Here is a 144,179-nt window from a genome sequence, read left to right as displayed (position 1 = left end):
GCAGAGTGGGCGAGCGAGAAAGAGATAGGTAGCGGGTCTTTGCAGGTAGGGGCGGAAGAACCAACAGAAAATTAATTTCATCATTCTGGCAATAATTATGATCCGATATGATTCAGATTCAGCAGCCTGCTAAATATGGTCTTTCTCTACGATACTAGTTTTATCGTATCTTTAAAATTGTGCCTGCCACAGATTTTCGTCCTTTGTTGGGGCGGAAAGGGGCGGGGCGAAATTTTGAAATACACTTGTAGCAGTGTGATATCACATGAGTCTGGAAACCAAATTTAGTTGCCCTAGCTCTTATAGTCTCTGAGATCTAGGCGCTATCGACTCGGATGTTGATGCTGATCAAGAATATATATACTTTATGGGGTCGGAAACGTTTCCTTCTCTGCGTTACACACATCCACTTTTACCACAAATCTAATATACCCTGTAACGAACCATGGTTCTAGCCATGGCTCGCCACAAACAGCGGAGTGTCAGCCCGTACCTACTGCGATGCAGTCTCAGCAAAACACTTTCCACAAACCCACTGACTCACTAACAATTGTCAACGAAGCACCAAGCTTCAACACACTTAGCACGCCTCAAAATTATTGTCACCCAATAATCATAACTTAGCAATAACACTAGTCAACATGATTTTTCCTCAAGGAACAAAACGAACTTTTTCTTAAAGATTTGGGGCTTAGAAATGGTTTGATGATATTTTTTTATACCCGTACTCAAAAAAGAGTTAAGGGGTATATTAGATTTGTGGTAAAAGTGGATGTGTGTAACGCAGAGAAGGAAACGTTTCCGACCCCATAAAGTGTATATATTCTTGATCAGCATCAATAGCCGAGTCGATATAGCTATGTCTGTCTGTCCGTCTGTCTGTCTGTCTGTCTGTCTGTCTGTCTGTCTCGATGAGCGCCTAGATCTCAGAGACTATAAGAGCTAGGGCAACCAAATTTGGTTTCCAGACTCATGTGATATCCCACTGCTACAAGTGTATTTCAAAATTTCGCCCCGCCCTCTTCCGCCCACAAAAAGGACGAAAATCTGTGGCAGCACATTTTTAAAGATACTATAAAACTAAAAACGCATTATCGTAGAGAATGCCCATATCTACTAGAATGCAAAATTTGAATCAGATCGGATCATAATTATAGCCAGAATGAACAAATTAATTTTCAGTTGCTTCATTCATTTTCATTTTCCTTCTCGCTTGCACACTCTGCCGCGTTCAGCGCGCGAGCAACCCCTAGCGGAGGAGATGTAGAATCTAAATGGTACATGTACAATCTACATGTTAGATGTAGAAAATACATAATATATGTAGATGTAGATAACAGATGTAGCAAAAAAATGTAAAATGTAAAATTTTTTTTTTTAATTCTAAAATTCTAAAAAATTATGCTCAAAAATGTAAATACTGACTGAGTACGGGTATAAGTAGAGTCGCGTCCCCAGAAGCGACTCGCACGTTCCTTCTCGTTTTTTTCTATGGCAGAACTTTTTTTTAAACAATTTTTGAAAACTGGTATTTTTTTAAGCTTTTTTCAGAGCTATCGCTTGTTTTTTTTACATAACTCTAGTATCTTACGTCTGGTTGTAAAGAACTTTGCTATTTTGAAAAAACAACTAAAACAGCTAGAAGTTTAGCACCAAACACTGTGATTTCAGCTTACCGTCTGGGAAATATAAAGCATTGAAATGCAAAAATTATGATTTTTGTGCGGTATTTTTTACAAAATTTTGACTTTAAAAACTCAGGAAAAGTCGGAAAAATTATATCCTGTGTCCTCTATTTTTTTGTGTATAGGTGCATTAATTTGGCGTCGTTTAAGGTATCGCTCATTAAAATCTATGGAGAGACTTTGGAGCTAAAATTCGTTAACCAAACCTAAAAAATGAAAAAATTTAACAAAAAATACCTTTTGGAAGGTTAAGGGCCAAACTGCCAAGACCGAGAGAATTCGTGCCCGAGAATTTCGTGCTGTGTATATCAGTTAGATTATTGTCTCCCGCCAGCGTGGATGCGCTGACCCTTCGCCGTTTGTGACGAGCCATGGCTAGAACCATGGTCCATTGTCCAGGCATTTTTGAATCGGCGGTGCTATGTCGGGTGGCCAAGGATCCGTCGGTAGTTCTGGGTCGTCTTCGGTGGGTTGGGTGGCTCCGGGGTCAAACGTTTGATTCGGGTCTTTCGGTAGGATGGGTCTGTCGAATGTAAATGCTTGGATCTGCGGGGCCAAGTCCGGCGGCCACGGCTCCGGGACTGGTTCGGGCTCATGTTCGGTTGGATCGGCGGCTTCGGAGTCAAATGGCTGGCTGGGGTCGTCGGGTCAAAATAGATGCGTTGATCTAATTGACATTTTTATTTGCTCCGTCCAAAATTGCTCTTTTAACCAGTCATGGTTTCTATAATTCGACTCCGACTGATCTCGCTTCTTTGCTCTCGGCTCTCTCAGAACCGAAGGCTACCTATGCAGACGACGCGAAGAAAAACCGTCCGCTTTTAGTCCAGTACCATACTGAGTACGCTTTATAGCTGCCAAGTCATTCTCCTTATACTAGCTATCTATCTTCTTGTTTGAGTCAAAACTCTTCCTATTCTCCTGCTGTATCCGTGCTATGTTCTCTAATATTTCTCTCTAATCTTTTCACGCTCTTTATTAAACTCTTCTATAAGAGATTGTTCTAATATTTATTTTTTTTTAGTTCGGATCAATAGGTATGTGCATGTCTAATCCAGTTAATATCTTAAATGGCGTTATCTTGGTACTTCGGGGTTCAACACTGTTGATCATCTGCTGTACCTTTCCTAGGTGCTTGTACCAACTCCCAGAACTACCCTGACACAATTTCGACAACATAGGAATCACTATCTTGTGCATCCTTTCAACTTGCCCTTTTACTCTTGGAACTCCTGTGTCAATTATTAAATGCTGAATTTTCTGCTCCTCACAGTACTGTGACAAATTGGAAGTAAATGTTGCACCCCTATCCGTTACTATTCTGTTCGGATTACGAAAGTTAGTTGCCTGAACTTCTAAAAACTTAACGACCTCTTTAACGCTGTACTACTGTCGGAGTGTCGTAGTACTGAACTACTACGGATCCTTAAACAAAATCTGATTCTGAATATAATAATCCTCATATTCTTTGCACCCTGCAGTTTCTCTAAAACTGTATCCATATGTGACATTGAAAAGTTATCGCGAATTATTTTCTCATTAAGCTTTCTGTAGTCACAGCATAACCTTTTGCTACCATTCTTTTTCCCTACCAACACTACTGGTGGTGCGTACTCCGATGTACTTGGCTTTATAATCTTCTGAGCCAACCACCTTTCCACTTGCTTATCTACGATTTCTTGCTCACACATCGCTAAGCGTCTTGGATGCTGAAAAACTGGCATCTCATCCGCTAATATGATTTTCATTTTGACAGGTGGATCAACATTTCTTTGAGGCTGGTACTCTTTGACCATACTCATAGCTGATCTGGCATCTGCCTCACTGAGATGCGAAACGTCCACAGAGAACTGCTTCTTAACTTCATCAATACTTGACATGCAAATGCCTCCAAATTCATCAAACAATTCCTCACTTGACGACGATTCTACCTTACTTGGTTTCTTATATTTTTCCTCAATACAAACTCTACGAACAAACTTTGTTCCTGCCTTAGAAACTTGCATATCAACATGATCAAGAATAGTCCTTCCTAAAATGGCTTCAAGACCAATATCCTCCTCAGGTATGACATGAAATTCTACCTCCATTTCTATCTCATCCATTTTCACTGGTATCGAAAAGCTACCGAAAGTTACAACTTGACTATCTCCAATACCGGTTAAACATTTCTCGCGGCCGATCAGTTTAATACACCGAATTTCAAGAATACACCTCTACGAATTAAACACAAATCTGCTCCAGTATCAAATAAACCTTGGAACACAAATGTAGCATACTTTACACTCTTTAATTCCAAACCTGATGGAGTGAAAATACCTGTCGGCTTAGCAACGACTTCCTTATCTCGAATAATGTTAACTTCACAATTAGCAGCACGGTGCCCTGGCCTACCACACTTAAAACAACAAAAATCATTTTTGGGACAATCTTTCCTTAAATGCGATTTTTCCCCACACTTAAAGTATTTCTTGAAATTCTCTGCTATCGAATTTTTCGTCGAACTCTCAATTTTGCTACCCCGCAACCAATTCTTACTCACTGGCTTGGATCCGCCTCTTGATTTCTGCTATACGTCAATCTGAAATTTAAGCTCTAGCTTTGTACAGCATTGCCTTATTTGTCCTTGCGTCTTGGATGCCATCCACAAAATATTCGATCAAGCTAGAATCATCTAGTTTAATTGGCTTGGCTATCTCCATTAACGCGTACAAAAACACATGCAACTCATAAGTTAGTAATAATTAATTATTTTCCGGTCGAAGACAGACCATAACCGTAACCAAAATCACGGTCTCAGGTGCGATCGCCAGCTGCATAAAAGGGCTAAGATCGGCCGAAGAAGCAGGCAGTCCATCAGCCCAAACCCAAGACACTGCACTAGGCAGTCCATCAGCCCGAAGAGAAGACACTGCACTAGGCAGTCTATCATCCCGAACACAAGACACTGCACTAGGCAGTCACGGACTCAAGACACTACACTACGCAGTCCACCAGCGCACAACACAAGCAGCGAGACCAGCAAGTCTCAAAACGTAAACAATTAAGCGTCATTCCGCGTTACCGCGTCATCATTCTTCCCACCTTGCCTACTGCTCTTGCGGACATTTCAAGGCCAGCCCCGAACCTGAAGTTCCAGTAGATCTACAAATTTCTTGTAGAGGAACCTGGACAGGCTGATGCATATCCCAGCCTGAAATAGGTAACTTACAAGTGGCGCCCGAACAGGGACTTTTGGGTAACTTTAAGGAAACTTGGAGAACACCTTAATACGGAGCTTTGTGGAGTAAAGACCCACGGCCACCGAAAGACACTAGGCTAGCGAGGACAAATACCCGTCAAGCAAAAACCCGCGCCCCCGCATAATCCGGTCGCGAACAAGTAGTGCCGCAGTGCCGAACCTACGAGTGTCGAACGAAAGTGCTACAGTACAGAAGTACCACAAACAACACGTAAGTCAGTGCCACTAACCACCGAAACAAACTATGGAAGCCCACGGAGACGGTCAACCCGACGAATTTTTCCCTGAGGGACACCATACTAATCCAGGGGTCCAGCTGGATCTACAAACTCCGTAGGGACGATCTGGAAGTCCTTGCCGAGGAATTCGGATTTGGCAACGAAGGAACAGTCGAGGAACGACTAAAGAGATTCGCCGCATTAGTCGCCGGAACACTCTCGCAGGACGCCTGGGTTCGACTAGGAGACCTTGAACGGCAATACGCCAAACCAGCAGGACGCTCTAGGTCACCCATGTCCACCACTCCTGGGACATCTGACCAGCGGAAAACAGACCCAAAAGCCGGGCTACAAGTCCCCACCGTGGCCGAATACAGCACACCCGGCCCACCACGCATTGTAACGCCAGCTGATTTGCCCAAACCTCCAGTTACGGAGACCTGCCGCTCGCACAAACAGAGGATCGTGCCAGCCATGGACCCTTCCATAGATGGAAGACACCAGAGCCACACCGCCCACATCGCGGAACAGATTCGGAAATGGGGAATCAGGTTCGACGGACAGGACGACCCACTTGCATTTCTGGAATTACTCGAAGAACGTGCGCTCTCATATGGGGTGGACACAAATCAGCTACCTCGGGCCATAACAGAGCTTCTCACCGATCGGGCCAGTCGCTGGTACCGCACCAGCCAACTACAAGGCAGCTCATGGGCATATTTCCGCCAAGAATTCTTGACGTTCTTCTTGCCGCCACGGTATTTTGAACAATTGGAAGACCAGATCAGGGCCCGCAAGCAAGCGGTAGGGGAATTGTTCAAGGACTACCTCATCGAGATACGGCTACTCATGCACCACGCAGGGTACGACGCAGCCAAGGAGCTGAACAGGATCTACGACAACGCCCTGCCAGCTTACCAGATGTATGTGCGGCGACACGAACTACAAAGCTTGGCACAGCTCACACTGTTGGCCACCGAGTTCGAGAGCATCTAAGAGCGGACCATCCCGACTACTCTCGCGGCCCCGCGAAACACACCAAGATACCCAAGGCCGGCTACAGAGCAAAAGAACGGCGACTCGCACCGGCCACCATTTCGGCGACCCCAATGGGAGTCGGCAGACTCACCAGGGAGACAGCCATCAAACCCAGCCAGTATGGCAAAGTGCGATGTAACACATCGCATGATCGCGACCCCCATCGCCAACCCACGCGCAGCCTGTCGCCGCTGTGGTGACGCAGGACATGCGGCATTCGACTCCTATTCTGCTGGGAATGTGGCAAACGTGGCACACGGAGCGTCAATTGCTGCCGCCAAAACACGTCGGTAAACGACTCGCGTCCCCAACTGACACGGGATCAGCCGGGAACGACGCCTCCTCCAACCCGCGTGGCGATAGTGTCCACAGGAGGACACGCAACGGAAGCCACAATCGACACCGGGGAATCCAGGAGCTTCATCAGCGCAAACCTCGCCCGACAACTAGACAACAACACCAACCTGCAAGATGCATGCGTCCGCATACGCCTGGCCGATGGCTCGGTCAGAGAGATCTCACAAGTTCTACTGGCGCACATCAAGCTGGATCAACGAGAGGTTCAAATCTGCTCCTGGTCCTGCCAAACATGTTGGGACAAAGTTTTGTCGGCATGAACTTCCTAGATGCCATCGAAACGACGATCCAATGCGGCACCACACTGCTACAGCTACGAGACCGTCGCCCCATGCCCACTGAACCCGTGCTTACTACCATCCACTTACAAGACGCCGAACCCCGATACCAGAAACCCCAACAAATCGCAACGAGCCCCCGTCCACGACCTACCACAACGCACACGATCCCCAATAGCGCATCGCAGCACTTGACAGCCAAACCAATCGCAACGAAAACAAAACGCCGGCCCACAACGGAGAACACGAATCCAAGGCCAATACCAGCAAACAGCAAGCAAGCAATCTGGATAACGAGTCCCACAGTCACTACGGAGCAACCGCGTCCTAGGCCAACAACAGGGAACACGCATCCCGAACAAACCACGAGGATCTCACACACGAGACAAACGCACTTGAACCCGGCGCTCGACACATGAAGCCCAGGTCCAAGACAAGTAACAGAGCAAGCACGTACAGAATCCGCAACGGAAGAATTGAACACACGGACACCCTCAAAGCCGACCACCGGCATCGAACAAGGACAATGGCAGCCACCATCCGACAGCCCAGCAACACGGGAAACAGACACGCTAACCCCACGCTGGTCTGGGCCAACAATCGAACAAATATCCACAGAGCCTCAACGAGGACCTGGAAACCAGGACGATGACCCCCCGATACACCGTCCACCGCCCTGTCGTACCCACGGCCGACACCACACAGATCTTCGCCAACCCATTGGAGTACCTTCCGCGTACCGACATGATTCTTAGCGCCATCGTCACTCACATAAGCGACTACCAACGGAGGATCGAAACGCCCAGCGCCTTCGACACAACCCTCCTACCAGAAGACCCCAGCCAGCCATTTGCCACCGATCCCACCGAAGACCAGCCAGAACTGCCCACGGATCCTTGGCCATCCGACATAGCACCGCAGATTCGAGAAAGCCTGGACATAGACCTACCCAAGTTTTCTAATCTCCACGGGACGTCAGACATCGCCGAGAAAACCATATTCATATGGGATAATCGACCCACCAAGCAGAATCCAACTATAAAGCACCCAGAACAGCAGAAAGAGCTCCACGATCACAGCAGCAGTAGAAAATATAACGTTATATAACGAACCTCATCATCCGCCAAGCAACGCCGCCGACGCCACTAATCTATCCATCACCCACCCGGAAAAAGGTCGGAGACAATAATCAAACTGATATACACAGAGCCAACGAACCATGGCTCTAGTCACGGTTCTCCACAAATAGCGGTGTGTCAGCACCTCCGGAAAATAAAATAGTCGTAAGCAACGCTCGCAATTACTAAAATTAAGAACTCTCGATCAACAACTTTACCCATTCTTGTCTACACATCAATTTAAAACAACCCACCTCTTGCATTATTTCGCAATCAGCGAAGACAGCACGAGATTCTCGGCCACCCACTTCTTTGCGATATTTCACAACCACTCGGCCTCAAATTATCGACCCAAATGCAGATATAACCTTCTGCGATGCAGAGTTAGCGAAACCTCATTTCTAAACCCAATTCCCAACTGCATCCCGCACCAACTGCGATGCAGTCTCAGCAAAACACTTTCCTCAAACCCACTGACCCACTAACAATTGTCAACGAAGCACGAAGCTTCGACCCACTTACCACGCCCCAAAATTATTGTCACCAAATATTCATAAGTTAGTAATAATTAATTCCCGGTCGAAGACAGACCATAACCGTAACCAAAATCACGGTCTCAGGTGCGATCGCCAGCTGCATAAAAGGGCCAAGATCGGCCGAAGAAGCAGGCAGTCCATCAGCCCAAACCCAAGACACTGCACTAGGCAGTCTATCAGCCCGAACACAAGACACTGCACTATGCAGTCACAAACGCAAGACACTACACTGAGCAGTCCACCAGCACACAGCACTTCTAGCAAGACCAGCAGTTCTCAAATTGTACACAAGTAAAACGAATAAAAGCATTTAAAAATAACCAAAACCAACATAAATTATCCTGAGTTTTTAAAGTAACGAGAAGGAACGTGTGAGTCGCTTCTTCAGATCAATTAAATCAAAATGAAAAATATATATACTGACTGAGTACGGGTATAAGTAGAGTCGCGTCCCCAGAAGCGACTCGCACGTTCCTTCTCGTTTTTGCTACATCTGTTATCTACATCTACATCTACAATGTATATTATACATCTAACATGTAGATTGTACATGTACCATATAGATTGTGTCTGCCACAGATTTTCGTTCTTTATGGATGCGGAAGGGGGCGGGGCGAAATTTTGAAATACACTTGTAGCAGTGTGATATTACATGAGTCTGGAAACAAAATTTGGTTGCTCCAGCTTTTATAGTCTCTGAGATCAGGCGCTCATCGAGACGGACAGACGGACATGGCTATATCGACTCGGCTATTGAAGCTGATCAAGAATATATATACTTTATGGGGTCGGAAACGTTTCCTTCTATGCGTTTCACACATCCACTTTTACCACAAATACAAATACCTCTTTTTAAGTACGGGTATAAAAAAATTACCAGTTTTCAAAAATTCGTCTGACATAGAAACAAACTATGGAAGCCCACGGAGACGGTCAACCCGACGAATTTTTCCCTGAGGGACACCATACTAATCCAGGGGTCACCACCAGCTGGATCTACAAACTCCGTAGGGACGATCTGGAAGTCCTTGCCGAGGAATTCGGATTTGGCAACGAAGGAACAGTCGAGGAACGACTAAAGAGATTCGCCGCATTAGTCGCCGGAACACTCTCGCAGGACGCCTGGGTTCGACTAGGAGACCTTGAACGGCAATACGCCAAACCAGCAGGACGCTCTAGGTCACCCATGTCCACCACTCCTGGGACATCTGACCAGCGGAAAACAGACCCAAAAGCCGGGCTACAAGTCCCCGCCGTGGCCGAATACAGCACACCCGGCCCACCACGCATTGTAACGCCAGCTGATTTGCCCAAACCTCCAGTTACGGAGACCTGCCGCTCGCACAAACAGAGGATCGTGCCAGCCATGGACCCTTCCATAGATGGAAGACACCAGAGCCACACCGCCCACATCGCGGAACAGATTCGGAAATGGGGAATCAGGTTCGACGGACAGGACGACCCACTTGCATTTCTGGAATTACTCGAAGAACGTGCGCTCTCATATGGGGTGGACACAAATCAGCTACCTCGGGCCATAACAGAGCTTCTCACCGATCGGGCCAGTCGCTGGTACCGCACCAGCCAACTACAAGGCAGCTCATGGGCATATTTCCGCCAAGAATTCTTGACGTTCTTCTTGCCGCCACGGTATTTTGAACAATTGGAAGACCAGATCAGGGCCCGCAAGCAAGCGGTAGGGGAATTGTTCAAGGACTACCTCATCGAGATACGGCTACTCATGCACCACGCAGGGTACGACGCAGCCAAGGAGCTGAACAGGATCTACGACAACGCCCTGCCAGCTTACCAGATGTATGTGCGGCGACACGAACTACAAAGCTTGGCACAGCTCACACTGTTGGCCACCGAGTTCGAGAGCATCCAAGAGCGGACCATCCCGACTACTCTCGCGGCCCCGCGAAACACACCAAGATACCCAAGGCCGGCTACAGAGCAAAAGAACGGCGACTCGCACCGGCCACCATTTCGGCGACCCCAATGGGAGTCGGCAGACTCACCAGGGAGACAGCCATCAAACCCAGCCAGTACGGCAAAGTGCGATGTAACACATCGCATGATCGCGACCCCCATCGCCAACCCACGCGCAGCCTGTCGCCGCTGTGGTGACGCAGGACATGCGGCATTCGACTCCTATTCTGCTGGGAATGTGGCAAACGTGGCACACGGAGCGTCAATTGCTGCCGCCAAAACACGTCGGTAAACGACTCGCGTCCCCAACTGACACGGGATCAGCCGGGAACGACGCCTCCTCCAACCCGCGTGGCGATAGTGTCCACAGGAGGACACGCAACGGAAGCCACAATCGACACCGGGGAATCCAGGAGCTTCATCAGCGCAAACCTCGCCCGACAACTGAGCAACAACACCAACCTGCAAGATGCATGCGTCCGCATACGCCTGGCCGATGGCTCGGTCAGAGAGATCTCACAAGTTCTACTGGCGCACATCAAGCTGGATCAACGAGAGGTTCAAATCTGCTCCTGGTCCTGCCAAACATGTTGGGACAAAGTTTTGTCGGCATGAACTTCCTAGATGCCATCGAAACGACGATCCAATGCGGCACCACACTGCTACAGCTACGAGACCGTCGCCCCATGCCCACTGAACCCGTGCTTACTACCATCCACTTACAAGACGCCGAACCCCGATACCAGAAACCCCAACAAATCGCAACGAGCCCCCGTCCACGACCTACCACAACGCACACGATCCCCAATAGCGCATCGCAGCACTTGACAGCCAAACCAATCGCAACGAAAACAAAACGCCGGCCCACAACGGAGAACACAAATCCAAGGCCAATACCAGCAAACAGCAAGCAAGCAATCTGGATAACGAGTCCCACAGTCACTACGGAGCAACCGCGTCCTAGGCCAACAACAGGAACACGCATCCCGAACAAACCACGAGGATCTCACACACGAGACAAACGCACTTGAACCCGGCGCTCGACACATGAAGCCCAGGTCCAAGACAAGTAACAGAGCAAGCACGTACAGAATCCGCAACGGAAGAATTGAACACACGGACACCCTCAAAGCCGACCACCGGCATCGAACAAGGACAATGGCAGCCACCATCCGACAGCCCAGCAACACGGGAAACAGACACGCTAACCCCACGCTGGTCTGGGCCAACAATCGAACAAATATCCACAGAGCCTCAACGAGGACCTGGAAACCAGGACGATGACCCCCCGATACACCGTCCACCGCCCTGTCGTACCCACGGCCGACACCACACAGATCTTCGCCAACCCATTGGAGTACCTTCCGCGTACCGACATGATTCTTAGCGCCATCGTCACTCACATAAGCGACTACCAACGGAGGATCGAAACGCCCAGCGCCTTCGACACAACCCTCCTACCAGAAGACCCCAGCCAGCCATTTGCCACCGATCCCACCGAAGACCAGCCAGAACTGCCCACGGATCCTTGGCCACCCGACATAGCACCGCAGATTCGAGAAAGCCTGGACATAGACCTACCAAGTTTTCTAATCTCCACGGGACGTCAGACATCGCCGAGAAAACCATATTCATATGGGATAATCGACCCACCAAGCAGAATCCAACTATAAAGCACCCAGAACAGCAGAAAGAGCTCCACGATCACAGCAGCAGTAGAAAATATAACGTTATATAACGAACCTCATCATCCGCCAAGCAACGCCGCCGACGCCACTAATCTATCCATCACCCACCCGGAAAAAGGTCGGAGACAATAATCAAACTGATATACACAGAGCCAACGAACCATGGCTCTCGTCACGGTTCTCCACAAATAGCGGTGTGTCAGCACCTCCGGAAAATAAAATAGTCGTAAGCAACGCTCGCAATTACTAAAATTAAGAACTCTCGATCAACAACTTTACCCATTCTTGTCTACACATCAATTTAAAACAACCCACCTCTTGCATTATTTCGCAATCAGCGAAGACAGCACGAAATTCTCGGCCACCCACTTCTTTGCGATATTTCACAACCACTCGGCCTCAAATATCGACCCAAATGCAGATATAACCTTCTGCGATGCAGAGTTAGCGAAACCTCATTTCTAAACCCAATTCCCAACTGCATCCCGCACCAACTGCGATGCAGTCTCAGCAAAACACTTTCCTCAAACCCACTGACCCACTAACAATTGTCAACGAAGCACGAAGCTTCGACCCACTTACCACGCCCCAAAATTATTGTCACCAAATATTCATAAGTTAGTAATAATTAATTCCCGGTCGAAGACAGACCATAACCGTAACCAAAATCACGGTCTCAGGTGCGATCGCCAGCTGCATAAAAGGGCCAAGATCGGCCGAAGAAGCAGGCAGTCCATCAGCCCAAACCCAAGACACTGCACTAGGCAGTCCATCAGCCCAAACCCAAGACACTGCACTAGGCAGTCTATCAGCCCGAACACAAGACACTGCACTATGCAGTCACAAACGCAAGACACTACACTGAGCAGTCCACCAGCACACAGCACTTCTAGCAAGACCAGCAGTTCTCAAATTGTACACAAGTAAAACGAATAAAAGCATTTAAAAATAACCAAAACCAACATAAATTATCCTGAGTTTTTAAAGTAACGAGAAGGAACGTGTGAGTCGCTTCTTCAGATCAATTAAATCAAAATGAAAAATATATATACTGACTGAGTACGGGTATAAGTAGAGTCGCGTCCCCAGAAGCGACTCGCACGTTCCTTCTCGTTTTTGCTACATCTGTTATCTACATCTACATCTACAATGTATATTATACATCTAACATGTAGATTGTACATGTACCATATAGATTGTGTCTGCCACAGATTTTCGTTCTTTATGGATGCGGAAGGGGGCGGGGCGAAATTTTGAAATACATTTGTAGCAGTGTGATATTACATGAGTCTGGAAACAAAATTTGGTTGCTCCAGCTTTTATAGTCTCTGAGATCAGGCGCTCATCGAGACGGACAGACGGACATGGCTATATCGACTCGGCTATTGAAGCTGATCAAGAATATATATACTTTATGGGGTCGGAAACGTTTCCTTCTATGCGTTTCACACATCCACTTTTACCACAAATACAATATACCCCTTAACTCTTTTTAAGTACGGGTATAAAAAAATTACCAGTTTTCAAAAATTCTTCTGACATAGAAAAAAAAATCATAAAACATTTGCTAAGCCCCAAATCTTTCAGAAAAAGTTGTTTTGGTTCCTTAAGACAAAATCATGTCGGGTAGTGTAATTTACCGGTTGCGCTAATATTGAGTTCTGATTTGCTGATCTGGTTAAAAGTCAAGATATTCGAAAATGGTTGATGAATGGTTGCATAGCAATCTAAACAACGCATCGTTCATTGAATCACCTGCCGTGTAGGCTATATATACATCCGCTTGCAACTGGCCAGTAATTGAAAGGGATCTGGAGCAGCGCTTACACTTGCAAAGTGGATAGGCCTGTCTTGCGCATGCCAAGTACAGCTAATTTAGCGTCAATAGATGCTGGAGCAAATATTTATACTTTGTTTTGTGTTGATTGACTGTTCCACTACGCGCTGCAGGCTGAAAAAGGCATCATTGTAAGAGTTAATGCTTGTGCCCTTTATCATTGTATAGTATTTAAGATACTCAAGCGGGAGGTGAAAACAAATATATATATATTTATATATAAACATCAAGCTCGCATTCGTAAGCTTAAGATCTGATTTTGAAATGCAAATTCTAAAAAAAACTTCTGGGTTTTTACCGGGTAATTTTTAAAGACCTTAAAATCATTGTCTGTCCATATATATTAGGCTAGGCCAACAATTTTTTTGCTGAATGAGTTGGATAATTGGTGAAATCTATTGCATATATATTGATACCATTCAATCGTCATTAATCAGTTTTTTGCGTTAAAAAACCTGCTCAAGTTTTTGCGAACAAGTTAACTAAATATATCAACCTCAGCTGAACTTCTTGATTTTCACCAATCGTTAATTTTTTAACAGTAACTACAAAAAAAAAATACATTATTATCAATATGAAATAGTTTCTAAGTCTTAACTTTATTTGAAAAAAACCGACGAATTCAATTAATTTTTTTAACGTATATTTAACCAAAAAAGTTTTTTTTTCTTTTTGTGGTAGCAACCCCCAAACATTAAATTAAAAATTTTAAAAAAGTTGCATAATTTTATTGAATAACAAAGTACAGAATTGGGGGGGTGTCTCCTTAAAAAAAACAAAAAAAAAATTGTTTGGTCAAATTTTGGCCCAGCCTAATATATACACATATACTAGCAGACCCGCGCGCTTCGCTGCTTATTAATTTAATGTTTAGGAATTCATCGAAATTAAACAATGACAATTTTGATTTAATAATATATTTTATTTATTGCAATGCTTTGTGATAAACAATATTTTTTGTTTTGCCGTCGGTACAATGAATAACACTACTCGACAAAGTCCATCTTTTTTCCCCTCAAGGATCCTAACGGACTTTTTCTGATAGATATGGGACTTTAAATTTTTTTTAAGAATTATTGTTTTTTTTTTCTATGGCAGAACATTTTTTTTTTAATTTTTAAATTCTGGTATTTTTTTAAGCTTTTTTCAGAGGTAACGCTTCTTTTTTTCACATAACTCTAATATCTTACGTTTTGTTGTAAAGAACTTTGCTATTTTAAAAAGATAACTAAAGCAGCTGAAAACGAGAAGGAACGTGTGAGTCGCTTCTAGCGTCGCGCCTCTACTTATACCCGTACTCAGTCAGCATATACATTTTTGAGCTTATGATTTTTTAGAATTTTAGAATAAAAAAAAATTTTACATTTTACATTTTTTTGCTACATCTGTTATCTACATCTATTATGTATCTTCTACATCTAACATGTAGATTGTACATGTACCATTCATATTCTACATCTCCTCCGCTAGGGGTTGCTCGCGCACTGAACGCGGCAGAGTGTGCGAGCGAGATGGAAAATGAGTTGCGTTGTCGTTGCCTGGAGGGGGCATGGGAAGCAACTGATAATTAATTTTGTCATTCTGGATTGTTGCTCTAGCTTTTATAGTCTCTGAGATCCAGGCGCTCATCAAGACGGACGGACGGACAGACGGACAGACGGACGGACAGACGGACATCGCTATATCGACTCGGCTATTGATATATACTTTATGGGGTCGGAAACGTTTCCTTCTCTGCGTTGCACACATCCACTTTTACCACAAATCTAATATACCCCTTTACTCTTTTTTGAGTACGGGTATAAAAATTAGCACAAAATACCTTTTTGAAGGTTGCGTGCCCAACTGCCAATGGGGAACAAAGCAAACGAAAAAGGGTTGTACATTTGGTACCTGTTCGCGAACCCAATTCCCAATTGGCAGTTGGGCCCGCAACCCTCAAAAAGGTATTTTTTGTTAATTTTTTTTAATTTTTTAGGTTTGATTAAAGAATTTTAGCTCCAAAGTTTCTCCATAGATTTCAATAAGCGATATCTTAAACGACGCACAATTAATTTGTTTACTTTTCCCGAGTTTTTAAAGTCAAAATTTCGTAAAAAATAGCGCATAAAAATCATCATTTTTGCATTTCAGTGCTTTATATTTCCCAGACGGTAAGCTGAAATCACAAAGTGGTTGGGGATTGACTTCTAGCTGCTTTAGTTATCTTTTTAAATTAGCAAAGTTCTTTACAACCAGACGTAAGATACTAGAGTTGTTTGAAAAAAAGAAGCGCTACCTCTGAAAAAAGTTAAAAAAAAAACAGTTTTCAAAAATTCTTAAAAAAAAAGTTCTGTCATAGAACAAAAAATATCATCAAACCATTTCTAAGCCCCAAATCTTTAAGAAAAAGTTGGTCCTTGAGGAAAACTCGTGTCGAGTAGTGTAATTAATGCCGAAGATTTGCCTACTCGTGAGCACGCTACATACAGTTGACCATGTAAAATACGCGATGCTCCAAATTTAAACCACAAATTTGCAACGACTGTTATTTATTAATAGTCATAGCAAAAGCAAGACGAATCGGAAATTGTAGTCGTTTGAAATCAAATGGCATGTCAGTCGGAATCATCGGAATTCTCGGAATTAAAACGTGTTCACCACAAAATTTCCTAGTCAAAATAGTTGCTTTAAGTAAATTAGTCATAACTTTTTTCACAGCAAGTCTTGTACCATTGCAAAGTCGTGGTGAATTATGATTCCGCAGCATAATTATGGTGACTCCAACTTTTACTTGTAAATAGTATGGCGGCAATCCAGGTAAGTCCAATGAATTTAGAAATTCGACTGGATAATTTACAACATCATCTTGATTGATAATGATATCAATCGACCTATACGCAACCATTTCTCCTGGTATGGAAATCAAAATAGATGCGTTGATCTAATTGACACCTTTATTTGCTCCGTCCAAAATTGCTCTTTTAACCAGTCATGGTTTCTATAATTCGACTCCGACTGATCTCGCTTCTTTGCTCTCGGCTCTCTCAGAACCGAAGGCTGCCTATGCAGACGACGCGAAGAAAAACCGTCCGCTTTTAGTCCAGTACCATACTGAGTACGCTTTATAGCTGCCAAGTCATTCTCCTTATACTAGCTATCTATCTTCTTGTTTGAGTCAAAACTCTTCTTATTCTCCTGCTGTATCCGTGCTATGTTCTCTAATATTTCTCTCTAATCTTTTCACGCTCTTTATTAAACTCTTCTATAAGAGATTGTTCTAATATTTATTTTTTTTTAGTTCGGATCAATAGGTATGTGCATGTCTAATCCAGTTAATATCTTAAATGGCGTTATCTTGGTACTTCGTGGTTCAACACTGTTGATCATCTGCTGTACCTTTCCTAGGTGCTTGTACCAACTCCCAGAACTACCCTGACACAATTTCGACAACATAGAAATCACTATCTTGTGCATCCTTTCAACTTGCCCTTTTACTCTTGGAACTCCTGTGTCAATTATTAAATGCTGAATTTTCTGCTCCTCACAGTACTCACGGAACAAATTGGAAGTAAATGTTGCACCCCTATCCGTTACTATTCTGTTCGGATTACGAAAGTTAGTTGCCTGAACTTCTAAAAACTTAACGACCTCTTTAACGCTGTACTACTGTCGGAGTGTCGTAGTACTGTACTACTACGGATCCTTAAACAAAATCTGATTCTGAATATAATAATCCTCATATTCTTTGCACCCTGCAGTTTCTCTAAAACTGTATCCATATGTGACATTGAAAAGTTATCGCGAATTATTTTTTCATTAAGCTTTCTGTAGTCACAGCATAACCTTTTGCTACCATTCTTTTTCCCTACCAACACTACTGGTGGTGCGTACTCCGATGTACTTGGCTTTATAATCTTCTGAGCCAACCACCTTTCCACTTGCTTATCTACGATTTCTTGCTCACACATCGCTAAGCGTCTTGGATGCTGAAAAACTGGCATCTCATCCGCTAATATGATTTTCATTTTGACAGGTGGATCAACATTTCTTTGAGGCTGGTACTCTTTGACCATACTCATAGCTGATCTGGCATCTGCCTCACTGAGATGCGAAACGTCCACAGAGAACTGCTTCTTAACTTCATCAATACTTGACATGCAAATGCCTCCAAATTCATCAAACAATTCCTCACGTGACGACGATTCTACCTTACTTGGTTTCTTATATTTTTCCTCAATACAAACTCTACGAACAAACTTTGTTCCTGCCTTAGAAACTTGCATATCAACATGATCAAGAATAGTCCTTCCTAAAATGGCTTCAAGACCAATATCCTCCTCAGGTATGACATGAAATTCTACCTCCAGTTCAATCTCATCCATTTTCACTGGTATCGAAAAGCTACCGAAAGTTACAACTTGACTATCTCCAATACCGGTTAAACATTTCTCGCGGCCGATCAGTTTAACATTTCCGAATTTCAAGAATACACCTCTACGAATTAAACACAAATCTGCTCCAGTATCAAATAAACCTTGGAACACAAATGTAGCATACTTTACATTCTTTAATTCCAAACCTGATGGAGTGAAAATACCTGTCGGCTTAGCAACGACTTCCTTATCTCGAATAATGTTAACTTCACAATTAGCAGCACGGTGCCCTGGCCTACCACACTTAAAACAACAAAAATCATTTTTGGGACAATCTTTCCTTAAATGCGATTTTTCCCCACACTTAAAGTATTTCTTGAAATTCTCTGCTATCGAATTTTTCGTCGAACTCTCAATTTTCCTACCCCGCAACCAATTCTTACTCACTGGCTTGGATCCGCCTCTTGATTTCTGCTATACGTCAATCTGAAATTTAAGCTCTAGCTTTGTACAGCATTGCCTTATTTGTCCTTGCGTCTTGGATGCCATCCACAAAATATTCGATCAAGCTAGAATCATCTAGTTTAATTGGCTTGGCTATCTCCATTAACGCGTACAAAAACACATGCAACTCATAAGTTAGTAATAATTAATTATTTCCCGGTCGAAGACAGACCATAACCGTAACCAAAATCGCGGTCTCAGGTGCGATCGCCAGCTGCATAAAAGGGCCAAGATCGGCCGAAGAAGCAGGCAGTCCATCAGCCCAAACCCAAGACACTGCACTAGGAAGTCCATCAGCCCGAAGAGAAGACACTGCACTAGGCAGTCTATCATCCCGAACACAAGACACTGCACTAGGCAGTCACGGACTCTAGTGTCTTGAGTCACTACGCAGTCCACCAGCGCACAACACAAGCAGCGAGACCAGCAAGTCTCAAAACGTAAACAATTAAGCGAATAAAGACAGTAAATAATAAACCAATGCCACGAAAGTTACCGCGTCATCATTCTTCCCACCTTGCCTACTGATCTTGCGGACATTTCCAGGTCAGACCCGAACCTGAAGTTCCAGTAGATCTACAAATTTCTTGTAGAGGAACCTGGACAGGCTGATGCATATCCCAGCCTGAACTAGGTAACTTACAAGTGGCGCCCGAACAGGGACTTTTGGGTAACTTTAAGGAAACTTGGAGAACACCTTAATACGGAGCTTTGTGGAGTAAAGACCCACGGCCACCGAAAGACACTAGGCTAGCGAGGACAAATACCCGTCAAGCACAAACCCGCGCCCCCGCAAAATCCGGTCGCGAACAAGTAGTGCCGCAGTGCCGAACCTACGAGTGTCGAACGAAAGTGCTACAGTACAGAAGTACCACAAACAACACGTAAGTCAGTGCCACTAACCACCGAAACAAACTATGGAAGCCCACGGAGACGGTCAACCCGACGAATTTTTCCCTGAGGGACACCATACTAATCCAGGGGTCACCAACAGCTGGATCTACAAACTCCGTAGGGACGATCTGGAAGTCCTTGCCGAGGAATTCGGATTTGGCAACGAAGAAACAGTCGAGGAACCACTAAAGAGATTCGCCGCATTAGTCGCCGGAACACTCTCGCAGGACGCCTGGGTTCGACTAGGAGACCTTGAACGGCAATACGCCAAACCAGCAGGACGCTCCAGGTCACCCATGTCCACCACTCCTGGGACATCTGACCAGCGGAAAACAGACCCAAAAGCCGGGCTACAAGTCCCCGCCGTGGCCGAATACAGCACACCCGGCCCACCACGCATTGTAACGCCAGCTGATTTGCCCAAAACTCCAGTTACGGAGACCTGCCGCACGCACAAACAGAGGATCGTGCCAGCCATGGACCCTTCCATAGATGGAAGACACCACAGCCACACCGCCCACATCGCGGAACAGATTCGGAAATGGGAAATCAGGTTCGACGGACAGGACGACCCACTTGCATTTCTGGAATTACTCGAAGAACGTGCGCTCTCATATGGGGTAGACACAAATCAGCTGCCTCGGCCCATGACAGAACTTCTCACCGATCGGGCCAGTCGCTTGTACCGCACCAGACAACTGCAAGGCAGCTCATGGGCATATTTCCGCCAAGAATTCTTGACGTTCTTCTTGCCGCCACGGTATTTTGAACAATTGGAAAACCAGATCAGGGCCCGCAAGCAAGCGGTAGGGGAATTGTGCAAGGATTACCTCATCGAGATACGGCTACTCATGCACCACGCAGGGTACGACGCAGCCAAGGAGCTGAACAGGATCTACGACAACGCCCTGCCAGCTTACCAGATGTATGTGCGGCGACACGAACTACAAAGCTTGGCACAGCTCACACTGTTGGCCACCGAGTTCGAGAGCATCCAAGAGCGGACCATCCCGACAACAACACCAACCTGCAAGATGCATGCGTCCGCATACGCCCGGCCGATGGCTCGGTCAGAGAGATCTCACAAGTTCTACTGGCGCACATCAAGCTGGATCAACGAGAGGTTCAAATCTGCTCCTGGTCCTGCCAAACATGTTGGGACAAAGTTTTGTCGGCATGAACTTCCTAGATGCCATCGAAACGACGATCCAATGCGGCACCACACTGCGTCCTAGGCCAACAACAGGGAACACGCATCCCGAACAAACCACGAGGATCTCACACACGAGACAAACGCACTTGAACCCGGCGCTCGACACATGAAGCCCAGGTCCAAGACAAGTAACAGAGAAAGCACGTACAGAATCCGCAACGGAAGAATTGAACACACGGACACCCTCAAAGCCGACCACCGGCATCGAACAAGGACAATGGCAGCCACCATCCGACAGCCCAGCAACACGGGAAACAGACACGCTAACCCCACGCTGGTCTGGGCCAACAATCGAACAAATATCCACAGAGCCTCAACGCGGACCTGGAAACCAGGACGATGACCCCCCGATACACCGTCCACCGCCCTGTCGTACCCACGGCCGACACCACACAGATCTTCGCCAACCCATTGGAGTACCTTCCGCGTACCGACATGATTCTTAGCGCCATCGTCACTCACATAAGCGACTACCAACGGAGGATCGAAACGCCCAGCGCCTTCGACACAACCCTCCTACCAGAAGACCCCAGCCAGCCATTTGACTCCGAAGCCACCGATCCCACCGAAGACGAGCCAGAACTGCCCACGGATCCTTGGCCACCCGACATAGCACCGCAGATTCGAGAAAGCCTGGACATAGACCTACCCAAGTTTTCTAATCTCCACGGGACGTCAGACATCGCCGAGAAAACCATATTCATATGGGATAATCGACCCACCAAGCAGAATCCAACTATAAAGCACCCAGAACAGCAGAAAGAGCTCCACGATCACAGCAGCAGTAGAAAATATAACGTTATATAACGAACCTCATCATCCGCCAAGCAACGCCGCCGACGCCACTAATCTATCCATCACCCACCCGGAAAAAGGTCGGAGACAATAATCAAACTGATATACACAGAGCCAACGAACCATGGCTCTAGTCACGGTTCTCCACAAATAGCGGTGTGTCAGCACCTCCGGAAAATAAAATAGTCTTAAGCAACGCTCGCAATTACTAAAATTAAGAACTCTCGATCAACAACTCTACCCATTCTTGTCTACACATCAATTTAAAACAACCCACCTCTTGCATTATTTCGCAATCAGCGAAGACAGCACGAAATTCTCGGCCACCCACTTCTTTGCGATATTTCACAACCACTCGGCCTCAAATTATCGACCCAAATGCAGATATAACCTTCTGCGATGCAGAGTTAGCGAAACCTCATTTCTAAACCCAATTCCCAACTGCATCCCGCACCAACTGCGATGCAGTCTCAGCAAAACACTTTCCTCAAACCCACTGACCCACTAACAATTGTCAACGAAGCACGAAGCTTCGACCCACTTACCACGCCCCAAAATTATTGTCACCAAATATTCATAAGTTAGTAATAATTAACTATTTCCCGGTCGAAGACAGACCATAACCGTAACCAAAATCACGGTCTCAGGTGCGATCGCCAGCTGCATAAAAGGGCCAAGATCGGCCGAAGAAGAAGGCAGTCCATCAGCCCAAACCCAAGACACTGCACTAGGCAGTCCATCAGCCCAAACCCAAGACACTGCACTGCAAGACACTACACTGAGCAGTCCACCAGCACACAGCACTTCTAGCAAGACCAGCAGTTCTCAAATTGTACACAAGTAAAACGAATAAAAGCATTTAAAAATAACCAAAACCAACATAAATTATCCTGAGTTTTTAAAGTAACGAGAAGGAACGTGTGAGTCGCTTCTTCAGATTCAATTAAATCAAAATGAAAAATATATATACTGACTGAGTACGGGTATAAGTAGAGTCGCGTCCCCAGAAGCGACTCGCACGTTCCTTCTCGTTTTTGCTACATCTGTTATCTACATCTACAATGTATATTATACATCTAACATGTAGATTGTACATGTACCATATAGATTGTGTCTGCCACAGATTTTCGTTCTTTATGGATGCGGAAGGGGGCGGGGCGAAATTTTGAAATACACTTGTAGCAGTGTGATATTACATGAGTCTGGAAACAAAATTTGGTTGCTCCAGCTTTTATAGTCTCTGAGATCAGGCGCTCATCGAGACGGACAGACGGACATGGCTATATCGACTCGGCTATTGAAGCTGATCAAGAATATATATACTTTATGGGGTCGGAAACGTTTCCTTCTATGCGTTTCACACATCCACTTTTACCACAAATACAATATACCCCTTAACTCTTTTTAAGTACGGGTATAAAAAAATTACCAGTTTTCAAAAATTCTTCTGACATAGAAAAAAAAATCATAAAACATTTGCTAAGCCCCAAATCTTTCAGAAAAAGTTGTTTTGGTTCCTTAAGACAAAATCGTGTCGGGTAGTGTAATTTACCGGTTGCGCTAATATTGAGTTCTGATTTTCTGATCTGGTTAAAAGTCAAGATATTCGAAAATGGTTGATGAATGGTTGCATAGCAATCTAAACAACGCATCGTTCATTGAATCACCTGCCGTGTAGGCTATATATACATCCGCTTGCAACTGGCCAGTAATTGAAAGGGATCTGGAGCAGCGCTTACACTTGCAAAGTGGATAGGCCTGTCTTGCGCATGCCAAGTACAGCTAATTTAGCGTCAATAGATGCTGGAGCAAATATTTATACCTTGTTTTGTGTTGATTGACTGTTCCACTACGCGCTGCAGGCTGAAAAAGGCATCATTGTAAGAGTTAATGCTTGTGCCCTTTATCATTGTATAGTATTTAAGATACTCAAGCGGGAGGTGAAAACAAATATATATATATTTATATATAAACATCAAGCTCGCATTCGTAAGCTTAAGATCTGATTTTGAAATGCAAATTCTAAAAAAGCCCTTCTGGGTTTTTACCGGGTAAGTTTTAACGACTGTAAAATCCTTATTTGTCCACATATATATATACATATATACATTTTTTTGTAAACTTTTTTTTTCTTGCAAACCAAAAATACAAAAAAAAAACTTGTTTCCTGTGGTTCTTACATCCAATATGTGAAGTCAACCATACGGCGAAACTAAACGAATCAATTTAATTCATGCTAACAAATTTGTGACAAAGTGTTTTCAGTCTCCAGTCGTACATTTTCATATACACTCAAATACTTCAATAAGTGGTTTCTTGTACGTATGTGTGGTGTGCGTAATAATTTAGCAAATTAAGCAAATTGTGCCATCTACTTTTTATGTACATATGTACATGCGGAAATCTAAGCACGCACAGACTTATAGCAATATAAATTGTACAAACATATGTAAGCTGAACGGAATTGGTAATGTATACATATTGTTATATATGTGTGTGGATAAAATAAAATAAGACATAATCCATTAAATTTGCAGGTCAACTCCACTGAATCTCGGCTTGATTAAGAATCACACACTTAGCTTAAAGAGCTTGATTCCGTAGGCTTATTCTTTTTTATATTATTATTATTATTATTATTATTATTATTATTATTATTATTATATATTATTATTATATATTATTATTGATTTTAAAAAATAGGCAAAAGGGATCCCAAACTAAGCAGGTTATTTGTTTTTTATTCTTAGTGAAGTCATATTTCACAAAATATAACCTTCGGCAGCCTCAGATATGTACATATTGTTAACATTGTCAGCATACAAAATAATGACTCCCTGCAAACATTGAAAAACTTTAATCACAAGGATGTACATTGGGCCGGACCGAAATTTGAACAACAAATTTTTTTAAACGGACACACACTTGTTATGATTTTTCTTTGTAAATAAAACAAGAAGGCACATGTGAGTCGCTTCTGGGGACGCGACTTTACCTTTGTACCCGTACTCAGTCAGTATATAAATTTATGAGCTTTTGATTTATGTAGAATTTAAAAAAAATTTACATTTAAAATTTGTTTGCTACATCTGTTATATAATCTTTTATGGTATCTTTAAAATTGTGCCTGCCACAGATTTTCGTCCTTTGTGGTGGCGGAAGGGGGCGGGGCGAAATTTTGAAATACACTTGTAGCAGTGTGATATCACATGAGTCAGGAAACAAAATTTGGTTGCTCTAACTCTTATAGTCTCTGAGATCTAGGCGCTCATCGAGACGGACAGACGGACGGAAGGACAGACGGACATGGCTATATCGACTCGGCTATTGAAGCTGATCAAGAATATATATACTTTATGGGGTCGGAAACGTTTCCTTCTATGCGTTTCACACATCCACTTTTACCACAAATACAATATACCCCTTAACTCTTTTTAAGTACGGGTATAAAAAAATGATCAGTTTTCAAAAATTCTTCTGACATAGAAAAAAAAATCATAAAACATTTGCTAAGCCCCAAATCTTTCAGAAAAAGTTGTTTTGGTTCCTTAAGACAAAATCGTGTCGGGTAGTGTAATTTACCGGTTGCGCTAATATTGAGTTCTGATTTGCTGATCTGGTTAAAAGTCAAGATATTCGAAAATGGTTGATGAATGGTTGCATAGCAATCTAAACAACGCATCGTTCATTGAATCACCTGCCGTGTAGGCTATATATACATCCGCTTGCAACTGGCCAGTAATTGAAAGGGATCTGGAGCAGCGCTTACACTTGCAAAGTGGATAGGCCTGTCTTGCGCATGCCAAGTACAGCTAATTTAGCGTCAATAGATGCTGGAGCAAATATTTATACCTTGTTTTGTGTTGATTGACTGTTCCACTACGCGCTGCAGGCTGAAAAAGGCATCATTGTAAGAGTTAATGCTTGTGCCCTGTATCATTGTATAGTATTTAAGATACTCAAGCGGGAGTAAGCTTAAGATCTGATTTTGAAATGCAAATTCTAAAAAAGCCCTTCTGGGTTTTTACCGGGTAATTTTTAAAGACCTTAAAATCATTGTCTGTCCATATATATTAGGCTAGGCCAACAATTTTTTTGCTGAATGAGTTAGATAATTGGTGAAATCTATTGCATATATATTGATACCATTCAATCGTCATTAATCAGTTTTTTGCGTTAAAAAACCTGCTCAAGTTTTTGCGAACAAGTTAACTAAATATATCAACCTCAGCTGAACTTCTTGATTTTCACCAATCGTTAATTTTTTAACAGTAACTAAAAAAAAAAATACATTATTATCAATATGAAATAGTTTCTAAGTCTTAACTTTATTTGAAAAAAACCGACGAATTCAATTAATTTTTTTAACGTATATTTAACCAAAAAAGTTTTTTTTTCTTTTTGTGGTAGCAACCCCAAAACATTAAATTAAAAATTTTAAAAAAGTTGCATAATTTTATTGAATAACAAAGTACAGAATTGGGGGGTGTCTCCTTAAAAAAAAAAAAAAAAAATTGTTTGGTCAAATTTTGGCCCAGCCTAATATATACACATATACTAGCAGACCCGCGCGCTTCGCTGCTTATTAATTTAATGTTTAGGAATTCATCGAAATTAAACAATGACAATTTTGATTTAATAATATATTTTATTTATTGCAATGCTTTGTGATAAACAATATTTTTTGTTTTGCCGTCGGTACAATGAATAACACTACTCGACAAAATCCAACTTTTTTCCCCTCAAGGATCCTAACGGACTTTTTCTGATAGATATGGGACTTTAAATTTTTTTTAAGAATTATTGTTTTTTTTTTCTATGGCAGAACATTTTTTTTTTACTTTTTAAATTCTGGTATTTTTTTAAGCTTTTTTCAGAGGTAACGCTTCTTTCTTTCACATAACTCTAATATCTTACGTTTTGTTGTAAAGAACTTTGCTATTTTAAAAAGATAACTAAAGCAGCTGAAAACGAGAAGGAACGTGTGAGTCGCTTCTAGCGACGCGACTCTACTTATACCCGTACTCAGTCAGCATATACATTTTTGAGCTTATGATTTTTTAGAATTTTAGAATAAAAAAAAATTTTACATTTTACATTTTTTTGCTACATCTGTTATCTACATCTACAATGTATATTTTACATCTAACATGTAGATTATAGATGTACCATTCATATTCTACATCTCCTCCGCTAGGGGTTGCTCGCGCACTGAACGCGGCAGAGTGTGCGAGCGAGATGGAAAATGAGTTGCGTTGTCGTTGCCTGGAGGGGGCATGGGAAGCAACTGATAATTAATTTTGTCATTCTGGATGGTTGCTCTAGCTTTTATAGTCTCTGAGATCCAGGCGCTCATCAAGACGGACGGACGGACAGACGGACAGACGGACGGACAGACGGACATCGCTATATCGACTCGGCTATTGATATATACTTTATGGGGTCGGAAACGTTTCCTTCTCTGCGTTGCACACATCCACTTTTACCACAAATCTAATATACCCCTTTACTCTTTTTTGAGTACGGGTATAAAAATTAGCACAAAATACCTTTTTGAAGGTTGCGTGCCCAACTGCCAATGGGTAACAAAGCAAACGAAAAAGGGTTGTACATTTGGTACCTGTTCGCGAACCCAATTCCCAATTGGCAGTTGGGCCCGCAACCCTCAAAAAGGTATTTTTTGTTAATTTTTTTTAATTTTTTAGGTTTGATTAAAGAATTTTAGCTCCAAAGTTTCTCCATAGATTTCAATAAGCGATATCTTAAACGACGCACAATTAATTTGTTTACTTTTCCCGAGTTTTTAAAGTCAAAATTTCGTAAAAAATAGCGCATAAAAATCATCATTTTTGCATTTCAGTGCTTTATATTTCCCAGACGGTAAGCTGAAATCACAAAGTGGTTGGGGATTGACTTCTAGCTGCTTTAGTTATCTTTTTAAATTAGCAAAGTTCTTTACAACCAGACGTAAGATACTAGAGTTGTGTGAAAAAAAGAAGCGCTACCTCTGAAAAAAGTTTAAAAAAAAAGAGTTTTCAAAAATTCTTAAAAAAAAAGTTCTGTCATAGAACAAAAAATATCATCAAACCATTTCTAAGCCCCAAATCTTTAAGAAAAAGTTGGTCCTTGAGGAAAACTCGTGTCGAGTAGTGTAATTAATGCCGAAGATTTGCCTACTCGTGAGCACGCTACATACAGTTGACCATGTAAAATACGCGATGCTCCAAATTTAAACCACAAATTTGCAACGACTGTTATTTATTAATAGTCATAGCAAAAGCAAGACGAATCGGAAATTGTAGTCGTTTGAAATCAAATGGCATGTCAGTCGGAATCATCGGAATTCTCGGAATTAAAACGTGTTCACCACAAAATTTCCTAGTCAAAATAGTTGCTTTAAGTAAATTAGTCATAACTTTTTTCACAGCAAGTCTTGTACCATTGCAAAGTCGTGGTGAATTATGATTCCGCAGCATAATTATGGTGACTCCAACTTTTACTTGTAAATAGTATGGCGGCAATCCAGGTAAGTCCAATGAATTTAGAAATTCGACTGGATAATTTACAACATCATCTTGATTGATAATGATATCAATCGACCTATACGCAACCATTTCTCCTGGTATGGAAATCAAAATAGATGCGTTGATCTAATTGACATCTTTATTTGCTCCGTCCAAAATTGCTCTTTTAACCAGTCATGGTTTCTATAATTCGACTCCGACTGATCTCGCTTCTTTGCTCTCGGCTCTCTCAGAACCGAAGGCTACCTATGCAGACGACGCGAAGAAAAACCGTCCGATTTTAGTCCAGTACCATACTGAGTACGCTTTATAGCTGCCAAGTCATTCTCCTTATACTAGCTATCTATCTTCTTGTTTGAGTCAAAACTCTTCTTATTCTCCTGCTGTATCCGTGCTATGTTCTCTAATATTTCTCTCTAATCTTTTCACGCTCTTTATTAAACTCTTCTATAAGAGATTGTTCTAATATTTATTTTTTTTTAGTTCGGATCAATAGGTATGTGCATGTCTAATCCAGTTAATATCTTAAATGGCGTTATCTTGGTACTTCGTGGTTCAACACTGTTGATCATCTGCTGTACCTTTCCTAGGTGCTTGTACCAACTCCCAGAACTACCCTGACACAATTTCGACAACATAGAAATCACTATCTTGTGCATCCTTTCAACTTGCCCTTTTACTCTTGGAACTCCTGTGTCAATTATTAAATGCTGAATTTTCTGCTCCTCACAGTACTCGCGGAACAAATTGGAAGTAAATGTTGCACCCCTATCCGTTACTATTCTGTTCGGATTACGAAAGTTAGTTGCCTGAACTTCTAAAAACTTAACGACCTCTTTAACGCTGTACTACTGTCGGAGTGTCGTAGTACTGTACTACTACGGATCCTTAAACAAAATCTGATTCTGAATATAATAATCCTCATATTCTTTGCACCCTGCAGTTTCTCTAAAACTGTATCCATATGTGACATTGAAAAGTTATCGCGAATTATTTTCTCATTAAGCTTTCTGTATTCACAGCATAACCTTTTTCTACCATTCTTTTTCCCTACCAACACTACTGGTGGTGCGTACTCCGATGTACTTGGCTTTATAATCTTCTGAGCCAACCACCTTTCCACTTGCTTATCTACGATTTCTTGCTCACACATCGCTAAGCGTCTTGGATGCTGAAAAACTGGCATCTCATCCGCTAATATGATTTTCATTTTGACAGGTGGATCAACATTTCTTTGAGGCTGGTACTCTTTGACCATACTCATAGCTGATCTGGCATCTGCCTCACTGAGATGCGAAACGTCCACAGAGAACTGCTTCTTAACTTCATCAATACTTGACATGCAAATGCCTCCAAATTCATCAAACAATTCCTCACGTGACGACGATTCTACCTTACTTGGTTTCTTATATTTTTCCTCAATACAAACTCTACGAACAAACTTTGTTCCTGCCTTAGAAACTTGCATATCAACATGATCAAGAATAGTCCTTCCTAAAATGGCTTCAAGACCAATATCCTCCTCAGGTATGACATGAAATTCTACCTCCATTTCAATCTCATCCATTTTCACTGGTATCGAAAAGCTACCGAAAGTTACAACTTGACTATCTCCAATACCGGTTAAACATTTCTCGCGGCCGATCAGTTTAACATTTCCGAATTTCAAGAATACACCTCTACGAATTAAACACAAATCTGCTCCAGTATCAAATAAACCTTGGAACACAAATGTAGCATACTTTACATTCTTTAATTCCAAACCTGATGGAGTGAAAATACCTGTCGGCTTAGCAACGACTTCCTTATCTCGAATAATGTTAACTTCACAATTAGCAGCACGGTGCCCTGGCCTACCACACTTAAAACAACAAAAATCATTTTTGGGACAATCTTTCCTTAAATGCGATTTTTCCCCACACTTAAAGTATTTCTTGAAATTCTCTGCTATCGAATTTTTCGTCGAACTCTCAATTTTCCTACCCCGCAACCAATTCTTACTCACTGGCTTGGATCCGCCTCTTGATTTCTGCTATACGTCAATCTGAAATTTAAGCTCTAGCTTTGTACAGCATTGCCTTATTTGTCCTTGCGTCTTGGATGCCATCCACAAAATATTCGATCAAGCTAGAATCATCTAGTTTAATTGGCTTGGCTATCTCCATTAACGCGTACAAAAACACATGCAACTCATAAGTTAGTAATAATTAATTATTTCCCGGTCGAAGACAGACCATAACCGTAACCAAAATCGCGGTCTCAGGTGCGATCGCCAGCTGCATAAAAGGGCCAAGATCGGCCGAAGAAGCAGGCAGTCCATCAGCCCAAACCCAAGACACTGCACTAGGAAGTCCATCAGCCCGAAGAGAAGACACTGCACTAGGCAGTCTATCATCCCGAACACAAGACACTGCACTAGGCAGTCACGGACTCAAGACACTACACTACGCAGTCCACCAGCGCACAACACAAGCAGCGAGACCAGCAAGTCTCAAAACGTAAACAATTAAGCGAATAAAGACAGTAAATAATAAACCAATGCCACGAAAGTTACCGCGTCATCATTCTTCCCACCTTGCCTACTGCTCTTGCGGACATTTCCAGGCCAGCCCCGAACCTGAAGTTCCAGTAGATCTACAAATTTCTTGTAGAGGAACCTGGACAGGCTGATGCATATCCCAGCCTGAAATAGGTAACTTACAAGTGGCGCCCGAACAGGGACTTTTGGGTAACTTTAAGGAAACTTGGAGAACACCTTAATACGGAGCTTTGTGGAGTAAAGACCCACGGCCACCGAAAGACACTAGGCTAGCGAGGACAAATACCCGTCAAGCACAAACCCGCGCCCCCGCAAAATCCGGTCGCGAACAAGTAGTGCCGCAGTGCCGAACCTACGAGTGTCGAACGAAAGTGCTACAGTACAGAAGTACCACAAACAACACGTAAGTCAGTGCCACTAACCACCGAAACAAACTATGGAAGCCCACGGAGACGGTCAACCCGACGAATTTTTCCCTGAGGGACACCATACTAATCCAGGGGTCACCACCAGCTGGATCTACAAACTCCGTAGGGACGATCTGGAAGTCCTTGCCGAGGAATTCGGATTTGGCAACGAAGAAACAGTCGAGGAACCACTAAAGAGATTCGCCGCATTAGTCGCCGGAACACTCTCGCAGGACGCCTGGGTTCGACTAGGAGACCTTGAACGGCAATACGCCAAACCAGCAGGACGCTCCAGGTCACCCATGTCCACCACTCCTGGGACATCTGACCAGCGGAAAACAGACCCAAAAGCCGGGCTACAAGTCCCCGCCGTGGCCGAATACAGCACACCCGGCCCACCACGCATTGTAACGCCAGCTGATTTGCCCAAAACTCCAGTTACGGAGACCTGCCGCTCGCACAAACAGAGGATCGTGCCAGCCATGGACCCTTCCATAAATGGAAGACACCAGAGCCACACCGCCCACATCGCGGAACAGATTCGGAAATGGGGAATCAGGTTCGACGGACAGGACGACCCACTTGCATTTCTGGAATTACTCGAAGAACGTGCGCTCTCATATGGGGTAGACACAAATCAGCTGCCTCGGCCCATGACAGAACTTCTCACCGATCGGGCCAGTCGCTTGTACCGCACCAGACAACTGCAAGGCAGCTCATGGGCATATTTCCGCCAAGAATTCTTGACGTTCTTCTTGCCGCCACGGTATTTTGAACAATTGGAAGACCAGATCAGGGCCCGCAAGCAAGCGGTAGGGGAATTGTTCAAGGATTACCTCATCGAGATACGGCTACTCATGCACCACGCAGGGTACGGCGCAGCCAAGGAGCTGAACAGGATCTACGACAACGCCCTGCCAGCTTACCAGATGTATGTGCGGCGACACGAACTACAAAGCTTGGCACAGCTCACACTGTTGGCCACCGAGTTCGAGAGCATCCAAGAGCGGACCATCCCGACAACAACACCAACCTGCAAGATGCATGCGTCCGCATACGCCCGGCCGATGGCTCGGTCAGAGAGACCTCACAAGTTCTACTGGCGCACATCAAGCTGGATCAACGAGAGGTTCAAATCTGCTCCTGGTCCTGCCAAACATGTTGGGACAAAGTTTTGTCGGCATGAACTTCCTAGATGCCATCGAAACGACGATCCAATGCGGCACCACACTGCGTCCTAGGCCAACAACAGGGAACACGCATCCCGAACAAACCACGAGGATCTCACACACGAGACAAACGCACTTGAACCCGGCGCTCGACACATGAAGCCCAGGTCCAAGACAAGTAACAGAGAAAGCACGTACAGAATCCGCAACGGAAGAATTGAACACACGGACACCCTCAAAGCCGACCACCGGCATCGAACAAGGACAATGGCAGCCACCATCCGACAGCCCAGCAACACTGGAAACAGACACGCTAACCCCACGCTGGTCTGGGCCAACAATCGAACAAATATCCACAGAGCCTCAACGCGGACCTGGAAACCAGGACGATGACCCCCCGATACACCGTCCACCGCCCTGTCGTAACCAACCGGCCGAAACGACACAGATCTTCGCCAACCCATTGGAGTACCTTCCGCGTACCGACATGATTCTTAGCGCCATCGTCACTCACATAAGCGACTACCAACGGAGGATCGAAACGCCCAGCGCCTTCGACACAACCCTCCTACCAGAAGACCCCAGCCAGCCATTTGACTCCGAAGCCACCGATCCCACCGAAGACGAGCCAGAACTGCCCACGGATCCTTGGCCACCCGACATAGCACCGCAGATTCGAGAAAGCCTGGACATAGACCTACCCAAGTTTTCTAATCTCCACGGGACGTCAGACATCGCCGAGAAAACCATATTCATCTGGGATAATCGACCCACCAAGCAGAATCCAACTATAAAGCACCCAGAACAGCAGAAAGAGCTCCACGATCACAGCAGCAGTAGAAAATATAACGTTATATAACGAACCTCATCATCCGCCAAGCAACGCCGCCGACGCCACTAATCTATCCATCACCCACCCGGAAAAAGGTCGGAGACAATAATCAAACTGATATACACAGAGCCAACGAACCATGGCTCTAGTCACGGTTCTCCACAAATAGCGGTGTGTCAGCACCTCCGGAAAATAAAATAGTCGTAAGCAACGCTCGCAATTACTAAAATTAAGAACTCTCGATCAACAACTTTACCCATTCTTGTCTACACATCAATTTAAAACAACCCACCTCTTGCATTATTTCGCAATCAGCGAAGACAGCACGAAATTCTCGGCCACCCACTTCTTTGCGATATTTCACAACCACTCGGCCTCAAATTATCGACCCAAATGCAGATATAACCTTCTGCGATGCAGAGTTAGCGAAACCTCATTTCTAAACCCAATTCCCAACTGCATCCCGCACCAACTGCGATGCAGTCTCAGCAAAACACTTTCCTCAAACCCACTGACCCACTAACAATTGTCAACGAAGCACGAAGCTTCGACCCACTTACCACGCCCCAAAATTATTGTCACCAAATATTCATAAGTTAGTAATAATTAATTCCCGGTCGAAGACAGACCATAACCGTAACCAAAATCACGGTCTCAGGTGCGATCGCCAGCTGCATAAAAGGGCCAAGATCGGCCGAAGAAGCAGGCAGTCCATCAGCCCAAACCCAAGACACTGCACTAGGCAGTCCATCAGCCCAAACCCAAGACACTGCACTAGGCAGTCTATCAGCCCGAACACAAGACACTGCACTATGCAGTCACAAACGCAAGACACTACACTGAGCAGTCCACCAGCACACAGCACTTCTAGCAAGACCAGCAGTTCTCAAATTGTACACAAGTAAAACGAATAAACGCATTTAAAAATAACCAAAACCAACATAAATTATCCTGAGTTTTTAAAGTAACGAGAAGGAACGTGTGAGTCGCTTCTTCAGATCAATTAAATCAAAATGAAAAATATATATACAGACTGAGTACGGGTATAAGTAGAGTCGCGTCCCCAGAAGCGACTCGCACTCCATAGATTTCAATAAGCGATATCTTAAACGACGCACAATTAATTTTTTTACTTTTCCTGAGTTTTTAAAGTCAAAATTTCGTAAAAAATAGCGCATAAAAATCATCATTTTTGCATTTCAGTGCTTTATATTTCCCAGACGGTAAGCTGAAATCACAAAGTGGTTGGGGATTGACTTCTAGCTGCTTTAGTTATCTTTTTAAATTAGCAAAGTTCTTTACAACCAGACGTAAGATACTAGAGTTGTGTGAAAAAAAGAAGCGCTACCTCTGAAAAAAGTTAAAAAAAAAAACAGTTTTCAAAAATTCTTTAAAAAAAGTTCTGCCATAGAACAAACGAGAAGGAACGTGTGAGTCGCTTCTGGGGACGCGACTCTACTTATACCCATACTCAGTCAGTATATACATTTTTGAGCATATGATTTTTTAGAATTTTAGAAAAAAAAAAAATGTTACATTTTACATTTTTTTGCTACATCTGCTATCTACATGTAAATATATTATGTATATTATACATCTAACATGTAGATTATACATGTACCATTTATATTCTACATCTCCTCCGGTTGCTCGCGCACTGAACGCGGCAGAGTGTGCGAGCGAGAAAGAAAATGAGTTGTTTTGACGTTGGCAGGAGGGGGCAGGGGAAGCAACTGAAAATTAATTTCTTCATTCTGGCTATAATTATGATCCGATCAGATTCGGCAATCTGGTAGATATGGTCATTCTCTACGATAATGCGTTTTTAGTTTTATCGTATCTTTAAAAATGTGCCTGCCACAGATTTTCGTCCTTTGTGCGGGCGGAAGGGGGCGGGGCGAAATTTTGAAATACACTTGTAGCAGTGTGATATCACATGAGTGTGGAAACCAAATTTGGTTGCCCTAGCTCTTATAGTCTCTGAGATCTAGGCGCTCAACAAGACGGACAGACAGACAGACGGACAGACAGACATGGCTATATCGACTCGGCTATTGATGCTGATCAAGAATATATATACTTTATGGGGTCGGAAACGTTTCCTTCTCTGCGTTACACACATCCACTTTTACCACAAATCTAATATACCCCTTAACTCTTTTTTGAGTACGGGTATAAAAATATCATCAAACCATTTCTAAGCCCCAAATCTTTAAGAAAAAGTTGGTCCTTGAGGAAAACTCGTGTCGAGTAGTGTAATGATATCAATCGACCTATACGCAACCATTTCTCCTGGTATGGAAATCAAAATAGATGCGTTGATCTAATTGACATCTTTATTTGCTCCGTCCAAAATTGCTCTTTTAACCAGTCATGGTTTCTATAATTCGACTCCGACTGATCTCGCTTCTTTGCTCTCGGCTCTCTCAGAACCGAAGGCTGCCTATGCAGACGACGCGAAGAAAAACCGTCCGCTTTTAATCCAGTACCATACTGAGTACGCTTTATAGCTGCCAAGTCATTCTCCTTATACTAGCTATCTATCTTCTTGTTTGAGTCAAAACTCTTCTTATTCTCCTGCTGTATCCGTGCTATGTTCTCTAATATTTCTCTCTAATCTTTTCACGCTCTTTATTAAACTCTTCTATAAGAGATTGTTCTAATATTTATTTTTTTTTAGTTCGGATCAATAGGTATGCGCATGTCTAATCCAGTTAATATCTTAAATGGCGTTATCTTGGTACTTCGTGGTTCAACACTGTTGATCATCTGCTGTACCTTTCCTAGGTGCTTGTACCAACTCCCAGAACTACCCTGACACAATTTCGACAACATAGGAATCACTATCTTGTGCATCCTTTCAACTTGCCCTTTACTCTTGGAACTCCTGTGTCAATTATTAAATGCTGAATTTTCTGCTCCTCACAGTACTCACGGAACAAATTGGAAGTAAATGTTGCACCCCTATCCGTTACTATTCTGTTCGGATTACGAAAGTTAGTTGCCTGAACTTCTAAAAACTTAACGACCTCTTTAACGCTGTACTACTGTCGGAGTGTCGTAGTACTGTACTACTACGGATCCTTAAATAAAATCTGATTCTGAATATAATAATCCTCATATTCTTTGCACCCTGCAGTTTCTCTAAAACTGTATCCATATGTGACATTGAAAAGTTATCGCGAATTATTTTCTCATTAAGCTTTCTGTAGTCACAGCATAACCTTTTGCTACCATTCTTTTTCCCTACCAACACTACTGGTGATGCGTACTCCGATGTACTTGGCTTTATAATCTTCTGAGCCAACCACCTTTCCACTTGCTTATCTACGATTTCTTGCTCACACATCGCTTGGATGCTGAAAAACTGGCATCTCATCCGCTAATATGATTTTCATTTTGACAGGTGGATCAACATTTCTTTGAGGCTGGTACTCTTTGACCATACTCATAGCTGATCTGGCATCTGCCTCACTGAGATGCGAAACGTCCACAGAGAACTGCTTCTTAACTTCATCAATACTTGACATGCAAATGCCTCCAAATTCATCAAACAATTCCTCACGTGACGACGATTCTACCTTACCTGGTTTCTTATATTTTTCCTCAGTACAAACTCTACGAACAAACTTTGTTCCTGCCTTAGAAACTTGCATATCAACATGATCAAGAATAGTCCTTCCTAAAATGGCTTCAAGACCAATATCCTCGTCAGGTATGACATGAAATTCTACCTCCATTTCAATCTCATCCACTTACACTGGTATCGAAAAGCTACCGAAAGTTACAACTTAACTATCTCCAATACCGGTTAAACATTTCTCGCGGCCGATCAGTTTAACATTTCCGAATTTCAAGAATACACCTCTACGAATTAAACACAAATCTGCTCCAGTATCAAATAAACCTTGGAACACAAATGTAGCATATGTTCGATCAAACTCTTAATGCCATAATATAATATAATAATCACTTAAATGACCCTCGCCTTGTAGTACCTTACGCTCATTTTTACTCTCTTTGTTACGCTCTTGCACTAAATTTGTAATTGAATTCACCACACAGAAGCCCGCTTATGCTCAGTGCTCATGCACTTAGAAACCAAATAAATAGTCATTGGCTAGCACTCAACTGAACCCCCTCGACTTTTCGATCGATCGCGGGTTCATCAACCTCTCACTGTGCTCTCGCCATTCTCGCTTAATTCTATCATTCGCTTATCACCCACATCGCATTTAACGGCGCTTGCGCTCTCGTTTCGTTTGCATTGCTGCTACCTGCTGTGGTCCATCGGTCAACGCAGTTATCTATCTCTTCGAATTTCTCTGCTTCACTTTCGCTTTCGTTGCCGTCGTTGGAATTTTTGCTCACTCTCTGGACTGGAATTGCGCTCAACCCTTTTTTTTTTGTCGCCGTCGCTCGCTTCTAAATTTGTTCTCTTGCTGCTGCTGATCTGGTGCCTGCTTGCTGTTGTTGCGTGCATTTGAATTTGGAATCTCTAGTTCTGTGTGCGTGTAATTTACACTACACAACAAAATGACGACGCTCGAAGATTTGAAACGCCAACGGAGCAATATAAAGCGCAATATTTCTCGTATCAAATCTGTGGTGGAAGGCAAATCGGAAAACCCAATTTGTAATGATGAGCTTCGCTATCGCTTGAGCATCTTGGAAACGTATTTCAAGAAAATTCTAAACGTTCAATCTCACATCGAGGATCTTAGTCCGAACGATGAAGGACGTGCGGACTTGGAAGATACCTACATAGCAATAAAGCTATCCATTATAAGAATTTCATAAATTCGTTCGATCAACTTATTGTGCGTGAGTCTGGACTGTCTAACATAGAAAGGTTTAATTATTTGCTGACCTGCCTAAAGGGGCCGGCGTTAGACACAGTTCAGGCATTCCAGGTTACCAGCGAAAACTATCCGAAGGCTCTTGAAAAACTCAAAGAACGTTATGATAATTCTACTCTTATTTTTCTAGAAGGAATCGAGTCATTGTTTGCACTACAACCTGTGGAAAGGGCTAACAGTCAGCAGCTTCGTAGTTTAGTGGATAAAGCCTCCGCTATCTTCAGCTCTTTGGAATCCATCGGCAAACCTGAGAATATTGCTCAAGCTATGCTCATATATATGTTATGGGTGGGCCACTCGTGTGGGGAGCTGACTACAGCCCCCGACCTGGCTAAAAGCACACAGTTGTGGACGCCACTGTCAGTTTCTCCATTCGTCTGGAACCTCGGCTGGTACTTCGTCGCAACGAAAGGCTGAAACCAATAAGTCCAATCGTCATTCAAATCACCATACAACCCCATTGTTTGCCATTACCAATTTGTCTTGTACCCTTTGTTCTAGTTCTGGTCATAAAATTTCGAACTGTTCGCAGTTCAAGGCTATGAACAGCAATCAACGGTTCGATAATGTGAAACGCCTCGGTCTCTGCATCAATTGTCTTGGAAACGGCCATAGAGTGGCACAATGCTCATCGACTCATCGTTGCCGTACCTGTAATCGGAATCATCATTCAACCTTGCATCACTCTCAGCCGCAACAAACACCACAATCGTCAGAAGGACAAACCTCAACTCCAGCACAAGAAACACAATCATCGCTACCCTCCTGGCCACCTACTGCTAGTCAGTCTCATCAAGCAGCGTCTCATTCACACATGGAAGTAGCAACAGAGGATCAGATACTGTTATCGACAGCGATGGTATTGGTCAAGGATGTCTCAGGTGAATACAAACTTGGTAGAGCATTGCTTGATTCGTGTTCGCAGGTTAATTTTGTAACCGAGAACTTCGCTCAAAAACTTCGCCTTCGTCGTGAAAAGCACCACATCGGAATCCGCAGTATCGGAGAGTCCCTTACTAACCTTAAGGCTCGTACGACGACTTCTATTAAGTCGCGCACATCTGGCTATCAGCTAACTCTCCAGTTCGGAATAACCTCTCACATTGCCTACCAGCCAGATAGTGAGATCGACATATCAAATTGGAACCTACCTGGCAATACTCCACTGGCAGATGAATCGTTCTTTAGGTCTAGGCGCATTGATTTGTTATTGGGAACCGAAGCCTTCTATGGAGCTCTTGCTGTTGGCCAGATTCGCATTGGTCCCAATCTTCCCACGTTGCAGAAGACTCTGTTCGGTTGGGTTATTGCTGGGAGGTACCAACGCCAGCAGAATATACAGCCATCGTTGTGGCTGGTGACTGTAGAAGAGGCGATCGACAAAAACTTACAGCAGTTATGGAAGGTTGACTTAATCAGCGATTCAAGAGCTAAAAGTCTCCCAACTTATCGTCGCTGTGAGGAACACTATAGGGATACAACACAAAAGACTGCCAGTGGGCGAATTGTCGTGCGCTTGCCATTCCAAGAAGACCCAAACTGTCTTGGAAATTAAGTCGATACAGCTCTTAATCGATTTTTTGCCATTGAGAGACGTCTTGCTCGTTTACCGGAGATTCGTTCGCAGTATCTATCGTTTATGCAGGAATATGAAAGTCTTGGTCACATGTCCATAGTACCGAAGCCAAACTTAGAGGAACCACATTATTACATTCCTCACCATTTCGTTCTCAAGCCAAGCAGCACCTCGACGAAGCTCAGAGTCGTATTAGACGCTTCTTGCCGTACAACATCGCAGAAGTCACTTAACGATATTCTGTTAGTCGGTCCGACCATTCAGGATGATTTGTACCTGCAATTGCTACGATTCCGAATGCATAGGTTCGGCATCACTGCTGACGTCACTAAGATGTATAGACAGGTGCTTGTGGGGGAGAAGGATAGAAAATTCCAGTATATTTTGTGGCGAACGTCCCCAAATGCCGAGCTTCAAACCTATCAACTCAATACCGTAACATATGGGACCGCGTCCATCCCATACCTCGCAACTCGTAGTTTGCATCACTTGGCGGATGATTGTAAGGATATGTGGCCCTTAGGAGCTGCGGCTGTTAAAAAGGCGTTTTATGTTGATGATCTTCTGGGAGGGGCTGATGAAATAGAAACTCTTCTCAAACTCAAAACAGAAATCACAGCTACCCTCGCTTATGGTCTGTTTCCCTTATGCAAATGGCATTCCAATCATCCAGGCGTGATGGAAGATGACTCTATTAAGAAACTAAACACATCAGAGAATGAGAGTAGTAGCACACTCGGCGTAACGTGGCATCAACAAATTGATGTATTTAGCTTTACCTTCACTCCCAAGGAAATCTTTGCCACCACCACAAAACGAACAATCTTATCCACTGCATCATTGCTATTCGATCCAATCGGTCTGCTGTCGCCGCTAGTCATCGTCGCTAAGATTATTCTTCAGGAGTTGTGGCTGTTAAAACTGGATTGGGACGAGTCTATTTCACAGACTCTAAGCAATGCATGGAGCAACTGTTTGGAGTCATTGAATTCACTCTCGTCGCTATCGGTACCGCGGTTTTGTTTGCAGCCCGAAGCCAGGACTATTCAACTGCATGGATTTTGCGATGCCTCGATTCGGGCATACGGCTGCTGTATTTATGTGCGCACTGAGAATTCGCTAGGACAGGTTGCAGTGAAATTGTTCACGTCTAAGTCGAGAGTAGCACCAGTGAAGAAACAGTCTCTTCCGATGCTTGAACTGTGCGGCGCACATTTGCTGTCTCAGCTGTTCTACAAAATCAAGGATATATTCTCTGAACACAAAATCACGTCATATTTTTGGAGCGACTCACAGCTCGTATTGCATTGGCTGCAACAACACTCAATCACGTTATCGACCTTTGTTGGGAATAGGGTTTCTGACATTCAGGAGATGACGTCTGGTGGGAAGTGGCGCTACGTCCCAACATATCAAAATCCAGCTGATCTTCTGTCGCGAGGCTGCAACGTTAGCGAGCTTATCAAATCGACATGGTTTTCTGGTCCCTTATTTCTGCTGGAAGATTCGTTGAAATGGCCCACCAGCAGTAAACAGCTTGTCATTGACATGGACGTGTTAAATCGGAGAAGCGGAAAAGCATGTTCCCCGCGGTACAGGAGAGAAATTATATCCTCGAGATAGTCGATAATGTCAGCTCGTACAGTCATAGTTTTCGTCTCATTGCCTGGATGGTAAGGTTCATAAAGAGATGTCGGAAGCAATCGACGCCTACCTTATCCTCACCGACACTAAATGAGCTTCGTTTTGCGTCGCACTGCCTTATTTGGAACATTCAACAAACTCATTTCACAGAAGATATTCGTTTACTTCAGAAGCAAAAACCATTGAATAGTAGCTTGAAGTTTCTTACTCCCTTTTTAGAACTCGTAAATGGATTCGAGCTCGTCAAGGTTGGTGGACGATTGGAATACTCAGACCTACCAGACGGTCAAAAACATCCGTTGCTGCTGCCTAGCCAGTCTAAACTTGTTTGGAATTATATTCGTCACTTGCATGTTCGCAACTATCACGCTGGACCTAAGGCCTTAGTCGCTCTCATTCGCTTGGAATACTGGATCGTTAACGCCAGAGACTTGACACGTCGAATTGTCCGCTCCTGTGTACACTGTGTTCGCTACAGACCAAAGCTGCTACACCAACTTATAGGCTCATTACCACCGTCTCGACTCTCTCCTGCCCGACCGTTTGAACGCTGTGGAGTGGATTTTTGTGGACCCATTAATACCTATCTACGGATTCGAGGAAAGGGGCCTACAAAATCGTACTTGGCCGTGTTCGTTTGCCTTCTCACCAAAGCCATTCACATTGAAGTAGTTTCGGACTTATCAACGAAGGCGTTCTTGAATGCATTGAAGCGGATGGGAGGTCGTCGAAAATTTCCGGCAGACATTTTCTGCGATAATGCCACTAATTTTGTCGGGGCATCAAATCAACTGCTTGAACTCAAAAGGTTTATGTTCAAAAAGGAGACCCAAGATGAAATTTATAGATTTTGCGCCACAGATTTTATTAATTTCCACTTTATTCCTCCCAGGGCACTTCACTTCGGAGGCCTTTGGGTAGCGGCCGTCAAGAGTGCGAAAGGGCTCTTGAATCGAACATTGGCAAACACAAGGTTTACGTTTGAAGAACTGAGCACCGTCGTAGTGGAGATAGAAGCCATCCTTAACTCGCACCCGATATCACCACTCTCGTCAGACCCGAACGACTTCAACGCTCTTACGGCTGGTCACCTCTTGGTTGGCGAATCATTGCGTTCGTTGCCTGAGAGATCCCTCGAAAACGTCAAGTTGTCGAATTTGGACCGCTACGACATGATCACCGCCGTCAAGCAACGGTTTTGGCAGCAATGGTCGATGGATTACGTCAACGAATTGCGATCTCGCACGAAATGGACAGCACCCTCAACGAATCTCACTGAGGGCACAATGGTCATCATTCATGAGGACAACCTGCTCCACTACGCTGGAAACTAGGCCGAGTGCAGTCTACAGTGCTCGGAAGGGATGGTCGTGTACGCGTGGTACACCTCCGCACCGCGAATGGAACTTGCTGCAGGCCAGTACACAAGTTGGCAATTCTTCCGGTAGTTTGAAAGCAATCCTTTCAACGGGGCCGGGATGTTCGATCAAACTCTTAATGCCATAATATAATATAATAATCACTTAAATGACCCTCGCCTTGAGTACCTTATGCTCATTTTTACTCTCTTTGTTACGCTCTTGCACTAAATTTGTAATTGAATTCACCACACAGAAGCCCGCTTATGCTCAGTGCTCATGCACTTAGAAACCAAATAAATAGTCATTGGCTAGCACTCAACTGAACACCCTCGACTTTTCGGATTATTATTGGATTCCAGCAAATTTTTTCTCATCGAGTTTAATTAGTTCACTTGGAGATTGACACACCCCCATCCTTGAACAACTATATTGAGGAAAACGCTCCTCGATCAAACATTCTTTAATTCCAAACCTGATGGAGTGAAAATACCTGTCGGCTTAGCAACGACTTCCTTATCTCGAATAATGTTAACTTCACAATTAGCAGCACGGTGCCCTGGCCTACCACACTTAAAACAACAAAAATCATTTTTGGGACAATCTTTCCTTAAATGCGATTTTTCCCCACACTTAAAGTATTTCTTGAAATTCTCTGCTATCGAATTTTTCGTCGAACTCTCAATTTTGCTACCCCGCAACCAATTCTTACTCATTGGCTTGGATCCGCCTCTTGATTTCTGCTATACGTCAATCTGAAATTTAAGCTCTAGCTTTGTACAGCATTGCCTTATTTGTCCTTGAGTCTTGGATGCCATCCACAAAATATTCGATCAAGCTAGAATCATCTAGTTTAATTGGCTTGGCTATCTCCATTAACGCGTACAAAAACTCATGCAACTCCCTTTTCTGATGACGATTCTGCAACATCCTATTTACTTCCAGTGACGATAGTTTTACACTAAACTCTTCCAACAAAGCTGCTTTCAACGAATTCCAATTCCGAATAACACGCAAACTATGAGAAAACGATTTTGCGGCAGCAGCCAACCACTGCCTGGCATATATAAATATTTGTAATTGACTCCACTGAACAGCAGATGCGCATTCCTCCAATTCTCCTATCCATTGATTGATGTCGGGGTTATTAGAACCAGAAAATTGTGACACGCTACCTTCCACGTCTTTCAGCGTTAACCATGATCTATTCTCTAACTGTCGTGCACCTCATTGGACTGCCACGATATCGTCGATTGCTGTAACTACAGACTCGTCATCTGACTCTTCATTTTCATCTTCCTCAACTTGGAAATCGAAATGAACTAACAGTCTATCTTGCAAATCGCGCTTCCGTCCCGTCATCTGTAACGCAAGCTCCCTCAACTTGTAACGAGCCATCCGCTCATCCAAACAGTACGGCGAATCCCGAAGTAGCCCATCACATGATCACGACCCCCATCATCAACCCACGCGCAGCCTGTCGCCGGTGTGGGGAAGCGGGGCATGCGGCATACGACTGCCATAGTCCCCCCCTCCCATTCTGCTGTGAATGTGGCAAACGCGGCACACGGACCGTAAATTGCTGCCGCCAAAATACGTCGGGAAACGACATGCGTCCCCAACTGACACGGGATCAGCCGAGAACGACGCCTCCTCCAACCCGCGACTAAATAACTCTCTACACGTAAGCAACGGCCGGATAGTGGCGATGGTGACCATAGGAGGACACGCAACGGAAGCCACAATCGACACCGGGGCATCCAGAAGCTTCATCAGCGCAAACTTCGCCCGACAACTAGACAACAACACCAACCTGCAAGATGCATGCGTCCGCATACGCCTGCCCGATGGCTCGGTCAGAGAGATCTCACAAGTTCTACTGGCGCACATCAAGCTGGATCAACGAGAGGTTCAAATCCCGCTCCTGGTCCTGCCAAACATGTTGGGACAAGTTATTGTCGGCATGGACTTCCTAGGTGCCATCGAAACGACGATCCAATGCGGCACCACGCTGCTACAGCTCCGAGACCGTCACCCCATGCCCATCGAACCCGTGCTTACTACCATCCACGTACAAGACGCCGAACCCCGATACCAGAAACCCCAACAAAGCGCAACGAACCAACGTTCACGACCTACCACAACGCACACGGCACCCAATAACGCAACGCAGAACTTGACACGCAAACCAATCGCAACGAATACGAAGCAACGGTACACTACGGAGAACACGAATCCAAGGTCAGCACTAGCAAACCGCAATCAAGCAATCGGGAAAACTAGTCCCACGGTCACTACGGAGCAACCGCGTCCTAGGCCAACCACAGGGGACACATACCCCAAACAAACCACGAGGATCTCGCACACGAGACAAACACACTTGAACCCGGTGCTCGACACAGGAAGCCCAGGAGACAATAACCAAACTGATATACACCGAGCTAACGAACCATGGCTCTAGCCACGGTTCTCCCCAAATAGCGGTGTGTCAGAACTCCGGAAGATAAAATAGTCTTAAGCAACGCACGCAATTACTAAAATTAAGAACTCTCGATCAATAACTCTACCCATTCTTGTCTACACATCAATTTAAAACAACCCACCTCTTGCATTATTTCGCAATCAGCGAAGACAGCACGAAATTCTCGGCCACCCACTTCTTTGCGATATTTCACAACCACTCGGCCTCAAATTATCGACCCAAATGCAGATATAACCTTCGCGATGCGGAGGTAGCAAAAACCCAATTCCCAACTGCAGCCCGCACCTACTGCGATGCAGCCTCAGCTAAAAACACTCTCATCAAAACACACTGACCCACTAAGCAATTGTCAAAGAAGCACCAAGCTTCGACCCACTTACCACGCCACCCAATAATCAAAAGTTAGCAATAAGCAATTATTTCCGGATCTCAGGTGCGATCGCCAGCTGCATAAAAGCGCCAAGATCGGCCGAAAGAGTAGGCAGTCCATCTGCCCAAACACAAGACACTGCACAAGGCAGTCCCTCAGTCACACACCCAAGACAGGACAGGAGAGTGCGTGTAAAACAGTGCGGTCGCGTTTTCCTGGTGCTCCCGGGTGGACGGCAAACTTGTCGAGAAGCCTGCAGGAAAAGTGCATAGATCGTTATAAATACAACACGGTAGACCGGTACATACCGAGCGAGCCTCCATATCATGGACGGCGCAGCCTAGTCAGCCCCAAGACGGTGAACAATCCGGAGCGCAGGATGATGGCCTTGGGGGAGGGGTGAGATTATCCTCCTTCATCTGCTCTCTCTCTCTGTCCTCTGTCACTTGTTACAGTTGGAATTTGTTGTTGTTTAATTATAATTGTCATTATTGTCTTTGACTGTGCCGTCTGGTTCTGCTCCCAAATTGTACTAGTCATGCCAGCTGATCTAGACGTTAGCTGTCGACCAATGCTCGGAAGCGGACCATAGAGCTATAGTAGAGCTCCGGCAGGTGGCGCACGCATTGATATGAAGACAAGTAGGCTAGGCGCCCACAGATGGCGCTAGCATTCTACGGCGACGATCTATACGGCAGATCTAAACACGGGGGTTCGGTGCCCCACCAACAGATGGCGCCAGATTGTGCTAGGGTAATGGAGTCTACCATTAGGCACAGCTACAGCGAGCCGCTGCTGGTCGCAAGAGGCGACAAAAACGGCATCAAGGCCTAGACCAGTATAGCCTTGATTAGGATACTGGACACTTCCATGGAATTCGACAACGCGGGACAGTCACATCATGTTGTAGGTTACCAACAGATATGGCAAGGGGATTTCTCTGCAAGGAAAGGTGCCTCTAGCAGGCGGAAAGACTCTGACTACCGCTAACTTGGTAGCGGTCAGGTCGATTCCTTTCTGACGCAGTAAATGCAACTCGTGACCTCCGGCAGCATGCCAGGTATCCTCGGGTAGACGCGACACATCTCGTTTGCAGACACGAGAAGGCGACCAGGGTCGAGACCAATAAGACCCTGGGGATTGGACACTGGACATATACATGGATCGACGTTATGGGCTGACGGCGTCAGTATTCTGGAACCTCAGTAAGCGGAGTGATATCCTGCCAAAATGGCTTCTGGGCTAATGCTGATGCCGCCCCCGTCCCGTTAAAAACGAGCAATTCTCCTGGGCACGCTTCCTTCTTCGTCGCCATTAAGATGGTGGTGCAGGCTCGGTTGAGCATGGCTCCCGACTAGCGCGGATCCGGCTCTGAACTCTTGACCCCGCGAAGGCAAGAGTCAACCCTAGCATGGCCTCACTGCTTGCAAAGATAACCATGGGATTAGCAACGCGACTGCACGAACGAAGAGGAACAACGACCCGGGAGTTGGGACCCAACAGAATGGATAAATTTCTAACACCACAAGCAGAGACGGAGGCAGAGAAGGCATTCGCGAAGAGTGCAAGACTGGCGAGATCACCGGATGAGGTGAGACCAGCAGCTACATTAGGTAGAGGAGCCCAGGAAAGGGTACAAACGGAGCGACCACACAAGGAGCAGAGCAGCACTGCGCTACGCGACCTTGGCCAGGAGATCGCAAATCTGGTGGAAATGCTGGAGGACGGAAAGAGGCGTTCCATACACCAACCGATGAGGGACGCTATAGAGAGCATCCGGGTGCTCTACGAGCTCGTGGCTATCCAGCTCCACGATGACAAGGCGAAGGCGGTAATACGCACACACCAGTCCTCCCAAACCTCGCCGTTGTTCCGGACAGCGGTGGAGACGAAGAGGAAGCAGACAAACGTGAATACTCCAGGCAATAAGAGAAGCTTTGCGCCGGATCGGAGTACCAGGGTACCTGCTGAGAATTATCTCCAGCTACCTCTCGAATAGGGTGCTAGGGTACGAGACGGAGGAAGGAGAGACAGAGTACGAGGTCACGACAGGAGTTCCGCAAGGATCGGTTCTTGGACCGCTCCTGTGGAACTTAATGTACGACGAGGTGCTTAGACTGCAGCTACCAGCGGGATGCCAGTTAATTGGCTTCGCCGACGACCTGGCACTAGTCGTTGTAGCCAAAGAGATCAAGTGAATCGAGGCCGCAGCCAACACAGCAATCGAAGCAATTGCCAGTTGGATGCGAGGCGCTGGTCTAGATTTGGCCAGTCATAAGACAGAAGCGATACTGATCACGAGCAGGAAGTCCCTGGAGTATGCCACAGTGCGAGTAGGAGCCGACCTAATAAAGTCTCAAGACGCGATCAAATATCTGGGAGTGATGCTGGACAACCGTCTAAACTTCCGCCCGCATGTGGAGTATGCCGCTCAAAAAGCAGCGAGGATGCAGGGAGCCCTTTCTCGTATCCTGCCCAACGTAGGTGGCCCCAAGCCTGGACGCAGCTTGCTCTTGCTCTACGCAGCACCAGTGTGGGCAGCAACAGTGGTCCACAACAAGAGCCTGAGGAAAAAGCTGGCTGCACCGTACAGGCTAGCAGCTCTTAGAGTTATATCCGGGTTTAGGACTGTATCCGAGGATGCGGCACTCGTACTGGCGGGAATGCTACCAGTGGACATACTGGCCAGGGAGATGCAAGACATATACGCAAGGCGCTCGGAGCAGGAAAGCGTAGGCGGCGCGGACGGTATCCGCGAGAGACAACGCTCCATCGAAACATGGCAGGACAGGTGAAACCAGAGCAGCAAAGGGAGATGGACGCACAGACTGATCGGCAACGTGAAGGAGGGGACCGACAGTAGCAGAGGCATGGTGGATTACCACACAACCCAGTTCCTTACAGGACATGGGGGTTATCTTGGATACCTCTTCAAATTCAAGCACGATACGAGCCCCTACTGCCCTACGTGCCCAACCGCAGTCGAAGACCTGGAGCATGTCCTCTACAGATGTAGTCGATATGCAGCATGGACGGGAAGTGTTCCCCCGCCGGAATCGCTGGTAGATTTCGCAACAGCATCGGAAGAAAACCAGGAGCATGTGTACAGCCTCATCAAGTGCATCCAGGATGACCTGAGAAGATGCGAAAAAGAGCGTCACGTAGCGGCCTAGAATAGGCCCCCCTCCCCGCGAAGCAATACCTAACGGTGATCCCGCGGGGGGAGAGGTGTGTTGTTGTGTGGGGGTGGTTTTAGTACGTAGGACTTGCCTTGAGCAAGGAATCGTGCATGCCAATGGCACGGGCCATTGGTATCTTCAGGAAGATTTCCATCCCCCAAGGCCATGGGAAAAAAAAAAAAAACACCCAAGACACTGCACTAGGCAGTCCATCAGCCCGAACACAAGACACTGCACAAGGCAGTCCCTCAGTCACACACCCAAGACACTGTACTACGCAGTCCCTCAGTCACACACCAAAGACACTGCACTAGGCAGTCCCTCAGTCACACACCCAAGACACTGCACTACGCAGTCCACCAGCGCACCATTCAACTACGAGTCAAAGTAGCAGAATTTAAGTGAATGAAGAAAACCGAATACTAAATAAAAACCAAGAAAAATCCAACAAACAAAAACCGTCGCATCATCATTTCTCGCTGCCTACTACATTCTTTTGCAAGCCAGCCCGACACCTGAAGTCACCTACAAACTACAAATTTTCTTGTAGCGGACCCTGGACAGACTGATGCATACCTCAGCCTGAAATAGGACCTCACAAACTTAACTCGCAAATCTGCGACTCTCATTGTCATAACCTCTTCAACTTGCATCGTGACGATTTAAATACAATTTGATTAATATTGGCTTATATCTAAGAAATTTAGTTAAATCAAACAATATAAATCAAACGATATAAATCAAAGAATATAAATGAAACAATTAAGGTCTTAACTTTGGCCTGTTAACAATCTTCTATGTTAACACAGCTTCTGATTTTGCCTTTACAGCCTCTGTTAACGATCGCTTCTCTGTTAACACTCACCTCCCCTTACTATGGCTCTACCCTTGTTTCGCTCGTAGAAATTTCCAGACTCCAAATACGACGCACACACACCACCACATCTAGATCTCGCTTGACTGTCGATATTGCTTTGGTCGTTCTCTCTTTGTTACCTTGCTTCTGATCACGAGTACAAGCGCGCTCAGATGGTCGTCTCTTTGCCGCTTGCCTTTCGTAGCTCTCGCCTCTTACAGACGCAATGCACAACAACAACCAATGTTGTTTGATTTTTGATGTGTCCTCTGCACAGATTGTCGTCTCTGTGCCGCTTGTCCCCTTGTAGCTCGAGCGTCCTCTGCCGTCTCTCGTCGCTTTGTCGCTTCGTTGGAAGGAACACGCTCAGATTCTCGTCTCTGTGCCGCTTGTCTCCCTGTAGCTCTAGCGTCGTCTGCTGTCACTCGTCGCTTCTGCTCTTGTTGGAACGAACGCGCTCAGATTCTCGTCCCTGTGCCGCTTGTCTCCCTGTAGCTCTAGCGTCCTCTGCTGTCTGTCATTATTCCGTCGTCGTTTCTCGTGCCCTTAAATATGCAGATATACACTCTTGCGTTTTCCTTTCCGACACTGTGGTGTTGTCTCTCTTGCACTTGTACGCCAGACTCCGCTTCAATTTCGCACAGCGACCGATTTCCAGTGCACACAGTCTCGTGTTCGCCGAATTGCTCCAAAAAACACTCTTGGGCTTATTTCTCGGACGATGGATATATCTAAGTATGGATGTTGAACTTGATATATATTTCTTAGCTCCAAGTACAATTTGTGATACAGTTACATTCTGTTAAGTAGTTTAAGTTTCATTTGTATTAACACAGTTGTAAGAATAGCCCTAATGGCACGAGAGCACCCCAAATAGCTATCGAGTAACATAATGTGAACTATCGATAGACTATCGCGGACCAGCGATCGATACCGGGATCGGGGCCGGCATTGTGAGAATTTGGAGGAACAGCGAGGAGTGAAAAATTAAGAACATTGTGTTTAAAGAATAAGAAGCCAACTAACACGCTATTAAATAAAGCATTTATTTATATAACCGCGTGCTTGTCCCTTATTTTATCGGAAGAACCCCATCACAACTTCAGAAGTGGGATAAAGGAAACATGCCTACAATTTAAAGGAATTTTTTTCACCACTCATACATTCAGCACATAAGACTCCGGTAGCAGAAGGGAGATAGCACTACATATGTACGTTTTGGCGTCTATTCGTCGCAGCTTAAGCAAATACATACAGAACATTTTTCTGTTTCTGGAACAGTCGGTACAGTTAGATTGCGGCGTGGCGTCGTATTTTCGGCAGAATATGGACAAACACGAGGTTTCAGAGTGGCTGATCGAAAATAACATTGAGTTTGATCAGGCTGCAACATTCAGACAGCTTCGGCAACTGGCAATGGCAAATGGCGCTAGCGTAGAGGAATTACCTGATGAAAGAATCGAGAATAAGGAAATAAAAGCAAACGTTCCAGAAATTTCGCCAGACGCACAAACTAAGAGGCTGGAAGCCGAACGCCTTATGATAGAAGCAGAGATATGTTTGCTCCAGAGGAAACAAGCCCTGGAAGAACTGCGCAAGGGGAGCGTGGACGAATTGGCCAACTTCAAGGAGATTATGCAGATTATGGAACCGTATGCAGGAAAAGTAAACAGCGCTCATGCTTGGATCGAAGATTTTGAGCTGAACTGCAAGGCGGACACGGACGCAGAATCGTTTCTGAAAGTAAACAAGGCTACGTCGTATGCTGCCTTTAAGAAAGATTTCCTGGACACATTCGGCAGGATTTCCTCAATGGTAGAGGTAATAAACACGAAGAACAAGCCGTCCAGTTCGTGATCGACGGGCTAAAGGATGATTCCGCTGACATTGCTATATTCTATCCGGCCAAAACTATTGGCGAACTTGTGAAGCTGTCACACCGTTACGAAGAGATGCGTAAAAAACGTTGGAGCGCATCGGGACTCTTGGGACACAAGAGCATTCCGGCCAAAGGAGGTACTGTACGTTGTTACAATTGTTCGGGCGTGGGACACATCGCCAAGGAGTGTACAGAGCCCAAGAGGATGAAGGGCTCCTGTTTCCGTTGCGGATCCATGGGCCATTCTATCAAGAACTGCAAGGCCCCACCACCTTCAGGGAATACAGCGGTGGCATTATCGGATCAATTCCGACAGGAAGAAACTACCAAGGAGTTAGACGATAACGAAGTGGCAGTAATAAACACGGTAAGAATCTCTTGCGACACTACAAATAGGCCAGATAGGATTTATAATCATTATACTTCTCTTTTTGATACGGGCAGCGCAATTAGTTTAATACGTCACTCCGCATTACCACTTCAATTAAGAGAAAACAGTTTGAAGGAAACGAACTTTAAAGGATTAGGAAGTTTTCGGTTATGTACATTTGGGAAGATCTGGATATTTATGTCATTTTCTGGTATTACGCACAGAATATTATGTTACGTTGTTCCAGATAACTACATTCCATATCCTATTTTATTTGGAAGAGATTTTTTAAGAAGATTTAACCTAAAATTAAAATTTTGTGAACCTATGGAAACGCCAAACATTGAACTAAAGGCAAATAAATATAATTTGGAAATTTCTGAAAAAATTCTGCACTGCATATTCAGTTCGGTGAAATCTGATAGGACTATTTTAAGTTGTAATCTCTGCAAAAATAAGTACATTTCAGCTTCCGAAAATCAAAACAATAAGGTAGAAGTGCAGGTTAGGCCCTCAGCTTCAGATCATTCAGCTTCTGTGTGTTCCGACTATTCAGATTCCGAACCTTTAGATTCCGACTATTCAAATCCCGATATGTTTATATACAGTATTAACGTTCAGAACGAGGAAGACTTTTCTATTAGTCCAAGTTTAAGCACTGATCAAATTAAATCCGTTAAGCAAACTATTAAAACAAACTACGTCGATAGCGCAAAGATACGTCCAGTAGAGCATAATTTTGAATTGAAAATTAAGTTGAAATATGACGTTCCGATAACATCAGCACCGCGTAGAGTTTCATACCACGAGCGTAAGATACTAGAAACATTAGTTAATGAACTGTTAGAAGCGGGCCACATACGGCCCAGTACATCACCATACTCTTCAGCAACCGTGCTAGTGAAAAAGAAAAGTGGAGAAAAAAGATTATGTGTAGATTTTAGGCAGTTGAATAAAATTATTGAAAGGGATGGTTATCCATTGGCGCGCATAGATGACTGCCTAGAGAAACTGGAGGGCAATCGTTTTTTCAGTATATTAGACTTAAAAAGTGGATTTCATCAGGTTAAGGTTGCCAAAGATTCCGTTAAGTACACGGCATTTGTGACACCAAATGGTCAGTACGAGTACGTGAAAATGCCGTTCGGATTAAAAATAGCACCCGCCTGTTTTAGACGGTTCACAGACTTTGTACTTCAGCCGTTGGTTAAGGAAGGCAATATTGCGGTTTATATGGATGATATTGCAATCGGCACCAAAACATTTGAAGAGCATTTAATTTTATTAGGACGAGTCTTAAGAAGGCTGACGGAATTCCGACTGGAACTAAAACTAAAGAAATGTCAGTTCTGCGCCACAGAGATAGACTTTTTGGGGTTCAGAGTTAGTAAAAAGGGAATAAGGCCTAATGAAGAGCATACAGTAGCAATTAAGCACCTCCCGGTTCCAAAGACTGTGTCCGAAGTCGAAAAGTGCTTGGGACTCTTTTCATATTTTAGACGGTTTATTCCGGCGTTTGCAACAATAGTTAAGCCAATTAAGAACCTGACAAGACCAGGTGTTACGTTTGAGTTTACAAACGAATGCCATAAAGTATTTCAGGATCTATGTTGTAGATTGTCTTCAAAGCCAATTCTTGCATTATATAATCCAGGTAGAGAGACCGAATTCATTGCGACGCAAGTATTCATGGGTACGGTGGTATTTTATTACAGAAACAAGACGATGGGAAATTCCACCCAATTGCGTTTTTTTCAAAGTCCGCAACTTCAGCCGAGTCGAGATACCATAGTTTCGAGCTGGAAACGTTAGCAATTGTGTACTCATTAAGAAAATTCCATATATATCTGGAAGGTATTCCGTTTAAAATCGTTACCGATTGTAACTCATTAGCCCTCACGCTTAATAAAAAAAGCGTCAATGCCAGAATTGCCAGATGGGCGTTAGAGTTCGAAAACTATGAATATGTTATTGTGCACCGAAGTGGGAAATTCATGTCGCATGTCGATGCGCTGAGCAGGTGTTTAGAATCTTCCGTAGACATTCAAAATATAAGTAAAGCAGATCAGATAATAGCAGTGCTAAACGAGGATGAGATAAATCTTCAGCTACAGATAACCCAAAGTAGAGATTCAGTAATAACCAAATTAAGAGATGAGTTGGAGTCTGGCCCAGTAAAGAATTTTAAACTGGAGGACGGATTAGTATACAGAAAAATAAAAGATGATATAATCTTGCTTTATGTCCCATCGGAAATGGAGGAGAATGTGATTCGCTCGGTACATGAGAAGCTATGCCACATGGGAGCTTTTAAGTGTATAGCGGACATAAGGAGGCACTATTGGTTTCCGAGCATGGAATCTAAGGTGGAACATTTTATTAAAAATTGTCTAAAATGTATTATGAATTCAGTACCTAGACACGCGAATAATCGTACACTACATAATATTGAAAAAAAACCGATTCCGTTCGACACAATTCATATAGACCATTTTGGGCCTTTGCCAGTCATTCTTTCAAAGAAAAAACACATATTAGTCATAGTGGACGCGTTCACAAAGTACGTTAAGCTCTATTCCGTGAATTCAACAAGCACGAAGGAAGTAAACTCCAGTTTGGGCAGATACTTTGAATATTATGGTAGACCAAGAAGAGTGATTAGTGATAGAGGAAGTTGTTTCACGTCAATGGAATTCAGCTCCTTCCTGGTGGAGAACAATATTGAACACGTTAAGGTAGCTACGGCATCTCCGCAAGCGAACGGTCAGGTCGAGCGAATAAATAGAATAATTAAGGCGATGTTAGCAAAAATTTCAGATCCCATTCAGCATTCCGATTGGTATAAATTGTTAGGTAAGGTCGAGTACGCAGTAAATAATTCAGAACATTCAACTACGGGACAGGCTCCCTCAGTATTGTTGTACGGCGTATATCAAAGAGGACTCGAAATTGATTCACTTAGTGAATATCTAGAGGATAAAGCGGATTTGGCTCGGAATCTAAATGCAGTACGGAAGACATCAGGTGAAAAAATTCGGAAGGTACAGAAAAAACAAAGGAGGTATTTAGGAAAAACCACAGAACACATATAGTACATAACATTGGGGATTTTGTGGTGGTGCGGAATGTCGATACTACAATAGGTTCAAATAAGAAATTCATACCAAAATTTAAAGGCCCATATATTGTGAAAAAAGCGCTACCAAACGACAGATATGTGATTACAGATATAGAAAATGGTCAAGTAACACAAATACCCTACGAAGGTATAATAGAAGCAAATAGATTAAGAAAATGGGCAGACTGGCGAAATGGTGTGTCGTAATTGATTCTGAAAATATACCGTAATAATATAGATATCTTAAACAGCTTATATATACTAATATAAGCAATCAAATTGATCGGGTCGATCAAAAGGTCAGAATGGCCTAGCTGTTAAGTAGTTTAAGTTTCATTTGTATTAACACAGTTGTAAGAATAGCCCTAATGGCACGAGAGCACCCCAAATAGCTATCGAGTAACATAATGTGAACTATCGATAGACTATCGCGGACCAGCGATCGATACCGGGATCGGGGCCGGCATTGTGAGAATTTGGAGGAACAGCGAGGAGTGAAAAATTAAGAACATTGTATTTAAAGAATAAGAAGCCAACTAACACGCTATTAAATAAAGCATTTATTTATATAACCGCGTGCTTGCCCCTTATTTCATCGGAAGAACCCCATCACAATTCTTAACTTATATGTGTGATTTTCGTACGATGCGTTGCTGAATTATGACTGACTGTCTCTGACTCTCGACTCCGACTGATCTCGCTTCTTTGCTCTCGGCTCTCTCAGAGCCGTAGGCTGCATATACAGACGACGCGACGAAAGGCAATGTTTGCCCGAAATCACCTGATAACAATATCAATGCACCACCAAAAAATCGGAATATCTCCACGAATATCTTTTAACGTACGATTAAGTACTTCCAGAGACTTCTTGTTGGCCATGGTACACTCATCCCATACAATAAGAGAGCAATGCTGTAGCTCTCTCGCCATTGCAGATTTTTTTGAAATGTTGCATGTAGGATTATCGTCAGCCTGCATATTCAAGGGCAACTCAAGGGCAGTGTGCGCCGTGCGACCACCATCCAATAATGTGGCAGCGATGCCAGACGAAGCCAAAGCCAATGCGATTCTACCTTGTGCTCGAATCGCAGCGAAAATAATCGAAATGACAAACTTTTTCCGGTACCTCCAGCTGAATCCAAAAAGAACAATCCACCATGTTGTTCTTCGATAGCTCGCAATATTTGGTCGTAAACCGATAGAATGAGAAAAAACTTTCAATTTGCATAAACAAAACTATTACTTTTATCTTTTAACTTTACTTTTAACGTTGACATGAAGTTGTCTTTTATGATATTTTTGGCTGTCATTCAATAAATGATTAGACTCAGGTGTCAATCCATTAAGTAATGTGCTCAATTGTTGTGGTGGGCTGCCCAATTCAGGCAATTTCACTTTACCACTCGCACAGTAGTATTCATTTGCAGTTGTTGTTGCATCATTGTTCCGTTGATTTGAACGGGACCTTGCTGTGCGTAGACGATAATTTTCATTGCGATGCGTAATGTCTGGCTACTTTCACGGCTCCTTGAAGCCACAACTTGTAACGACATTTAACTTTAAAAACCACACTGTTTGGTTTAAAACTCACACATTTTCAAAAGCAACAAATATACTTACAAAAATTGTAACTTTTTCAGAAAACAATTTTTCACACAAAAAGTCATAAAAAAACAAAATATATTTTATGATAGATATTTTATAAAATGTTCTGTTCTACAGAATAACACAAAATCAAATGAAATAGGCGTTCAAATACTCATTTTTAGACCAAATTTGAGATTTTTTGTTGATTAATTTTTAATTTTTTTGGAACCTATTTATAGAATAGTTAAAACTTTTGTATAGAAACTCTGGCTATCGTTTAAAAAAACCGCATGCAATTTTGCGTTTACACACAGATTTGCAAACCAAAACTACAAAAAAAAAATTGTTTCCTGCAGTTCTTACATCCTATCTCTATCAAGCTATGTAAAGTCAACCATACGGCGAATCTAAACGAATCAATTTAATTCATGCCTACAAATTTGCGAAAAAGACGATTTATTTTTTAATCCCTAGTCGTACAGTAACATATACACTCAAATACTTCAAAAACCCAGCCCAGTGGACCACAAGACGATAGTAAAGCGGAACTATCGCAAAATGTTTGTAAACGGACTAAGAAATGATAAAAATCCGTGAGCTACTACTGAAGCCTCGTTCAATGCAAGCAGACTTAAAAAAGAGCATTTAGCGGAAAAAACCTTAGGTCGTTTAACTATCAGAAAATTATTGCAAACGGACTTAAACATAAGTGAAAAATGTACAAGAAAGTAAAACATAACGGAGAAAATAGCTAGCTACCGGTAAACTCTGGCTAAATGTTCGCAGACGGACTTAGAAAAGAGCATTTATTGTACCAAAACCAAGCGTCGACTAAAGTCTCGCAAAATTAAAAACATTGAAAGTGCAAGCGAGAAAGAGAATGAGTAGCAGGTCTCTTGCTGGAAGAGTTGGGGGAAGAAACTGAAAATTAATTTCATCATTCTGGCTATAATTATGATCCGATAGCATTCAAAATAATGACTCCCTAAAAACATTGAAAGTGCAAGCGAGAAAGAGAATGAGTAGCAGGTCTCTTGCTGGAAGAGTTGGGGAAGAAACTGAAAATTAATTTCATCATTCTGGCTATAATTATGATCCGATCTGAGTCAGATTCAGCAATCCGGTAGATATGGTAATTCTCTACGATACTGCGTCATTTTCGATCTCTGTGTGGGCGGAAGGGGGCGGGCGAAATTTTGAAATACACTTGAACCAGTGTGATATCACATGAGTCTGGAAACCAAATTTTGGTCGCTTTGGCTTATATAGCCTCAAGATCTAGGCGCTTATCAAGACTGACAGATGGACGGACAGACGGACATGGCTATATCGACTCGGCTATTGATGCTGATCGAGAATATACTTTATGGGGTCGGAAACGTTTCCTTCTCTGCGTTAGCCAAATCCACTTTTACCCGTTAATTCTTTTTGAGTACGGGTATAATTATTTTTCGTTCAAAAATCACTATTAAACACTAGGGCGGTCTGAAAAGTAATCGGTCTTACAAAAAGAAAAAATTTCTAACCACACACTAATATTTTATTCGATTAGTGTTTTCTATAAACTGATTGCTGAAAAAGTTTCAGGCGGTTTTATCAACCGTGATAATTTTGACGGTAGTTTAAGTCACTGGTCACTGTTGCATTTGAAGCAAAAAAAGAGAGTAATTCCGTGTGTTGATTAAGCATTATTTTTTCGGGTAAGCCCCACCACTGAAACCAAGGAATAGCTGTTCTTAATATTATGGGATCTCTTCTCCATCGATTTCAATGGTTAAAAACTGGCTTACTATATTTTGTTGTGCCCGTACAAGCGCAAACGATGAAGCACATCCTGGTCGCCTAGTTTTGGGTAATACCCCAAGAAATTGAACAAATTCACGATATGGTGTTGGCGATCGGATATTGAGAAAGATTTCCGCAAGATGGCTGCCGCGTTTGCTCACAATCGACGAAAAACGAACCCATGAAACTTCAAACTATTGCTTGGCCTTAAGGTCGAGTGGTAAATGTTTGATATACAGGCCTATACTAAAAAAAAACCTTAAAAAAACCGATGACGGCCCGTGATTTATCAAGAATTTATGTGAAGAAACTATTTGGCGGTCGGACATGGTTCTTTTTTATTTAATTTCAAAGTTTCATGATTGGCCATACAAAATGTAAACATAATCAGGTATTATTCGTTGTGGTATTTATTTGTGACTAAATATGAAGAGCAAAAAGATGTCCGTCAAAGGCAGACGGAATACAAATCAAAAAGGGAAACGACCCTGCAGTTCCAAAAGTCTCTTTTCACGCGTCATTCATTCGGTGAATCACTCATGGCATGTCCTTTGCCACTTGTGACTCACTGGTGAAACTCCAGATGAAATTTGTATGGACATGTCCGCTTTTGTCACTCGTGAAACTTCATATGAAAAATCCACTGAATTTTCTAGTGATTTCACCGGTGGCTTATACGTATAAGCCAGGAGTGAAATCACTCGGGACATACCACGAGTGATTTCACTGGGGACATGCCACGAGTGATTTCATTCGGGAATATGTCCTATATGAAATCACTCGTGACTCTTTTGAAATGAAATCTATATGAAATCACCTGTGAGACTTCTCATTAAATTTAACGGAATTTCACGGATAATTTCATATGTGAAAGCCACCCAAAAATTTCTTTAAACACTTCATTCAAATAAAAGTAAATATATTTATTTTACACAGATTTTCTAGATTTTTCATTAATTTAATTATTCTTAATTATCTGTAGGGCCTTCCTCAACCGACTCGATCAGGTTAATAAGCACCAATGCTCCTGAAATGATATAAAAAAAAAAAAATATTTAGCCACGGAAGGTAATATTTTCTGAACTAACTTCTGAGTTATGTTCTCATTTTTATAAAGCAATACACATATGAAATTTGATGCATTTTAAACAATTACTCCTGGACTACTTTTTCGTCCAGCACATTTTTAAGGCAATGGGTCTTTCTCCAGCAACTTCAGAAATGTTTTGATCTGTAAATAAATAAGTCAATTTGTACATATATATTTATGAATTAAAAATGCTGTATTTGGTGTTACATGGGTTTCCTCGAGCAAAAACAAACACGCGCAGCGACGCACATGGTTAACGAGACCACACCGCTTGAATGTTCTAGAATCTAAACATATTTTTTCTTGCGAAACCCATGTACAAATTTAATTTAACTAACCACGCGCACTGTAATCACTGAATCCACTTACCTGACTTTAAAAACACTGAAAACCCACTTTTAAAAGGAATAAACATGTAAAAAGACGCTCAACTCAAAAAAATCAAAGCCGCTCGTAACAAAAGATTGCACCAAATAATCGGTTTTTCTCCCCTCAGAGTTAGGGTCGAATGCAGGTAGAGAAAACTAAAACTTCTCTTTCTTACGAGTCAGCTTCGATCTGCAGCAGTTGAAGCTGGTCAGAATTTCATGCTGACGTCGACGTCGCTGCATTTGTCGACGTCGAGCCCGAACAATTTTTCCTATGACACTTTCATGCCGTGACAGCCAGAACTGCAGGGGAGAGAACGCCGCTTCATTGCGACTCATACATACATGTTTACTTATGCTGGATAATGCATAACAGAAAGAAAAATAGAGAAGACACAGTGCGTTGTTTAAGTTTACATATTCAACACTCCTTCTCAACGCATTATGTTTGACTTTACAAATATCATTTCAAATTACAATCAGAATAATCCCATTAATTTTATACATTTCTCGTGCTTAACTTTAGACAAATTTTTGGTTAATACATCAGATATCATTTCTTCAGTGGGAACATATTCTATTTCAATTACATTTTTCTTAAACATTTCCCTAACATGATGATACTTAATATCTATATGTTTGCTTCGTGCGTGGAAGGTCGCATTCTTAACAAGATGTTGAGCGCTCTGATTATCGCTGAAGATCTTCACTGGACGGAGCTTTCCAACGCCAACACCCAATTCATCAACCAGCTTGATAATGTAGGCCGCTTCTTTAGACGCCATTGATAGTACAACGTATTCAGCCTCCGTACTGCTAAGGGCAACCACACTCTGCTTCTTGGATTCGAAAGAAAATGCAGCTCCTGCAGCAAAGAAGGCCCAACCGCTGTATGATTTGCGGTCCGTGTTATCGCTGGCCCAATCGGCGTCTACATAGCAACGATTTGCACGACCAGTACGATGGTAATGCAACTGCCGATCAGCCGTGCCTCTTAGATATCGAAGCACACGTTTGGCCGCAACTTCATGTTCAGTGTGGGGATCAGCATTCTGTTGCGCCAATTTCGCTACAGAATGGAGATTATCGGGACGCGTGGTGATAGCCGGATACATCAGAGACCCAATCAATGATTGATAGGCCACCTGATTCACACGTACGCAGCTCGGACTGTCGCATTTTACTTGATGTCCTGCCTCTAGTGGTGTAACATTTGGCTTGCAGCACTGCATAGAGTAATCTCTGAGTAGATCCTCTATATACTGCTTGTGGCCAACCCTCACGCTTCCGGTCTCGCCATCTCTCTCCACTTCCATGCCTAGGAAATGCTTTAGTTGGCCGCCATCGACCACTTTAAACTCGTCAGCAATGGCAGTCTTGACGCTTTCGAGATATCCTCTGTCGGAACTGGCTATTAGAAGATCATCTACGTATACAACAATAATACAAATATTAGTAGAAACTTTTCTAGAATACAAACACGGCTCGCTTGCACATGGTAGAAATCCAAGCTTGATGAGTGTAGAATTGAGTTTCTCGTTCCATTCCCTGCCGCTCTGCTTTAGACCATACAACGATTTGTGCAACTTTAGCACACGCTCAGGATATTGATGATCAATGAATGCCTCCGGCTGACGCATGTAGATGACATCATGTAACTCGCTATTAAGATACGCTGACGAAACGTCCATTTGGTGCATATACCACCCGTGTTCTGCAGCCAATGCCATGACCAGCCTGATCGTTGAGTATCTGGCAACTGGTGAAAAAGTCTCGGTGAAGTTTACTCCATATCGCTGAGCACAGCCCTTGGCAACAAGTCGGGCTTTGAAGCGCTCGACATTGCCATCATTGTCACGCTTTAGTGCGTACACCCACATACATCCGATAGGTTTTTCACCCTTTGGTAGATCGACTTGAGACCAAGTCTTATTTTTGAGAAGACTGTTCATTTCCGTTTTCATTGAAGCACGCCAGTCCGCTGCATGATTACTCGTTAACGCCTCATTTGCATTAGCAGGGACACTAATAGCTTCAGCCGATATGGTGTTCAGCATGTGATATTCCTTCGCTGGGCGTCCAGGCCGACCCGTATAAACCTTTTTCGGTCTCCCGCGACCCCTTCGTGCTCCTTCTGAAATCGGCTGTCCGACGACCGACTGTCTGTCATCGTCAACTCGATCTGAACCTTCTGGCTCCTCTGTGTTTCGCATATCGACCATTTCAACTAAGGATTCAACCTCACTAGCCACGTCCAGGGCCTCTTCGTCCGGAATAGAATGCTTCTGGAACTCTAAAAGCTGCGGCTGCACATATTCAGCAGCACTCGACGAAGGCATGCGATTCCTATACAGGGAGCTCTCGATAAAAATTACATCTCGTGCCTCAATCACTTTTTGTTTTTCGGGATTAAACAGCCTATATGCCTTTGCTGTTTCAGAATAGCCGACCAAATAATGCTCTTCGCCTTTTGGCGAAAATTTCTTATGTTGAGTTTTATTCAACACAATTGCCTTCGCACCAAAGATCCGCAAACGGCCGACACAGGGCTTCCTTCCTGTCCACACTTCAAACGGTGTCATGCCAGGTAAAGTTGAAGATTCTGCACGGTTACGCAAATATGCAGCAGTTTTGATTGCTTCTGCCCAGAATCGCTCGTCCAATCCTGCATGAAAGAGCATGCTGCGGGCCATTTCTACCAATGTACGATTGGCTCGTTCCGCGACACCATTCTGTTGGGGGGTATGAGGCACAGTTAATTGTCTTTTTACCCCGTTGTCAACAAGACATGACTCAAACGCGTCACTCAAGTATTCGCAACCGTTATCGCTTCTCAAGAGTATCAACTTCTTTCCCGACTGATTTTCTGCGAATGATTTAAATTGTTGGAACTTGACTAAGATTTCGTCTCTTGTCTTCAGAAAATCAACAAACACATAGCGCGATTTTTCATCGATGAATGTTACGAAGTACCGAGCTCCGCCTAAGGAGTTTTTATTCATTGGTCCGCAAATGTCAGTATGCACCAATCCAAGAACATTGTTTGCACGGCTTGCACTAGCTTTTGTGAATTGCTTTACACAAATTTTGCATTTTGCACAGGTTTCGCACACCTGGCCGTTCATGTCATTTAATGGACTTGTTTTAATACCGTTAACCATTTTTTCACACATCATCTTTTTTAGGCTTGCATAGTTTAAATGTCCGAAACGATCGTGCCACACGTTTACTGGGTTTGTTTGTACATTTAAGCATTTGTTTTCTTGATTTTGGAACAAGAACAAATCGTGCTGCTTTTTTGCAACCATTATGGCGACGCCTTTATTGTTTTTCACACGCGCTTCTGTCTTTGCAAATTCAACAGAGAAACCATTTTCGATGGCCTTGGACACCGACATAAAATTACATTGCAATTCCTTCACATACAAAACGTCGACAAGTTTTATGTGGTTATTTTCCCAAATCAAATCCACTGTGCCGCGCCCTTCAGCTTCTATGTAGCTATTGCCCGCTAAAGCAATTCGCTCTTTGTGCTCTTTTAGTTCGGTAAAACGAGATCGCTCACAACACAAGTCGACACACCACATACTCTTCGGAAAGAGAGTTTTAGACGCGCACGCAAAAACGGAATACGATTTCACTCTTTCGGTTTCGTTATTTCCTTTCGGTGTGTTTTCTTGATTGTTCTTTGCTCTACACTTAGACGCCTTGTGTCCGCGACGAACACACGACCAGCAAATTATCCCACTCGGGCCATTCGTTTTCTTCTGTCCGTTTTCGTTATTCGTCTTTTGCTTTGACGACGACCAATTTTTAACACCCGAACCGAACGCTCGCTGTTCACTTTTCTCTGCGCATTCTTGATTTGCCTTGCGCCTGTCTCCTTCTTCATGAAGCTTTACTTTCAGAGAGTTCAAATTTGGCAAACAATCACGTGTCTAAATTGCTACCACAAAATTTTCGTACGCCTCGGGCAGGCTCGATAGCAACAGAATAGACAAAATTTCTTCAGGAACTGTTAAGTCAATTTCTTTCAGTTTTTCTACGATCGCACAAAAATTATTTACGTGGTTCACTACCGATTCATTTTCGCTCATTTTTACGAACAACAACTGCTTTAACAGGCTTATGCGACGCGCGGGGCCTGATGGCATATGGATACCCGCTAGAACTTTCCATGCTTCTTTTGCAGATGTACAGTTTTTCACATAGTTTATCTGGAATGGCTTGATACACAGCATAATACTCGCAAGAGCCTTCTCGTCTTTTAAATCAAATTGTGCCTTCTGCGCATCATTATCTTCTTCATTTTTCACTTCTCGACCGCACACCACTGACCACAACTCAGAGTGTATTAGCACGCTTTTCATTTAGATTACCCACGCACTATAATTCTCATTGTCGAGCTTATCGATTGAATGGAAAGACGAACCCATTTTCGCAATCGATCGAGTCACAATTTCAGAAAGTCAGAAAAATCACTTTCAACCGCCGCAGACAGAAATTCTGGGCCCATAACCTATTCGTTGTGGTATTTATTTGTGACTAAATATGAAGAGCAAAAAGATGTCCGTCAAAGGCAGACGGAATACAAATCAAAAAGGGAAACGAGAGAACGCCGCTTTATTGCGACTCATACATATATGTTTACTTATGCTGGATAATGCATAACAGAAAGAAAAATAGAGAAGACACAGTGCATTGTTTAAGTTTACATATTCAACAGGTATGCTTTTGAATAATATGTCACAATTTGCACACTTTTTTATATGAGTTTTGACATTGAAGTCTAAGTTTCGTCGAAAGATGTTTATTTTGTTGTTATGAGAGGTTTCTCGGGTTGTAAAATGTCTGTTTTGCGGTTTTTACCGCTACACATCTCCTTTGTTTATACTTTTTTCAACGGTAGCGGTTGTTTTTATTCACATTACTTAAATATCTAACATCTGGTTATAAAAAACTTTGCCATTGTGAAAAGCTAATTGATGCAGCTAGAAACACGCACTTTTTGGTTTTAGCTTACCGTCTGGGATATATTCAGGGGTGCCACAGAAATCGCTCTGCACCTGCCGCTTCGGCTCTTGAATTGATCGGCCGTCGTGGCCCAAGTAGTTCTATGCTAATCTCTCGCCGCATAGGTTGCATACCGAACCCCCGCTTGTGCACATTTATCTGGCTGGCGAAAGAGCGAGCAATTGGCTTCAGATAGCGGCCTGTATAAATAAACATTATAACGTTGTAAATCGAAAGATTTCGATAGAATCGATTGATTTAAGATAGATATAGGTGCCAAAAAAGCTTGGCCTCTCAAACATTGGTGACCCCGACGTGATTTAACTACAATTTTTAATCCCGTTTCGTTTAAAAACTATAAAACTCGAATAAGATATTCGTTGCTGTGCGGTTTAACGAACACCAAATACATTTTTGCAAATAAGAACAGTTAAAGTGCAAGTTCAGTGAGACTGCAGCCGTCTAATATTCCGTTGCTTAATCGCCGAATCTCTCTTACTCTGCGTCGCTGCAGCCGCGGCCCTTGACTTTCCGTGTCTTCTATTCTCGCTCCCGTTCTGTTCGCCGTCGCTTAAGCGGTCTTACATTTTCTGTTTTTTCGTTGCATTACACCGGTTGGCATGCACAAAGAGTCGAATAAAGGCGCGGGCGGAAATATTGCGATGGAGGAGAAAAGGCTGAGGCTTTACAAGCGTAAAGTTCAGTCTCTGCATGATCGGCTGCACCGTCTAGGCGAGTCATTCTCGGGGAATAAACTCGACAAACTAAGTGCGTCTGAAATGATGTGCGCCTCGATATGTTGGCGGAAATGCGTGAGGAGCTCAACAAGTCCCATCATGAGTTGGAATCGCTGGAAGAAGACGAGATTGGAAGTGAGCTGCGGGAAACCTTCGATGCGCTGTTCATTTCTTTGAAAGCCGAGCTGCTGTCTGCTCTCGAGCTAGGTCATTTACGCGTAGCTGCTCATTCCACTAGCATGCCAAATTGCTCTGGAGGTCATACCATCATCATGGCTCACAAGCAGCGGCTTCCTGAGCTGAAGCTACCTAGCTTCTCCGGTGGCTATGTGGAATGTGCGGATTTTATTGCCATGTTCAATTCGGTCATCGAAGGGGATGCAGATCTCAGTGAAATCGAGAAGTTCCAACATCTTCGCTCATGTCTCTCGGATGCGGCCCTGGATTCGGTTCGATCGTTGGAGCTCTCCAGTGTCAATTATCGTGTGGCTCTGGACATACTTAGCAAACGTTTTAATAATAAACGACTTGTTTTCCAGGCACACATCAAGGAGATTCTTGGGCTCAAGAAGGTAGATTCGCCTTCTGCTAAAAGGCTTCGGGAGTTTTCGGACGCAGTCAACTTGCATAGGCGTGCCCTGCAGACATTAGGAAATGCTGAGAAGATATCGGGATGCATGATAATCCACATGCTGCTGCAAAAACTAGATGCGAAGACCCAAACCAAATGGGAAGAGGCTGCGTCAGCGGACAGGATACCCACAGCTGGGGAGTTCTACGATTTCCTGGAGAAGCGATGCCAGAAGATGGAGAACGTGCAGTACGCTATAGCGACACACGCTGGTAGCGCTCAGGTGGGAAAAAGCCAGTCTACACATCTAAAGAAAACCTTTGTTGCTTCTAACTCTTCCCCCGACCCGTTCGGATGCCCTTTCTGCCATTCAGCGGGCCACGGAATATACTCGTGCAGCATCTTTACAAATTTATCTCCTTTTCTGCGTCACAAGGAAGTGAAGAAGCTGTCACTTTGTTTTAACTGCTTAAAATCGGGTCATCGGACTCGTGCATGTACAGGTGGCCAGTGTAGAGTTTGCGGAAGGAGGCATCATACCTTATTGCACTTCGACTCATCCATAGCGCAAAGCTCCCCAGCTGTTTCTCCTCCAGAACGAGCAGTACAACCAGGAGCTATTACGCCGGTTCAGGATTCTGCTACCAGTGTGCCGTCTCATGCGTCTACCTCTCTTGCTGCCCAAGGTCTCCACTCCGATGTTGTGCTGTTGGCCACAGCTGTTGTTTTGGTTAAAAATCGATCTGGCGTTTTGGTTCCTTGTCGCGCCATTCTAGATTCAGGATCCCAGCTGCATCTCATTACAACCAGGTTCGCCCAGCAGCTTCAGCCTAAGAGAACTCAATCGTTTGCCCTTGTTTCTGGTCTGGGCGATACTAGCATGTCCACTGAAGGATCCACCGTCAGAATTTGCATGCAGTCTCTCACTTCGGACTATTCGACCACACTCACTGCTCTCATCGCACACACAATCACAGATAACCAACCAAGTATGGCAGTTAATGTAGCCGATTGGAACATTCAATCCAATATTCAGCTTTCCGATCCTGCATTCTTTAATCCTCAGCGAGTAGATCTCCTCATTGGCGAGAGCATATTCTATGACCTTCTCTGCGTAGGGCAAATCAAGCTCATAGATTGCCTCTTCTGCAGAAGACCCGGCTTGGGTGGATCGTATCTGGTTGTGGACAGAGGGTATCATGCTCGTCGCCTCTGGCAACCCAAAATTCTCCGGATTCGGAGGCTAGAATGAATGCAAGGTTGGATCGAACTCTTCGTATGTTTTGGAAAGTCGAGAATTGTGTGGAGGCTAGTTTGAGTACAAAGGAAGAAGTACATTGTGAGGCGCATTTCGTAAGCCACCTTTCACGTTTGCCATCAGGGAAGTACTCCGTTCGACTGCCTTTAAAGCATGATGCTGATCGCTTGGGAGAGTCCTATACTCAGGCGTATCGACGATTTCTCAGTTTGGAGTGAAAACTGGATCGTAATCCCACGCTCAAGGAGCGTTACTCAGGCTTTATGAAAGAGTATACTGATTTAAAGCATATGTCCAAAGTCCATCCTGACTCACGTAGCCTCTGCAAGTATTTTCTGCCTCATCACTGCGTTTTAAAGGAGGATAGTACCACGACAAAACTCCGTGTCGTTTTCGATGGCTCTGCAGCTATATCAACTGGATGCTCGTTAAATGATGTGATGATGACAGGTCCTGTTATTCAGCCTGCATTGTTTAACATACTGTTCCGGTTCCGCACATATCCCGTCGCTCTCACTGGTGACATTTGTAAAATGTACCGCTGCGTAAAGGTATCTCCACCCGAAAATTTTCTCCAGTGTATCCTATGGCGAGATTCCATCCAGTCCGAGGTTCAGGTCTACACATTAGACACCGTCACATACGGTACGAGGGCTGCATCGTTTTTAGCGGTCCGCGCAATGCACAAGCTGGCCATCGACGAGGGTAATCCCTACCCTCTTGGCTCAGCTGCTCTGCAACAGGAGTTCTATGTTGATGATCTCATCTCTGGCGGCAACTCGGTCGCAGCGGTCATGGAAAAGATGCGCCAAACTTCAAGTCTACTGTCTTGCGGTAACTTTAAGCTTAGAAAATGGTGCTCGAGTAACCAGGAGGTGCTTGATGGAATTCCAGAAGACGACGTGGAGAAATTTCTACGGTTTCATGATGGAAGCGACATAAACAAAACTCTTGGTTTAGCTTGGGACCCTGCGTCGGATCAGCTGTTGTTTGCCTTGTACGCGCTGGACACGAATTCAAGGCCCTCCAACCGGTCGGTTTTATCAACTATTGCGCGTTTCTACGACCCTCTTGGATTGATTAATCCTGTTATTGTCAGGTGCAAGATTTTTCTTTAGCAGCTTTGGAGTGAACATTTGGACTGGGATGAAAGCCTACCGACAGCGCTGCACTCAACTTGGATTGACCTGAGAAACAGTTTGGCAAGCATCTCTCGCATTTCCTTTCCTCGCGTTGTCCATCATTCCAGCACAATTGAGAGGTTCATGGATTTTGTGATGCCAGCATGGAAGCATATGGTGCTTGCATATATGTCGTGTCCAGGCAAGGGGAGTCGTCGAGCAATGTTTTGTGCTCAAAGTCTCGAGTGGCGCCACTAAAATCATTGCCGATTCCAAAGCTGGAATTGAGTGGAGACCATTTGCTTGCGAAGGTTATGCGCAACTTAAAGGAGACGGGCATTTTCCCAGGTCAGTTTTACTGCTGGTCGGATTCGTCTACGGCGTTATCTTGGATTCGGGATGAGCCAGCCAAATTTCAGGTTTTCGTGGCAAATCGAGTGGCAACAATTCAGGAGTTGACGCAAGGCATGGAATGGCGCTATGTTCAGACATTGTTGAATCCCGCTGATATCCTCTCCAGAGGCTCGCTTCCCAGCTACCTCATCCAGTCAGAGCTGTGGTTTCACGGCCCCTCGTTTTTGTTAGGTTCTAAGGATGAGTGGCCTGTATCTCCCGTTTCTAAAACTCCGACCATTGAGCTTGTGGTCGGACATAAAGGAGATAAGACGCAATGGGCAAGTCAGAAAGTCTAGCTCCATCAGTTCGCTATCTCCGTTCATCGATCCGTCTGGTTTACTTCGAGTTGGAGGTCGTCTCGGCAACTCATCGCAGCACTCGCTTATTTTGCCCGTAACGTCTGCAATGATAAGTTATTATCATCAACGGAACCTCCATGCCGGACCTCGTGCCTTGCTTGCTAAAATTCGATTAGAATATTGGCCTATTGGAGGAAGCAAAGCCGTCTCGAAAGCGGTTAGCAAGAGTTTGAGATGCTTCAGGACGAGACCACGCTTGTTAAAGATCTGACCACCGCATCGTTCCTAGGCGCATTGAAACGTTTCACGTCCACTCGAGGAAGGCCAAGTCAAATTTGGTCGGACAATGCGACAAATTTCATTGGCGCTAAGAATGAGCTTCTGGAGCTGAAGAAGCTTTTCCTGGGCGACTCGCACATGAAGGAAGTCCATGAATCCTGCTTGGCTGACACAATCGACTGGAATTTAATCCCCCCGCGCTCACCGCATTTTGGCGGATTGTGGGAAGCGGCCGTGAAGTCCGCAATATATCACTTGTACCGCTCAGTTGGGCCATCCGTCTTTAGCTTCGATGAGCTCCGTACCTTGATCTGCCAGATCGCGGCAATTGTTAATTCTCGCCCTTTGATCTCGCCTTCAGAAAATCCTGATGACTTGGATGTGTTGGATGTGCGCCTGCTCATCTGCTTTTGGGAGGCCCGCATCAGTCAATTCTCGAGCCTGACCTAACGAAGCTCAATTACAACCGTCTGGATTGTTAGCAGCGGGCCACTCAACTGCAGCAGACATTCTGGAGGCATTGGCGCGAAGAGTATCGGATTCTTTTGCAAGAGCGCTCGAAGTGGCGTACGCCTGGGCAAAACCTCTGCGTCAACGATGTCGTCTTGGTGAAGGACGAGAATCTTCCTCCAATGCGTTGGCCACTGGCTAGAGTAGTCGATGTCGTCAAAGGCAAGGATGGAGTATGCCGCGTGGCTGATTTGAAGACTGCTTCAGAAACCATCAGGAGGGCCGTTACTCGGCTCTGTTTGCTGCCCCTTGAGAAGTCAGTTGAAAGGCGAGCTTCCAACGGGGGGAGTATGTTCGGGCCAGCGGCTATTTAAGCTTCTATCATAATATTAAATGTAGCTGTAACTATTTGTATAAGAGTATCGAAACCTAAAATTATGTATTTTCGGCCAAAACAGAACTAATAAGCCATTTCTACACATTATTGCCATTTTCATTTATGTCAAAAACCCCTGTTCGGCTAAGCGCAGACCCATGGCAGTACAAATAGAAGCATAGATGCATAACTACATACGTATCGTCTGAACGCGAAAACGAGTCCGATGCGCATCTGAGAAGCCTGCGCTGCAAGGCCTTCATCCTCGACGGCCAACAGTCTCGGTAAAAGCATTTTAGTTAAGCTTACCGTAAAATTCAGATGTGTGTTTTTTTTGAACAGCTAGAGTTGCCGAGTATATTGTTTTCTTTGACTCGCACGATATGGGATGTTTTTTTGCTTTGAAATTGTGAGGTCCTATTTCAGGCTGAGTTAAGCTTCAGTCTGTCCAGGGTCCGCTACAAGACAATTTGTAGTTCGTAGGTGACTTCAGGTGTCGGGCTGGCTCGTAAAAGAATGTAGTAGGCAGCGAGAAATGATGAGGCGACGGTTTTTGTTGGATTGTTCTTGGGTTTTTTATTTAATATTCTGTTTTTCTCTTCATTCACTTTCTTCATTCACTTAAATTCTGCTGCTTCAACTCGTGGTTGAATGGTGCGCTGGTGGACTGCGTACTGCTTTGGCGGGTCTTGGCCTTTTTAAGCAGCTGGCACCTGGGGTTCTGACCCGGAAATAATTGCTTACTGCTAACTTATGATTATTGGGTAATAATAATTGTAGGGTGCGGTAACTAGGTCGAAGCTTGGTGCATCGTTGACAAATGTTAGTGGGGCAGTGGGGTTTTGTTGAGGCTGCATCCCGGAAGGTGCGGGCTGCAGTTGAGAAAGGTGATATATAGTTCAAATAATTTTCTTATTGTTAACTTATGATTATTGGTGACAATCATTGTGAAATTGTGCTAATGATATCTCTTATTGCGAAATTGTGTCGGCTTGCCGATTTCACAATTGTCTCAAGAGGTGGGGTGTTGTTGATCGAGAGTTCTTGATTAATTGTGTGCTTAAGACTATTTTATTTCCGAGGTGCTGACACACCGCTATTTGTGGGGGACCGTGGCTAGAGCCATGGTTCGCTAGCTCTGTGTATATCAGTTAAATTATTGTCTCCCGCCAGCGTGGATGCGCTGCCCTCCATCGTTTGTGACGAGCCATGGCTAGAACCATGGTTCTTTCTTCTGGGTGGGTGATGGAGAGATAAGTGGCGTCGCTTGGCGGGTGCTGAGGTTCGCCTTTTTCTTGTCCTTTGGCTTGTGTCGAGTCTCCGGATTCGTCGCTTTTAATCTCGTCACTTTAGTGTGGCGTTGGTAACGTTATATTTTCTACTGCTGCAGTGATCGGGGCCTTTCTGCTGTGTTTCCAGCTTACCTCCCATGTTTGAAAAGTATTGGGGTGTGACGAGCAAGATTGAGGGTCTTTATATTTTTGACTAACAAAGTCCGTACGTGGACCGTGGTGGTTCTGACCCCCCATGGGATCAGCACCCGAGTTATCGTCGTCTTGTCCTCGGTTACTTGATGACTCAAGGTTTCGTTGTTGTCTGGTTCTCTGCTCGAATCTGCCCAGGCGTCCTCGTTGTTTTGGTAAATTCCTCGGCCTTGCCGGGGGTCCCGCCGAGGAGTGGTCTGCTCGGGATCGGAGCTCGTCCCTTCCGTGGCGTAGGCGTGTCGCTGCCGGACGTTGTTGCTGAGCTGGAATCCTCTGGTTGGCTGTCGCTGTCGTAGATGCGGATGGGGGAGGCCTCGTCGATCTGGTTCATTTTGAGTGCTACCTTGTTTGTTTGCTTTGTTAGGGAATCGATGTTCTTCTGGTTGGTTGTCGCCTGGCGCTTATATTTATATGTGCCGACTTCGCGGGTCCACAGTGGTTGTAGGTTGGCGCCGTGGACAGAGGTCGTGGTCAGCTTTATTTTATTTTTGCGGAGTTGGCGGTTAGTGTTCCCGGGCTAGGCGAGGGCCCAGGCGGGTGTGACAACTAGTGTTGATTCGGCTTGGCAGTGGATGCGTAGCCGTTGCTGGTTGGTTGTGCACCGTCAGCGTTTGGTTGGTGCCGCTGGTTGTTGCTGGGGCTCCGGGTGGTGTTTCTGGTGCCGCTGCTTCACAATCCGTTGCGTCGTTGTTGGTAGCCCGGTTGTAGAGTCGCCAGCGTAAGCACCATATGCTTACGCAGAGTATCACGGCGACGACCCAGGTGAGGAGGTGTGAGGTGGCGCTATGGATCGTCAGCATTTCAATGTTCCTCAAGTTCTCCATGCTCAGCTCTCTCAGGAACGGCAGACTTAGTTTGTCATGGTGCCCCGTGACGTTTACTGTTGTCATCGAGGCGACCATTGCCTTCTTCTGAGATCCCCCCAAGGGGTTCACATACCACGTCCCGTTGATGGAGACTCGGCTGGTGTATGCCACGAGGTATGTGCCGGAGACGTTTCTAGGTTCGCCTGTGTTGTCCCTCACGGTCACGACGGCGTCATTTAGGATCAGTGTGCCATGATCCACTATGGTGACTGCGTCCAGGTGGCCGGGTAGTGTAGTGTAGTGGGCGGTGGTCCCGCCACTAGTTGCTGAGCGCAGGTGGGTTCTTTTCGTTCTTTACAGAACGTGGCGACGATGGCGGTCTCGCACGTTCCCAGGCTGATGGTTTGACTTCCACATTCCGCGACGGCGTTTCCCTCGCTGAAGTCCAGGATCTTGCGCTTGTGTTGCACCGGGAAGATCGTCAACTTCCGGCAGATCCGCTTCGGTTGGGGGAACTTGATCAGGAATGTTAGTAAGTCCGGGCTCTGGAAAACGCTGATGTTGGAAACTCCCAGTAGCTCGACCAGCCTGATATTGGTTGGCTGTTGCTCCTCAAATTCTCGTAGGTCAGCTCCGTCCAGTAGCGTCGGGCTGATGATGTTTTCTTTGGCCAGTGTCAGGCCCAGGATTAAGTTCTGTAGGTCATTTATGATGACGCGATTCTTTGCCAGTATGGTCTCCGTGAGCTGGGTTCGTCCTGTTGTTTCCGCTTGCACTAGGCTGTTCATGTAGCCGGTCAGCTCGTTGCGCCGGTTTTGTAGTTTCGAGTTGACCCTCCGTTGCTCTGTCTCGGATTCGATCAGCTGGCCTTGCTTGAATCGAATTTTCTCCCAGTCGTCAAAGTCCGGGGTTCCGGCGACGACTTTTAGAGCGGTTCCGAGGAGGTTCAGGCTTCTGGTTCCCCGGTGGTGGGTTTTCAGCGTCCCCACGAGGGTCCTGATGTGCTCGAGGTCGGCCGTGAGGATAGTGGCGATCCGGATTCCAGGAAACAATGCTGCAGACTCCTCCGCCTGCGCCAGGTATGCCTCGTAGGAGGTTATATTGGTTACATGGTGAATGTATCCATACTCCTCCCACAGGACGGCGTCTCCATCCACCACGGGTACGTAGTCGGCGTTGGTGTAGTCGTTGATTTTTACCGTTGCCTGGGTGGTGGTGGTGAGGATCAGGACTATCAGGAGTGGTGACATCGTGGTGTTAGCTCTTTGGGTGAATACTTGGTGGTGCGTTAGCTTGCTGACCGGTGCGTCGGTGGTTAGTGAAGATGTGTTGTTTGGCTATCGTCATGGTCCAGCTATATATAGTGCATCTTATGCGGTGGTTTTTAGGTAATTTTTCTTCCGGGATGGTTTGTGCGGAGCTTGCATTTTAGGGGTCGGTGTATCTCGATGTGCGGGTTTTTTTTCTAGGTCATTTTTCTTCCGGGATGGTTTGTCCGCGCGTGGCGTGCGGAGCTTGCATTTTAGGGGTCGGTGCCCTTTCGATGTGGGTCCGCCGATCGTTTGGGCTCCGTCAGCCATATTTTGTGACGGGTCATGCCCCACTGACCGCTCTGTTTGTTTATAGGTCAGCCGTGGTGTCTGCTTCGTTCGCAGTTTCTCCCGGGTCGTGTTCGTGGTATTCTTTCAGATCATTTATGTTAGCGATTTTCTGCTTCCGGGTTCTGAGGTGTTGTAATTTTATGATGTTGGCTGACCTAAATTTTCGAATTTTGTAGGGCCCGTCATATTTCGGGGCCAGTTTTGCCGCGAAGCCGTCAACGGCGTTGGACAGATGATGTTGTCGCATCAGTACCAATGTGCCCACCGTGGGGTGCCATTGTCTTCGACGGAGATTATAGTGTCTTGCCTAATCGTGGCTGGCTCGCTGGATGTTATTTTTCACTATCGCGAATACATCCTTGAGTCGCGCTGTTTTCTGGAGCGCGGTGTCTGGCGGGCTTCCTGTGCCAGGTGTAACTTCATCATACAGGGCTCCAGGTAAGCGTGGCTCTCTCCCGTATAGTAGAAAGGCTGGGCTAAATCCGGTTGTCTCCGAGACACTGGAGTTCACGGCGAGTGAGATTTCTGGAATTAGCTCGTCCCAAGTATTCTGGTGCTCTCCCACAAACTGAGAAATCATGGTTTTGACCGTTCTGTTTGCTCGTTCCGTATGGTTTTCCTGGGGACAGTACGGGGCGGTGTGTTGCAACTCTATCCCTGCCGTTTGCAAAAAAGTCTGGAACGACCGGCTCGTAAACTGGGTACCGTTGTCACACACGAATTGTTTCGGGACGCCGTAGTGGCTGAGTATCCGCTCACGGAAAGCTAGCTCCAAGGTGGCGGCGGTGGCTTTCCTGAGCGGCACCAGTTCTACCCATTTGGTGAAGGTGTCGTGGAATACGAGCAGCATGGTGTTCCCTTTCTTGGATCTGGGTAGTGGTCCAACGAAGTCGGCACATAGTGTTGCCAATGGTTCCTCTGCTTTCCGAGTGAGCATCTGGCCTACCGGCTTGCGTTGCTGGGCTTTAAACTTCTGGCAGCTGGTGCAGCTGCTGACGTATTTCCTTACGTCCCGGTAAAGTCCTGGCCAATAGTACCGTTGACAGACTCGGGTTATGTTCTTACGGATTCCTAGATGGCCGGCCGTGGGTTGGTCGTGGCATTCTTGGAGGACTCTTGCGCGACGATCCTTTGGTACGCAAAGTTTCCATGATATGTCCTCATTGTCCTCGGTGCTGCGGCCCAGGTGTCGATATAACTCCCCGTTCTCGTGAGTGTAACCTTTTTTTTTTTTAGTTAGCCAACAAAAGGTTTGAGTGTAATCAGGGTATTTCTCGGGTTCGTCCTGAACTTGTTGTATCCGGCGTTTGAGCCAGGGGCAGGTTACCTTTACTTCCTCGACCCGTGCGAGGGTTCCGCGGGGTTGTCGGGATAGTGCATCTGGCACTACGTTCTGCTTACCTGCCCGGTAATGTACGTCATACTGGTATTGTTGGAGTTCCAGTGCCCACCTTGCTATTCTACCGTAGGGACTTTCCAGTGTGTTCAGCCATTTGAGGGCGAGATGGTCGGTGATCACGTCGAACCGATATCCCTCCAGGTAACACCGGAGTTTCCGGATGGACCATATGACTGCCAAGCATTCCTTGTCGGTCGCGGAGTAGTTTTCTTCTGCCGCGTTGAGTCGTCGGCTGACGTATGCGATAACTCGCTTCTTGCCTTCGATTTCCTGTGTAAGGACCGCGCCCACGCCGAGGTTGCTCGCGTCCGTTTGTAGCGAGAATTTCACCGAAAAATCGGGGCAAGCAAGAACTGGTGCTGTCGTGAGGAGCTCTTTTAGGTGATCGAAAGCAGCCTGCTGGGCTTCGGTCCATACCCATGGTTGGTCCTTCTTGAGTAGGCGAGACATCGGTTGGACGACCGTCGCGAAGTTTGGTACAAATCTTCGGTACCAGGACGCCATCCCGATGCATTGACGAAGCTCTTTTAGGTTGGTGGGCGGCCGGAGTTCTTTGACGGCGGCAATTTTGTCGGGGTCAGTGTGGATACCCTCATGGCTGATCATATGGCCGAGATACTTGATTTGGGTTTGAAAGAACGCGCATTTTTCCGCATTTATTCTTAGGTTCGCTTTCCGGAGTCGGGACAACACCACTGTCAAGTTGCGTAGATGTTCGTTGAAATCCCGCCCAACTACGACAATGTTGTCCAAGTACGCGAAGGCATATGGTTCCATATCGGTCCCAATCACAGTGTCGAGCGCCCGCTGAAATGTCGCCGGTGCCGAGTGTAGTCCAAAGGGCATCACTTTCCATTGGTAGAGACCTCGGCCCGGTACTGTGAAAGCTGTTGCTTCCCTACTTTCGTCGGCCATGGGGATCTGCCAGTATCCATTTTTCAGGTTGAGGGTGGTGATGAATCGCGCGTTTTGAAGCCGTTCCAAAATATAGTTGATCCTAGGTAGCGGGTATGCGTCGGGGATGGAATGCGTGTTGAGTTGCCGGTAGTCCACGCACATGCGCCATTTCCCATTCTTTTTACGGACGAGTACAATTGGGGCGCTGTGGGGGCTCCGGGAGGGCTCGATGAGGCCTTCCGAAATCAATTGGTCTACTTGTTCATTGATTATTCGCATCATCGCTGGATTCTTCGGATAGTACCGCTGTTTAATGGGCCGGTTATCCCTCATGACAATAGTGTGCTTGGCGATGTCCGATGTCCCGTGGAGGCCATCAAATTTTGGTAGCTCTTCATCTAGAAATGCCTGGATCTGCGGGGCCAAGTCTGGCGGCCACGGCTCCGGGACTGGTTCGGGCTCATGTTCGGTCGGATCGGCGGTTTCGGAGTCAGGTGGCTGGCTGGGGTCTTCGGGTAAGAGGGTTGTATCGAAGGCGCTGGGCGGTTCGATCCTCCGTTGGTAGTCGCTTATGTGGGCGACGATGGGTATGGTGTCGACCGTGGGTAGATATGTTTCATATCTCTGATGTAATACGTGGGTGGTACTGGTGGTCGTTTGGCGCATGAACAGGTGAGTCTCGGTGATGCCTCTTGTGTCGCAGCGACGACTTGCGTGGGCGATGAAGATCTCGGACATGGCTCTAGGCATGGCTCGTTGCATGGCGCTAGGAATCATGTCGGTACGCGGAAGGTACTCCATTGTGTTGGCGAGGATCGGTGTGGCGTCGGCCGTGGGGAGGACAGGGCGGCGGTCGGTGCATCGTGGGGGCATCGTGCCGGTTTCCGGGCCCTCGTTGAGGGGCTCTGTGGAGATCAGTTCGAGTATGGGCCCCGTGGGGTTAGCGTGGCTGTTTCCCGTGTGGCTGGGCTATCGGATGGTGGTGGCCGTTGTCCTTTTTCGCTGCTGGCGGTCGGTTTTGAGGGTGTCCGTGCGTTCCCTGCTTCCGATGCGGTTTCTCTGCGTGCTTGCTCTGTTGCTTGTCTTGGACCTGGGCTTCCTGTGTCGAGCGCTGGTTTCAAGTGTGTTTGTCTCGTGTGTGAGATCCTCGTGGTTTGTTTGGGGTGTGTGTCCCCTGTGGTTGGCCTAGGACGCGGTTGCTCCGTAGTGACCGTGGGACTCGTTTTCCCGATTGCTTGATTGTGGTTGGCTTGTGTTGGCCTCGGATTCGTGTTCTCCGTTGTGGGCCGGCGTTTCGTTTTCGTTGTCATTGGTTTGGGTGTCGAGTGCTGCGTTGCATTATTGGGTGTCGTGAGCGTTGGGGTAGGTTGGGTACGTGGTGGCGTTGTGGTTGGCCTAGGTTTCTGGCTTCTGGGCGCGGTGTCTGGTATGTGATTGGTCGGATCTTCGGGTGCGGTTGGCGTGGCCGACTGATTGCTTAGTTGCAGTTGTGTGCTGCCGCATTTGATCGTGGCTTCGATGGCGCATAGGAAATCCATGCCGACAATGACGTGCTCCAACATGTTAGGCAAAACTAGGAGCGGTATTTGTATCTGGTCCAGCTTGATGGGCTCCCGTAGAACTTGGGTGATCTCTCTGACCGATCCGTCGGCCAGGCGTATGCGGGTGCTGGCATCTTGCAAGTTGGTGCGGTTGTCTAGTTGTCGGGCGAGGTGGGTGTTGATAAAGCTTTTGGAGGCCCCGGTGACTATGGTCGCCTCCATTGCGTGTCCACCTATTGTCACCATTGCCACTTTCCGACCGTTGTTCACATGAAGTGGTTTTTTAGTCGCGGGTCGGAGGAAGCGTTGTGTCCGGCTGATCTTGTGTCAGTTGGGGACGCGTGTCGTTTTCCGACGTGTTCTTGCGGCAGCAATTTACAGTCCGTGTTGCCACATTCCCAGCAGAATAGGATCGAAGGGTTTTGGCAGCCGTATGCCGCATGTCCGGCTTCACCACACCGGCGACAGGCTGCGCGTGGGTTGATGATGGGGGTCGTGATCATGTGATGGGCTACTTCGGGATTCGCCGTACTGTTTGGATGAGCGGGTGGTCTCCCTGGTGTGTCTGTCGATTCCCAATAGGCACTCAGAAATGGCGTCTGGTGCGAGTCGCGATTCCTCTGCTCTGAAGCCGTCCTTGCGTATCTTGGAGTGTTCCGCAGGGGTGCGAAAGTGGTAGGTATGGTCCGCTCTTGGATGCTCTCGAACTCGGTGGCCAACAGTGTGAGCTGTGCTAAGCTTTGTAGTTCGTGTCGCCGCACATACATCTGGTATGCTGGCAGGGCGTTGTCGTAGATCCTGTTCAACTCCTTGGCGGCGTCGTACCCGGCGTGGTGCATGAGTAGCCGTATCTTGATGAGGTAATTCTTGAACAATTCTCCTCTCGCTTGCTTGCGGGCTCGGATCCGGTCCTCCAATTGCTCGAAGTACCGTGGCGGCAAGAAGAAAGTCAAGAATTCTTGGCGGAAATAGGCCCATGAGCTGCCTTGTAGTTGGCTGGTGCGGTACCAGCGACTGGCCCGATCGGTGTCATGGCCCGGGGCAGCTGATTCGCGTCCACCCCATATGAGAGAGCACGTTCCTCGAGTAGTTCCAGAAACGCGAGTGGATCGTCCTGTCCGTCGAACCTGATCCCCCATTTCCGAATCTGTTCCGCGATGTGGGCGGTGGAAGAGTCCATGGCTGGCACGATCCTCTGGGTGGGCGAGCGGCTGGTCTCCGTAACTGGAGGTCTGGGCAGATCGGCTGGCGTTACGATGCGTGGTGGGCAGGGTGTGCTGTATTCGGCCGCGGTGGGGACTTTAACCCGGCTTTTGGGTCGGTTTTCCGCTGGTCAGACGGCCCAGGAGTGGTGGGCATGGGCGACTTGGAGCGTCCTGCTGGTCTGGCGTATTGCCGTTCGAGGTCGGCCAGTCGAACCCAGGCATCCTGCGAGAGTGTTCCGGCGACTAGTGCGGCGAATCTCTTTCTTCGTTCCTCGACTGTTCCGTCGTTTCCGAATCCGAATTCCTCGGCCAGGACTTCCAGCTCATCCCGCCGGAGTTTGTAGATCCAGCCGGTGGTGACTCCTGGATTGGTATGGTGTCCCTCCGGGCAAAATTCGTCGGGTTGACCGGCTCCGTGGGCTTCCATGGTGTGTTTCTGTGGTTAGTAGCACTGACTTACGTGTTGTTGGTGGTATTTCTGCTTGCGACCGGATTTTGCGTTTTGTGCTTGACGGTTATTGATCCTTGCCAGCCTAGTCTCTTTCAGTGGCCGTGGGTCTTTACTCCACAAAGCTCCGTATTAAGGTGTTAGTCTCCTTAAAGTCACCAAAAAGTCCCTGCTCGGGCGCCACTTGTGAGGTCCTATTTCAGGCTGAGGTAAGCTTCAGTCTGTCCAGGGTCCGCTACAAGACAATTTGTAGTTCGTAGGTGACTTCAGGTGTCGGGCTGGCTCGTAAAAGAATGTAGTAGGCAGCGAGAAATGATGAGGCGACGGTTTTTGTTGGATTGTTCTTGGGTTTTTTATTTAATATTCTGTTTTTCTCTTCATTCACTTTCTTCATTCACTTAAATTCTGCTGCTTCAACTCGTGGTTGAATGGTGCGCTGGTGGACTGCGTACTGCTTTGGCGGGTCTTGGCCTTTTTAAGCAGCTGGCACCTGGGGTTCTGACCCGGAAATAATTGCTTACTGCTAACTTATGATTATTGGGTAATAATAATTGTAGGGTGCGGTAACTAGGTCGAAGCTTGGTGCATCGTTGACAAATGTTAGTGGGGCAGTGGGGTTTTGTTGAGGCTGCATCCCGGAAGGTGCGGGCTGCAGTTGAGAAAGGTGATATCTAGCTCAAATAATTTTCTTATTGTTAACTTATGATTATTGGTGACAATCATTGTGAAATTGTGCTAATGATATCTCTTATTGCGAAATTGTGTCGGCTTGCCGATTTCACAATTGTCTCAAGAGGTGGGGTGTTGTTGATCGAGAGTTCTTGATTAATTGTGTGCTTAAGACTATTTTATTTCCGAGGTGCTGACACACCGCTATTTGTGGGGGACCGTGGCTAGAGCCATGGTTCGCTAGCTCTGTGTATATCAGTTAAATTATTGTCTCCCGCCAGCGTGGATGCGCTGCCCTCCATCGTTTGTGACGAGCCATGGCTAGAACCATGGTTCGTTACAAAATTATAAAAGTAAAGCTTTGAAAAATCAATTATTTTATTTCATAAAAGAAAAAAAGAAAAATTAATTGTTTTGATATGATAAAATCAATAAAACTGCAAAATGAGCCCTATTCGAAATGAATCTTGAAAGGTGTCAACCTTACCCTTAGTTCGAATTTGGTTTGTGACAATGCTAAGAAAAATGAAATCGCTCGGAATTCTGTGGCACGGCGGAAATTTTTAAGCGGAATTCCTCTGCGCGGTTTCCCATTTCACTAGTGATTTCTGTGGCACCCCTGATTAAGTTTTCAAATTATGATTATGATTTTTGTGCGGTATTTTTTTTCTCAAAATCTTTACCTCTTGTTTGGTTGTTTTCAGACATGAACTTTTTAGCGGCATCTATTCTTAACAAAATAAGCTACTAAGGAATAAAATGGTCCAAAGAATGCCAAAGGCACGATTTTTTTAGTAGGTTAGGTTTATAGGGCTGCTCGACAGAATTCTAAGGCACTCGGAGGCAATTTTGCCATTGTGATGCCCACACTCGTCACGGGATATTGTCCGGTGCCTAGGGAGGTTTCGCAAACCATCCCGAGGCCTCTATAAAGAGCACCAGTTTTTCTAGAGGCATGTTTGGCAGGCCGTCCAGGTCTTCTTCGCCTCCCCATGAGTGCAGGACAGTTGCAGAGAAGGTGCTGGATGCTCTCTATTTCCTGCTCGTCCCTGCAGCTGCGGAAGAAGTCATGGGTGGGCAGTCTGTACCTTGTGGCCATGCGGCCATTGACACAGTGCCCCGTTATAATTCCACTCAGTGTTCGTACCCGACTATTCCTGAAGCTTAGGAGAGTCTTGGCACTTTACTTTGCCCGGAACCCAGGGCAGCGCCAGGGCAGTGTTACTCTTCCATTTCTCCCTGTCCGGTATGTATCTTTTAAAGTTTCTTTTCCTTGAGAACTCTGAAACACATTAGTCACTCCACCTGGCTGTTCCACTTTCATCCTTACGGAGTATGGTGGCGGGACCATAAGGCGATGGCTTGAAGAACTGCATGGCTAACAGCTAAGCGGAATTTGTCTCAGCCTTGCCCTTCAGATGGAGGTCTATCGATTCCAGAGCTGCCTGTGGGGTGGATTTGAGAGATCCGGTGACCCCAAGGCATGCTGTCCGTTGGGCTTTACGGAGGTTCTCCAGGTGGTATTTGGTGTTAACCGCTTCCCACCATACCATGCCTCCGTATGTCAGAGTGGGTCTTATTACCGCTGTATATCGTTCGTTCTCTTTCGTAGTGACCAGACGTGTTTTTGTTTTGCGCTCCGCATTTTCCTTTTGTTTAACTTAAACAGCCGGTGTTTTTTATCTATAATTTAACTCTCTTACTAACATACATTAAAATCATTCTTTTACCGCGGGTGCATGCCTGTTAATTGTGTAAAAACACAACTTATTTAATAAATTTTGTGCGTCGGTTAGTCGTGTGTTTGTGTTGTTGCTTTTCGTAAGTACGCCCTCTCATTACATTTAGCCGCTCTTTGTCGTAGTTATTGCCTTCTATCACTCTCTCTATCACCTAACTCTCAATAACTGTTCTTTCGCTCTCGCTCTTGTAACCTTTTGTGCAGTAACGCTCTCACTTATAAGCTGTTGCTGCAACCACTCTCCTCTCTCTCTTTTTTTTCCGATTTCGCTTTAAGCATTGCTCTAAGCATTTGCTCTGCACAGTGGTCTGATTGCTATTTGTTTTGAACTTTTTTTTTCCCGAAGTAAAAAAAAATAAAAGACATAAATATGGAATTTTCTGTCGTCTGTGCCAAAAAAACCTGCAAGAAGCAGATCACCCATGACCAGCCCAATATCCCCTGCTGGCTTTGCGAAAGCGTAGTGCACGCAAAATGTGTAGGGATCTCGGGCCGTGTAGGAGACGCCATTTCCCAAAACAACGGCCTACATTATAGTTGTGAGGAATGCCGTGCTGTGGAAAACGACATGCGTTCGTTCATGAGGCAGACACGGAGTGGCTTCAAAGAGCTGATCGTAGGCTTTAAACAGCAGTACGATCGGCTCTTGGCCATGAACACTCAGTTCAGCAGTTTACAGCTGCTGGCTGAGTCTCCGAGGCGCAAGAAGTCTACTCCGCGGGACTTGCAAGTGCCGACTGCCTCATGTCCGCCGGCATCCGAAAAACTTACTCCGACCACTCCCTTAGTGCAGCAGTTGATTACGTTTGCTACTCCAAGGGCAACGATCGCTGCTGGTGATGCAGATTCGGGAGCCGAATGCGTCACTTCGGAGAGTATGCAGTTAGAAATGTCTGTAGAGTCCGTGTCCGTCGAGTCCGCACCCAACCCCTTAACTATCCCCTCAGTTTTGCTCCCACCAGCTAATAGATGTCCAGGACCACCGGATACTGCCATCACAGGTACTAGGCCTGTGGTGCCAAAACCACTGGTGGGAGTCCCACCAAAGCGACAAGTTTTTGTCTCGCGGCTAGCCCCTGACCTCACATCCAATGATGTGACCGCTTTTATACAAAGCAAAATAAAAGCCGTCGGCTTAAAGGTGGAAAAATTTAACTTTTCTTACGCCAGGGAGATATCTTCCTTCAAGATAAGCGTCTCCCCAACTCAATTTGAAACCATTTGTTCCGCCAAGTTTTGGCCAGAGCATTTGGTGGTTAAAGAGTTTAAGGCTAAGAAAAAGAATAGGCCCCCCATTACTCTTCCTAGCATTCAGACCAGTGCTCCATCTCTATCCTCATCTTCCACCTCTACTTCCACCCATCCAAAAAACTAACTTCCTCTCTTGTAGTTACCTACCAGAATGCTAGAGGCTTGCGTAGTAAGCTCAGCACTCTTTTCCTTGAGAGTCTCGCATTCTCATCCCACGTTATTGTGTTCACCGAGACCTGGTTAAAGCCGGACATCCTTAGTTCCGAAGTTTTGGCAGGTCGGTACACAATTTTTAGAAATGACCGTTCGTCTCGACGTGGAGGTGGGGTCCTTATTGCAGTGGACTCAAATTTCACGTCGGAACATTTCATGGTCCAGGTTCAACAAGACCTGGAATTCCTGTGCGTAAAACTGATTCTCCCAGGCTTTTCCATTTTCATTACTTGCTCGTATATTCCACCTTCCTCGGATATCTTAATATACGAGCATCACCTGACCGCTTTAAAAACTGTTTCTTCCTCGCTATCAGATAAAGACCATATGATAGTTCTTGGTGATTTTAATTTGCCAGGTGCTGTTTGGTCTTCGGTAAACGAGTCTAATAACCTTGTGCCCATGTCACGACATGACTTTATCGACGGCTTGCTAGACCTATCCCTGTCTCAAGTCAACCATGTGAAAAATTCCTTGGGTCGATTGCTTGATCTGTGCTTTGTCTCGGATCCGACCATAGCGTTGTTAACCCGAGCCCTTCCGCTCAGTATACCTGAAGACTCCTACCATCCTACATTCGAAGTGTCAGTCGATATTGGCCCTACTGTATTGGATCGAATGAGTAGGCTATCCGAACGTGTCCGCTGCTTTCGTAAAGCCGAGTTTACGAAGCTTAATAACCTTATTAGGGATTTTGATTGGTCCGCTCTGTACTTGTGCACTGACGTTATGAAAGGCACACACATTTTTTACAATGTACTTGACACATTTTTTGATTCTTGTGTCCCACTTTCTTGTCCGGTTAGATCTGGAAAACCTCCTTGGTTTACCAAGGAGTTATCCAGTCTAAAAAATTTAAAATCAAGACTTTATAAAAAATTTCGAGAAGTTGGTTCTCCCTCTTCTCTTTCTCACTATGTAATAGCTCGGTCAAATTTCTCCGTTCTTAACGCTCAATGCTATAAGAACTACCTATCTCGATGCAGGATACGATTTTCACAGGACCCTAAACAGTTTTACAGCTTCGTAAATAGTAAGCGTAGAACGTCCGTACATCCATCCTCGTTATCTTTTCTCAATATGTCAGCAAACAATGATCAGGCAATTGCCGATCTTTTTGCCAAATTTTTCCAAACAACCTATTCTCATGAAAGCTACTCTGGTCAGCCGTATCCATACAGTTTACCAAGGTCGAATGGCATCTTCAGCCCCTTGTTAAATGAAAGCTCACTGCTTCATGATCTTCGACTAGTTAAGCCGGTGTTTTCACCAGGTCCCGACGGAGTTCCCGGCTGTGTACTCAGGTACTGTTCCGACGCTCTGTGTGGACCCTTGCTTAAACTATTCACCCTATCTATTAACTCTTCATGCTTCCCCCCCATCTGGAAGGAATCTTTTATTATTCCGCTCCATAAGAAAGGTAGCAAGTCTGATGCAAATAATTATAGGGGTATATCTAAGTTATCCGCTATTCCTAAAATGTTTGAAAAAATTTTAACTCCGCACTTGCAACATCTCTGCAAATCACTTATATCTCCGTCCCAGCACGGATTTATAAGGCGACGATCAACAACCACAAATTTATTAGAGTTTACCTCTTTTATCATTAAAGGCTTTCAAGGTAACTTGCAGACGGATGTCATTTACACTGATTTTAGTAAAGCATTTGATTCTGTAAACCATTCCCTTTTAGCACAAAAACTTGACCTTTTAGGGTTTCCGCCTAATCTTTTGAGATGGATTTCTAGCTACCTTTGTTCTAGGTCTCAAAGAGTCCTCTTCAAAAACTCCTTCTCTTCACCTGTTAAGGTTACTTCTGGAGTACCACAGGGCAGCCATCTAGGCCCCCTACTATTCACACTCTTTATTAATGACCTGCCTTTAGTATTAACAAACTCTCGAGTACTCATGTATGCGGATGATGTTAAACTTTGTGTCCAGTATAAGGACATTTCATTTCACTCTCGCTTGCAATCCGATCTCAATAACTTTCAATCATGGTGTTGTGCAAATATGTTACACCTAAATGCCTCGAAATGCAAAGTAATGACATTTCATCGCTCCAGCCCCCTATTGGCTCCTTATAGCCTCTGCGGTGGTTCTCTTGAGAGAATTACCTTGGTTGATGATCTTGGTGTTAAATTAGACCCAAAGTTGAAGTTTTCTGAACACATTTCTACCATGGTAAATAAGGCCATGGGTGTGCTTGGGTTTATAAAGAGGTGGTCAAAGGAATTTGACGACCCCTATATAACGAAGACTCTCTATATCTCGCTTGTTCGTCCGATTTTAGAATACGGCTCTTGTGTATGGTGCCCCCAGTACAAAGTACACCAGGACCGTATAGAATCAGTCCAGAAAAACTTTTTACTTTTTGCTCTGCGTGGCCTTAACTGGGATGCAGGTGTGAGACTGACATCTTATCCTCGTAGATTGCTTTTAATAAACCTTCCAACCTTAGTTAGTCGTAGAAAAATGCTTGGTGTGATTTTTATGCACAACCTGATCAAGGGTGATGTAGATAGCCCTGACTTGTTGAGGCGCATAAACTTTACGATTCCTATTAGATCTACTAGAAACTTCATTCCTCTTTTCCTTCCGCTTTGTAGATCGAATTATTCCTTGCACGAACCATTTAGGGTACTTTGCTCGGACTTCAATTCCCTTTACCACATAATATCAACTACTAATTCCCTTCCTCTTCTTAAATCACTAATACTAACATACCTTTCCCGTAATTAGTTATATTTTTTAGCTATCTTTGCATGCTTAGCTCTTTGAGTTGTGTTTAGCTCTAATTTTCCTCGAATTTTAGTCTAACACCTATCTTTCCAGCATGCTCGCGATCGGTTCGGTAACACGCGTCGCGCGTCATGCGGCAGCGCCCCTCGGTCGGTTGGGCGGGAGGAGGGCTGCGTTTCTGCCTGGGTTCCGCGCGTAACAGGCTTCGGCTTGGTGTCGCATGGGCCACTTGATGGTGCAGTCATTGCATATCAACGTCCAGATAAAATAAAATAAAAAATACATCCAATGGATGATGTGCTGCTGTAAGCCCCATATTAGTCCAAAAGTCATCCTACAGGTGTAGAAAGCTGCCACTGCCTTTTGCTTCCTTTCCTCCGTGTTTCTCTTCCAGGGGAGTTTGGAGTCAAGGATGACACCAAGATACTTGGCTTCGCTCGAAAGTGAATGAATGAGTGAAGCAAAAGTGTAAGAATCAAATGTAATTTTAAAAGCATAATTATACAATACTTTTGCATTTTCTTTGTGTAGAATCTGAGTGTGTTGGTAATCCTGTAGGAAGGGAGTAGAGTGGACATGTTTTTGCAGTTGAAAGGTTTTCACATTTATTTTTTTTAGGAAAAATAACTCATGGCGAAAATAACACTAGTCAACACTAGAATTAGGCTGTGGGCCAAATTTAAATTCTTATAGATTTCGGGGCTTAAACACTTTTAACAAATTATGGCTTTTTTTTATGGTGTAGTTTTTTTTTTAAGAATTTTTATGCCCGTACTCAAAAAAGAGTTAAGGGGTATATTAGATTTGTGGTAAAAGTGGATGTGTGCAACGCAGAGAAGGAAACGTTTCCGACCCCATAAAGTATATATATTCTTGATCAGCATCAATAGCCGAGTCGATATAGCCATGTCTGTCTGTCCGTCTGTCTGTCTGTCTGTCTGTCTGTCCGTCTTGTTGAGCGCCTAGATCTGAGAGACTATAAAAGCTAGGGCAACCAAATTTGGTTTCCACACTCATGTGATATCACACTGCTACAAGTGTATTTCAAAATTTCGCCCCGCCCCCTTCCGCCCGCACAAAGGACGAAAATCTGTGGCAGGCACATTTTTAAAGATACGATAAAACTAAAAACGCATTATCGTAGAGAATGACCATATCTACCAGATTGCCGAATCTGAATTAGATCGGAGCATAATTATAGCCAGAATGAAGAAATTAATTTTCAGTTGCTTCCCCTGCCCCCTCCCGCAAACGAAAACGCAACTCATTTTCCTTCTCGCTCGCACACTCTGCCGCGTTCAGTGCGCGAGCAACCCCTAGCGGAGGAGATGTAGAATATGAATGGAACATGTACAATCTACATGTTAGATGTAGAATAGACATTGTATATGTAGATGTAGATAGCAGATGTAGCAAAAAAATGTAAAATGTAAAATTTTTTTTTTTTCTAAAATTCTAAAAAAACATAAGCTGTATATACTGACTGAGTACGGGTATAAGTAGAGTCGCGTCCCCAGAAGCGACTCACACGTTCCTTCTCGTTTTATTATTATTTCGTTAGATTATTCAAATAAAATGAAAAGCTGAATGACAAACCTTCCAATATTCAAGGGGATTAATCTCTGGAACAGCGTGGGGTTTTTCCAAGTATTGGCGAAGCGCTATAATGGCGTCAGATTTTGGGGTCCTAGCTTTGCTAGCAATCGTTTCTTCATAAAAGAAAAGAGTGCTGGCTGCTGTTGGGAATCATGTGTCGGCTCTTTCGAGTCCGGAGTAGAAGTCATTTTTTTGCAGTGTCCAGCGATTTCTTTTTGAAGGATCTCAACGGCCATGTCTGCTGTACTATGGCTGCGGAAACCTTATTTTTTGACACGTGAATCCAATATCATTGCAATCCTAGGAACGGTTCTGGTTTCGTAGACAAAAAGCCGGCGGTTAATTCCATCCAGCAGATGGTGACAAGTTGCTATACCTTCCGAAGTTTTCATTGAGAGCTCCTTTGAAAAACGTGACGATACGCTTGCATTTGGACACTTTTTAATTAAAACGAGAAGGAACGTGTGAGTCGCTTCTGGGGACGCGACTCTACTTATACCCGTACTCAGTCAGTATATACATTTTTGATCTTATGATTTTTAAGAATTTTAGAAAAAAAAAAAAATTTACATTTTACATTTTTTTGCTACATATGATATCTACATCTACATATATTATGTATATTCTACATCTAACATGTAGATTGTACATGTTCCAATTAGATTCTACATCTCCTCCGCTAGGGGTTGCTCGCGCACTCAACGCGGCAGAGTGTGCGAGCGAGATGGAAAATGGGTTGAGTTGTCGTTGGCTGGAGGGGGGGCAGGGAAAGCAACAGAAAATTATTTCTTCATTCTGGCTATAATTATGATCCGATCTGATTCAGATTTGGCAATCTGGTAGATATGGGCATTCTCTACGATACTGCGTTTTTAGTTTTATCGTATCTTTAAAATTGTGCCTGCCACAGATTTTCGTCCTTTGTGGGGGCGGAAGGAGGCGGGGCGAAATTTTGAAATACACTTGTAGCAGTGTGATATCACATGAGTCTGGAAACTAAATTTGGTTACCCTAACTCTTATAGTCTCTGAGATCCAGGCGCTCAACAAGACGGACGGACGGACGGACGGACGGACGGACGGACGGACAGACAGACATGGCTATATCGACTCGGCTATTGATGCTGATCAAGAATATATATACTTTATGGGGTCGGAAAATTTTCCTTCTCTGCGTTACACACATCCACTTTTACCACAAATCTAATATACCCCTTAACTCTTTTTTGAGTACGGGTATAAAAATAGCTTTTTATGAAATGTCATGTAACCGTCAATTAATGGTCATTAGCTCGAGAAGTCCAGCCATCTGCTGTCAGAGCACAGTGCTTTACATCGTCCAGTATTTCTTTGAGCTTTGCTTCCATTTCATCATACATTTTTTTCAAGAGAACATTGCATAACGTTTTTCTACTTGGCAATATTTTTTTTTGGGTCCAAGCAGCAGACAAAATAACGAAAGCCAAAGTCTTCAACGATTCGAAAGGACATTAATGCATATCATTCGAATTAGCGCTTTTTATACCCGTACTCAAAAAAGAGTTAAGGGGTATATTAGATTTGTGGTAAAAGTGGATGTGTGTAACGCAGAGAAGGAAAATTTTCCGACCCCATAAAGTATATATATTCTTGATCAGCATCAATAGCCGAGTCGATATAGCCATGTCTGTCTGTCCGTCCGTCCGTTCGTCCGTCCGTCTTGTTGAGCGCCTGGATCTCAGAGACTATAAAAGTTAGGGTAACCAAGTTTGGTTTCCAGACTCATGTGATATCACACTGCTACAAGTGTATTTCAAAGGACGAAAATCTGTGGCAGGCACATTTTTAAAGATACGATAAAACTAAAAACGCATTATCGTAGAGAATGACCATATCTACCAGAATCTGAATTAGATCGGAGCATAATTATAGCCAGAATGAAGAAATTAATTTTCAGTTGCTTCCCCTGCACCCTCCCGCAAACGAAAACGCAACTCATTTTCCTTCTCGCTCGCACACTCTGCCGCACTCAGTGCGCGAGCAAACCCCTAGCGGAGGAGATGTAGAATCTAAATGGTACATGCATAATCTACATGTTAGATGTAGAATATACATAATATATGTAGATGTAGATAACAGATGTAGCAAAGAAATGTAAAATTTTTTTTTTATTCTTAAATTCTAAAAATTCATATGCTCAAAAATGTATATGCTGACAGAGTACGGGTATAAGTAGAGTCGCGTCCCCAGAAGCGACTCGCACGTTCCTTCTCGTTTTCACATAACTTAAGTAGCTTATCACTGGTTGCATAGAACTGTTTAGTTCTTAAAAGCTGACAAATGCAGCTATAAATCGTACCCAGACATTTTGTATCTGCAGCTTAACGCCTGGAAGATATTAAGCTTTCAAATTCAAATTTCATCATTTTTTTCGGTATTTTTTTTCCAAATGTTGACTTTATAAACTCGGGAAAAGTCGAAAAAAAAAATTCTTGGCCAACATTTTTGGTTTTAGATAGACGCATTAATTGGGCGTCGTTTGAGGCTCATTAGAATCTATGGATAAACGGTCAATTTGGAGCCGTTTGACCAAAAATACTCAAAAATAATTTTACCTGAAATTAATGCTTCTATTTTTCACATAACTTAAGTAGCTTTTATCTGGTTGCATAGAACTGTGTAGTTCTAAAAAGGTGCCCAATGCAACTATTAATCGTACCCAGAAACTTTGTATCTGAAGCTTAACGCCTGGAATATATTTAGCTTTCAAATTCAAATTTCATCATTTTTTTGCGGTATTTTTCCCAAAATTTTGGTTACAAAATTTGTCTATTTTTTCACTTTTGAGGTTTGGTTAACGAATCATAGCTTTACCGTTTCTCCATAGATTTTAATGAACAATACCTTAAACGACGACTAATTAATGCGTCTATCTAAAACTAAAAGTGCATGCCAAGAAATTTTCCCGATTTTTTAAAGTCAAAAGCTTTTAAAGTTAAGCTGCAGATACAAAGTGTCTGGGTACGATTTATAGATGCATTTGTCAGCTTTTTAGAACTACACAGTTCTATGCAACCAGATACAAGCTACTTAAGTTATGTAAAAAATAGAAGCACTACCTCTGAAAAAAAAAATACCAAATTTTAAAAATTCTTTAAAAGAAAATTACACCATAAAAAAATTAATAAAGCACTACAAAAAATTTTAAATTCCGAAATCTATCAGAAAAAGTCATTTTGGTTCACAGCCTAAATCAAAAGTTAAATTTTGTCGAGTAGTGTAATTAGTCCGATTCGCAAGAGGATGACGAGCCATCGAGGTAATAGCACTGTGGTAGGTAAACCGTGTGGAACTATTTTAAGCGCTTGCAAGGCGGAAACGAAAAATGTAAGGAATGCGCTGGAATATATAATTAATGTGGGAATACAATGCTCAAGCGTGTGTTAATGATAAAATAAATTCTCGAAAAATTAAGCTTAAACGAGAAGGAACGTGTGAGTCGTTTCTGGGGACGCGACTCTACTTATACCCGTACTCAGTCAGCATATACATTTTTGAGCATATAATTATTTAGAATTAAAAAAAAAATAGATATTACATTTTACATTTATTTGCTACATCTGTTATCTACATCTACATATATTATGTATATTATACATCTAACATGTATATTATACATGTACCATTTAGATTCTACATCGCCTCCGCTAGGGGTTGCTCGCGCACTGAACGCGGCAGAGTGTGCGAGCGAGAAGGAAAATGAGTTTCGTTTTCGTTTGCGGGAGGGGGCAGGGGAAGCAACAGAAAATTAATTTCTTCATTCTGGCTATAATTATGATCCGATCTGATTCAGATTTGGCAATCTGGTAGATATAGGCATTCTCTACGATACTGCGTTTTTAGTTTTATCGTATCTTTAAAAATGTGCCTGCCACAGATTTTCGTCCTTTGTGCGGGCGGAAGGGGGCGGGGCGAAATTTTGAAATACACTTGTAGCAGTGTGATATCACATGAGTGTGGAAACCAAATTTGGTTGCCCTAGCTTTTATAGTCTCTCAGATCTAGGCGCTCAACAAGACGGACGGACGAACGGACGGACGGACAGACAGACATGGCTATATCGACTCGGCTATTGATGCTGATCAAGAATATATATACTTTATGGGGTCGGAAACGTTTCCTTCTCTGCGTTACACACATCCACTTTTACCACAAATCTAATATACCCCTTAACTCTTTTTTGAGTACGGGTATAAAAAATGTATTTATATATTAATTTTAGAAACACGCAATTGAAATGGAAATATGAAAAGACTGTGCCTTACAATATTTTTGCATTTCATCATGTTGAACGGAGTCTGAGAGGATGTTCAGCCGCGCTGGGATACTCATATCAGATAGACGAGCCTCCTTAAAGGCTAGAAACGTAAATAAATTGTTATTTGCCGGCAGGAACCAGTGGGTTCTGGAGCAATAAAAGAAATAATGTATCTCTAAACAAAAAATTGTGTTTTTTTTCGATTTAATCGAATAAATCAATGTTTTTGGCTAAAGATCGAAAAAAATCGATGCAGCAAAATTGATTTTTTCCCAGCTATATTGAATATCGGTATTTTATATCTTCATGAGAACAGCACCAGTTCTGTTTTTTGAGGATTGACCCCCAAACCGTTCTAGTGTGCCCAGCTGGCGGTTGTGCCCAGTGCAGATTCCAGGTCACTGATTGTGGGCAGGAATTTACCCGTTACCAGTATTACTAGATCATCCGCATAGGCCGTAACCTTATATCCACTCCTCCCCAGCTGAAGAAGAAAGTCGTACAGGACCAGGTTCCACAAGAAATGGGATATAAATCCACCCTGCGGAGGGCCTTATGTAACCGTCTTTCTTGACGAGGAGGATCCTAGATTGACGCTTATTGTTCTGCTTCTAGAAGCTCTGTCTAGCCATCTGGTTACCGTCGGGTGTGTGCCAATCTTGGCCAGTGCTGCCGTTATTGACTCGATCCTGACGTTGTTGAATGCCCCCTCTATATTTATGAAGGCCGCCAAGGCATATTCCTTATGGCTTTGAGTCTTTTCGATATGCCCAAAAACTTCGTGTAGTGCGGTCTTAACTGATCTACCTTTGAGGTAGGCGTGCTGAGCTCCACTGAACATTTGTTTGTCTAGCTTGGTTCTAATATATAGATCCATTAGTCGGTTTAGTAAAAATGAGGACAGACTGATGGGTCTGTAGTCCTTTGGGGAGATGTGGTTTATCTTCCCTGCCTTGGGGATGAAGATCACTCTCACCTCTCTACACCCACGGGGGACGTACTCAGTGAGGAGGCATCCTTTGATGCCTTGCAGCATGGCTGGTCGGATGTCATCCGGTCCCGGAGACTTGTAGGGACTGAATGATTTAATGGCCCAGATAATCTTGTCTGGTGCCATTATATCTCGTATGAGTTCCTTGATTTCCTCTCCTTGATGATCATCAGTGTCGTTGGAGGCGTTGGATTCGTCACCGGTGACATTTGAGCAACCTGGGAAGTCAGTACCCATGAGGGGCTCCAGGGAGCCTTGGCTGCTCTCTGCGAAGGTACCGTCCTGGCTGCGGAGCAGGCCTGGTGTGGTGGGTGCCTTCGATATTACACGTCGAAGCCTTGAGGCCTCAATGGTACCATCTATGGCATCGCAGAATGCTGCCCATGACTCCCTCTTCGCCTTCCTACAGGTGTTCTTGCTTTGTGTTCTTGTTGCAGGTTCTTGCAGGTGTTACAGCTTGCCTGCGTGTTTGTCACTTTTGCTTTGTTGAAGAGTCTCCTCGATTCCTTTCTGACTTCGCTCAGCTTCCGTGTCCACCACGGGTTGTGATTGGACTTTGGGGGTAGGCTGATCGGGCAGGATCTGAGAAACGCCTTCTGTAAAGCATTGGGTACGTTCTGCGTAGCTTCTTCTAGTGCTCCCGTTTGAAGTATGTCCCCTTCCGGTGGGTTGGGCAGCACCTTCTGTACGGTTGCGGGGAAGCGGTTCCAGTCTGTCCGCCTGGGATTGCGGTAGGCCTTGGGCCTCACTAGACACGTGCCAGTCATCAATGGTGAGGGAGTCGCTATTCGAGGCCAGTGTTATATCTATAACCTCTGCACGGTTCCTGTTGCGGAAGATGGGGTGGTCTCCCCGGTTGCACACAACAAGATTTGTGGATAGAACGTACTCGAACAACGACTCTCCTCTCGAATTTGTGCCCGTACTTTCCCAGGGGGAGTGATGGCAATTTCGAGGCCCTCCCTCCGCGCTTGGTGAGAAGGCGGTATCCGCAACCGTTCAGTCCCCGAACCCTTTCACTAACGATCCAGGGCTCTTGGATGAGGGCCACGTCCACTGCCTTCTCCTCCATAAACCGCAGCAATCCGCCGATGGTACACTTGAGTGATGCAGATTAATCTGCACCACCTTCATGCTATTCAGCGGACCTTGGATGTCGCAGTACTCCTACCGCCAGGGTGCCCATACCGAAAGATATGTGGCAGTCCGTTGCAAGGATTTTGGCAAGGCTTCCTGACCAATACTGATCCAGAGTTCCTTGCCGGTCCCCTTTTCTAGAGCTATCGCATTTGTGATGGTCCAGTCAGATGTCTCCAGGATCCGGTTCTGTGCCTTGATCAGAACGAGTGTGTCCTCATCCGGCTTAATAGGGGGAGGAATCCACACCTTAATGATCGTTCTCCTGGGAATCTGATCCGTGGGGACCACGCAGAGTGCCGCTCCTATCCAAAGTTCACCAAATCCTTGGACCGTGGTTTTGAGAAACTCAAGAGTTTCTGCATTACCACAGGCCACTGCTTTGGCTCGCATATACGCCTTTATACCCAGGAACGAGCAGACAAACGGGTTATCTGCGCGTACAATGGCATCCTTCATGGCGGTCAGGATCTCCAATTCTGCCTTCAGCCAATAGACGTCCGATATCTTCCCCTTTGGGTGACTTCGGTCGATGATGGCTACCAGCAGCTCAGGCGGAGATCCTAGGCTGGTCAGAATGTCCTCTTGTTTCGCCTTCTTCGGCTCGGAAGCATTTGTGGAGTCATCCGTCCTCTGCCGCTTGAACCTTGGCTTTCGACCAGTCGGTTCCACCGGTCCCTTCTGTACAGAGGGCGTTGGTGGTGCCTTGGCACTCGCCGTTTTCTGCATCGGAGGTGTGGTCTTCCCCCTCTGCTTTCCGAACACCTTTATCCCCTTTCTCCCTCGCGCGTTTGCAGACGGTGACGTTGAGGGTTGGTCCACCTTCGTCTTCGTGCCAGCTGATGCTGACGCTGAAGTCGACGGTTTAGGGTCCTCTGTCACCGCCGCGTGTGCGCTTTGGGGGTGCTTCTTCTTAAGGCTTCTTTCCCTCGCGGTCATCGTATCGTGGGGTCGTTGGCTAATACCACGAAAGTATTCTGCCCGACAGTTGCTTGCGTAAAGTCTCAGTCTCCGTTCCTTCCCATCCGTCACAGGTAGTGGACCCGAGTCGACCTGGCTGTTGGGAGCCGTGACTTGTGGCTCGGTCTTCTGCTGCTTCTCGTTGTACCCAAGGCGAGAGAAAGCCGTAGAAAACTCTGCCTCCGACACTGAGAGACCAGTGAAGACGAAGCTTTCCTTTGTGTTTCCCGGTTCCGGATTCTCTAACTTCCCTCTCTGCCTGCAGATCCTTCTGTTGCTTGTGGCATTACACGATATGGCAGCCAAGCACTCCACTGCCATCTCGGGATTCCTGCAGTCGCAAGATATCGACGCCGGGGGGCCTGCGCTCGCAACCCCAATCACCGCCGGTACTGGGTCTCCGACTCCCTGCAACTTAACTGTATTTACGCTATCGGACATTCCCCCAGGGTGAACTACTTTTAGCTTCGGAGCTCCCCCATGACCTGCCCGGCCTGGGTGGCTCTTCTGGCAGCATATGCTACCGCGGGTATAGCTCTTGGGTTCCTTATGCTTACTAAGCCCCCTCATCGCGGCAAGATGGTAGTTTTCCGAGAGTGATTTTTGTAGTAAATTTACCCCGTTTAATATATCACCAAGCAATGCTTCTTTACTTGGTATGTAATTTGCTACATGTAAAATTAAAAAATGTTAAAACAAGCATTGATGGGTGGACCAGCCGTTTCTTTAAAGATTTTTATGAGCAATACATTGAGCGACGTCTTATTAATGCACCTATTTACAAATATAAAGACACAAGATATAATATTTTTTCAACATTGAGCTTTTGAAAAAAAGTCAAATTTTGAAAAAAAAAAAACCGCACAAAAATCAAAACTTTTGAATTTGAAAGCTTAATATTTTTCAGACGGTAAGTTGGTATCAGAAAGTTCTTGAATCCAATTTATAGATGCATTTATCAGTTTTAAAAAATAGCAAAGTTCATTATAAACAGATGTACGATACTTAAGTTGTATGAAAAATAAAAGCGCCACCTTTGAAAAAATCATTAAAAAAATATCTATTGTTAAAAATTCATTCCTAAAAAATTTCTGTAAAAGAAATTCTACTCAACAATTCCAAAGCAGCAAATCTATCAGAAAATTTAGAAATTTCTAAAACAAAACAACAAATACTGTGGGTGGCGTAAAGATTTATTTAAATGCGGACAAAATAAACTTATTGTGCGCTCGATAAATCCAATCAACGATTATATTCTATAATTCATACATATTCTTTATAAGCCTAGCTAACCTACCCCGGCAAAGCGGTGAGCGTTCGCCTTGAGCGAAAGAGAGAGCTTTTATTGCTCTCCCACCTTTCCCTAACCTACTTACACAAGACTTCAAAACACTTCACTTCATTTGACTACGGCGCCAACTTGTGGATGGCCCGCCGAAAAACTAGGGTCGACGACCCTGACCATGCCGTCCTCTCCGGCGTGCGTGGCGATGATTTTCCTGTGGAGCCACTCCTGTGATGGCATGATGTCCTCGGCTACGAGGACGAGGTCTCCTTCTTGACGTTGGGCTTCCGCTGGTGCCACTTGCCCAAAAATTTGCAGCCCCAGGACATATTCTCGGCACAATCGCCGCCAGAAAGTTTGCCTGACTGACAAGCAAGTCGCCATCGCCGCAAGCAGCTGAGACTCTCCTGGTCCGGAGTCCACCGTCATGGGGGGGCGATGAGCGACCCCTCTGTCAGCAGGTGCCGGGGCGTGAGTGCCTCGCCGTCGCTGGGGTCCTGGCTGAGGGCTCCCAGCGGATACACGATCGAACTGACTGACTGCAGACCTTCTGAGCGTTTACGATCCAAACACTCTGTCGAAGTATGCTCACAAGTGCTCGTGGGCTTACATGAATATTTGTATGGTGCAGATGACGAACATGGCTCCGCACGAATTGCGAGAGCTTCGTCAAAAGCAACGGAAACTTGGCGTCGTATGATATATTGGAGCTTTAGCTAGTCGCCTCCCTACTCTCAACAACGAAAAAGTTCACCAAGTTCCAGTGTCTTCATGGATGAATGGGTTCAACCGCTGAAGACTAGGACCAACTCTAGACCCTTTCCGAACTTTCTCGATTTCTTCACGATACTCGTGATGTTGGATGATTTCAACAATTTTGCGAAAGGCTTCATCATACTCGGTCAGTGAGACCGTTTTTTTTTAAACATTATGCTCGGGTTCTTACATTTTATTATAAAGCGGAACATATAACAAAACACTCTAAGCAGCTTGAAGTGTGACGAGAATCCCTCGATGACATCTACCAAATCCGAAACTTTCACAGCAGCGGTCAGCCCGACCGCGTTCTTCCTCTTCTCCAGCTCAACCTCTTGTGAACCCTCGAAATGAGGGTTTTTAGGCCAGTTCTCTTCTTCATCCTTCAGACGTCCTTCGCCACGTAGCTTCATCTGACCACTCCTGAAACTCAGCCACCCTATTCGAAACGAACGTCGACAACGAAGATGGATGCGACCGAATCCAGTGAAGAGTTACTTCAGAGTCTGACCAATAAACAGCTGTCAGTTTTAAACTGGAAGGCATCTTCCTTAGACAACCATGAAATTCCTAACGCCTTAGTCGATTCTGTATCCGAGATCGTTATGGGCTTTGCTGTGCTCTCAGATGCGGTGATCTCAGGTGAGTTCGAAAACCATTTCGCTAACTCAAACCCTGCGGTCTGAAGAACCTGAGATACTTCGGACTTAATTGCCCTTAGCTCGTCTACGCATGCAGCACCAGTCAACATGTCATCAACGTAAGAGTCGGACCCAATAACGTGAGCAGCTTTAGGGAATGATAGTTTCACAGACTCACTCAACCTTTTTAAACACCGGATAGCCAAAAAGGGGGCTGGTCCAGTCCCATACGTTACGGTGTTAAGCTTGTATAATCTTATGGACTCAGATGGGTCTCTTCTCCACACTATCATCTGAAACTGCCAATCCGCTTCATTCACCATCACTTAGCGATACGTCTTTTTCACATCGGCAGTCAGGGCGAACCTGTGCAGACGGAAGCGGAGCAGTGTTGAGTATAATTCCTCTTGAATGATCGGTCCGACCATCAGAATCTCATTCAAGGCCACCTGAGAGGACGTCTTCGACGACGCATCGAACACGACGCAAAGCTTGGTGGACGTACTTTGAGGCCGAAGGACACACTGATGTGGAATTACGTAGTGTGGAGTAGAAGGAACCGTATTGTCAGTCGGCGACATATGACCTAAGGTGTTGAGGCACTGGCGTTGAATATTTCGAAGCAATAAAGGGTAAACAAATTTATATAGCATTCCAATTTATTTTGTGAGTTTAATAATAATAATAAGAGAGAGCTTTAAAAAACTTTGTGTTCTTGCTTCGCTGGTTTATCCTCAATTGTCTCTGTTTTAGAGTTGCCGAATGGTGGTGCTTATGAATGGTAGCGTTGCCGTATGCGCCTACGTGGCTGTTATGGTTTAAATTTAAATTTCTTCGGCAACATAAGGAGAGGTACTCTTCCATGAATTCCAAGTACATTTTCTTCAACTCAGGGTCACGAGACAATCTTCTTTCGAGCGACAAAAACCGCCGTTTAGCAACCTCAAAGGAGTTGCCCAAACAATTTGGATCTGATTTAAACGGCAGCCTTACTTCAAACCGACCTGATGGCAATACCTGAGTCGCCTTCGGAAAGTGATTTTCAGTGAAAAACTTAAAACTTTAAATACATACCAAATATGTAGAAAAAAGAAAGAAAGAACTACTACTACTACAAACCAAATAGGAAGGGCCCACAATAATATACATGTGGGCCCTTCCACTATCGATGGTTGTGAAAGTACTATCGTCGATTATCGATGGCGCCGACTATCGATAGTTCTCCACCTCTTATTTTCACATATCGTGTGCTTAGGATCCGAAAATCAAAGGAAAACTCACTACCATTTAAGCGCGACATCACCACTGTGTGTATTTCATTCTTAACTTGAGAATTGGATTCACCAATACCAAGCAAGTTAATACACGACTCCTCTCTACGGATCTGTAAGCGGTGGGCAATAGTGATGAATCTAGAGAATCTAAAGTCAGGGAGAGTGGTCGGAGCAGCAGCCGTTAATAGTTCCTAAGAAATTGATATCACATAGTCACACATCATCTCTTATACTGAAAATCGCTCTCTCAGTAAGTTCCCGTACCCACACACATATATCATTACTGCTTATAGTGCATTGCTTCGCCCTGTTCTCGTAGCAGTCCAAAATATTTGTCGAACGCATCGAATCCGTAGTTCACGGCCACGCCCTCAACCCTTGTAGCCCATCGAGAAATAAAAACCTTTGTAAAATTAACCAATGGATTAAATTATTTGCAAATGTGGAGTCAGAGTTGCCGAAAAAGCTCGGTAGCTTCCAACATTTTGGTGACCCCGACGTGATCGCCGTGTACTTACAGTCCGTTAAAAGTGTTTAAACCATTCAATTAATCCAATTTTGAAGGTTTCACGTGACATTTGTGAAAAAAGTAGCGAACCAAAAGTTGTTGTGACCGACCGTAGCAGTTCTAGCGGCCCGCCATTCGTTTTCGTTTTCTCTTTCACCGTCTGCTTCAGCCTGCGCAGCGCACTGTCGAGACTGTCTGCATTGAGTTTTAAGCGTGATCCGTTAGTTTTCTTCGCCTCCTCTTTGGTCGTTTGCTTCAGTCAGCTCTTGTGAGCGGCTGCACTAATATCTCTCTGGAATTCGAATTCGAAAGCAGAGTGCATCTCGAACGTTCTCTCTTTTGCATAATTGTTGGTTTTTCGGTCGTCGCTTCATTGCTTTTACCGGTGCATACATATCGCATATAACAAGTGCCAAGAAAGTGAACGCAAAGGCGTTTGAACTCGTCTGAACTCGCGTGTTGCATTATTATATTTAATTGTGATCGACTAGCACCCTCCGCGTCAGCCGCTTTCTATAACCGAAAACATGGGCAAGAGAAAGAATAGTAGAAAGAGTGGATCGTTTGCTATGGGCAATGAAAGTTATTCTGTGACATTTGGCGCTGCTCCATCTGGTGAAAGTTTTAGTTCGAACGCAGCCAGCACCCAAGTCCCTGTTCCGGTATCTCGTATTTCCTTTATGAGACTGAAGGCTAGAGCTATTTTCGATCGGCTAGAGTCAATACGCACAGAGATGGATAGTGAAAAGTTGCGCCAAGTGGATGAATACGACTTGCGAGGGCTGTTGGAATCATTGACGGAGCTTAAATCAAATTTTGTTGTGGCACACACCAGTTTGGAGGAAGTGGATGTTGAGTCAATGTCTAGTGAAATTCCTGCCAAATTCGACTGTCACTGAGGAGCATTCTTCAGCGCGAGCTTGGAAGTCGCTCGAGTAATAAGCATTGTTCCACATTCAACTCCAACTCTAGTGAGTCGCAGTCAATCGTCGTAATGTCCAATCGATCTCGGCTACCTCATCTGGAGCTGCCCAAATTCAGTGGAATTTATACGGAGTGGGCCAATTTCTTCTCAATGCTCACCGCGATTATTGACAAGGAGCATGAGCTGAGCTGAGCTGAGCCCTATCGAAAAGCTGCAGCACCTGCTTGAGTGGCGCAGCCCTGAGTACCATAAGCTCATTGGAAATAAATGAAGCTAATTATTTCGTAGCATTAGACATTCTGAAGCGACGCTTTGACAATAAACGTTTTATTTTGCAGGCACACATCAGAGGGATATTTGGATTGGAGAAGGCTGACGCATCGGTGGGCAGGTTGAGGGAACTGACCGACAGAGTTACCTCGCATATTCGTGCTATGGAGTCGCTTGCAAGCAAGGAGGAAGTGGCTGATTGTATTCTCGTGCAGACTGTTCTTCAGAAGCTGGACAAAGCCTCTCAAAATAGATGGGAGGAGTCTTTGTCGAATCAAGAGCTGCCAACTTGGGAGTAATTATCTGGATTCTTGGAAAAAATATGTCGAACGCTTGAAAATGCGGATCAATCCATGCAAGGACAAGATGGTCATGTTGGCAAGTCATGATTCGTCCAACAGAGGCTGCCTAATCTGTTCCTACAATTGAAGCCTCACCAGCACAACCAAGTCTTAACGCCATGGTTGCAGTATCGCCCTCCTTGCCTCAAGCTTTTACGTCCACCAGTCCATCTGATGCTGTGGTTTTAGCCACCGCCGTCGATCTAGTAAAAAACAGCGTTAGAACTTTCGTGCCATGTCGCGCATTTTTGGATTCGGGATCGCAATTGAATTTCATAACTAGTCGCCTAGCTAATCAGCTAAAACTTCGAACAACCAAGTCGCTTACCGATGTCTCTGGCAGAGGAGATGCTAGCTTCCAAACAGAAGGTATCTCGGTGGATCTCGTTCTGAAATCGCGGATTTCAGAGTTCACCACTAGCATCACTGCCGTCGTTGCCCAGAAGATCACGGACCATCAACCTAGCATCACAGTTAGCACTGCTAATTGGCCTATACCTTCGAATATCCAGCTTGCTGACCCTTCGTTCCATAAGCCGCATCGGATTGACCTGCTCATCGGAGCCGGACTTTTCTTCGAGTTGCTGTGTGTGGGGCAAATTCAGCTGGCGCCTGGACTACCGTTGCTGCAGAAGACACATCTAGGATTTATTCTTTCTGGTGGCGGACACTCGGCCCTCAATAGCTCGTCGTTCATCGCAACCCAATCTTTGGATGACATCAATCACAGCACTCGGCTCGATGAGTTGGTTCGTCAATTTTGGGAAGTGGAGCACATCTTTGAGCCAATCGCTAGGGCAACAAAGGAGGAGCTGCACTGCGAGGACCACTTTGTCAACCATCACACTCGATTACCCTCAGGGGAATATTCCGTTAGCTTGCCCATGAAGCGAAGTCTGGAGTCCTTGGGCGATTCCTACTTGCAAGCAAAGCGACGGCTGGAAAATTTTGAGCGCAAGTTCGTGCGTAATCCAGATCTATATTCGAAATATTCGGCGTCTCTGGTGCCTCTGGTGCCAAATGAAGATAGTGTAGTGAACCCATGCATGTACATATGTAACACTCTGTTATATATATAAATACATATATACATATGAGCAGTGACATAAACAACTTATGTTTATGTTACACATTCCTTTTGCACAGCAACGATCTAAGACTTGAACGCAGATCGGACAGCTACCAAAACTGCTGAGCAGGCATTTACCCGAACTCAGGCAGAACCCAAACGCCCTAACACATAGGCGATGGGTCTCACTCTCAAAAGCCCCTTAATGCTGATCATGCATTTCCATTAGACTCAGGCAGAGACCACGCGCACTAATACTTATGCGGTGGTACTCTTTTCATATAATGCATGGGAGAACTCTCGCTCTCCGTTATACATAAGAACGATTGTACCCTAAGGATAAGAACAAAAAGATATTCAATAAACATTCTGAATTAAGCCACCAACCGATGCGGTATGACTTCGCTGAGCTTCAACATAACATGGCGACCGTGACAAATTCGACACTGCTCGATTAAAACAACTTAATCAAATCATATTAAAAGCTGTGGCCATGCCAAAGGAACAGTTAAATTGTGTGATTGCATTATTGTGTTCCGTGCTATGGTGTTACTGCTGCATAAATACAATGATGAACAACTGGAACAACTGGAACAACAAGGATAGTGATGAACAACTGGCCCAACTGGAATAATAAGGACAGAAACAGCAAAGAAATATCTGAGTGAGTACAGGGATGAGCACGCAAATTAAACTTAAGCCCAGAAGAAGTGGTTTAAAAGAACGGATCAGAAAGAGAAAGTCTGATATCGTTAAACTTCTGTATAAAAACGACAATCCCCCGAAGTGGGAAGTCGCAGTGAAGTTACAGAGCGAACTCGAACACCTCGAGTCGCTATTAAAAAGTAAAAGCTCACCCTGTGCCACAACACAAAAACAAAATAGACAACTTGTTAATCACCGTCCTGCCCCCAGAGCCATACCAAAACAACAAAAAAAGTGCCCTGGAGACTGCCAAGGACCACTCTACAGCCCGACGTGCAACTTGCAAGTGTAGTTGCACGTCGGGCTGTAGAGTATGGGTGTTGCCGAAACGGAAAGAGATGACCAGCGCCGGCACCCCATCAGCCTGCGAGATGACCAGCTCCAGCACCCAATCCAACTAGCCTGTGCGAAGACACAGCACCGGCACCGCCAGCGCGACAAGCTGCGCCACGGACCGATAGCGTTACAGAGAACGCCCATCAAAATAATATTAAATACTATTAAAACAATATAAATAAATTTAATTTTTGTAATACCCGACGACAATTGAGTCGACCGGTAAAATAGATTGGCCTGTAAAGCCATTCGCCTATTAGGTAGGACACAAATGTAATGATAATTGGTATAATAATATATCAAATTTTAAAAATAATTTTTGAGATAAAAGAAAAACCCAATAATTCAATCATGGGTAAAACAGAATCAAATCAAACTTGAAATAGTAGATCACACAGAAGACATAGGTTCACAGTGGACACTATTACTAATAATAATTATTTTGCTATCCACAATGCTTTTGCTAAAATTGTATGCAATGCACAATAAGATATTAAAGAAAAAGTACGCAACAACCACTTTATAAACACAAATATATATATACAAAAAAAAAATGTATTAAATAAAATTATTTCAAAATATCCGATTATCTATGGACAATGGTTGGATACCGATAACAAAAGCAATTGTAAGAATTAGAGCAGAATTTGATAGATCTTTTAAATGTTTAAATAAAAATGTGCATATCACAATACAAACTATAACAAAGCATACAGAAATACTTATTGCACAATATAATAAAATAGTACTTATCTATCAAAATTGCCAAGAAAGACTTTCAGATTTACATGAAACCCAAATTATAGAAGTATTAGCAAACCTACAAGAAAAACTCCTTAAAATCAGTACAATACATAGCTTGCAACTTTCCTTACCAAACAATTACACCAGTCTAGCCAGCTTTAATAAATCATTACTGCCCGATACAATACATATAGCAGAACAAGTAATACTAGAAACTGACCTAGAAACAGACCAAGAAATAGAAACAACAATGGCACAAACAAATATAGAATTTCTCAGCTCAGCCTCCAGGCTTATACCAGATTTCGATGGTAAACACGAAAATCTGAGAAGTTTCCTAGACGCACTAGAAATAGTAGATTCCATTAAAGGAACTCATGAAGTTTTAGCAGTATCCGTCCTTAAATCAAAACTTAAAGGACATGCCAGGAACTTAATAGAATCAGAAACAACAATAGCAGACGTCATTCGTAAGCTTAAAAATGACGTAAAAGGCGAGTCAGTTGAAGTACTAAACGCTAAAATGTTGAACGTCCAACAGAAAAATAAAACTGCAAACGTCCATACTCAAGAAATTCAACAATTGACAAAGGCTCTAGAAAGCGCCTATATTGCAGACGGAATTTCTCTTTCCCTTGCCACTAAATATTCAACCCAACAAGCTGTAAAAGCTATGACAAAGAATTGCTCCATCGAAAAAGTTAAACTTATCATGGTAGCGGGACAGTTCGATAACACGAACGAAGCTGTCTCCAAGTTCGTAAACAGTTGCACAGATGCAACCGGTAAAACTGATACCGTACTGTACTATAATCGGCAGAGTAATAACTTATATAGAGGAAACTCATACCGAGGCGGAAGCCGAGGTGGATACCAAGGTAATTACCGAGGTAGTTACCAAAGTAACCAAAGCCGAGGACGCGGAAATTTCAAAGGAAATTTTCGACGTTACAACAATAGTAATAACAACAATACAAACTATAGAGGAAACAACCGTCAGAACGGTGGATTCTATAGTGGTAATAATGCCAACTCCAACAGGCAAAATAATAATGTCCGACAGGTGCAAACCACACCGGAAAACCAGTAAGCCCCCTTAAGAAAACAAAAACAGTAACGGTTCACACTATCAATCTTAATTTCAACCTTTTTGTTTCATTACAAAATGAAAAAACACACAACATGTATACATTATTGGTAGATACAGGTGCGGACATATCTTTAATAAAAGAAAATACAGACACATTTCGTAACATAGATTACAAAAATATCACACAAATATCAGGTATTGGTGAAGGTTCAACCAATTCCAAAGGATTAGCATTCATAGAACTTCTCTCAGGAAAATATGCTATTCCACATAATTTTCATATAGTAGATTCAAACTTTCCCATTCCTTGCGATGGAATAATTGGTATAGATTTCATGAAAAAATTCAATTGTCAAATAGATTTAAAACCAGAAAATGATTGGCTCATCCTGAGACCAAATAATTTCAATTATCCCATCAATATTCCAATATATCATACACTAGAAAACAATTTAACAATTTTACCAGCACGATCCGAAGTTGTCCGAAAAGATTGCTATAAATACAGCAACTGAATATATATTCATACCAAATCAAGAGATTCAAAATGGAGTATACATTGGAAACTCTATTTCAGACTCTCAAAACACCTTCGTCCGAATATTAAATACAACAAATAAAAATGCAATCATTGAATTAAATACTATAAAATTCGAACCATTAGATGATTATGACATAGTAAATACCAATTCTAATAATAATCACACCGAAATTTTAGACAAGTTAGATAAAAACTTCCCTATTCAATTCAAAACCATTCTTACAGAATTATGCACCAAATACTGTGATATATTCGGAACAGAAACCGAATCGATATCAACTAATAATTTTTATAAACAAAAGATAAGGATGAAAGATGATGAACCGATATATATAAAAAACTACAGAATTCCCCACAGTCAAAAAGAGGAAGTAACAAAGCAAGTAGAAAAGCTAATAAAAGACAAAATAGATGAACCCTCAGTCTCTGAATACAACAGTCCATTATTAATTGTCCCGAAAAAATCATTACCGAATTCAGATAGTAAGAGATGGCGCCTAGTGATTGACTACCGCCAAATAAACAAAAAAGTTTTATCAGACAAATTTCCACTTCCCAGAATAGATGATATTCTTGATCAATTAGGTAGAGCTAAATACTTTTCATGCCTAGATCTGTTGTCAGGTTTTCATCAAATAGAACTTGAAGAAAGTTCAAGAAATATAACTTCATTTTCAACGAGCAATGGCTCCTATCGCTTCACGCGATTACCATATGGTTTAAAAATAGCGCCCAATTCTTTTCAAAGAATGATGACAATTGCATTTTCAGGTATATGGATGACCTAATTGTCATCGGTTGTTCCGAAAAACACATGATTAAAAACCTCACCAGCGTTTTTGATATGTGTAGAAAACACAACCTTAAATTGCACCCTGAAAAGTGCTCATTCTTCAGACACGAAGTAACCTTTCTAGGTCATAAGTGTACTGATAAAGGTATTTTACCAGACGACAAGAAATATGACGTTATAGAAAAAATCCCCAGTCCCAACGGACGCAGATAGCGCTAGAAGATTCGTTGCATTTTGCAATTATTATAAAATTATTTCATTAAAAATTTTTCCGATTATTCATGTCACATAACAAGATTATGTAAAAAGAATGTTAACTTCGAATGGACAGATAAATGTCAGAAAGCATTCGAATATTTAAAAGTACAATTGATGAAACCAACCAATATCCAGCCAATATGCAATATCCAGATTTTAGCAAAAAAATTTTGTATAACAACGGATGCAAGTAAACAAGCATGTGGTGCTGTTCTAACACAAAATTATAATGGAACTCAGCTACCAGTAGCGTATGCATCAAGATCATTTACAAAGGGAGAAAGTAATAAAAACACAACAGAACAAGAATTAGCTGCAATACATTGGGCAATAAATCATTTTCGACCATACATTTATGGCAAACATTTCACTGTCAAAACTGACCATAGGCCACTTACCTATTTATTTTCTATGATTAACCCCAGCTCAAAATTAACACGTATGAGACTAGATTTGGAGGAATATGATTTTACTGTGGAGTATCTTAAGGGAAAGGACAACCATATAGCAGATGCGTTATCAAGAATAACCATTACAGACTTAAAAAATATACAAACAACCAATACAGTATTAAAAGTCACTACAAGAAATCAAAGTAGACAAAAAACCTGAGCAGGTTCAAACACAGAATTGCAAAAGCAATCGATCTCTTCAAAGCCCAATATATACAACGTCATACAAAATGATGATGTTAAAAAAGTAGTGACCTTACATTTATCTTCGACTAAATGTTTCTTTAAACATGGGAAAAAGATATTTGTGAGAATTAAAGTTAGCGACCTTTATACTAATGGAACCTTCGACTTAGGTCAATTTTTCCAAAGGCTTGAAAAAGAAGCCGGTATAAATAACATCGGCCAACTTAAAATGGCACCGAGCGAAGAAATCTTTGAGAACATTTCAATAGATTCTTTTAAGAACAAGGGCAATAAAATATTAAAGAATTTAAGAGTAGCGCTACTCAAGCCGGTGACCACAATAAAAGAAAATAAAGAAAAAGAAAATAAAAAATCCAATCCAAGGAGGTCACACAGGTATAGCTAAAACATTAGCGAAAATAAGAAGGCATTATTATTGGAATAACATGACACGTCGAATTACAAATTATGTGAGAAAGTGTCCCAAATGCCAAAAGTCCAAAACGACTAAACATACCAAGACCCCATTGACTATAACTGAAACACCACAAATGGCGTTTGATAGGGTAATTGTGGATACGATCGGTCCACTTCCTAAATCAGAACAAGGAAACGAATATGCAGTCACTTTAATCTGTGACTTGACAAAATACCGTGTAGCCATACCAATCAAGAACAAAAGTGCAAAAACAGTAGCTAAAGCTATATTTGAAGATTTTATTCTAAAGTACGGTCCAATGAATTCAATAATTGAAGATTTATGTAAAAACTTAAATATTCAAAACATAACATCCACTGCACATCAACACCAGACTGTAGGAACCGTGGAGCGAAGCCACAGAACTTTTAATGAGTTCATACGCTCATACATCTCAACTGACAAAACAGATTGGGATGTATGGCTACAATACTTCGTATATTGCTTCAACACAACCCCCTCTATGGAACATGATTATTGCCCATATGAATTAGTTTTCGGTAAGACTTCGAACTTACCAACACATTTTAATAGCATAGATAGAATAGATCCACTTTATAATATAGATGATTACGCTAAAGAATCTAAATTTAGACTAGAACAAGCTTTTAAAAGAGCAAAATTAATGGTAGAATCGAATAAACAGAAACAAAAAATTAATTATGATAAAAACTGTTTAGATTTCAAATTAAAAACAGGAGATCAGGTTGTATTGAAATATGAAACAGGTCATAAGTTAGATTTTAAATATACTGGACCATATAAGGTAGATAGTATAGGAGAAAATGATAAAATAACAATTTCAAATATAAAAGACAAAAAACAAAAAGTACATAAGGATAGATTAAAACTTTTCATTTCATAATAATTTCATTTTATCCTGTCATGGCCATGATTTAGGTAACCATGACTTAGGTAGGCATACGTAAAATAGCCATGATTTAGGTAACCATGACTTAAGTAAGCACACGTATATAACCATGATACATAGTTCATCGGAAATAAAAAAAAAAAATAAAAAAATAATAATAAAAACAATAAATATATAAATAAATAAAAAAAAAAAAAAAAAATATTTTTATATACATAAACATACATGTTAGTTCACAAAATTCAAATATTGTTTTAAATAACTTCATATATTCGTTATTTTTTTAAAAAGGGAGGTGTAGTGAACCCATGCATGTACATATGTAACACTCTGTTATATATATAAATACATATATACATATGAGCAGTGACATAAACAACTTATGTTTATGTTACACATTCCTTTTGCACAGCAACGATCTAAGACTTGAACGCAGATCGGACAGCTACCAAAACTGCTGAGCAGGCATTTACCCGAACTCAGGCAGAACCCAAACGCCCTAACACATAGGCGATGGGTCTCACTCTCAAAAGCCCCTTAATGCTGATCATGCATTTCCATTAGACTCAGGCAGAGACCACGCGCACTAATACTTATGCGGTGGTACTCTTTTCATATAATGCATGGGAGAACTCTCGCTCTCCGTTATACATAAGAACGATTGTACCCTAGGATAAGAACAAAAAGATATTCAATAAACATTCTGAATTAAGCCACCAACCGATGCGGTATGACTTCGCTGAGCTTCAACATAACAATAGACACAAGTGCAGACATTTCTTGCCGCATCATTAAGTCATTAAAGAGGACATCTCCACGACAAAGCTGAGAGTCGTATTCGGCGGCTCTGCAGTTACCACATCTGGTCTCACGTTGAATGATCTGCTTATGTCAGGTCCCACCATTCAAGCCAAGCTTTTTCACACTCTCCTTCGATTTCGTACATTTTCCATTGCTCTTACAGGCGATATCGGTAAAATGTATAGGTGCGTGCGTGTCTCAATGCCCGACACCATGCTTCAATGCATCTTGTGGAGGGACTCTGTTGACGACGATATACAGATCTTCAAGCTAAACACTGTCACCTATGGGACTAAGCCTGCATCGTTTTTGGCTATTCGAGCTATGCATCAGCTGGTCATGGATGAGTCATCTTAGTATCCATTGGGTTCGGAAACCATTCTACAGGACTTCTACGAAGACGATATGATTTCTGGAGGAAATCATCCGTCAAACTACGGATCTTCATGCTTGTGGCAATTTTCAGTTAAGGAAATGTGGTGTTCCAACTCTCCTGATGTTCTTCGTGAAGTCCCTGAGGCAGAAAGGGAAAGTTTTCTAAAGCTCGATGATGGCAGCGTAGACCAAGGCGCTTGGACTCATCTGGGAACCCCATTGGGACAAGTTCTTGTTTACTTTTGCACCTCAAATCGGTGTTGGCAAGCACACTAAGCGTTCGGTTTTGTCAACCATTGCACGGTGTTATGATCCTATGGGATTGATTGTACCCACATTGACAAGAGCGAAAATCATCATGCAGCACATGTGGAGAGACAAGCTGCATTGGGATGAAAGTCTTCCTCAGCCACTGGAATCGGCTTGGGCTGAGTTTTGCAAGGACTTCGCTACTGTGGGTCACGCTACATTTCCGCGTTACATACTTCAACCTAAGGCAAGGTTTGAATAGCATGCCTTTTGTGATGCCAGCGTCCAGGCCTATGCGGCTTGTATCTATGCTCGTTCGTTTAAGGATACCGCCGATGAGGTACATTTTCTTTGCTCGAAGACTAGAGTTGCACCATTGAAAACCCTCACGGTGCCTAAGCTTGAGCTATGTGCAGCATTCCTATTAGCCAATTTACTTTGCGAAATTATAAAAATGGATACCTTCGACTGCCCGATCCAGTGCTGGTCGGATTCAACTGTGGTACTGTCTTGGTTGAGAGAGGAACCATCCAAATTCAACGTGTTTGTGTCTAACAAGATTTCTGCAATACAGAAACTTACAGCAACAGCATGGATTGGCGCTATGTCCCAACTGAAATGAACCCGGCTGACATTCTGTCAAAGGGAGCAGCGCCTCAAAAGCTCTTGCAGTCTAGTTTGTGGATGAATGGACCTTCCTTCTTGCAAGGCAAAAGAAGTAGTTGGCCAGAACGTTGTTCGCCCGAACTCAATCTTCCGGAAATTAGACATCGAGTATTGCTATCGTCTGAGCGTGTCGACATCTCGCTTTCGTTTAAGCACACTAACTCATTCGGAGTCATGATGCGCATTTTTGGATACGTTCATCAGTAAGGAAAAGTAACCATATCTCTCGTCTGAAAACCTTCGCAAAGGATCGCATTTGTTGTGTCGCATCGTTCAACGGGCCCACCTGTATCCTGAGTAACGTGCTCTGCAGAAGGGGAACTGTGTTGAGTCCTCCAGCAGCATTATATCTCTCTCGCCTTTCATAGATGACGTTGGTTTGATTCGTGTTGGTGGTCGCTTGAGGCACTCAACTCTTGGCTTCGATGAACGCCACCCAATCATTTTGCCCAGGGATCATCCATTGACGTTCGCCATCATCATGCACTTTCATCGGAAGAATCACCATACTGGTCCGCTGTCGCTATTGGGATCGATTCGCTTGCAGTTCTGGCCCATCAGCGGCATGAAAACTGTTGCTTGAGCGTTGTGGAAATGCAGCATCTGCTGCAGGTCCAGACCTCGTCTTGTGGAGCACATAATGGCTGACCTACCGAAGGATCGAATGCAGGATTCGCCTGCATTCAGCGTCAGTGGAATCGACTACTGCGGTCGTTTCTATTACAAGCCAGATGGGCGCAGTCGAACGCCTACAAAATGCTACATCAGCGTCTTGATCTGTTTTGCAACAAAGGCCGTTTGGTTGGAATTAGTGAAGGACCTCACAACTGCTGGATTTTTGAGTGCCCTCAAATGCTTCGTTGCCACGCGCGGCATACCCCGATGCATTTGGTCGCCACCAGTTCATAATCATTGGCTTCAATTGGATGTTTTTCCCGCCTCGCTCGCCCCCCTTTGGGGCCTTATGGGAGGCAGCAGTGAAGATGACCAAGCAGCATTTATATCGTTCCCTGGGATCGTCACTCTTTGGCTTTGACGAGCTTCGGACATTGGTCTGCCAAATCCAGGCTGTAATAAATTCTCGTCCTCTTCTCGCAATTTCAGAAAATCCTGAAGATCTTGGCGTCCTTACACCAGGACATTTTCTAATTGGTCGTCCGCTGATGGAGCTTCCCGAGCCAGACGTTACGAATCCAAACTTTAACAGACTAGATTGCTGGCAACGAGTCGCCTGTGCTCAGCAGATCTTTTGGAAGCGTTGGAGTGAGGAGTATTTGACTCTGCTCCAAGAACGTGCCATCTGGAACCACTCGTCGAGCTGTCAACAAGCTGTGCGTCCTACCCGTTGGGGATCCTGTTAAAAGCCCTGGTCTTTCAACGGGGCGGAGTATGTTCGGAGCAGCAGCCGTTAAAAGTTCCTAAGAAATTGATATCACATAGTCACACATCATCTCTTATACTGAAAATCGCTCTCTCAGTACGTTCCCGTACCTACACACATATATCATTACTGCTTATAGTGTATTGCTTCGCTTCGTAGGTGATCCTGATTTAAGGGAGGAGAAGAATTCTCTGGGGGTGGCGGCAACCCGAGACTATTATTAGTCACGGTGTATCTATGCAACAATGTGTGATGTAAGCGGGCACAAACTCGACATTTGGCGACCTTACATCTTACAACAGTGTCCCAGTGACCCTTTTGTAGAAAATTAATACATAAGGATGCAGACTTTGTGAACACTAAACCTTTGCATAACCGAGAGAGGTGAAAATGTCGTGCAGAGTGAACAAGCAAATGCTCTGCGATTGTGCGACTTTCTTGGCATGACTTAGTCGTGCCTTGTCTTTGTCGACTCTTCCGCAGACGATTTAAAACTTTTTCAAGGTCGGACCAAAGCGGTAACTTTTCGAAGTCAAGCTGTTCCTCCCGATAAAAGAAGGCTTCGCCTAAAGTTGCAAGCACACAGATCACCTGCTTCGAAAGAGCGGCTAAAAATAGCCAACTACCTACTACGCAGAGCCCTAGAAGATGAAAAAAACCGAGCTCAAATATCCTATATGGAGCAACTCTCCCCAACTAGCAAGCGATTCCGCGAAAATATAGCAAAATATATCTACAGCAAAGAAGTTTCGCAGTACGATGCAAAAATTTCCTCTCTGAATATCATCCAATTGAAGCTGGTGTACCGCAAGGCAGCGTGCTTGGATCGACACTGTATATCATATTCACAGCAGATCTACTGACAAACAGCCTAACAACAGCTTCGACATTTTCTGATGATACTGCCATATTAAGTCGCTCCAAGTGCCCAAGAAGGGCCACGGAACACTTATCATATAGCAGACTGGCGGATACATGCAAATCAGCAAAAGTGCAAGCATGTCAACTTTACGTTAAACAGACAAACTTGCCCTCCATTATGCCTGAACAATATAAACATTCCACAAACCACCGAAGTAACATACCTTGGTGTTCATCTGGATAGAAGGCTTACTTGGCGTAAACACATCGAAGCGAAGAGAAATCAACTTAAATTTAAAGCTAGTAATCTACATTGGCTAATAAACACCCGTTTACCACTAAAACTGGAGTACAAAGTACTTTTTTTCAATGCAGTTCTCAAACCCATCTGGACATACGGCTCCGAGCTATGGGGAAATGCTTGCGTTAGTAATTTAGAAATAATCCAGAGAGCTCAATCGAAGCAATAATACTTAGCTAGGGACGTACTCTAAGTAATTAAGTGTAACTAATTAAATAAATATATTAGGTTAAGATTTGCATACTTTTCGTCAGTCTCTAATAGGAAAGATTCGATAAATAACGAGAAGGAACGTGTGAGTCGTACTTATACCCGTACTCAGTCAGTATATACATTTTTGAGCATATGATTTATATGCTATATGGACCATTTAGATTCTACATCTCCTCCGCTGGAGGGCGCTCGCGCACTGAACGCGGCAGAGTGTGCGAGCGAGAAAAAGAATCAGTAGCATGTCTCATGCAGGGAGAGACGGGGGAAGCAACTGTAAATGAATTATTTTAAAATTGTGCCTGGCACAGATTTTCGTCCTTTGTGGTGGCGTAAGGGGGCGGGACGAAATTTAGAAATACACTTGTAGCAGTGTGATATCACATGAGTCTGAAACCCAATTTGGTTGTCCTAGCTCTTATAGTCTCTGAGATCTAGGCACTCAACAAGACGGACAGACAGACATGACTATATCGACACGGTTATTGTTGCTGATCAAGAATATATAAACTTAATCGGGTCGGAAACGTTTCCTTCTCTGCGTTACACACATACACTTTTACCAAAAATCTAATATACCCCTTAATACTTTTTTGAGTACGAGTAGAAAAAACGAAACGTTGAACATTTAAAAAAAAAAACCATAACCAGTTAGTTCTTGCACGTACATTTTATAATTAACCTATTAGCCTTTTTATACCCGTACTCAAAAAAGAGTTAAGGGGTATATTAGATTTGTGGTAAAAGTGGATGTGTGTAACGCAGAGAAGGAAACGTTTCCGACCCCATAAAGTATATATATTCTTGATCAGCATCAATAGCCGAGTCGATAGAGGCATGTCTGTCTGTCCGTCTGTCCGTCTGACCGTCTGTCCGTCTGTCTGTCTTGTTGAGCGCCTAGATCTCAGAGACTATAAGAGCTAGGGCAACCAAATTTGGTTTCCAGACTCATGTGATATCCCACTGCTACAAGTGTATTTCAAAATTTCGCCCCGCCCCCTTCCGCCCCCACAAAGAACGAAAATCTGTGGCAGGCACAATTTTAAAGATACGATAAAACTAAACGCAGTATCGTAGAGAATGCCCATATCTACCAGATTGCCAAATCTGAATCAGATCAGATCATAAATTTAGCCAGAATGAAGAAATTAATTTTCTGTTGCTTTCCCTGCCCCTTCCTACCGACGACAACGCAACTCATTTTCCTTCTCGCTCGCACACTCTGCCGCGTTCAGTAAGCGAGCAACCCCTAGCGGAGGAGATGTAGAATCTAATTGGAACATGTACAATCTACATGTTAGATGTAGAATATACATTGTATATGTAGATGTAGATATCATATGTAGCAAAAAAATGTAAAATGTAAAAAATTTTTTTTTAATGCTGAAATTCTAGAAAATCATATGTTCAAAAATGTAAATACTGACTGAGTACGGGTATAAGTAGAGTCGCGTCTTTAGAAGCGCCTCACACGTTCCTTCTCGTTTGTTTTGGGTATGGGCTTTTGAACTATACATATACCCAAATTTTGCGTAACTTGGCCAAAAGCGAATATTTTGACGTCGATGCGAGAGGGTCAAACGCAAACAGCTTTCAAAAATTTCTTCCCTCGTTTAAGAATCCATGGTTTTTTGAATACACTGATATGATATGATACAATCTTCTTACAGATTTTCAATTTACATAAGTATACTGGAATGGCATTGCAGCCATAGTATACCGACTCAAAAAGAATCAAATGTGCTTTCAATCGTTCCATTAATCAAATCTGAGGTACTAGGAAAAATACCCAGAATAACAACTGAGTTAAAAGCCAGCAGAATATACGAGTCTTATCATGTAAAACAGATTCCACCAACAACGGTTATATTTGATAAACAGCGAAGGCAACCTCATGAAATTGCCAAAAACGAATCACAATTTACAAATCAAAATAGAGTGGCGCGCTTGGTGTCTACAGACATTCTCAGCCGCAATATTTCTAACATTTTGGAAAACCTTCTTAAACGCTATGAACAGTCACAACTTCCCACACATGGACAGGGGATGCCTACAGTGGTGCAAACCAATATACTTATACGAAGCATGGGCCCGGTGTCCGAACTTGACATGGAATATTCGATGGATTGCTATTTTAGACAGTATTGGCGAGATGAGCGGCTAAGTTTTAAGGGACCAATTAAAAGTTTATCCTTGAGCATTAAGATGCTAGACAAAATCTGGCGACCAGACACCTACTTTTATAATGGAAAGCATTCTCATATACACACAATCACTGTGCCAAACAAATTACTTAGACTTGATCAAGACGGCGGAATTCTTTATTCGATGAGGTAAGTTACGTTTTAAAGGTAATACCTCGAGTCCATGTTTCCGGACTGCTTTTTTCAGATTAACCATTAAAGCCACATGTCCCATGGAGCTGAAAAACTTTCCAATGGATAGACAGTCGTGTCCCCTTATAATTGGAAGCTGTAAGTATATATTTCCAGTTCTCCATATCTTGTTTAATGCCTTATTAAGACATTAAATATGTCAGATGGCTATACGAACCAACAGCTAGTGTACGAGTGGAAAAATCAAGATGATGCAGTTTCATTTGTGCCCGGAATGACTCTTAACCAATTTGATCTCATTAGCATGATGCACCGCAATTTTACATCAACACGACGGGAGGGTGACTTTTCAGTATTGCATGTAGCATTCAACCTCAAACGTCACACAGGATACTTTCTTATCCAAGTTAGTATTTTTACCTGTTTATATACTATTTAAATATATACAGTAACAAGAAAATCTTTTAAGGTTTATGTGCCCTGCATTTTGATCGTGGTATTGTCTTGGGTTTCATTTTGGATACATCGTGAGGCCACTAGCGACCGTGTCGGTCTCTGTGTGACAGCAGTTTTAACGCTATCCACCATAAGTTTGGACTCTAGGACTGACTTGCCCAAGGTCAAGTATGCCACTGCACTGGACTGGTTCCTTCTGATGAGTTTCCTCTATTGCATAGCCACATTGCTAGAATTTGCTGGTGTTCATTATTTTACTAAGCTTGGTAGTGGCGAAATACCACGTCTGGAAGAGCACTTGGAAAATATCAGGAAAACTAACATTCTACCAGCACATGTCATTGAAGCCAACGAAGAAGTAAGTGACGAAGATATAGAAGATGATGGCAGCGATGAGATCAGTGAGCAACTGAATTCAGAGAATGATATTTGCGTTTGTTCTGAACATGAAACTCTTCGATTCGAATCTGCAGAATCATTACCAGTAGCACTAGATGACACCGGTTTTCATAAACGCAAGGCCCTCACTTGTCCTATCTTCAACGTAAGTACATTTATTTATATCAATATATACATATGTATGTATATATGAATAAATTAAAATACCGTTCTGTAACTGCACTCTGTTTATGAATAGGCTCCAACATTACTCTTTCCCAAGACTTCCTCGCGTACAACCACCATGGAACGAACGACGCAAACGGAACCGCCAGTCGTTTCGCGTATGCGTCAGATATGGCTCTGCCTAAAGAGCGACGAAAAGTTCCGAAAACAGCGTGAACGCGACGCAGCTGCAGAAAAGACTGAACAAGGTCGCAACGTGAGCTATGTAAACAGCGTTTCGCTAATCGACCGCATCGCGCGCATTGCTTTTCCCATGTCATTTGCGATTTTTAATCTTTTATACTGGTTGGCCTACGGAATGTATAAAAAAGAGTTTTCATGGTCCACTATAAAGACATAGCTTTCTTCGATTTCGCTGTAGTATTTTGAAGATTGCTTTTGCATTGGGTTCAATAATGTATGTTAACAATTTTATTATTCGACGAACAATGCTGGTGAGGGACACTGCAAATACAGAGTGGCTTAGAAAAGCTGTAAGATTAAATAAACTCAAATACAGTTTGAATACTATTTTGATATTATTTTGATAAAGGGCATACAACAGATCAAGCCCGAGTGCATAGCGTTGAGCGGACTGAGTGATTTTCATTGCTATTGAAAGCGGGGGAGTCCAAAACATGAGAGCAAACGGAACGGACTAATATAGTTCAACAGCCCTGGAAAAGTAGATATATGATCAGTAACCCATCGCTCAAAAACAAACGGATTGAATTTTTCGCTTGTCGAGAATAAAGCCAAGTTTGTTAGGTTTAAGCGATTTCGCGTTCTGACTTTCTGTTTTTGGAATTTTTTCAAGCGGTCGGAAAAGCCCGACAGCTCACAACACCGATCGTTCTTTACTTCTTCGAAACTTTTTTAACATTAATTATAATTGAAAATTCTATTTCATACGAAGGCAGTCCCATAAGTAGCCGACCTAACCACTAAAACAGAGAAATTTTGATATTTTTGATGAATGTTGAATTCCTTTAACTCTTTATTGGCCAAATGCTGTCGTTTATTTTTCAAGTCCTCATTAAATCGATCCAATTATAATTAGTTCGCCATTGCCTGTTTTACCCATTCTGAAAGTAATCAATGTGGGTATGCGTTCATTCCAAAAAATGGGCGCCATGGCTTTATTGGCTGAAAACACCACTTTGGTATTCCTTGTAACAGAATCTCCCTGAGAAACCTACTTTTTTTACTGCATTGGTCTCTTGTGCGTTGCGGCCGATCTTCAGCTTATCCACGGTTACGAAACGGCACAAAAACTCGTCCTTATTGTGGTTAAACAACGCCAAAGACTTCTTTGAAGTTGTAACACAAGTGCGTTGTTAGCCGATTGCACTACTCGACCAAATTTAACTTTTTCTTCCTGCTGTAGACCAAAATGACTTTTTCTGATAGATTTCAGGATTTACAAAATTTTAAATATTATGTTTTTTTTTATGGTTTAGTTTTATTTTTTAAGAATTTTTGAAATTCGGTATTTTTTTATGTTTTTTATGCGGTTTCAGGTTCAGATGGTATAAATTAAATAGAACGGACAGATTTTGTCAGATTCAACAGCAGTCGAAGTCGAGCGGGAGTTGCTTGTGGTGTTGTTGCAACTCGTAATACTTCCTTGATCACACTGGTCCTAAATACGCGGATATGTTGGTCGTACTCTAATTAAGCTAGCTAATGTAATCTCGGCGTCACATGATCCTTAAATACGGCACAATTAACTTGAGTTCATCATAAACTGTTTATTTAATTATGATTCCTAAAAGCTTTCATAGCTGCTAATGTTTCCTAGGTATTTACTACTACAATGATCAAAATGATTGTAAGAGGCTGGGTCACACACACAAGCGCAGACCTCCACGAGAGAGCTGAGAGCAGAGAGAGCAAAGGGGAGATCGCAAGATCGAGAGTCAAGAGGCGTCAGCCGACGCCGCTCAGAGGTCTCTCGTCTCCATTCCGTTGTCAGTCGTCATTTTCGTCAGTCGTAGTTAACATCAGTCGTATTTTTACCAGTTGTCAGTCGCTTTGAAACATATCTTAACAAAGAATATAATTACATATTCACCGAATCTGTATCCATCACCAATATATCTAGTCAATAAAAATACATTTAAACATAAACTTTTACATATATATGAGTGCAAATAAGCTGAAATGTAATGATATAATAATATGAAGATGTGAGTAACAATATACTGGTTAAAGGCTTATACTAGGGTAATGAACAAAGATAATGAAATTAGCGTATGGAGTAATCATAATCATAATCGAATTAATCATAATGAGTTAAGACACTAGAAAAACTATTCGGAAGATGGTTCCGATGAAATACAAAAAAAAACTTCGGGAGCGCTGTGCCTCGTTTACGTGCACATTAATTGTCTGTTGGGTATTCACCCATATGTTCGCTTGTCGAGATGGACAACAGGAACGTAAATTACCTCGGCTTGCGAAAGAGCAGAGCAAAAGAAATAATCGAATGTCAGCATTACAGTACTGCCAATAAATTTACGGTCGACGCCAAGTTAAACGTTAATACCGTTTCGATTCGCGATTCAATGTATTCAGTGTATTGGCTCTCTCCAGCCATTCTTTACCAAATTATCTTTCCTTACTTAATGCACAAACAAAAGAAAACATATCACTTAAAACCATTAGAGACGGCTTATCCAACGTCACAGAAATCAATTAACGCTGTCTAGGCATATGCACTTTAGTTTCTTTCAAAAGAAGTCACTAACAAAACAATACTGCCTAGTTGTCCGACTAAACGGAAGATTCACTGGCAGCCGGTGATCGGCACAGCTCTGCCACGGTAATCGCTCTCCCCTTTTCCGGCTACTGTTCGTGAGCGTGGGTGTGAAGACGAATGTAGATATGGCTCGGCCAGACAATTTTCTGCATGGTATTCGCGACGGCGTAGAGTAGTAGAAGCAAAAGCTGTATATAAATATGTATACCTAGACTGCTGCTGCATCGTTCGTATGTCAAGCTAGGCGTGCCGGTGTAGGTGCGAGCGCGGTACACCTTGGGTACTTTGGGTACAGCTACCCGTAGCGGTATGCGCACGGCGTGTGGAAGCTCAAGTCCACAGCACTATACAACGAACATATGTGGCGCTGCAATGCAACCTGGCAGTAGCTACGGTACTTCGTACGGTACTAGCAAAGACAATATAAGTATAAGATGCGTAACGCTCATACATTTCAATTGCCATATGCAAGCCAAATTTTCGTCATGCGACGATATTCGCGCCATCTCGCTCGCACAAATTTGAGAGCGTACGAATCTAAAAATAGAATCCGCTTGCATGTGTGAGTACACACAGAACCAGCAAGTGCGTATGCGTGCGTACTTGTGCGAAGCGGACGATTTTCGAGACGAATACCTTTTTATAAGTTGAGAAACGAATTTATTTACCGTCGTTGAATACGTCGCACGCGGAATACCCTAATGACAATTACTCGAATGTGAAGTGTGAGGAATGGAGTTTCCTCACAAGGGAACCAAGTAAGGGTTAAGACGAGAATTCACGGCGAATTCACAAGAGAGTGAGAGCCGGCCGGGAGCCGGGGTCCGTTAGAGTGGCAGGGGTCCAGCGCATGACCATATATGGGCATGAGATCATGCCTCCGGTACGAGCCCGTGGAGGGAGTCGGGAATGGAGGAGCCCGCAAGGAGCGGCGCTCACGTCAGGCTAGGAACGGCGGGAGCGGGCCGGCAGCGGTCCAGCGCATGTCCATGAGATCGCGCCACCAGCCCGGTCCCGTTAAGAACGTGAGGGAATCAAGCGAAGAGGCCGATGGCAGCGGTCCAGCGCATGTCCATGTATGGACATGAGATCACGCCACCAGCCCGGTCCCGTTAAGAAAGTGAGGGAATCAAGCGAAGAGGCCGATGGAAAATTACCAGCGGCGCACGGATTTACCGCTGTTGCTAGGCAGAGGCGCGGACGCTAGCGTCGAAGCGAGGGTATAAGAGGAGCCCGGCAACAGTGAAGGAGGACAGTCAGTGGAGGGCGAGCAACGAGGAAAAAGCGTGAACACAAGCGAGTGCGAGAGGACAACTGACAAGGAAAGTCAACGTGAGAGTCGAAGGAAGAACCAAAGTGACCCATCCAACAGGCAGCAGTACGACCCGGCAAGGGGAACAAGGTCTACGAGGTGCCAAAGGAGGGACGACAGGTACCGCTTCCGCAAAGGCGATCAAAAGCGACTCAGTGGGTGCGGAGTTGTGTGTGTAGATCAGGCGGGAGCCAGGTCGGACGCATAGCCACAGCACCAGCGAGGAGCCTGAGGCGAGAGCGAGAGAGCGTATAGAACTGAAGAACGATCCATTGTTGTATAGAACGTAAGATCCCATAAGTATAAGATACCAATAAAACACCCACAGCAAGTAATTAAACCCACCCGTGCATTCTTTCGTGTCTGTGAGGCAACATACAAATTTTTTGCAACGAACCGTCGGCCGCTGAGCCAGCCTCGCTGATTTAGACGGACAGAAACAGTTCGTTACAACTGGCGCCCAACGTGGGGCCTCACGACAAGCAAGGAAAGGAGTGCATCGGGAAGGGCGGTACTGAGCGAGGGATCTATACACCATGAGGGGCCGACAATGGATCCATTCCCTGAGGAAGGAAGAACTGATCCGGTGTGCCCTAGAGTTTGGGCTGGAACTGGAAGGCACCGTGTCCGAAATGCGGAGACAATTTAAGGACTGGGTGGAGAAGCACGAGGCGGACCCAGAGTGCGCAGATATGCTGGAGGCCTGGGAGCTCCGGGCAGGTAGAGCTTCACCCTTGCCAGCGGAAGATAGGCCCGACGCGTACGAGCGTCTGCCATTGCCGGGAGGTGCGGGCGCGTCATCGGTGTGGAAAATGCCGGCAGAGGACCTCATAGCAAGCCTGGCGATAGGAGCAGACAGGAGCCGCTCCCCGAGGCCGTCCGTCAGTAGACCACGGCCAAAGAGTGTGGATGCAGCGGAGGCCCGGAACACCACGACGCGGGAACCATCGAGGAGCCGCAACGAAGAGGGGCGGGAAGTTCCCGAGGCGCAGGCCGGGAAGCAGTCGCGCATATTATACGCGAACGTAGCCAAACAGGTGAGGGAATGGTCGTTCCGTTTCGATGGGACGGCGAAGCCCCTGGAGTTTCTGGAGCAGGTCGAATGGTCGGCACGGTCTGGACGTGAATCTGATTCCCAGAGCGATGCCAGAATTGCTGAAGGGCCGGGCGTTGATGTGGTTCATCGCCAATAATCGGCAGTGGCAAACGCAACAAGCTTCCAGGCCTACTTCTTGCCGAGGGAGTACTTCGAGAAGTTGCTCCAAGAGGTACGACAAAGGAAGCAAAAATGGGGAGAGCCATTCAAGGACTACATGGTGGACATGCAGACCCTCATGAGACCCCTCAAATGTACTCCCGAGGAGCAGATGGAGCTCATCCGCGAGAATAGCATGCCAGACCTGCGTATATTCATCAGGCCACATAGGTGCAAGGACCTGGACCACATGATGATGCTAGCGGATGAGTTCGAGGCTCTGGAGAGGGATCGCGTAGAGTTCCAGAAGGAGAGTCCAGCGGGAAGAGCGAAGGCAACAAATCCCTTCTCGAAGTTGGCCGTGACTGAAATATGCCGGAGGTGCAAGGACGAGCCGGCCGCCGTAGCGGGACAAACAAAAGCGAAAGTGGTGGCACCGGCGACGGAGGACCAGACACATTCCAATATAGAGGGGGGATACGTTAAGAATCCCGCCCAAGCATGCCGACGATGCGGAAGCGACGAGCACTGGTCACAGGCATGTCAAGGGCGCCCGTTGACATTCTGCTGGAGGTGTGGAAAGGTCGGCGTCACGACATGGCAGTGCTGCAAAAAGTCGGGAAACGCCCCGCGACTCAAGTCGAGGAGGGCCGTGCCGGGGTCGCAAGCTGCAGCCCCCGAAACCTAATCAGTGAACTCACCGTGGAGGATGTGCAGCTGTCAGCCGTGGGGGACATCGCAGGGAGGAAATGGAAGGCCACGGTCGACACAGGGGCCACTAGCAGCTTTGTCAGCTGTGAGCTGGCGGAACAGCTGCGAGGGGAGGGGCGCGAGGAGAAAACCGACAAGCAGGTGCGTTTGGCCGATGGACGCCGTCGAACCATCGATACAAAAATCGAAGTGGAACTGGCGTTCGGAGACAAAGTGGTCTCAATGGCGCTTCTGGTGCTGCCAGGAGTCATCGATGCGCTGGTACTAGGCTGGGATTTCATTGCCGCAGTCGGAGCAGAGGTGACCTGTGCGGGGCACAGGGTCGTGATCCCTGCGAGAGGCCGACGGAAAGGGCGGTTGGAAGAAAGGCTGTCGGTGGCAGTAGTGGAGGCCAATGAGGAGTCCCCGGAACGAATGGCGGATGAGGAGTCCGAGGCCGAGTATCCCACGGGAAGCAGGCGCCGCGACAGTGCAGAGGAAGGCCCGTTCGAAGAATTTCTTGCCAAGGAATTGGAGGAATTCAAGAGGATGAAAGGGGTATCGAACGTGGCGGTGCATACGATCACAATGAGCGATGCGATACCGGTTAAGCAGCGATACTACCCTAAGAACCCAAAGATGCAGGCGGAGATCAACCAAAAGGTAGACAAGCTGCTGGAAATGGGGTGTATCGAGCCATCGAAGAGCCCTTATAGTTCCCCCATCGTAATGGTTAAAAAGAAAACTGGTCAGTGGAGGTTGTGCGTGGACTTCCGACAAATCAATGCAAAGTCTATCAAGGACACATACCCAATGCCGCGGATTGACTACATTTTAGATCAGCTGAGGGAAGCACGGTTCATCAGTAGCTTGGATTTGAAGGACGGGTATTGGCAAATACCACTGGAAAAGGATAGCCGGAAGTTCACAGCCTTCACGGTGCCAGGCAAGGGATTGTTCCAATGGAAAGTGATGCCGTTCGGGCTACATTCGGCCTCGGCCACGTTTCAGAGGGCGTTGGACCAGGTTATTGGTCCGGAAATGATGCCGCATGCTTTCGCATACCGAGACGATATCATCGTTATAGGCCGAACGAAAGAGGAGCACCAACGTAATCTGGAGGAGGTTTTCCGACTCTTAAAAAGGGCCAACTTAAGGTTGAATGTGGAAAAATGCCAGTTCGGCCGAAGGGAGCTGCGGTACCTGGGTCATTTGGTGACGGGAGAAGGCATCTGCACTGATCCGGAAAAGGTGGCCGCCATTGCAGAGCTGAAGCCACCGGCGAACGTGAAAGAGCTTCGCCAGTACCTGGGCGTCGCCTCATGGTATCGACGATTCGTGCCAGGGTTCGCCACCATGGTACAGCCGCTCAGCACATTGCTGAAGAAAAAGGTGAAGTGGGAATGGGCATCAGAGCAACAACAGGCATTTGAGTCCGTGAAGGGTCGGCTGGTAGCTGATCCGGTACTAACCTGCCCGGATTTCTCGAAGAAGTTTGTGGTACAGACGGACGCCAGCGACTATGGATTGGGAGCGATTCTCACCCAAGAAACAGAGAAGGGCGAAAGGGTGATCTCATACGCCAGCCGGACGCTGAACAGTGCGGAGAAGAATTACTCGGCTACAGAGAAGGAATGCCTGGCAATTGTGTGGGCCATCAGGAAGCTCAAACCCTATTTGGAAGGGTATCACTTCAAGGTGGTCACCGACCACATGGCATTGAAATGGCTCAACACTATAGAGAGCCCGACGGGGGTATCGCCAGATGGGCGCTAGAGTTGCAGCAATACGACTTCGAAATAGCGTATAGGAAGGGGCAGCAGAACGTAGTGGCTGTTGCGCTATCTCGACAGCCCATGGAAGAGCGATGTATGCGAGCGGAGGACGTTGGACAGGAGCCCGAAGAGCAATGCTCATGGATAAAAAAGGTCAAGGAGAAGATGAGAAAGGAGCCGGCCAAGTTCCCGGATTATGTGGAGGAGGCAGGTGGAGTGTACCGGCATATCCCGCACCCGGCCGGCGACGAAGAAGTAGTAGCTTGGAAGCTTTGCGTGCCGAAGGATCGACGGGAGCGGGTCATGAGGGAGAACCACGATATCCCGGAGGCGGGTCACGCCGGCGGCAGGAAGATGATGGCAAGGATAGCTGCCAGGTACTACTGGCCGGGGATGCACCGAGACGTGAGGACGTATGTCAGGAAATGTGACACCTGCATGCGTTTCAAACCAAGTCAGGCACAGGCGGCCGGGAAGATGCTGACACAAGTACCAGAGGAACCATGGGCGACGGTGTGCGCGGATTTTGTGGGACCATTGCCCAGATCAAAACACGGCAACGCCATGCTATTGGTGCTGGTGGACCGGTTTTCAAAATGGACCGAGCTGGTGCCACTGAGAAAGGCCACGGCAGAAGCCCTGATAAAAGCTTTCAGAGAAAGAATATTGGCCCGGTTCGGCGTACCCAAGGTGATGATCACAGACAATGGGGTACAATTCACCAGTCGGGCGTTTAAAAAGTTTCTGGATCAGATGGGACTTCGACACCAGCTTACGGCACCGTACACGCCGCAAGAAAACCCGACGGAACGCACCAACAGAACGGTGAAAACCATGATCGCGCAGTTCACCGAAGGGGACCAGAGATGCTGGGACGAGAAGTGGCCCGAGTTAATGCTGGCCGTGAACTCTGGGGTCACTGAGTCCACTGGATTCGCACCAGCATTCATAGTGCAAGGGAGAGAGCCCAGGCTGCCGAAGGCGTTGTACGATGAGGAAACACTCGGCACGGGTCAGGAGACAAACACTCCAGACGAACACGCGGTAAAGCTGAAAGAACTTTTTCAGCTGGTGAGGCGGAATTTGGAAAGAGCAGCCCAGGATCAGGCAAGATATTACAACTTGCGAAAGAGAGCTTGGAAGCCCAAGGTCGGTGAAAAGGTGTGGGTTAAACAGCACCACCTGTCTAACGCAGCCGAGGGGTTCGCAGCAAAATTGGCCCCAAGGTATGCCGGTCCCTACCAGATCACTGATTTCGTATCACCGGTGATATGCAAGCTGCGTAGAGACAGCGATAGGCATACACGGACGGCACATATTGGGGATCTGAAGCCACAGGCAAACGACGAAGGAAAATAAGGAATCAGAAACGGGCGGAGAGATCCAGAAGCCAAAGGCGTTCGGCTGACCGAGACCCGGGCGGAGAGATACCCTCGGAGGTCCAGTGAAGTGGGAGTGATAATCCGGGTCCTGGGGTCCAGTGTGCCTGGGTCATCTACAACCGTCGGGCTTGGCCGGGCAGAAGACACTACCCACGCGTTGCTGACGGGCGAGGAGTCGGATGATCCTCGGGTCCGAAGCAGCTGCATGGGGCAGAGGTCACGCCAAAGGCCAAACCGAAGGCGGCAATGAGGTGACGAGCCAGGGCCGATCGTCATATTGCAGCCGGGCGAAAGGTCGGAGGACCTGTTAGTCAGGGGCAGGTATGACGATTGGCATCACGGATCAAGGATGCAAGATGGGCTGGAAAAGAAGCCAGAGTCATTAAAGGATAGCGCACATTCACAGTACTCACATGGGCCGAAGGGGGGTCGATCAGTTCGGGGGAGAGGGGAAGCCGGGCGGCAAGGCCTAAGAAAAAAAAAAGGAAAAAAAGAATATAATAAATGTGAAAAGGAAAATATATATATTTAAAGTTTCTTCAAACAAAAGGGGGTGGGATCAGGTATGATCGGGTGCGAGCAGACCCCCACCGGCCGCGGAAGGGTTAACGCGGCGAAGAGCCCCAGTGCTGAGAGGCAGGAACCTTCGAGAGAGCGGGAGAAGGAATGAGCAACTACCGTACGACGGAACGACGGGAAAAACAGCAAGGGCTCGACGGCGGCAGAGGCTGGAGCTGTCGATCAGTCACGAGCCAGAGGTAGACACAGACGCAAGCGCGGATTTAAAAAGAGAGGAGGAAAAAAAAAAGAAGAAAAATCGCCATGTTGGAATTTTACTTGGAGGAACAAGCCAGAAGTGTGGGGAGCCGCAATCCCGAGATCCAGCGCCAGCGACGGGCGGAGCCCTCGCGAGGTGAGCGGTGCGATCGGCGGAGCGAGACTCCAGAGTTGGAGCTCATGGCGTCCCCATTCACAAGCCCCATGGCATCCCCAAGGAGCGAGTGGTCCACGTGGGCGTCTCCTCGAAGCAGACGGGAGCCGGAAGTGTCGCCAGGAGCAACGGAGGAGGAGGACAGCGACGTGGTGGTGGGCTCCGTCGAGCCGGCTGCGAGGAGAGCCAACGACGAGGAGAAACGGGCACGGGAGCAGGAGCTGCGACGCGACGCAGCGTTCCTCGGCATCGCCATCCGATCGGCGGAGCGCTATTTGCGTGAGCAGAAGCGCGAAGCTGCAGGGCAACGGGAGCCGAAGCAGCCGATGAAAACCATGCCGCCAGCGACGCCATCGCAGCCGACGTCAAGGCCAGCAGCATCGCAGCAGAGACGGACGGCAGAGGTACCGTTGCAACGGAGAGCGCAGGCCTCAGCACACCCGACAGCGAGGCCAGCAGAGCAGCCAATGGCGACGACAGCAGCGCAGCCGCCAGCGACGCCAGCAGCACAGCCGGCAGCGACACCAGCAGCGCGGCCACCAGCCGAGACCGTGCGGAGGAGCCAGATGGAGCAGCAGCGCAACCGGCGAGCAGCAGCAGAGGCGCGACGCGAAGAGGGGCGGCGACGCGAGGAGGAGCGACGACGCGAGGAAGAGCGGCGACGCGAGGAGGAGCGACGACGCGAGGAAGAGCGGCGACGCGAGGAGGAGCGACGACGCGAGGAAGAGCGGCGACGCGAGGAGGAGCGACGACGCGAGGAAGAGCGGCGACATGAGGAGGAGGCCCGAAGCAAGGCAGCGGAGAAGGCGCAAAGGGAGGCGGCGCTGAACAAGGCCATAATGCGGGAAGCACAGGCCGCCCTGCAACGGCAGATGGAGGCCGCGCGGCGGGAAGCCGAAGCTCACGAGAGGAACGAGGAGCAGGCTCCGCCTCCTCCGAGGTTCCTCAAGGTGAAGACGGGTCTGTTTAGCAGACCGGCGGGGCAGCAGCAACCCCAACAGGGTGAGGAGGCACGCTTATGGGAACGCCGGCATCCCGAGCCACCGCCGCAGCCACAGAGCACACAACATCCAACGCCCCCGCAGTCACCGCCACCAAAATCGCCAACGCCGAACGCACCGCCACAACAGTCGTCGTCACGACAGGAGGAGGCACCGAAGGAGCCGCCACAGGAAGAGGCCCAGCAGCCCCAGTGGGGTGGTCCGGAGACCGCGGTGTGCGGGCCATTTGTGTCGCAAAACGTGCACACGGCGGTAAGGAATGGCATGATATGGCACCACCAAGCTATCCACATAACGTGGGCGTCGGGACCCGCACCATCGGAAGCGCATGAAGAACGGAAGGTATGGGAGGAGAAACCAGCCCCGCGAAGCAACGCGCGTGATCCACGACAGCACCGGAGGCAGGCAGAGGCCAGGATGGCAGAGGAGACGGCGTCGGAGGCGTGGGAGCCAGCGGCAGCGGCAGCGGGAGCACACGCAGCAGCGAAGGCACCGGCTGCGACGGCGACAGAGGCACTGACAGCGGCAGCGACGGAAGAGGCGGCAGCGCCAGCGACGGCGACGGCGACGGATTTACCGGCAGCGGCGACGTAGGTACCGGCAGCGACGGTGACGGAGGAACCGGCAGCGCCAGCAACGGCGCCGAAAGAACCGGCAGCGGACACGGAAGGTGAGAGGTGGCAGCGCGGTCCGTGGGTGTGGCCCTCACCTGCGAAAGACAAGGCAAGGCCTGTCCTAGTGCGGCAATCGTCGTGCCCGGATCCCAGGGCTGAGGTCGCCCGGCCGCAGCTGCAGAGACAGCAGTCGGTGGAGGATCCGACGGGGGAGAACGTCCGCTGGCGACATGTGGATGTTGAAGAATGGCCGGAGGCAGTGGCTCGGGCGGTGGAAGGCACACGCCGGATCGGTCGACGCGTAAAGCGTCTCGTGCGCGGGGTGCGGTACCGGGTATCGGCATCGGCAAACCAGGTCGAGGTCTCCGTCGAGGTATGAAAGGGGGGAGGGAAAATTTGTGAATGAAATTAAAATGAATAAAGAATGAAGTACAACTTACCCCGGGGCATGGCAGCTTGATGTCGGGATAGTCGTGGGGTTAACACGCGAGGTACACAGAGCCCACGAGGGCAGTAACATAAAACTTACGCGAAAACGCGGCCGGCCAGCGTATACAATAGATACCGCAAGCGGAAGAAACACGTGAAAAGGGGAGTGATCCGGCAACACGTGAAGAGGGTCTGGCAGCACGATCAGAGGCGCACATATCGTTCACACGATGCGCGCACATATCGTGCACACAAAGCGCGCACCTATCGTGGACAGCGCAGCCTCGTCAACCCCAAGACGGTGAACAATCCGGAGCGCAGGACGATGGCCAGGGGGGAGGGGTGAGATTATCATCCTTTATTTGGTCTCTCTCTCTCTGTCCTCTGTCACTTGTTGCAGTTGTAATTTGTTGTTGTTTAATTATAATTGTCATTATTGTCTTTGACTGTGCCGTCTGGTTCTGCTCCCAAATTGTACTAGTCATGCCAGCTGATCTAGACGTTAGCTGTCGACCAATGCTCGGAAGCGGACCATAGAGCTATAGTAGAGCTCCGGCAGGTGGCGCACGCCTAGATCTATATGTAGACAAGTAGGCTAGGGGACCACAGATGGCGCTAGCATGTTACGGCGACGATCTACATAGCAGATCTACACGCGGGGGGTATGTGCCCCACCAACAGATGGCGCCAGATTGTGCTAGGGTAATGGAGTCTACCATTAGGCACAGCTACAGCGAGCCGCTGCTGGTCGCAAGAGGCGACAAAAACGGCATCAAGGCCGAGACCAGTATAGCCTTGATTAGGATACTGGACACTTCCATGGAATTCGACAACGCGGGACAGTCACATAATGTTGTAGATTACGAACAGATATGGCAAGGGGATTTCTCTGCAAGGAAAGGTGCCTCTAGCAGGCGGAAAGACTCTGACTACCGCTAACTTGGTAGCGGTCAGGTCGATTCCTTTCTGACGCAGTAAATGCAACTCGTGACCTCCGGCAGTATGCCAGGTATCCTCGGGTAGACGCGACACATCTCGTTTGCAGACACGAGAAGGCGACCAGGGTTGAGACCAATAAGACCCTGGGGATTGGGCACTGGACATATACATGGATCGACGTTTTGGGCTGACGGCGTCAGTATTCTGGAACCTCAGTAAGCGGAGTGACATCCTGCCAAAATGGCTTCTGGGCTAATGCTGATGACGCCCCGTCCCGTTAAAAACGAGCAATTCTCCTAGACACGCTTCCTTCTTCGTTGGTGGTTCAGGCTCGGTTGAGCATGGCTCCCGACTAGCGCGGATCCGGCTCTGAACTCTTGACCCCGTGAGGGCAAGAGTCAACCCTAGCATGGCCTCACTGCTTGCAAAGATAACCTGGGATCAGCAACGCGACTGCACAAACGAAGAGGAACGACGACCCGGGAGTTGGGACCCAACAGAATGGAACAATTTTTAACAAAACAAGCAGAGACGGAGGCAGAAAAGGCATTCGCGAAGAGTGCAAGACTGGCGAGATCACCGGACGAGGTGAGACCAGCAGCTACATTAGGTAGAGGAGCCCAGGAAAGGACTCAAATGGAGCGACCACAAAAGGAGCAGAGCAGCACGGAGCTACGCGATCTTGGCCAGGAGATCGCAAATCTGATGGAAATGCTATAACAGTCCTCCCAAACCTCGCCGTTGTTCCGAACAGCGACTGAGACGAAGAGGAAGCAGATTAATGCGAACACTCCAGGCAACAAGAGGAGCAAAGGGGCTGTTACACAGACGGCAACCTGCTCTGCCGGAGTAGAAACAAAGACACCCGAAGCAGCCAACATGGAGACTCCAACGGCACCTCCAGCGAGCACGGAGTGGAAAAAGGTGACGACAAAGACGAGGTCAAGAAAGCCTAAGCCTACTCGTGTGCTGACCAAAAGGGCACGCCCTGATGCCATCATCATAGAGGCGAAAGACCCGAGTAGCTACGCAGATATTCTGCGAAAGCTCAATCTGGACGAGAAGCTCCAGGGGCTAAGCGAAGCCGTGGCAAGAATTCGCCGTACCCAGAAGGGGGAACTCCTTCTCCAGCTAAACAAGTCTGGAGCGGAAACCTCGTCCTTCCAGAACTTGGTCGGCGAGTCACTGGGAGAGGTAGCAGGTGTCCGCACGATCCAGCAGTGAGTCACCGTCGAATGCAGCGACTTGGAGGAGGTAACCAGAGTTTGTACATATATTACATATATCACATATTCACATACATCAAACCATCTTGGACGCAGAACATATATACATGTCGCATATTAACTTTTTAATTTAAATAAAGAAAATGATTTATAAATGTAACTTCCGTGTTTGGTGTGTCTTTAACCACGGTACTGTTTGTTTGTTCCTCTGCTACTTTCGTGGACTGGCAGTTCTTGTCTGACGTAGCCTGGCGTGGGCATGAAAGAGAGTACATCTGCAGTAAAGCAGATTAAGAAGGAGAGCAAAAAGAAGTACACTCAAGGCTTGAGTGTGTGTTGGCAAAATTCTTGCATGTGTGAGTGATGACTGGAAAAGAGAAGATCGCAATTAGAAAAGAACTGCGGAGGCAGTCAGTTTTTGGAGTGTGAAGCGAGAAGTCATGCCACGCGCCAGGAAACGTTTTGTCGACGAGGTGGCAGAAGGAGAGGATGAGGAAAACAATGTAGAGTATTATTGTAAAAATGACTCTACGACATCAGAAGTGGGATGGACTACTCCTCAGGCCGGTTCTGACGAAAACCTCCGAATGCTGTTGGAGTCGCAAAATCGCCATTTTATGGAGCTCATTAAAACCGTGCAGCGTACGCAATCAAACGACGCAATAGTCGTCGTACTACCGCAAATTCAATCCTGATCGTGCAGGCGCGGACGCACTCTCTTGGTGTTCAACTGTCGACTACATTCTCTCTGAAAACCCGTTGGAGGGCAGCGCTCTTGTAATGTCTCTTAGCCAGTCGCTAGAGGGAACCACGTCACATTGGCTGTCGCAAACTTGCTTTGCGGGCATAACATGGACACAATTCCGAGAATTATTTTTGCAACATTTTACTGGTACGGAGACCTTGGCGGCAACCGTTATGAATCTGCTAAATGGGCGCCCAAATGCTGGAGAATGCCTTTCGTTGTATGGAAGCAGAATGGTCACTTCGCTCATGTCCAGATGGAAATCATTGACCGTGGAACAAATAGCCGTTTCTGTTGTTTTGGCGCATACCGCTGGAGTTGACAAGAGACTGCAGCGTTTAGTGTTTACAACGGACATTAAGACGCGCAACGAGCTGCATCAAGAATTGAAGGCGTTTTCATTTGACGTACGACAGGGTCAGTGTTCTACTGATAATTCATCTGCTCCGCCAGCAAAAAGGGTCAAGCAATTTCCATACATCAAGTGTCACAATTGTGGGAAACTTGGTCATAAGATGGCCGACTGTCGTTTTAAGAGAGAAGCAGCTCGGCACCAACCAATTCACAATCAGCACGTTTCCAGCACAGGAGATAAGAATCGGTCAGCTCTGACCTGCTACAAGTGCGGAAAAGTTGGGCATGTATCTACAGTTTGCCCAGAGCGTGGCACACCTTCCAACAACATTAACGTTAAGCACGTTAACGTGTGTACTGTCGTCGAGCCCATGGGAGCGCTGATGCAATTTGGTGAGTCGTTTCCATTTTGTTTTGATTCCGGAGCCGAATGCTCGCTCATCAAGGAAGCTGCGTCACAGAGACTTTCCGGAACTAGAGTAAACAATGTAGTTGTACTAAGGGGTATTGGTAATAATACAGTATGTAGCACTTTACAAATACTTGCAAATGTTATGATAAGCGAATATTCTTTTGAGATTCTGTTTCACGTGGTTCTAAACAACTACATGAATTACGAAGTAATGATTGGTCGAGAGATTTTGAGCCAGGGAATCGGTGTAACAATTACCTCTAAATCGCTTGTTATATTTAAGGAAAAATCTATATATCCTGTGTTGGTTCCCGAAAGCACTCCTGACCTGGCAAGCGTTGATACCGATTTGGTAGGATCTGATAGAGATCAGTTGATAACAATTTTAATAGACTATTCTAAATCATTTATAAATGGAGTTCCACAGAGCCGCGTGACTACTGGACAATTGGAAATACGTCTGATTGATCCTAACAAGACAGTACAGAGACGCCCCTTTAGGTTGAGTGTTGAAGAAAAAGAACAAGTAAGACGAATAGTGGATGAATTGTTAAAGGCAAATATTATACGCCCTAGTTGTTCTCCGTTTGCGAGCCCGATGATACTTGTCCGAAAGAAAAATGGTTCGGACCGCCTGTGTGTAGACTATAGAGAGTTGAACGCAAACACTGTGTCTGATAAATATCATTTGCCACTGATTTCTGATCAGATTTCCCGATTGTGTGGAGCTAAATATTTTACCTGCATAGATATGGCAAGTGGGTTTCATCAAATTCCAATTCATCCCAACTCAATCGAGCGCACCGCTTTTGTGACACCAGAAGGACAATTCGAGTTTTTGGCTATGCCTATGGGGCTTAAGAATGCCCCATCGGTATTTCAAAGGGCCGTTAACAAGACATTAGGTGAACTTACTCATTCATATGTCGTTGTTTATATGGACGACATTATGATAGTCGCGGGCAATAAAAATGAAGCCCTGGATAGGTTACGAGTAGTTTTGCAAACGCTTACCAAAGCTGGCTTCTCTTTTAATGTTGCAAAATGTTCTTTTCTTAAGTCCAGCGTTGAATATTTGGGATTCGAAGTTAGAGAGGGTGAAATCCGACCAAATCCGCGAAAGATACGTGCCTTGGTGAATTTGATTCCTCCGCAGTCGGTGCACCAATTAAGGCAGTTTATTGGATTGGTTTCGTATTTTCGGCAGTTTGTGCCTAAATTTTCGCAGATGTTAAAACCACTTTATGCTTTGACTTCGAAAAATGTTTCTTTTCATTGGGACCTAGAGCACGAGCAAATACGGCAGAAAGTTATTTCTATTCTGACCAATGAACCTGTTCTCACTATCTTCGATCAGCAATTTCCCATAGAGCTGCACACTGATGCGAGTGCAGATGGCTATGGTGCAATTTTGTTGCACAAAATTGACAATAAGCCTAGGGTAATCGAGTACTACAGCAAACGAACATCACCTGCTGAATCTCGATACCATTCATATGAGTTAGAGACCCTCGCTGTTTACAATTCAATTAGACATTTTCGCCATTACATACATGGCCGCAAATTTGTAGTTTTCACAGATTGCAATTCGCGTAAGGCCTCCCGCACCAAGATCGAACTGACTCCCAGAGTACATCGTTGGTGGTCGTATATGCAGTCGTTCGAATTCGAAATAGAATATAGACCTGGTGAGCGAATGGCTCATGTAGATTTCCTTTCTCGAAACCCACTACCAGACAATCATGTAGTGTTACCTAGTACAGTCGAACATCACATCAATTTAACTGAGATCACAGATAATTGGCTGTTGGCTGAACAGCAGAGAGATAAGGAAACGTCGTCAATTGTTACCAAGTTGCGTGACAATGAGTTATCTGAGGATATGGCCAAGACGTATGAGTTGCGAGCTGGAACACTCTATAGGAAAATTCAGAGAAATGGAAAAACCCGTTGTCTGCCTGTTATCCCAAAGCCGTTTAGGTGGTCCGTAGTTAATAATGTTCACGAGGCAATTATGCATCTTGGTTGGGAGAAAACACTGGAAACAATGTATGAATTTTATTGGTTTGAAAAAATGTCTAAATATGTCCGCAAATTTGTAGATAACTGCATTACCTGCAGATTGTCCAAACCACCATCTGGAAAAATACAGGCCGAATTGCATCCCATCCAGAAGATTGATATTCCGTGGCATACTGTTCATATCGACATTACTGGAAAGCTTAGTGGTAAAAACGACCAAAAGGAGTATGTTATTGTCCAAATAGACGGATTTACCAAATTTGTCCACTTGTGCCATACAGTAAGGCTGGATAGTGAAAACTGTATTAAAGCTGTGAAGGCATCAATATCGTTGTTTGGTGTCCCTTCTCGCTTGATCGCAGATCAGGGTCGTAGTTTTTCTAGTTCAGTGTTTCGTGATTTCTGCTCTGCGCAAAAGATAGATTTGCATTTAATTGCAACTGGGGCTAGTCGAGCCAACGGCCAGGTGGAGCGAGTAATGAGTACTCTAAAGTCAATGCTAACTGCTGTTGAAACGAGCCAGCGATCCTGGCAAGATGCTTTACAAGAGGTACAATTGGCTCTGAATTGCACGTCCAACAGAGTGACCAAAGTTAGTCCATTAGAATTACTTATTGGAAAAGAAGCAAGGCCATTTGGTCTAACGCCTGTTGCTGATAATGAAAATACTGTTGAAGTTCAAAAAGTTAGAGAAATGGCAAAGTATAATCTGGAAAAGAATGCCAATTACGAAAAAAATAGATTTGATAAAAATAAGGCAGCAATTGTAAAACACAAGGTCGGAGACTATGTGCTGCTTAAGAATGAAGAAAGGCACCAAACCAAATTAGATCCTAAGTATAGAGGTCCGTTTTTAGTGACCGAAGTTTTGGATGGGGATCGGTATAAGCTTAAGTCGATAAATTCTAATCGAACGTATAAATACTCGCACGAATTTTTGCGAAGTATGCCCAAGGAGGGGATTACCACAGAGTTGGATATTGGAAGTGATGAGGAAAATGTCGAAGGTAAAGCCGGTGAGAGCTTGGATGTTACTGAGTATGATGATCGAAATGATGAAAATGAGGCCTTTGAGGGCTGTGATGATGTTGACCTGATGTGATGATGTAAGAAGTATATGAGTTTATGTGATTTAAGATGCTATAGATGGCCAGTTTAATGTGATTTAAGCTGCGTGCTATTGTTGTATGATGGTCAGTAAAATTTGATTTAAGCTGTGAACTTTGACTGTTTGGCCGGTTTAATGTGGTGTAAACTGTGAGATATGGTAACGAAGATAATGCTGTTTGGCCGGTTTATTGTGATATAAACTGAGAGCTATTGTACGTTCAATAAATTTTGGCTATATTAATTTGTGGTAACCCGTATCTTGGGGCGGTAAAATTAAATCAATTTAAAAAGAAAGTAAGCTCTGAGGAAAGCATTTCTATATAAAGGAGTAATTATTTGTTTATGATTTATATTTCGAAAACATGTGAAAGAAAAACAAAGATTAAATGAAAGAAAAGAAATTTGTATTTGCAAACACACGAGGACGTGTGTAGGTCAGGAAGGCCGTGTCGCATATTAACTTTTTAATTTAAATAAAGAAAATGATTTATAAATGTAACTTCCGTGTTTGGTGTGTCTTTAACCACGGTACTGTTTGTTTGTTCCTCTGCTACTTTCGTGGACTGGCAGTTCTTGTCTGACGTAGCCTGGCGTGGGCATGAAAGAGAGTACATCTGCAGTAAAGCAGATTAAGAAGGAGAGCAAAAAGAAGTACACTCAAGGCTTGAGTGTGTGTTGGCAAAATTCTTGCATGTGTGAGTGATGACTGGAAAAGAGAAGATCGCAATTAGAAAAGAACTGCGGAGGCAGTCAGTTTTTGGAGTGTGAAGCGAGAAGTCATGCCACGCGCCAGGAAACGTTTTTTCGACGAGGTGGCAGAAGGAGAGGATGAGGAAAACAATGAAGAGTATTATTGTAAAAATGACTCTACGACATACATATAATTTATAATGCAATCACTGTCTCCCCTTCCCCCTTTCTCGTTTTCGTTGCGCAAATATATAGTTGGGTCATGGCCAAGCGCACACATACCAACATAGCAGCTGCAGCGGTGAATTTTCGTTCTCGCTTTTGCTCGTCACCGTTGCTGACCGTCGTTGTTGTTGGTGTGTTCTTTTCGTTTGGCGTTTTCGTTTGAGTCAAACCGTTCGCCAAGCAACGCTCTTCCCTGTAATCGTCGGGTATATAGTTTCGGTGGCAAGGATCCGACTATCAATTTGTCAAAGTGTGCCTCGCAATTCAATTGGGTGTATATCGGTCGGTCAGCCAGGCCCAGCATACATTTAAGTACATTTATGTACCACGGTACCTCAGTGATAGTTCTTAGTATCTTCGATTGAGCTCTCAGAAATATTTCTAAATTACTAACGCAAGCATTTCCCCATAGCTCAGAGCCGTATGTCCAGATGGGGTTGAGAACTGCATTGTACAAAAGTACTTTGTACTCCAGTTTTAGTGGTGTGTATGTGATGTGTAGGTGTTGATTGATACGATTCAGGAGCAGCATTTCAAACTTCTCAACTTCTCCTGACTGGAATATGATAGGCGGAGTAGCTTCGGGATTGTTGGTTGGTGGGAGCACAAAGCACAAAGCTGCTGGGTGTGATTTGAAAACGTTTTCTAGATGGATGGCAAATGTATTTGCCTTCTCTTCGTTGCTGCGAGTCCACTCTCCTGTTTGTGTACGCAAAGGTGATTCAGTCTCGATTGGTGGGCATACACCTGATTTAGCTTTCCACAGTGGGAATCGTTTGCTAGATTGGTTTTTTCATCTTCTAGGGCTCTGCGTAGTAGGTGGTTGGCTATTTTTAGACGCTCTTTCGAGGCAGGTGATCTGTGGGCTTGCCACTCTCGCCGAAGCCTTTTTTTATTGCGTAGCAGCACTGCAATGTGCCTGGAAATACGACTGTTGTTGGAAAGTTTATAAGCTGCTAATATTGGTTTTGGTGTCTTGCCGCTAGTGACATTGAGGATACTAACGCTTCGACTAACCTATCAATGTCATCTTTAAAATACGTTTTTGGGCAGCTATCAATATGGAAACTTATGTTTGTTTGTTTATTTTAATTTTCCTAGTGCTACAAAGTTGTACCTTATGATTAGTGCACTAGTCACAAAAATTTCAAAACGATTGATTACACTACTCGACAAAATCGAACTTTTTTTTTCCTCAAGGATCCAAACCGACTTTTTCTGATAGATATGGGGATTTAAAATTTTTTTAAAGAATTATGGTTTTTTTTCTATGGCAGAACTTTTTTTTTGAAGAATTTTTGAAGTCTGGTATTTTTTTGTTAAGCTTTTTTCAGAGGTAGCGCTTGTTTTTTCACATAGCTCTAGTATCTTACGTCTGGTTGTAAAGAACTTTGCTATTTTAAAAAGATAATTAAAACAGCTAGAAGTTTAGCCTAAACACTTTGTGATTACAGCTTACTGTTTGGGAAATATAAAGCATTGAAATGCAAAAATTATGATTTTTGTGCGGTATTTTTTACGAAATTTTGACTTTAAAAACTCAGGAAAAGTCGAAATAAAATTATATCCTGTGTCTTCAATTTTTTTTTGTATATGTAGGTGCGTTAATTTGGCGTCGTTCAAGGTATCGCTCATTAAAATCTATGTAGAGACTTTGGAGCTAAAATTCGTTAACTAAACCTAAAAAATGAACAAAATTTAGACTTTTCCTGAGTTTTTAAAATCAAAATTTCGTAAAAAATACCGCACAAAAATCATAATTTTTGCATTTCAATGCTTTATATTGTTGCATTCGAAGGAGATCGATAGGCAAAATACCGGATTTGGCAGTATTTTTTTTTGGAGGTTGGCAGGGCGATAATTGAAGGGGCAAGGCGAGCAACGGTGCCGGTGAGAGAGAGAGGGGATAATTTAAGAGAGGCTCGAATAATATTGCACACCATCAAGAATGCCATGCCATGCCCTTGAACTTGGTTGAAGGGCAATAGAAGAGATGTGATCAGCAGCGAGGAGACTGCATAGGGCAGCTACGCTGACAATGCAGGGAGTTGAAAATTAAACATCGACAGTGTCAGACCGTGGGAAAAAAATCGGGAAACAAAGCTAGAAGAGAAACAGACCGGCGGGCAATTTAGAGGACTTATTTTTTTGAATATAAATAAAACGAGAAGGAACGTGTGAGTCGCTTTTAAAGACGCGACTCTACTTATACCCGTACTCAGTCAGTATTTACATTTTTGAGCATATGATTTTTTAGAATTTTAGAATTAAAAAAAAATTTTACATTTTACATTTTTTTGCTACATCAGTTATCTACATCTACATCTACAATGTATATTTTACATCTAACATGTAGATTATAGATGTACCATTCAGATTCTACATCTTCTCCGCTAGGGGTTGCTCGCGCACTGAACGCGGCAGAGTGTGCGAGCGAAAAGGAAAATGAGTTGTGTTGTCGTTTGCGGGAGGAGGGGCAGGGGAAGCAACTGAAAATTAATTTCTTCATTCTGGCTATAATTATGATCCGATCTAATTCAGATTCGGCATCTGAATTCTGATCTGGTAGATATGGGCATTCTCTACGATAATGCGTCTTTAATTTTATCGTATCTTTAAAAATGTGCCTGCCACAGATTTTCGTCCTTTGTGTGGGCGGAAGGGGGCGGGGCAAAATTTTGAAATACACTTGTAACAGTGGGATATCACATGAGTCTGGAAACCAAATTTGGTTGCCCTAGCTCTTATAGTCTCTGAGATCTAGGCGCTCAACAAGACGGACAGACAGACAGACAGACAGACAGACAGACGGACAGACGGACAGACAGACATGGCTATATCGACTCGGCTATTGATGCTGATCAAGAATATATATACTTTATGGGGTCGGAAACGTTTCCTTCTCTGCGTTACACACATCCACTTTTACCACAAATCTAATATACCCCTTAACTCTTTTTTGAGTACGGGTATAAAAAGGATTACTTGAACCTGTTGGCCTCCCGCATATGGGCAAAAACTCCATCCACCCGGCCGCGAATCCAGGTAACAGCGCCGCCAAGAACAGATAATTAATAAATAAAATTACAATACACCCACATAACCCCACTATGTATATGTATTAATTTTTCGCACCGAGCGGGAGTGAGGGATTTGTAGTTGTTTTGAAGTGATTATACGTTTGACTGATGAGGTGATTATCCGTGAGGTGGGGGGGGGGCCGCGGCGGAAAAAGGAGATCGGCCGCTGCACTTGGGGAAAAGAGGAGAATTGTAGTGTTCTGCGTTGGAGAGATGATTATCCGTGAGGTTTAGAATCAGTCGTTGGTTTGTTTTGAATCGTCGTTTTGTTATCATATTTGATCCCGAACAGCTGGTTTGTTGTGCGACCTGGGGGCCTGGGAAACACCTATCCCTGAGATGACTGGCTAGCCGGTCTTGCCCCACCACCAAAACAGGTTCGTAACAATAATGGCGCCCAATCTAAGACAAATTTGTGAGTCGCAGTCCGTTCTCGAACACGAAAGTGGGTGAGTACGGCTGCGAATCACAAAAGTCGAGGAGGTTATAAATGTCCAGCCGAGAGGAACGATCTCGAGTGGTAGTCTGCAGTAAGGGTCCGTCTGTGTTCCGGTGGCCTGTGAGGAGCTGTGAAGGTTGGCTCGCAGATGCACGGCACTGAGGGATCTGAAAATGTAGGAATCCACAAAGTAAATTGTTTTTTTTGTAGTTTGTGTTTAAACTTATCTGACAGAGGGAAGCCGGAGCTCTCAAGGGGGTGAGGTTGGCACTGACTGAGGAGAATCCTCAAGCCAGTTAGCAACCGACCCGTTGCCTGGGGGACGAAAGAGAGCCTGGAAAGAGAAAATACCCAAAGTTAGTTAAGGTCGAGTAGTTTTTGTTTGTGCTGCTTACCCTACTTACCGCTGGAGGAGGCCGGGAAGGTAGTATCTCGTAGAGATTTTTGCTGTAGGTGGCCCGTAGGGACATTTAGTCGGCCACGCGATGCACCTGGAGCAGCTACAGGATCCCGAGGATATCCTTCAGTAGATTAGTGGGACAGAAGCAGCTAGGTAGAAGAGTGAGCGCCCTTGACTTTTAATCTTCTGTAGAAGATGAGAAGTCAACAGCGCTCGCGACTAAGAAGGTAGACGTTGGACAAGCAAAGACGTAGGGAACCAAGTGCAGATGGCTCCAGTAGCAGTTGTGGTTACTTTCCCCTCTTGTGGTTGATCTTGCAGTTTTTTTTTATTTTCCGTGTTGAGTTTTGTTGGAGTTAGGTAGTTGTCTGTGAAGGAAAGGAAAGTTAGGTAGTTAGAAAAAGTTTATGAGCAGCTACAACTTACGGTCAAAAGGGAAAATGACTCGCAGGACTCCTCCGCCAGGAAACCTGCCTGAACAGATGCGAGGAGGAGATAGTCAGGGCGCGGAAGGAGGCGAGAACGACAGCTGGAACCTGCCGAAGACCCCAAAAGAATTGCCGTCGGAAATTCTTTCGGGCATAAACGTCGCCACAGCACAAGCGCAGGAGACGCAGAGAGGTGCTATGGCGGACACCATCAGCAGGACGCTGCAAGAGGAGATCCGTCGTGGATTTATGGAGCTGATGGGTGCCATAACGGAGGCAATGACGCCCCGGCGCCAGAAGGGAGAATTGATCCATGATCTGGGCTGGGAGAATGGTCCAAATGGCAGAGAAGGCGGTCCGGTGGCTCCAGAATGGCGAAGACAGAGTACCGGCACCAGACCCAAAGGTTCCGTGGAACAACAGGAGCATATTCCACAAGCGCCTCCAAGGAAGCCGGAGAGACGGAGCCAAAGTTGGTCCCGCATGGTAGAAGATGGCGGTCTGGAAACGAGACCGATGGTACTGGAACGGGAACCAGCAGGAGACGGCGGAGCTCGGCGATTCACGACGCCCTACGAGAGGCGAGACGAGTGGAGAGAGCCGAGATGGGGACGCGTCGACAAGTGGGACATCCAATTCGATGGCGACCCAGACCCAGCCAAACTGACGGTGGAGGATTTTGTCTTTCGGGTCGAATTTCTCCAGAGGCAGAGTCGACGCTCGTGGGACGAAGTCCTGAATAATTTTCACCATCTGGTGAGAGGACGGGCTGCCGAGTGGTACTGGCAGTTTGTCCGAGAGAGGCCTCCAGAAGTCTGGGAGGACTTAAAGCGGGAAGCGAGTCGAGGAGATAGAGCCAGATTCGGAGCTGTTGGAAGGAGAGGAAGAGGTGATGGTTGAGGAAACCCACCTGACAGCGAAGCCGAGGCTGGGTTGCTGGAATTGCGGAGAAGTTGACCACGGGTTCCGAGAGTATTCTGCTACCTCTGCGGAAAGCCCGAAACGTACACGCCGAAGTGTCCCAACTGCTCGGGAAACGCAAGAACGGGCATGATAAAGGCGGGACATCAGAGCTCGGGACGGAGGCCCGCGAGAAAGTGAAGGATGCGCTGTTGGAGTTTGTAAAAATTAAGCATATTAACCCCAAGTAGTGCAGAAAAATATAGTTTAAAATTCTTACCGGCCGAAGAGAGGATGAGGAGATATACACAAGTCCGAAATCGGATCTTTGACGGACATCAGCTGAGTGGAATGCGAGGTGTCAGCCGTAGACTCCAGAAGGCCCGGGCACGCTTCCGGCAAAGGAGACAGACTCGCAAGGAGGTGGCTGAAGCAGTCAGGCGTGGAGCAGGACGTGACCCAAGGGTTTTTGCCAAGGTGCAAATCCTAGGACGGAAGATTTCCGGACTCCTGGATACTGGGGCATCCGTAAGTGTCCTCGGAAAGGGCAGTCGTGAGCTACTAGACGACCTCGGGGTGGAGATGGACAACTATATCTCGATCGTCAAAACCGCCGCAGGAGAGGACCGGACCATAATCGGCAAGGCGAGAATCCCTGTGGAGTACAAAGGAATCAACAAGGACATTCTCTTTTACATCTGTCCATACCTGGAGCAAGTCATGTACTTGGGTGTCGATTTTTGGAGGTCGTTCGCGTTGGCACCCACTGTCCTCGGAGCTTATCCAAGTTCGCCCAGCGATGCCAAGATATCCGAAGTCCAGATGTCACAAATCAGCCAATATGCCGAAGACCACCAGGAGAACGTACATGTGGACGCGTGGGACCTGGAAGAGAAAGAAGCTGAAGAACTGGAGGAGGTGAAGAAGGAGTTCCTAACTTACGAAGATGCCGGATTAGGGTCAACGACGGTAGAGGAGCATCGGATCCAGTTGGTAGAGGGCGCGGAGCATTTTAAAGATCGACACTACCCTCAATCCCCAGCGATGCAGGAAGTGGTCTGGACCGAAGTGGACAAGATGCTGGAACTGGGAGTGATAGAGGTTAGCGATAGTCCGTGGAGCAACAGGACGACGGTAGTGCGGAAACCTAACAAAAACAGATTTTGTTTGGACGCGCGAAAGCTGAACCAACTCACCGTCAAAGACGCATACCCTCTTCCTAGCATCGAGGGAATACTGTCCAGGATCGACCAGACGCACTACATTTCCAGTGTAGACCTCAAATTTGCGTTCTGGCAAATCAAGCTGGATCCAGAAAGCAGGAAGTGTACAGCGTTCACCGTTCGTCTAAAAAACGTTTTCGTCTATCTGGATGATCTCTTGGTGATAGCTCCCGATTTCCAGACACATCTCCGGTACCTTCGGTTGGTGGCCCAGTGCCTGCGAAAAGCAAATTTAACAATAGGCTTACAAAAATAAAAATTTTGCTTTAGGTCACTGAAATACCTGGGATTTATCATCGGAGGTGGCACGTTGCAGATGGATCCTGAGAGAGTTTTGGCCATTCAAAGGATTCCCAATACGAGTTCAGTGAAGGAACTAAGAAGCTTCCTAGGAACCGCAGGATGGTACAGGCGCTTCATCAAGGATTACGCTTCCATTGCAGTGCCGCTGACAGACGCGCTGAAGAAGCATCCGCGTGGAAAGTTTTCCCTGTCCACGGAGGATGAAACGGCTTTGGGATCGAACACCGGAAAGGAGTCGATAACGTCGTGGCGGATACACTCTCACGCTGCATCGACGAAGTGGTGATAGATCCAATGGAGATTCTCGGGTTCCAGACGACAGAGTTTGAGTCTTCAGAATATCAGGAGCTGAAAGGAGAAATCGGCAAGAATCAAGACATGTTGCCCGACTTACGAGTGGAAGGGGATTTGATATTCAAGCGAATGGCCTTCACGCAAATGGACGACCAAGTGGAAGGGTCCATTTGGAAATTATGGATTCCCGCGTCACTGACGGAAACTCTCATCTCCAAGGCCCACGAAGACCACACAGCTGGACACGGCGGACTTAAGAAGGCATCGGCATCGGCTTAGAAGGCAATTCTACTGGCCAGCGATGACGACACAAGTGCGGGAGTATGTCCGGAATTGCGATGCATGTAAGGAGTCCAAAGCACCCAATTATCGAAGCCAG

At 45.0% G+C, this 144,179-nt stretch overlaps 2 protein-coding genes across 3 annotated transcripts; both read left to right on the top strand.

The window, feature by feature from the left end:
- Window positions 1-25,243: 25,243 nt before the first annotated feature.
- On the top strand, window positions 25,244-118,331 carry LOC111078388 (gamma-aminobutyric acid receptor subunit alpha-6). 2 transcript variants are annotated; one of them, XR_005968289.1, is made up of 7 exons: window positions 25,244-25,599; window positions 115,196-115,858; window positions 115,917-115,999; window positions 116,065-116,267; window positions 116,331-116,675; window positions 116,791-116,861; window positions 116,955-117,046. XR_005968289.1 is itself a non-coding variant. In XM_041595374.1 (6 exons), exons 1-6 carry the CDS (start codon window positions 25,520-25,522, stop codon window positions 117,279-117,281), a joined length of 1,887 nt encoding a protein of 628 aa, XP_041451308.1. In that variant the 5' UTR covers window positions 25,244-25,519; the 3' UTR covers window positions 117,282-118,331. The 2 variants fall into 2 exon arrangements, 1 of the variants encoding a protein (XP_041451308.1); XM_041595374.1 differs by having other exon boundaries at window positions 116,331-116,861; window positions 116,955-118,331.
- Window positions 118,332-126,857: 8,526 nt separating this feature from the next.
- LOC111078389 (trichohyalin-like) lies at window positions 126,858-128,960 on the top strand. Its single transcript, XM_041595361.1, has 2 exons — window positions 126,858-128,101; window positions 128,735-128,960. Exons 1-2 carry the CDS (start codon window positions 126,858-126,860, stop codon window positions 128,958-128,960), a joined length of 1,470 nt encoding a protein of 489 aa, XP_041451295.1.
- The last annotated feature ends 15,219 nt before the right edge of the window (window positions 128,961-144,179 follow it).

Source organism: Drosophila obscura, unplaced genomic scaffold, assembly GCF_018151105.1.
Source record: "Drosophila obscura isolate BZ-5 IFL unplaced genomic scaffold, ASM1815110v1 contig_58, whole genome shotgun sequence".
NCBI lineage: Eukaryota > Metazoa > Arthropoda > Insecta > Diptera > Drosophilidae > Drosophila > Drosophila obscura.
Note: the sequence above shows the minus strand (reverse complement) of the source record. Positions and strands in the feature narration are given on the sequence as shown.

Bases quoted from the DNA above. Each gene is read 5' to 3' on its own strand.
- LOC111078388 (XM_041595374.1), top strand. From the start codon at position 25,520: ATGCTGGAGCAAATATTTATACCTTGTTTTGTGTTGATTGACTGTTCC. The intron at 25,600-115,195 runs GTAAGAGTTAAT...ATCTTCTTACAG, and splicing joins AGGCTGAAAAAGGCATCATT to ATTTTCAATTTACATAAGTA. The intron at 116,268-116,330 runs GTTAGTATTTTT...AAATCTTTTAAG, and splicing joins CAGGATACTTTCTTATCCAA to GTTTATGTGCCCTGCATTTT.
- LOC111078389 (XM_041595361.1), top strand. From the start codon at position 126,858: ATGTTGGAATTTTACTTGGAGGAACAAGCCAGAAGTGTGGGGAGCCGC. The intron at 128,102-128,734 runs GTCACGACAGGA...CCCGGATCCCAG, and splicing joins GCACCGCCACAACAGTCGTC to GGCTGAGGTCGCCCGGCCGC.